Source organism: Mobula hypostoma, chromosome 3 (genome assembly GCF_963921235.1).
Source record: "Mobula hypostoma chromosome 3, sMobHyp1.1, whole genome shotgun sequence".
NCBI lineage: Eukaryota > Metazoa > Chordata > Chondrichthyes > Myliobatiformes > Myliobatidae > Mobula > Mobula hypostoma.
This window is the reverse complement of record NC_086099.1, coordinates 28546284-28690462: the sequence shown is the minus strand read 5'-3', so window position 1 is coordinate 28690462 and position 144179 is coordinate 28546284. Positions and strand designations below refer to the sequence as shown.

The 144179-nt window shown below is 41.3% G+C and overlaps 1 protein-coding gene across 4 annotated transcripts; it reads right to left on the bottom strand.

Moving 5' to 3' along the window:
* Positions 1–34845: 34845 nt before the first annotated feature.
* On the bottom strand, positions 34846–129009 carry LOC134343904 (tropomyosin alpha-4 chain-like). 4 transcript variants are annotated; one of them, XM_063042811.1, is made up of 9 exons: positions 128570–129009; positions 126917–127042; positions 51412–51545; positions 49555–49672; positions 47922–47992; positions 45594–45669; positions 42801–42863; positions 41792–41861; positions 34846–35946 (listed from the first exon to the last, which is right to left on the bottom strand). In XM_063042811.1, the coding sequence occupies exons 1-9, from the start codon at positions 128681–128683 to the stop codon at positions 35864–35866; spliced, it is 855 nt and encodes a 284-aa protein (XP_062898881.1). In that variant the 5' UTR covers positions 128684–129009; the 3' UTR covers positions 34846–35863. The 4 variants fall into 4 exon arrangements, with proteins under 4 accessions (XP_062898881.1, XP_062898880.1, XP_062898883.1 ...); XM_063042810.1 differs by lacking the exon at positions 45594–45669 and adding an exon at positions 45032–45107 and having other exon boundaries at positions 128570–129005; XM_063042813.1 differs by lacking the exons at positions 126917–127042; positions 128570–129009 and adding an exon at positions 90345–90737.
* Positions 129010–144179: the final 15170 nt, after the last annotated feature.

Genomic DNA, 144179 nt, shown 5'->3' with positions numbered 1-144179 from the left:
ACCACTCACCTACATGCTGGGGCTAACTTGGAACAGCCAAGTAACCTACCAACTGTACACTTCTGGCATTCACAAGGAAACTGGAGCACACAGAGAATGCTTACACAGTCATGGGGAGAGCGTGCAAACCCCACACAAGCAGCAGGAGTCAGGACTACAGGCGGGCCACTGGGACTGTGGGGCTAGATGCATGACTTCACTGGCCCAACATGGAGCTGTTGTCCTTGGAACAGAGTGATTCTGATGAACATATTTAACGTTGGCTTCTCCGAAAGCCATCATCTCGTTGTGGTGGAGAGGCTTGGAAGTTACAGGGATTCCGATAGCGTTGGGATGCCATCTGGCACTTAGCTCCTGCGAGGGCTGCTCATGGCGGTAAGGTCATCAGGAGGTTCCAGACAAAGTGTGGTCTAACCAAGACCTCACTGGTGGAGCTGGTAGAAGATGATGACACATCACCCTGGCAGTGGAAAGGGGAGGAAGGCTGCAACAATAAAGGCTCCCCAGACATGTTGCAGTCTACGCCACTGGACACTACCCCAATCCGTCAAGGACCCTGTGGTGTCTTTTCGTCTGTCAGCATCCCCATGTTAAACAAAGTCACGCACAGGCATTCTCCATTAAGGGAAACCATACTAACATCCTGGGTTCACCAACAGACAACCTCTTAGCAGAGCATCATACTCAGCTCGAGTGATTGTACTGCTACTGCAGTCCTGCTGAAACGTCTCGGCCCAAAATGTCGACTGTACCCTTTTCCAGAGATGCTGCCTGGCCTGCTGAGTTCCTCCAGCATTTTGTGTGTACCGCTACTACTACTGTGATAAGTATTTGCAAAGTAGGTAAAGAGCAACTGTTTGCCTGGCAGAGGGCTCAAGAACTAGAGGTCAGAAAATGAAGATGATTAGTAAACGACTGAAAGCAAGAGGGAGATTTTTCTTTTCACACAGCAAGTTATTTGGAACTGGAGGGCACTGTTTGTTTTGTAGTGGAATGAATTTAATTTTATAATTCAAAAAAGGAGGTTGATGAATATCCAGAAATGTATACAACTGTAGACGGAGTGGACAGTAGGCACCTTTCCCCAGGGTGGCAAAGGCTAATATGAGAGGGCATAATTTTAAAGTGATTGGTGGGAAGTGTAGAGGTGGATATCAGAGGTAGTTTTGTTTTACATAGAGAGTGGTAAATTTATGGAATGTGCTACCAGGGGTGGTGCTGGAGGCAGACACATTGGTGGCATTTAAGAGACTCGTAGATAGGTGCATGGATGAAAACAATGGAAAGGTTTAGACAGGACTCGGAGTGCGTTAGAAGGTTGACAAAACAGGGGTCTGTACTGTACAGTTCTGAGTTTTATGTTCTACAGTCTGGATGAAGGGACTTTGCAACATGGCAGAGTGGTCCACGTTGTAGAGTTGAACTGGATTTAACCCTTACCTCTGAAGCTTTCTTTGTGGAGTCTGCATGTTCCAAAGTCCAGAAAATTGGTCCTTGATGTCTATGAGTATTCAAGTCTGGGCCAGGAAGTGGAGATTGGACACTGGAGGTGGACTGCCCGTGTGTAAGAATGGGAGGGAGGGAAGGGGCTTCTTTGTCAATGTTGTTGTTTGCCTTGTTTCTGCTGAACACGGTGGGCATGCTATTTTGCCTTTGGAATGTTTGGCCACACTTACAGGCTGCCCTCGGCTCTGTTGGGTATTAAAGCAAATTTCACTGCATCTTTCAAAGTACTTGTGCTAAGAAAATTAATCGGAAATTCCCTACGACTGTATGGCTGTGGTAAGAGTGCTTGAGAGTGGGACTAGCTGATCTCTTCTCACATAGAACCAAACAAGACCTGATGGGCTGAATGGTCACCTACTGGATCAAATATTATATCATGTTATCCAAACACACTTCACTGTAGAATAATGGATATTAGAACCAGAAAGATTGCTGATATAGTCTAACTAATCAATTATTGTCACCTGGAATTCCCACCAGGATTCTCCGAATCTCCTGCCAAGATGTTGCTGGAACTTTGACAACAGCTCCAGAAAGATGATGTAAACAGCTGGTGTCACTGTTCTTGCTGTTTTTTCTCTGCAGTCATTTTTATTAGCACAATATGAACGTTGTCACTCAGAATATAGTCAGTGTACCTGTGTGCTCAAAAGAGTCAAAGTTACAAAACTGCATCGCAGTTACATTCTTTGAAGACAAGCTTTCAAACATTTACATATAAAATAAATTGTACCAATGAGATAATCAGAAAACCTAAATGGAACAGCCACATTGAGAAGCCACAGCATGGAACACACTGCTGACTATTCCCTTTCCTACTGAATGTAAGAGTTTACCATCTGAATGTAACAAGAGATTCACAGTGTGATTATGTAATCTATCTCACAACACAAATACTTATGCAGATAACAATTAATACATTGATGGGATAATATTAAACAAAGGGGGTGGGTGTATGGGGTGTCCAGGGAGGGGTGGTACCTCTGATGATGGGACTTGTTGTGTCCATTCCAGGGCAGCTCACTCACCTTTGATCCCCACCAGACACTCAACTCTTACCATGATTCCAAGTAGCTGTTTGAGTGCGACAATGGCCATACCCCGCTACACGGCTTCCACGGGTGGGCTAATCTAGGTAAGGGTAGCCGGCAGCCTCATGTCCTGGAGAGTTAGGGACATGCCAGTCCCAGCATGTTTCAATAGGTACAGTTAACGTCAGAGAAATGTATACAACATACATCTTGAAATTCTTTAGTGAAGTCAACTTCAGCAGACAGGGTGAATGAGATCAGTGGTGAGATCCAATACCCAGGAAGGCAATTCCGCAACGCTCGAGGACAGCGAAGGCACAGTAAGGTGCAGAAGAAATCATGGTTATCCACTGCAACCAAGGAAGACTCCAGTATGTGATAACTACTCGTACCACGGGACCCCCACTTCTGAAGCTGAGAGAGTGGAATTGCTGTAGTACAACAGCTTTTCCACCTTAAAAACTCTCCAGCACAGGTCTTCCGTCATTGTTGGATACAACGGACAACCAACCATTAAAGGGGAGGTACCAGCTGCACTTAAAGTAAATAAATAACCTGGTCCAGATGAGATGCACCTCAGAGTGATGAGTTCAGCAAGTTCAAATTTCAAAGTAACTTTATTATCAAAGTTAGTGGCCACTGAGTGTATTTCTGTATGTTCATGGTCTTCTGCTGCTTTAGCCCATCCACTTGAAGGTTTGATGTGTTGTAGGTTCAAAGATGCTCTTCTGCACACCACTGTTATAACATGTGGTTATTTAAGTTCCTGTCACCTTCCTGTCAGCTTGAACCAGTCTGGCCATTTTCCTCTCCCATTAACAAAGCACTTACGCCCACAGAACTGCTGCTCACTGGATATTTTTTTTGTTTTCACACCATCCTCTGTGAACACTAGAGACTGTTGTGCATGAAAATCCCAGGAGATCAGCAGTTTCTGAATTGTGAAACCCACCCTGTCTGGCACCAACAATCATTCCATGATCAAAATCACTCAGATCACATTTCTTCCCCATTCTGATGTTTGGGCTGAACAACAACTGAACCTCTTGACCATGTCTGCATGCTTTTATGGATTCAGTTGCTGCCACATGATTGGCTGATTAGATATTTACATGAACATGCAGGTATGCAGGTGTTCCTAATAAAGTGACCATTGAGTGTATATTACCAGATTGCTTGAGATACATTTTTTTTCGGACAGCTACGGGTGGGGGGTGGGGGGAAGGAACACAATAGAATTAATGAAAAATTATACAAAAGAAAGACTGACCACTAATCAACCAACCAATGAAGAAGGGGAAGATGGAAATTGCAGAGGCTTTGGGCATAATTTTTTAAATAACTAAAATCAGTTTTGGTGTTTAGCAATAGGACATTACAAATATTAACACTCAAAATCTAGTGGTTAAATCTAGTAACTGTTCAGTAGTCAGGTTAGCCTCATTTACCAGGAAATCATGGAAAAAATATTCTGGGACAGAATGAGCAGTCATTTAGATAAATATGCATTAAGTAAAGAGAGCTAGCATAGATTTGCTTAAGGTAAATTATGTCTAACTTAATGGAATCTTTTTTTGCCAAGTAACAAAAAGGGCCAGTAATGGGTTATGGTGTGGCACACTTGGACTTTCAAAACACATTTGATAAAAACCACATATTAGGCTTGCAATCAAGATTAATGATGGTTTGATGACATAATGATTTAAGATTACTTAATGTCATTTCCAGTATAGGAGAATGAAAAAAATGTTCCTCCGGATCTGATGCATCACAAAAAAATGCAATAAGATAAAGAACACAGTAATAATAGAAGAACGCCAAAATAAATATAAAAATCATAAGATAGTCTATATACTTAGATTGATTGTATGTCCATAAAGTGACGCTAGGCACGGGAGTGTCTCTACATAAAGTGACTGAGAGGAAATGATAAAGTAGGCGTGGTTAGGGATGTGGTGGGGTGGGTTAATGGGTGGAGGTGTTGATCAGCCTTATTGCTTGGGGAAAGTAAATGTTTTTGAATCTGGTGGCCCTGGCAAAGATGCTATGCAGCCTCCTCTCATATGGAAGTGGGACAAATATTCCCTGAACAACAGGAATTCTGCAGATGCTGGAAATTCAAGCAACATACATCAAAGTTGCTGGTGAACACAGCAGGCCAAGCAGCATCTGTAGGAAGAGGCGCAGTGGACGTTTCAGGCCGAGACCCTTCGTCAGGACTAACTGAAGGAAGAGTGAGTAAGGGATTTGAAAGTTGGAGGGGGAGGGGGAGATGCAAAATGATAGGAGAAGACAGGAGGGGGAGGGATGGAGCCAAGAGCTGGACAGGTGATAGGCAAAAGGGATACGAGAGGATCATGGGACAGGAGGTCCGGGAAGAAAGACAAGGGGGGGGTGACCCAGAGGATGGGCAAGAGGTATATTCAGAGGGACAGAGGGAGAAAAAGGAGAGTGAGAGAAAGAATGTGTGCATAAAAATGAGTAACAGATGGGGTACGAGGGGGAGGTGGGGCCTTAGCGGAAGTTAGAGAAGTCAATGTTCATGCCATCAGGTTGGAGGCTACCCAGACGGAATATAAGGTGTTGTTCCTCCAACCTAAGTGTGGCTTCATCTTTACAGTAGAGGAGGCCGTGGATAGACATGTCAGAATGGGAATGGGATGTGGAATTAAAATGTGTGGCCACTGGGAGATCCTGCTTTCTCTGGCGGACAGAGCGTAGATGTTCAGCAAAGCGGTCTCCCAGTCTGCATCGGGTCTCACCAATATATAAAAGGCCACATCGGGAGCACCGGACGCAGTATATCACCCCAGTCGACTCACAGGTGAAGTGATGCCTCACCTGGAAGGACTGTTTGGGGCCCTGAATGGTGGTAAGGGAGGAAGTGTAAGGGCATGTGTAGCACTTGTTCCGCTTACACGGATAAGTGCCAGGAGGGAGATCAGTGGGGAGGGATGGGGGGGCCGAATGGACAAGGGAGTTGTGTAGGGAGCGATCCCTGCGGAATGTGGGGGGGGGGGAGGGAAAGTGCTTAGTGGTGGGATCCCGTTGGAGGTGGCGGAAGTTACGGAGAATAATATGTTGGACCCGGAGGCTGGTGGGGTGGTAGGTGAGGACCAGGGGAACCCTATTCCTAGTGGGGTGGTGGGAGGATGGAGTGAGAGCAGATGTACGTGAAATGGGGGAGATGCGTTTAAGAGCAGAGTTGATAGTGGAGGAAGGGAAGCCCCTTTCTTTAAAAAATGAAGACATCTCCCTCGTCCTAGAATGAGAAGCCTCATCCTGAGAGCAGATGCGGCGGAGACGGACGAATTGCGAGAAGGGGATGGCGTTTTTGCAAGAGACAGGATGAGAAGAGGAATAGTCCAGATAGCTGTGAGAGTCAGTAGGCTTATAGTAGACATCAGTGGATAAGCTGTCTCCAGAGACAGAGACAGAAAGATCTAGAAAGGGGAGGGAGGTGTCGGAAATGGACCAGGTAAACTTGAGGGCAGGGTGAAAGTTGGAGGCAAAGTTAATAAAGTCAACGAGTTCTGCATGCGTGCAGGAAGCAGCGCCAATGCAGTCGTCGATGTAGCGAAGGAAAAGTGGGGGACGCATGCAGAACTCATTGACTCGTTGACAAGTGCTACACATGCCCTTACACTTCCTCCCTTACCACCATTCAGGGCCCCAAACAGTCCTTCCAGGTGAGGCATCACTTCACCTGTGAGTCGACTGGGGTGATATACTGCGTCCGGTGCTCCCGATGTGGCCTTTTATATATTGGTGAGACCCGACGCAGACTGGGAGACCGCTTTGCTGAACATCTACGCTCTGTCCGCCAGAGAAAGCAGGATCTCCCAGTGGCCACACATTTTAATTCCACATCCCATTCCCATTCTGACATGTCTATCCACGGCCTCCTCTACTGTAAAGATGAAGCCACACTTAGGTTGGAGGAACAACACCTTATATTCCGTCTGGGTAGCCTCCAACCTGATGGCATGAACATCGACTTCTCTAACTTCCGCTAAGGCCCCACCTCCCCCTCGTACCCCATCTGTTACTCATTTTTATGCACACATTCTTTCTCTCACTCTCCTTTTTCTCCCTCTGTCCCTCTGAATATACCTCTTGCCCATCCTCTGGGTCACCCCCCCCCCCTGTCTTTCTTCCCGGACCTCCTGTCCCATGATCCTCTCGTATCCCCTTTTGCCTATCACCTGTCCAGCTCTCGGCTCTATCCCTCCCCCTCCTGTCTTCTCCTATCATTTTGCATCTCCCCCTCCCCCTCCAGCTTTCAAATCCCTTACTCACTCTTCCTTCAGTTAGTCCTGACGAAGGGCCTCGGCCTGAAACGTCGACTGCGCCTCTTCCTATAGATGCTGCTTGGCCTGCTGCGTTCACCAGCAACTTTGATGTGTGTTGCTCAAATATTCCCTGAGTAGGGTTGTTGGAATCTTTCATGATGTTACTGGCCGTTTTCTGGCATCTTTCTTTATATTTGTCCTTGATACCCATGAAATAAAACTCTAGTAGCAAACTCCTCCTTCTCAGTCTAAATACACCACCGTGCATCTGGGTGTTGCACTTTCTAACCAACAGATCTCAGGTAGTCAGGGTGCACAATGGCTCCTCCATCCCCATCATCCTCAACAAGGTGCCCCGAGGGCGCTGGGCTGAGCCCAATGCTGTACCCTCTCATCATATATGACTGCATGGCAATACTCCTGAGCAATCACAGTGTCAAGTTCAGTGATAACTCAACAGTGGTGGGGTTCTTCATCAACAATGATGAGATGGTCTACAGAGAGGAGGTGAAAGAACTCAAGGCCTGATGCCAGAAAAATAATGTCTTCCTTGATGTCAACAAAACAAAGGAGATAGTTATTAACTTCAAGAGAACTTGCATCACTCATACTCCTCTTATATGGGTGTCACAGCAGAGGACTAAACTCTAGGGAGTACACATCACACACAATCTCTCATGAAAACAGAAAACATCCTACACAGTCAATAAGGCTCATCTGTTCCTCTGCTTTCTGAGGAAGCTGAAGTTGCACATCCATACTCGCGTTATTCAGATGCGCAGCAGAGAACATTAACAAGCCACATCACTGCTCGGCACGGAAACTGCACTGCGGCAGAAGGCTCTACAATGTGTCGTCAAAAGTGCTCAACGCATCACTGGCACCAGTCTTCCCTCCATCAAGGACGTATAAGAAAGGTGCCGGAAGAGGGCCAGTAAAATCTTGAAGGATCCCACGCATCCTGCTCAGTACTGTGTCCCACTCCCATCAGGCAGGAGGCTACTAACCATCCGCACCAGGACTGCCAGACTCAAAAACAGTTACTGCCCCCAAGCAGTAAGGCCGATCAACACTTCCTCCCACTAACTCCACCATTACTTCATTATTTCCCATCAGTCACCAATACACAATCAATCTACATATATAAGCAATCTTACTGTTTATATCTATTGTGTGTGTATGTTAATTATTATTGAATACTCCATCTTTTGTGTTTTTTTGTACTGCACCTGATCCACAATAACAATTATTTTCATTCTCTTTTCACTTGTCTACAGGAAATGACATTAAGCAATCCTCAATCTTGATTGGATAGAAAATTAGTTAAAATACAGGAAACTGGCACAGAGCCATGACTGGAGGGATGCATGTAGTGATGTTCCCAGAGAAACTGGGACCTCTTCTAATGTCTTAGATTTGGATGTACAAGATAAGATGTCCAAGTTTAATGATATGAAACTTGGAGGCTTTCTGCTGAATGAGGAAATTAGTAATAGGCTCCAAAGAGAGGTAGGAAGGCTGCTGGAATGGTGGAAAAGGTATCAAAGGTAATAAAGATTGGTAGCCTCCAACCTGATGGCATGAACATCGACTTCTCTAACTTCCGCTGATGCCCCACCTCCCCCTCGTACCCCATCTGTTACTTATTTTTATACACACATTCTTTCTCTCACTCTCCTTTTTCTCCCTCTGTCCCTCTGAATATACCCCTTGCCTATCCTCTGGGTCCCCCCCCCCCCGTCTTTCTTCCCAGACCTCCTGTCCCATGATCCTCTCGTATCCCTTTTGCCTATCACCTGTCCAGCTCTTGGCTCCATCCCTCCCCCTCCTGTCTTCTCCTATCATTTTGGATCTCACCCTCCCCCTCCAACTTTCAAATCCCTTACTCACTCTTCCTTCAGTTAGTCCTGACGAAGGGTCTCAGCCTGAAACGTCGACTGCACCTCTTCCTAGAGATGCTGCCTGGCCTGCTGCTTTCACCAGCAACTTTTATGTGTGTTGCTTGAATTTCCAGCATCTGCAGACTTCCTGTTGTAAAGGTAATATATTTTTACCAATTGTTAAGTATTACATTTTGGAGGAAGAAGGGGAGATATATTATAAACTAGAAGGTACAGATATTAAGGGTGTCCCAATAAAGTAGTAGAATAGAGTGAGAAATTGGGTAAATACAAGATCTAGCACTTCATTTATAACTAGTGGCATTGAATACAAGAACAAGAAAGTCAAAGTGAAATTTGTAACATTTGTAACATAACTGGAATATCATATCCAGTTCAACGTGCCACACTTTAGGAAAGATGTCAAAGCTTTAGATATGGTAGAAGAGGTTTACTAAAATTATTTCAGTAACGTGAATAAATTTGGAGTTGCGAGAGGTTCTGATACAGATGCTTAAAATCATGAAGTTTGAAGAGATGGACAGAAACCTATCCCATTGGAGGAATCAAGGACATTGACTGAAGGATACTGAAAAACAATCAAATGTGACATGAAAACTTTTGTATACAGTGAATGGTTAGGGTCTGAAATATACTGCTGAGGATAACTCAAAATCAGACTCAGTTTCACTTTGTTGCCAGTATGTGAAACATACCAGAATTGGTAGTGATTTGGTGCCAAGCATAAAACACAGAACAATACCATAAAAGACAACACAATAGCAACCAACAATTTACAAGACAATAATGCAAACAGCCCTGAGCAATCAGCAATTGGTACAAATGTCAATAATCAAACATATGAACAGACTCAATAATTACCAACAGAACAAGGGGAGCAGGGAAGACCATTTACTGGCTGTTGTGCAGGGACAATTATAATCAAAATCAGAATTAGGCTTAATATCATGGGCATATGTTGTGAAATTTGTTGTTAGGCGGCAGCAGTACGTTCCAATAAATAGTCATAAAAATTGTAAATTACAGTAAGAAAAAAAAATGTATGAAGTTATATTAAATACGCAGGGGAAAAAGAGAGAGAAAAAACATAGTGAGGTAGTGTTCATGGGTTTGTGAGGTAATGTCCATTCAGATATCTGATGGCAGAGGGGAAGAAGCTGTCCCTGAGCCACTGAGTGTGCACCTTCAGGCTCTTGTACCTCCTCCCTGATGATAGCAATGAGAGGAGGCATCACTCCTGGAAGATATCCAGGATGAGGTGGAGGGTAGTGCCTATGATAGAGCTGACTGAGTTTACAACATTCTGCAGCTTATTTTAATCCCGTGCAGTACCCCCACCCATACCACACAGTTAAGATATTACATCTGAGTGAGTTGTGTTGAGAAGCTGGATATCTACAGGAAAGAAGCTGTTAACTTTGTTTGAGATAACAGTCTATGCTTTCTGCAAGCTCTCTTCCATAGTTCTGTTCCTAAATTTAAGATAAGAGAACACTCTTGGCATTAATGTTAAAATTTAAAAACAATTTCTAAATGAAGGCAAAAGTTGATTCACAGAACGGAGTACATGCTCATTAAACTATAGCATTCAAAGGTCAATGTATGACGGGAAATGAATTGTAGAACTCTGGAGAGAAGGCAGGGACTAGCTGGATCATTATTACAAAGAGTTTGTACAGATGTTATGAGCCAAAATTGCATCCTTCCCTACTGTAAACATTCTGTGATCTCCATGAAGATAGCATAACAGCAGTATTTCACAGAAGTGTCTCCCAAGTTAACAAGATTGCAAGTCGGTTATTAATTACAGTTGGACATCACTCCACAGTATCACTCCATGCTCATGATAAAGGGCTCAGCCAAAAACATCAGCTCTTTATTCCTCTCCATAGATGTTCCCTGACCTGCTGAGTTCCTCCAGCATTTTGTGTGCGTTACTCCAGATTTCCAGCACCTGCAGAATCTCATGTGTCTCCATGCTTGTAATTGTTGAGGGATCAGGTGGTGGAGAAGTGGTACTATTTGCATCTATACCTCCTCAGAAATTTGGGATGGGGCATTGGTGTAGGGTGCAAGGTCAAAGAATTAGATATGCAAGGTTAGACACCCAATTTTCTAGCTCATGTCTGCTGTCTGGGTGGCCCTATCCCACCAGTGGAACTGGAAAATTCCTCACAATTTTTGCTTTTTCATCGGTCTCATTTCATAATTTTTTTTTCCATTGTGGTTTTGCTCACAAATTCAACACATCTTTTCCCTTTAATGAGTCCAACATGGACCTCACATATGTATCAGGCATTCTGAGTTATAACTACAGAGACCAAGACCTGCAGTATAAATACGTGGAATAGCTTGGTAATTTTCTAGTCAGCTGTTTTCACAAAAGCCACCTTATTTGCCTGATGCTCAGGTTACACAAGAATTTAGCAAGTTTGGCATGAATGGTTGAAGCCACTGTCGGCAGTCAATTCATCAATGCATAGAAGGAATGGAGACAGGAGGGACATATTCTCTGTGAATGTAATCACCACGTGCTCAGTTGCAGCATCGTTGGAGTTGTCTCATGTGGCTGGTGCTTGTGTTTTGACTAAGAGCAATGTTTTGTATAAATAGTTCACCTGATATATGTAAATACTCTTCTGTTGTTTTGAGTATGTTTTTACTTTATTATTTGGGCAGGACAGAAGTCTGCAGTCCCAATAAATTAAATTGGCCACGTATTAACTGAAGTAACATGCACATGTGGTGTATTGTTGCTGTTTAAAAGACAAAGTCAATGAAAGACCTTGCACATTTCTAATACACAGTGTGGTGACCCATATTTGTGCGGAAGGCAGAAATAGATGTTTGAAGAGAACAATTCATTTTCAGTATTCTTTTTGTGTAAAAGCTCCATTAAGAACTTTGTGAGTAACGTGGTGTGGCACTTGAATCACATGACACAGGACATTTTGGGTTCAAATTCTATTGTCTCCAGAGCCAAATTATATTGGGCTGTGACTACTGACCCTTGGGCTTTGGAAATAAAACTGAGCTAAGATTCCCACTATGCATGAAAAATGGAGAATGCATCTGGAAAGTGCATATGTATGCTGATTCAAGAAAGGATCAGGTTGCAGTGCAATGTGACAGTGATTTGCATTGCAGTATCCAGCACTCATTGTCTGAGCTCATTCATGAAGTTCTGGTGCACAATAAGGGAGGAGCTGGCCAAGGACAGGATAGCAAACTGAAAATAAATACAAATGCTGTTCAGCTAAAAATTTTCTTAAATATATTATGAATAATTGCTAAATTTAATATTTATCCTCTCTTCCACCCTGTATTACTAACAATAGGATAGCGAGTGCGATGTCACTGGGCTACAAGATGGCCAGTGCAGTTCATTCTTCAAAATCATCCTCTCCCATAATCAAGTTGCTTTTTAATGAGTTGAATGACACTCAGTGACTACTTTATTAAGTGCCTACTGTACCTAATATGACCTTAAGACATAAGAGAAGAATTAGGCCATTCGGCCCATTGAGTTTGCTCCGCCTTTCCATCATGGCTGATTTATTACCCCTCAACCCCACTCTCCTGCCTTTTCCCCGTAACCTTTGACAACCTGATTAATCAAGAAACTATCTACCTCCACCTTAAATATACCCAATGACTTGACCTTCACGGCATATGTGGCAATGAATTCCATAGATTCACCACCTTACGGCTAAAGAAAATTTTCCTCATCTCTGTTCAAGGTGGATATCCCCTCTATTCTGGTCCTAAACTCCCCCCTCTTCACATTCACTCTATCTAGGCTTTTCAATGAGAATCCCCCCCTCATTATTCTAATTTCCAGCGAGTTGTGAGCCGTATCAAAGGTGGTGATGAATCAGCAAAGAGGAAGGAGAATGAAAATTTGGCCAAGTGGAGTCATAACAACAACTTCTCACTCAGTGCCACCAAGACCATGGAACTGATTATAGACTTCAAGAGAAGGAAACAAGAGTTCCATGAGGTAGTACTCATTGGAGGATCAGAGGTGGTGAGAGTCAGTAAGTAACTTTAAATTTCTGGGTGTCGCTATCTCAGAGGACCTGTCCTGGACCCATCATATTAATGTAATTGCAAAGAAAGCATGACAGTGCTTCTACTTCCTTAGCAATCTGCGGAGATTTGGCATATCATCAAAAACTCTGACAAACTTCTATAAATGTGTAGTGGAGAGTGTATTGACTGGCTGCATTACAGCCTGATATGGGAACACCAATGCCTTTAAACAGAAAATCCTACAAAAGGTAATGGATTCAGCCCAGTACATCACCTTAAGGACTCTTTATCTTGTTATTTCATACTCACATTATTTATTGCTATTTATTTATATTTGAATTTGTACAATTTGGTGTCTTCTAAGCTTTTTCTCCTTCACTGATCTTGTTTTCGGTTACTATTCTATAGATTATGCCTGCAGGAAAAAGAATCTCAGAGTTGTATGTGGTGGCATATATAGAACATAGAACATAGAATAGTACAGCACATTACAGGCCCTTCGGCCCACAATGTTGTGCCAACCCTCAAACCCTGCCTCCCATATAACCCCCCACCTTAAATTCCTCCATATACCTGTCTAGTAGTCTCCTAAACTTCACTAGTGTATCTGCCTCCACCACTGACTCAGACAGTGTATTCCACGCACCAACCACTCTCTGAGTAAAAAAACCTTCCTCTAATAACCCCTTTGAACTTCCTACCCCTTACCTTAAAGCAATGTCCTCTTGTATTGAGCAGTGGTGTCCTGGGGAAGAGGCGCTGGCTATCCACTCTATCTATTCCTCTTATTATCTTATACACCTCTATCATGTCTCCTCTCATCCTCCTTCTCTCCAAAGAGTAAAGCCCTAGCTCCCTTAATCTCTGATCATAATGCATACTCTCTAAACCAGGCAGCATTCTGGTAAATCTCCTCTGTACCCTTTCCAATGCTTCCACATCCTTCCTATAGTGAGGTGACCAGAACTGGACACAGTACTCCAAGTGTGGCCTAACCAGAGTTTTATAGAGCTGCATCATTACCTCGCGACTCTTAAACTCTGTCCGTCGACTTATGAAAGCTAACACCCCATAAGCTTTCTTAACTACCCTATCCACCTGTGAGACAACTTTCAGGGATCTGTGGACATGTACCCCCAGATCCCTCTGCTCCTCCACACTACCAAGTATCCCGTCATTTACTTTGTACTCTGCCTTGGAGTTTGTCCTTCCAAAGTGTACCACCTCACACTTCTCCGGGTTGAACTCCATCTGCCACTTCTCAGCCCACTTCTGCATCCTATCAATGTCTCTCTGCAATCTTCGACGATCCTCTACACTATCTACAACACCACCAACCTTTGTGTCGTCTGCAAACTTGCCAACCCACCCTTCTACCCCCACATCCAGGTCGTTAATAAAAATCACGAAGAGGTCCCAGAACAGATCCTTGTGGTACTCTGATAATAAATTTTACTTTGAACTTTGACCTCTGTATAGGCCAGAGCCATCGAATGCTCCTCATATGTTAACCCTTGCATTCTTAGGATCATTCTCATGAACTTCCTCTGGACCGTTTCCAATGCCAGCACATCTTTTCTTAGATAAGACCCCAAAACTCTTCAAAATACTCCCAGTGCAGTCTCTTCAATGTCTTATAAAGCCTCAGCATTACACCCTTGCTCTTGTGTTCTAATCCTCTGAAAATGAGCGCTAACTTTGCATTTGCCTTCCTTACCATGGACTCAGCCTGCAAGTTAACCTTTAGGGCAGGGGTTCCCAGCCTGGGGTCCATGAAGCCCTCCATTAATGGTAGGAGTTTATTGCATAAAAAAGACTGGGAACCCTTGCTTCAGGCAATCCTGCACGAGGACTCCCAAGTCTGTTTGTATCTCTGATTTTTGAATTTCCTCTCCATTTAGCAAACAGTTCACACCCTTATTCCTACCAAAGTGCATGACTGTGCACTTCCGTACACTATATTCCATCTATTACTTCTTTGTCCATTCTGCCAACCTGTCTAAGTCCTCCTGCAGACACCCTGCTTCCTTAAAACTACCTGCCCCTCCACCTATCGTGGCTACTGTGTGCATGCTTGTTGGTCTTCTGCTGCTGTATCCCATTCACTTCAAGGTTCGACATATTGTGCATTCAGAGATCACTTTTCTGCACACCATTGTTGAGTTACTGTTGCCTTCCTGTCAGCTTGAACTATTCTGGCCATTCTCCTCTGACCTTTCTCATTAACCAGGCATTTTCACCCACAGAATTGCCACTAACTGGATTTTTTTTTTTTTGATTTTCACACCATTCTCTGTACACTCTAGAGACTGTTGTGTGTGAAAATCCCAGGAGATCAACGGATTCAAACTACCCTGTCTGGCAACACCAATTATTCCATGGTCAAAATCACTTAGATTACATTTCTTCCCCATTGTGATGTTTGGCCTGAATAACAACTGAACTTCTTGACCATGTCTGCATGTTTTTATTCAATGAGTTGAATATAAAGCCTCGATCTGTCCTTGGCTACAACCCCAACTCTTGAGTTAGTGATGGAAAGGAGTTCACTAAACAAACTGTTATCCATTATGGACATCAGGCACATCCTCTCCATGACCTACTGAATGAGTAGTGGAACACTCTTTTGAACAGGCTCATTCAGCTCTGCTGTCACAAGGATAGTTACAGAAAATCTTTCCTACCAAGTGCAATAAGCATTTACATCTCTGTGCAACAGGAGAACACACATCACAGTAAATAGGCTCTGTTTTATTATTTTGTACATTATTATTGCACATTGATAAATTATTATTGTATATATTATTATTCTGTACTTTATTGTTAGTTAAGTCTGCACACTGTGTTTTTAAATGTTGCTGCTGTAACAAAAGGATTTCTCACTCGGGATCAACAAACTACTTATCATTTTTTATTATTAATTAAATATTTGCATTAATGAGCAAATATGGTGTACACACAAAATACTCTGCAGATGCTGGGGCCAAAGCAACACTCATGACACACCCTTCCCTCTTGAGTCCTGACGAAGGGTTCCGGCCCAAAATGTTGAGTGATCGTTTCCATGGATGCTGCCCGACCTGCTGAGTTCCTCCAGCGTGTTGTAAATATGGTGTACAGGTGTACCTAATAAAGTGACCATTGAGTGTATGCTGGTAAATACCAGAGACATATGCAAATGTGCATCCAAATGCTGAATTGGGCACTGAGTTTCAGAGGGCTTCAATTATAGTGACCAGTCAATTGTTGGTGAGGAGGTGCAATGTCTGGATACCTGCCTGTGCTATGTACCTGTGAGGGTAAGAATAGGATGATTTAGCAGATGAATGGATGGTGGAGGAATTGGTGCAGGGGGCAGGATTTCAGGTTCTAGATCACTGGGATCTCTTCTGGGGAAGGTAAGACCTGTTCGAAAAGGACGGGTTACACCTGAACCAGAGAGGGACCAATATCCTTGCGGGCAGGTTTGCTACAGCTGTTGGGAAAGGTTTAAACTAATTTGGCAGGGATTGGGAACTGGTGTGATAGGGCTGAGGATGGGGCCGCTGGTATACAAGTAGATGCAGTGTGTAGTGAAACTGTGAGGAAGGATAGGCAGGTGACAGGGCAAAGTGGGTTAAAGTGTGTCTTTAAACTAAGTAGTAGGTTCATCAGTTCAACAGTTTGGAAAAGCAAGGATAAAGTAAAAGGGAAGGAGAGTCCAGGAGAGATTACGAAAGTCTCCAGAATAAGTAAAAAGACAAAAAATTTAGAAAGGAATAAGAATTTAACTTCCAGTAACATGGTAACAAAATTGAAAAGGGTGATGAATACTGGACTGGTGGTGTTATATTTGAATGCATGCTATATATGGAATAAAGTAGATGATCTTCTAGCACAGTTAGAAATTGGCAGGTTTGACATTGTGAGCATCACTGAGTCGTGCCTGAAAGAAGATCAAAATTGGGAACTTAACTTCTAAGGATACACATCGTATTCAAAGGACAGACAGGTAGGCAGAGGGGGTGGGGTGGCTCTATTAGTAAAAAGTGAAATCAAATCCTCAGAAAGAAATGACATGGGATTGGAAGATGCAGAATTCTTGCGGGTAGAGTTAAGAAACTGCAAGTGTAAAATGACCCTGATGGAAGTTATACACAGCCCTCTGAACAGTAGCCAGGACGTGGGGTACATATTACAATGGGGGATTGAAAGGGTGTGCAAAAAGACAATGTTACGATCGTCATGAGGGATTTCAATATGCAGGTAGATTGGGAAAATCATCCATTTAAAAGGTATACAAGTATTTTAATATATCTGGGTATAAAAAGCATGCAAGATGAATTTTCGCTGTTGCTTGGTACATGTGACAATAAGAAAGTAACATCAATATCACTTAAGTAGTATTATTATTTAAATAGTAAACAGTTGAATTGCTTAAGCATAAAAGCCTATGAACCGACATTGAGGTTTAGTGAGCAGCAGGGCCGGGCAGCTAAAGAGACAAACAGAGGAAGAGCAAGGTTTTGTAGTCATATTTATTGGTGCATGTAAAATTTGGAAAGTCAGAGAAATTCAGTTTACATTGCTGAGAAGAGCTTTAACAACTCATTTGAATGATAGAGGAATGGTAGCTGAAAGAGGCAACCTTTTATAAAGACCTTCAGGAAAGCAAATAGCAAAGATGAATTGTGAGCCGCTTGAATGGGACTGAAAAGACAGGAGTCTCAAAGGCAAAGTGAACTCTGTGACAGCAGGCCTCAAGGGTATGAGAGTGCATGTAAAGACAAGCAAGGAACAGAGATGGGTTCATGAAGACGGTTGACAAATACCCAAACAAATTGAGGTGACTTTTACTGTCCTGAACAATTTTGAACTTAAATGGAAATGTGTTAGAGAAAGATAAAGAAACCTCCTGGTTTTTCCTGATCTGAAGTTTGCTATAGGCACCATGCACACAGGTTTGCATCTCCTAGGAGGTGAAGGTGAAAATATGGAGACAGCATGGAGTAAAAGACAGTGGAGATGATTGCCGAGCGTGCATCCTAGTGACGGGAGATCAAGACCAGGCAGTTAAAAGTTTGAGAGGCAATTGTAATTATCTGAAGGCACAGAAAAGGCAGGGACTTTCCATAGCAGAAGATTGATGGCAAGGATACAACAAAGTGAGTGAAGCCCATTATCACTGATCAAGATTTCAGCAGGAGATAGGCTATTAGCAAGAGTTGGCTGTGAATATAAGCAAGCTAGGAAATGGAGTTTTGGAGGAAGGAAGGGACACAAATTGAAAGAATGGTGTGCTGAGTCTTATTGTGCACAATGTATGTAAAAGTGAGGTCCTTATGAAAAATTGCAACTGTTGTACTTGGCCTCTCATGCTTCCTGCAACATGGTGTTAATCAAATATAAACTTGAACCCTTCTAACAGACTATTTAATTATGTGACATATGAGTAGAGCTCAACCTTCGTCTCACATCTGTGAGACATGGGTACTTCTCTCCAGGTAATGCAAATTAAACATTTCCCTCCAAAATAAGCCTTGCAAGAGATGCCCCCTGTTCTTACCAATATTTACAATGGTAGGTAACATTTCTGCCGTTCTTTTATGTGAAAAATTGAGTTGATTGGGCTGAACTCATATCTTCTTATCTTATAAGAGGCCCATTTAGGCCAGCTCTCATAGCCATCCAATCTGTTCACGTATATTTTGTAGATGCAATATAGTAAATACTACTTCAGACCTGAATATGAATTGTGTATTAAATTCAAAATGGAGCTCAGAACAGTAAATCGCAGACAGGGAAACAACCAATTGTGAGCCTATGATTTAATTGGACTACAGAGTTTTGACTTCCATTTTAAATTAAGTTCTAACAACACTAATACTGAGGACATTCCTCCTCAGTTGGAATGTCCTCAATATTTGGAATCCTCTTTATGTGCTAGTTTTAATCTGAGTCTTGGAGAAGAAATATTGTGATGATGTTTGGGCTGTTGGTTATATTTCATCTTTCAAGAGTCCCACTTAATATTTAGAGGAATACAAATAAATATTCTTTGTCATTTCTCAGAAGACATTTTACTTCATCTTCTGCAATAAGGAATAAAGCTATTTAAGTATGAAGTATCTCCTCTGAATTTTATCTACTAATAACAGACAGTTTTGTTAAGCTTTCTGTATCTGAATAAGAAAACAGAAAATTCTTGAACTATTATCTAACTGAAAACATCCTTCCTGAACTTAAATAGCATGTCACAAGACTGCTCAATCTTTTTGTCAAAAATAATAGACAGAAGCAGCAATTTATTTTTCATGGTTGTTACAGCTGCTGTATACTATTCACTTCTCATCAAAACTAAAGTACGACCCTAATTACACCAATTATCCACCTCTTCTGTTAGACCTAATGTCCTCTTCCAGGTTCTACACTTAGTTCTTACAGTAAGAATGAAAATGAAATGGAGTTGTCTACTCTCAACTCCACTTGTATATATGAATCAACAAGCTATTAATTCCACATGACCCCTCATCAGTTTAGTTTTCATCTGGTGTTGCTTTCTTTAGCCTCAAGTGAGAAGCAAGGGTGTCCTGATGAAGGGTCCAGACCCGAAACTGTTTATTTCTCTCCATAAATGATATCTGACTTGCTGAGTTTCTCCAGCATTTTGCGTGTGAGTTGCTCAAGATTTCTAGCATCTGTAGAATCTCCCGTCAAAAATGACAACAGCCCTTTTTCTAAAAAAAAATCAATTAGGTATTACTACACATAGAAATACAAGAGATTCTGCAGATGTGGGAAATCCAGAATAACACATGCAAGTTTATGGAAGAATTCACCAGGTCCTAGCCCATAACATTGACTCTATTCCTTTCTCTGGATGCTGTCTGACCTGCTGAGTTCCTCTGGTATTTTGCATGTGTTACTACAAGTATAAATTTCTTCATAAGGGTTTAAGAAAATGCCGACTGGGGATCCACTGCATGGCAGGACCGGAACCTGGGAAATTTTAAGCCTCAATTAAGTTATAGAGGTTTGAATTTTTTTCAGAACAGGTATTTTTCCCTTAAGAAAGCAAAATCAACATAAGAATAAGAACGAAAATAACAGCACATACATTGGGACTATTTGGTGTCAAAATTAATTTCAAATTGCTTTCTTGTGCATCTCATTCATTGAGATAGCTTGTTATACAAACTCACCTCATTTCATTTAGAACAACATAGAATAGTACAGCACAGTACAGGCCCTTCAGCCCACAATGTTGTTCTGACCCTCCAACCATGCCTCCCATATAAGACCCCACCTTAAATTCCTCCATATACCTGCCTAGTAGTCTTTTAAACTTCACTAGTGTATCTGCCTCCACCACTGACTCAGGCAGTGCATTCCACGCACCAACCACTCTCTGAGTAAAAAATCTTCCTCTAATATCCCCCTTGAACGTCCCACCCCTTACCTTAAAGCCATGTCCTCTTGAATTGAGCAGTGGTGCCCTGGGGAAGAGGCACTGGCTATCCACTCCATCTATTCCTCTTATTATCTTGTACACTTGTATCATGTCTCCCCTCACCCTCCTTCTCTCCAATGAGTAAAGCCCTAGCTCCCTTAATCTCCGATCATAATGCATACTCTCTAAACCAGGCAGCATCTTGGTAAATCTCCTCTGTACCCTTTCCAATGCTTCCACATCCTTCCTATAGTGAGGCAACCAGAACTGGACACAGCACTCCAAGTGTGGCCTAACCAGAGTTTTATAGAGCTGCATCATTATATCGCGAACCTTAAACTCTATCCCTTGTCTTATGAAAGCTAACACCCCATAAGCTTTCTTAACTACCCTATCCACCTGTGAGACAACTTTCAGGGATCTGTGGACATGTACCCCCAGATCCCTCTGCTCCTCCACACTACCAAGTATCCTGTCATTTACTTTGTACTTTGCCTTGGAGTTTGTCCTTCCAAAGTGTACCACCTCACACTTCTCCGGGTTGAACTCCATCTGCCACTTCTCAGCCCACTTCTGCATCCTATCAATGTCTCTCTGCAATCTTTGACAATACCCTACACTATCTACAACACCACCAACCTTTGTGTCGTCTGCAAACTTGCCAACCCACCCTTCTACCCCCACATCCAGGTCGTTAATAAAAATCACGAAAAGTAGAGGTCCCAGAACAGATCCTTGTGGGACACCACTAGTCACATCCTCCAATCTGAATGTACTCCCTCCACCACGACCGTCTGCCTTCTGCAGGCAAGCCAATTCTGTATCCACCTGGCCAAACTTCCCTGGATCCCATGCCTTCTGACTTTCTAAATAAGCTTACCATGTGGAACCTTGTCAAATGCCTTTCTAAAATCCATATAGATCACATCCACTGCACTACCCTCATCTATATTCCTGGTCACCTCCTCAAAGTACTCTATCAGGCTTGTTAGACACGATCTGCCCTTCACAAAGCCATGCTGACTGTCCCTGATCAGACCATGATTCTCTAAATGCCCAGAGATCCTATCTCTAAGAATCTTTTCCAACAGCTTTCCCACCACAGACGTAAGGCTCACTGGTCTATAATTACCCGGACTATCCCTACTACCTTTCTTGAACAAGGGGACAACATTCGCCTCCCTCCAATCCTCCGGTACCATTCCCGTGGACAACGAGGACATAAAGATCCTAGCCAGAGGCTCAGCAATCTCTTCCCTCACCTCGTGGAGCAGCCTGGGGAATATTCCGTCAGGCCCCGGGGACTTATCCGTCCTAATGTATTTTAACAACTCCAACACCTCCTCTCCCTTAATATCAACATGCTCCAGAACATCAACCTCACTCATATTGTCCTCACCATCATCAAGTTCCCTCTCATTGGTGAATACCGAAGAGAAGTATTCATTGAGGACCTCACTCACTTCCACAGCCTCCAGCCACATCTTCCCACCTTTATCTCTAATCGGTCCTACCTTCACTCCTGTCATCCTTTTTTTCTTCACATAATTGAAGAATGCCTTGGGGTTTTCCTTTACCCTACTCGCCAAAGCCTTCTCATGCTCCCTTCTTGCTCTTCTCAGCCCCTTCTTAAGCTCCTTTTTTGCTTCCCTATATTCCTCAATAGACCCATCTGATCCTTGCTTCCTAAACCTCATGTATGCTGCCTTCTTCCACCTGACTAGATTTTCCACCTCACTTGTCACCCATGGTTCCTTCACCCTACCATTCTTTATCTTCCTCACCGGGACAAATTTTTCCCTAACATCCTGCAAGAGATCTCTAAACATCGACCACATGCTCATAGTACATTTCCCTGCAAAAACATCATCCCAATTCACATCTGCAAGTTCTAGCCTTATAGCCTCATAATTTGCCCTTCCCCAATTAAAAATTTTCCTGTTCTCTCTGATTCTATCCTTTTCCATGATAATGCTACTGAGATAACTTGTTCAAAGTTCTAAGTAAATTTGGTATCAAAGTGTCACCATATAGATTAGATTAGATTCAACTTTATTGTCATTGTGCTGAGTACAGATACAAAGCCAATGAAAATCATTTAGCATCTGACCAGAAATGCAAAGAATAGTGTTATTTACAAAATAACTGCGAATAAAAAAAGCGCTACAGCACACAAATAAAAAAGTACTGAGACAGTACAATATGGATGCAATACTGCTTAGTGCTGTGATGTGAGGTTCAGCAGGGTCACAGCCTCAGGGAAGAAGCTCTTCCTGTGCCTGTTGCTGTGGGAGCAGAGGCTCCTGTAGTGCCTACCGGATGGGAGGAGAGTAAAACGGGTTAGGGTGAGATGCATCCCTGATAATGCTTTTCACCCTGCCCAGGCTGCGCTTATGGTAGATGTTCTCAATCTACCATAACGTACCACCTTGATATTCAATTTCTTGCAGGCATTTACAAAGACATACAATAGAATCAATGAAAAAACTACACACAAAGCCTGACAACAAATGTGTAAAAGAAGACAAACCGTGTAAACAGATCGACAGATACTGAGAACATAAGTCCTTGGAAGTGAGTCCACAGGTTGTAGAATCATTTGTGTTGAGGTGAATGAAGTTATGTTGTTATGCTATTTGAAATACAGTTACTCTTTTGTCTCACAGGTAGCTGGATTTGCAGTTGGGGGTGTGGAGATATCATCTTATGCTCAGCACTTAACCAGGCTGGAGGAGAGAGTCCTCCTCTTGATGAGCACTGTGGCAACCTATCTTCATGACAAAGAGTGAAAGATATCAATCTCCCATATGGCCATGGGAGCAAGGAGAAGAATTAGGCCATGCAGCGTGTCCTCGTGTTGTTCTGCTGAACATTGTGGGCATACTGTGTTGGCCCCGGAGTTTACAGGAACATATGTGGGCTGCCGCATGTGTTGAGCGTTAATGCGAAAAAACAACGCACTTCACTATAATGTGATAAATAAATTTGAACCTAACAAAACACCGAGACTTCCTGTGTGTCCAATGCCGGGAAATTCAACTACTCCACTGTGCAGTAGGCGTGCTGAGCCATTGCTGTGGCGGTTCACCCATGCTGACTCATTGCCTTTGTTTGTGTTTAGATTACAATCCTACTAGATCACTGCAGGTGGATCCTCATGACGCAACACTTCCTTCTGAGGAAATTTTGCACAGCTGCCTGCACTTAGCTGCACAGGAAATACAATAAAGGAGCGAGCGATCCCGCAGCAGCATCCGAAAAATACCATGACCTCACAAGACGGATCACTTTAATACTTCAAAGTGCACCTTCTACTGCAACTCCAGACAGCTACACATCACAGACCAAAGAACACAAAGCACCCCCACTAAACAATCAGAGACAGGCAACCGGACGTACATAGATCAGAGAAGATAACCATGTCATCGGTGCCATTTGAAATACTGTTTGCATTTGGGGGTCTGGAGATATCATCTTAGGCTCACCACTTAACCAGGCTGGAGGAGAGAGTCTGCTCTTGATGGACACTGTGGCAACCTAATCTTATGACAAAGAGTGAAAGATATCAATCTCCCATAAGGCCATAGGACATAGGAACAGAATTAGGCCATTTGGCCTATCCATGTCCACTCTTTCTAGGCCTTTCAATATTTGATAGGTTTCATTGAACCCCCTTCCCCTCCATTCTTCTAAACTCCACTGAGTACAGGCCCCGAATCATCCCAGAGAATGGGATCCTTCTTCTGAACCTCCTCTCCGGTATGTTGTTACCTACATCCTCCCTCCTACATCTTGAACGACCATCCTGTCTAAATGTGCTTATCAAAAAAACCCCACAGAAACCATAGAAAAAAAACTACAGCACAGAAACAGGCCCTTTGGCCCTTCTTGGCTGTGCCGAACCATTTTCTGCCTAGTCCCACTGACCTGCACACGGACCATATCCCTCCATACACCTCCCATCCATGTATCTGTCCAATTTATTCTTAAATGTTAAAAAAGAACCCGCATTTACCACCTCGTCTGGCAGCTCATTCCATACTCCCACCACTCTCTGTGTGAAGAAGCCCCCGCTAATGTTCCCTTTAAACTTTTCCCCCCTCACCCTTAACCCATGTCCTCTGGTTTTTTTCTCCCTTTGCCTCAGTGGAAAAAGCCTGCTTGCATTCATTCTATCTATACCCATCATAATTTTATATACCTCTATCAAATCTCCCCTCATTCTTCTACGCTCCAGGGAATAAAGTCCTAACCTATTCAACCTTTCTCTGTAACTGAGTTTCTCAAGTCCCAGCAACATCCTTGTAAACCTTCTCTGCACTCTTTCAACCTTATTTATATCCTTCCTGTAATTTGGTGACCAAAACTGAACACAATACTCCAGATTCGGCCTCACCAATGCCTTAACAACCTCATCATAACATTGCAGCTCTTATACTCAATACTTTGATTAATAAAGGCCAATGTACCAAAAGCTCTCTTTACGACCCTATCTACCTGTGACGCCACTTTTAGGGAATTTTGTATCTGTATTCCCAGATCCCTCTGTCCTACTGCACTCCTCAGTGCCTTACCATTAACCTTGTATGTTCTACCTTGGTTTGTCCTTCCAATGTGCAATACCTCACACTTGTCTGTATTAAACTCCATCTGCCATTTTTCAGGCAACACACATAAAAGTTGCTGGTGAATGCAGCAGGCCAGGCAGCATCTCTAGGAAGAGGTGCAGTCGACGTTTTAGGCCGAGACCCTTCGTCAGAACTTTTATGTGTGTTGCTTGAATTTCCAGCATCTGCAGAATTCCTGTTGTTTGCCATTTTTCGGCCCATTTTTCCAGCTGGTCCAAGTCCCTCTGCAGTCTCTGAAAACCTTCCTCACTGTCTACTACACCTCCAATCTTTGTATCATCAGCAAATTTGCTGATCCAATTTATCACATTATCATCCAGATCATTGATATAAATGACAAATAACAGTGGACCCAGCACTGATCCCTGTGGCACACCACTAGTCACAGGCCTCCACTCGGAGAAGCAATTCTCTACTACCACTCTTTGTCTTCTTCCATTGAGCCAATGTCTAATCCAATGTACCACCTCTCCATGTATACCTAGCGACTGAATTTTCCTAACTAACCTCCCATGCGGGACCTTGTCAAAGGCCTTACTGAAGTCCATGTAGACAATATCCACTGCCTTCCCTTCATCCACTTTCCTGGTAACCTCCTCGAAAAACTCCAATAGTTTGGTCAAACATGACCTACCACACACAAAGCCATGTTGACTCTCCCTAATAAGTCCCCATCTATCCAAATGCTTGTAGATTCTGTCTCTTAGTACTCCCTCCAATAACTTACGTACTACCGACATTAAACTTACCAGCCTATAATTTCCCAGATTACTTTTCGATCCTTTTTTAAACAATGGAACAACATGAGCCACTCTTCAATCCTCCGGCACCTCACCTGTAGACAGCAACATTTTAAATATTTCTGCCAGGGCTCCTGCAATTTCAACACTAGTCTCCTTCAAGGTCCGAGGGAACACCCTGTCAGGTCCCGGGGATTTATCCACTTTAATTTTCATCAAGACAGCAAGCACCTCCTCCTTTTCAATCTGTACAGTTTCCAGGATCTCACTACTTGTTTCCCTCAATTCCATAGACTTCATGCCAGTTTCCTTAGTAAATACAGACGCAAAGAACCTATTTAAGATCTCCCCCATTTCCTTTGGTTCCGCACATAGCCGACCACTCTGATCTTCAAGAAGGACCAATTTTATCCCTTAAAATCCTTTTGCTCTTAATATACCTGTAAAAGCTCTTTGGATTATCCTTCACTTTGACTGCCAAGGCAACCTCATGTCTTCTTTTAGCCTTCCTGATTTCTTTCTTAAGTATTTTCTTGCACTTCTTATACTCCTCAAGCACCTTATTTACTCCGTTTCCTATACATGTCATACAACTCCCTCTTCTTCTTTATCAGAGTTGCAATATCCCTTGAGAACCAAGGTTCCTTATTCCTATTCACTTTGCCTTTAATCCTGACAGGAACATACAAACTCTGCACTCTCAAAATTTCTCCTTTGAAGGCTTCCCACCTACCAATCACATCTTTGCCGGAGAACAACCTGTCCCAATCCATGCTTTTTAGATCCTTTCTCATTTCTTCAAATTTGGCCTTCTTCCAGTTCAGAACCTCAACCCTAGGACCAGATCTATCCTTGTCCATGATCAAGTTGAAACTAATGGTGTTATGATCACTTACAAACAAAACTCATTCTCACACTTCCTTTATGTCATCGGCATAGAGAAACATCCATAATAATCGGCCTCCACCAAACCACAAAGACACCAGGGAAAGAAAGATGGCTCTATGAACAAAATACTGGAGGAGCTCAGCAGGTCAGGCAGCATCTATGGAAATGAAAAAGCTGTCGACATTTCAGGCTGATTCCCTTCATCAGGACTGAAAAGGAAAGGGAGAAGACAGTGACTAGTGGGGTACCGCAAGGCTCAGTGCTGGGACCCTAGTTGTTTACAATATATATTAATGACTTAGACGAAGGATCTCTAAGTTTGAAGATGACACGACGCTGGGCAGCGGTGTTAGCTATGAGGAGGATGCTAAGAGGATGCAGGGTGACTTGGATAGGTTAGGTGAGTGGGCAAATTCATGGCAGATGCAATTTAATGTGGATAAATGTGAGTTTATCCACTTTGGTGGTAAGAACAGGAAAACAGATTATTATCTGAATGTTGGCCGATTTGGAAAAGGGGAGGTGTAACGAGACCTGGGTGTCATTGTACACCAGTCATTGAAAGTGGGCATGCAGGTACAGCAGGCGGTGAAAAAGGCAAATGGTATGCTGGCATTCATAGCAAGAGAATTTGAGTACAGGAGCAGGGAGGTACTACTGCAGTTGTACAAGGCCTTGGTGAGACCACACCTGGAGTATTGTGTTCAGTTTTGGTCCCCTAATCTGAGGAAAGACATTCTTGCCATAGAGAGAGTACAAAGAAGGTTCACCGGATTGATTCCTGGGATGGCAGGACTTTCATATGATGAAAGACTGGATCGACTCGGCTTATACTCGCTGGAATTTAGAAGATTGAGGGGGGATCTGATTGAAACGTATAAAATTCTAAAGGGATTGGACAGGCTAGATGCAGGAAGATTGTTCCCGATGTTGGGGAAGTCCAGAACGAGGGGTCACAGTTTAAGGATAAAGGGGAAGCCTTTTAGGACCGAGATGAGGAAAAACTTCTTCACACAGAGTGGTGAATCTGTGGAATTCTCTGCCACAGGAAACAATTGAGGCCAGTTCATTGGCTATATTTAAGAGGGAGTTAGATATGGTCCTTGTGGCTAAAGGGATCAGGGGGTATGGACAGAAGGCAGGTACAGGGTTCTGAGTCGGATAATCAGCCATGATCATACTAAATGGCAGGGCAGGCTCGAAGGGCCGAATGGCCTACTCCTGCACCTATTTTCTATGTTTCTAAGACGCCAGAATAAAAAGTTGGGGGGAGGGGAAAGAGGATAGCTGGAAGGTGGTAGGTGAAACCAGATGTGTTGGAGAGGTAAAGGGCTGGAGAGGAAGGAATCTGATAGGAGAGGAGAGTGGAACAGAGAAGAAAGGGAAGGAGGGGCCCAGGGGAGGTGATAGGCAGGTCATAAGAGGTAAGAGGCCTGAGTGGAGAGTAGGGGAGGAAGTTTTTCCTACCAGAAGGAGAGATCGATATTCATGCCATCAGGTTAGAGGCTACCTAGGCAGAATATAAGATGTTGCTCCTGCAATATGAGGAGGCCATGGACCAACATGTCAGATTGGGAATGGGAATTAAAAATGTTTGGTTACTGGAAGTAATGCTTTTGGCAGATGAAGCGGGGTGGGGGTGGGGGTACCAGAAGTTAGCAGGATCTACTGACTTAAAGAGAGTGGCTTAGATGTACAGTCATATATTAAACTGATTTTAAAAAATTAATTTAGTGAGGAACATTTTTAAATGAATTAGCCACATTAGATGTGATGGTACAAGGTCTGAAATAGCCACATAAAGTAACAAGTCCAAATATGCATTCCTAATTACATTTCAGAAAATTCTCATATAGAATGCTCACAAAACATCATGGGTTTCTGCTTTGTTTGTTCAGCTTTTTGTCATCCTCTTGCATTTGAGACACACAAAATATCTTTGGGTTTTTTTTTTATGTTACCTGTCAATTTCTTTTCCATATACTTTCTATATTCCCTAGTATATAAAGTTTGATGTATGCCAAGGTCTCCTTTCCAGGGAAGACCACCGTACCAGGCCATCCTACCCTCTTTTGGAATATATTTTCCATGAACCTCTTGAATCTTTTGTGAATGCCTCTTGATATTCTGATATTGACTGACCATTAATTAGCCATTTCCAAAACACTTCCATTAAATGTATCTTGTAGAAATATTTAGAAACCAGATGAAAACTATTATGTTGTCTTTAAGCACAGCAAATCTGACCCTAACTACACTGTGATCACAAAAAAAAATGCATTGAGAAACATGCAAAATCATTTCCTGAAACTAAATTCCAAATTGCCCTCCCACCACATATGGATAGACTTACTACAACCTGGCAGAAATGAATTCTAGGTATAGATTCTACCTTTGTGGGCATAACCAAGTTGGCATAAAATCACACAAATTTCGAGAATGGAAGCATCATGCAAGCTGGGGTTGAGACCCAAAACTTGCCAGGATCAAAGTTACTCAGCAGCTTCTTAAATTCACCTTCCAATGGCCATCAGTAATTTTCTTTCTTATTTTTTTTCTTTTATATTATGTATTGCATTGAACTGCTGCTGCTAATTTCATGACACATGCCAGTGAAAATAAACCTGATTCTGATTCCCAACTAATTACCAGCGCCAAACTGCATCTGAAGGCAGAAGCAGAAATCTGCCACTTTTCACTTAATGTTTCAAGGCAAACAATGTTCTCAACGAGACCATCACCATGGTGACCAAGTAAATTACCGTTGGCATTCCTAAATTGTTTACAGGGACTCAGAATTTGTTGGAACTGTGTTTTTTTGACTGGGCACAATTAGCTTATCTCTTTTACTGCAGTTAAAAGATGGCCATATTTTTAAAATTTTCAACCAGACTAGTTTTAGAAAGACAAGCGATTTATCACTTTATTGAAAGCACACTTTGCACAGTGTTGTTTTGACTGAAGCTGTACAGGATTTTTCAATGGCTTTGTCTATAGTATTCTACAAAGATCGATCTGTAAGAACAAAATTGACTTGAACACTTGTGTAATAAAAAGCTTACTGCGTGTGAAGCAATATTTTTTTATTTTTGAAAAACCATGAAGACCTCTCCAGAATGCAAGTAAACTTATCCATGGTTCACTGGGCAAATGAAATGCACTCATCTGTTGGAAGACTAAGAGACTACAAATGGTTTACTTATTAATAAGATAAAGGACATAAGTTCAGCTTTAACTGCACTTAAGACAGACAGCACTGAGTTATTATGGTTATGATTCCAAGATGGAGAGGAAAATTCATGGGATTAAATAAATCAAAAGATAATAATGATCTCCATCATTCTTGCTCCTTCAGGGCACTTGATACTTTCCAGCCAAGGATTCCAATTCTAGTCATAAAAAAGTTTTAATCTTGTCCACGACAAATTATCCTTTTACATGGGAAGACAATGATGTCCAAAGCACTTCAAGTAAACACTTTACATTCCTCCCTAACTGGTATGAAACAGTTTTGATGTGTGTTGCATCTCCTAATTGCTTATTCCCATGGAAACAAACCATGCTTTTGATTAAGGGTAAGAATATGCTTTTTTGTTTAAAATCATCAATCTTAACTAGCATTCCTTTATGCAAACTGATGTAGGATGATTAATGCAGTGTGCCAAATCAGAACAAATTTATGGCACATAAGCATTCAAAGAAATTAATTATTCTGCTGCGTGGAGATCACTGAATGTGTAAAAACAGCAAAGAGATCGCAGAATGCTACAACTTTATGATCAATCCAGCTGATTTGTTTCAGTATCTTTCTTTCTCTCCCAACATCAGTTTTTCCCATTGACCTTGTTTAAAGAGGGAGTTAACATTCACGTAGATAGTGCAGATGGCATGTTCCCGATTCCCAAGGTTAGGCAGAACCACCTGAACGAGGACAACAGCCAGGTCTTTTGCTTTTGATTAGCCCGAAATGCTCCAGGACTGTGGAGATGCACACACAAAATGCCAGAGGAACTCAGCAGGCCAGGCAGCATCTATGGAAAAAAAAGAGTACAGTCGACATACTCGTTTTCCATTGATGCTGTCTGACCTGCTGAGTTCCTCCAGTATTTTGTGTGTGCTGCTTGGATTTCCAGCATCTGCAGATTTTCTCTTGTTTAGGACTGTGGAGATGGTGGGAATGAGTTATGAAAAGGGGCAAATAATGTTTATAAAGCATATTGGCATCAGTCAAAACCTACTGGGAACTGGGTTTACACAGATGTTGGGTAAGGGGTGTGAATGTACACTCCAGATGACATTCGCTGTTTGGGTGCACAATTCAGCAAGTCAACAATAGGGCTACAGAAATACACTTTACAAGCGCCACCAAATCAAACTTAATTGTTGTTCTTGAAATCAGCCCAGTCTTGTCAATCAAAAGCATTTTAAAACAGAAAAGGTTGCTAAAACAACTTATAACTCTTTGATTTGCATGTTCCCTTTGTATTAGCTCCAGTTACAAGCACATAGCTACTAAGTCAGTCAATGGAAGTGGATTCAGCTTCACTATAGAATTTGGAGCAACTTAAACTGCACGTTCTGCTCTAATCTGAGATTGACTCCACAGCAAAAAAAAATCCAAAAGCAGTACTACTGGTCATTATAAAATTTGTGAAACATTTTTATCACTGATTTACCCAGCAGTCAATGAACTGAATGTTATAATTATGTGAAGTTGTAAAAACACACGAGTCTAATAATTTATTCTAAACTCCCTTTGGTTTAAATGTTAAGTCCCTTCCCCCCCCCACCCCGCCCCAGACATTACATGTTTTCAAATTCTAAAAAGGCTGAATGCTAAACGCAGATGACTGAAGAAACTTGGGGAGCTGCCATGGAAACAACAGATTAGTTAAGAGTTCTCAAACGTCGCTGGAATCAATCATGCACTACTTCCCCATTCAGGATAATCAAAAACAGCCAAATCAAGCATGGCACAACTTGCAAATCAGACCTGCTCCATCTACTTCATGAAAAGTATAGATTCCTCTTCCTATTCATGCGTAAATCATACTTTGAAATCTACATCTGACTACGTGCAGCAATACCAAGAAGAATCCCACCCACACCGGTCATAGACTGTTTGTCCTACTCCCACCAGGGTGGTTATGTAGCATCCACGCCAAGACCACCACACTCAAATAGTTACTGGGCTCAAACAGTAAAGCTGATCAACATTTCCATCCACTAACCCACCCCACCACCACTTTATCATTTCCTGCCAGTCACCTTAACAGAGCCTCACTTTATGTACAAACCAATGTACAGTGTATCATAGTGAGTTACGTAAGTTTTTATGTTTATTGTGTTTTTTTATTATGTTATCTTATTTTTTTTTTGTGCTGCATCAGATCCACAGTAACAATTATTTAATTCTCCTTTACACTGGTGTTGGACCTTAATGACATTTAAGTGATCTTGAATCTTGTGTCGGGTAATGAGTTCAACAGCTCCAACAAATCTATACATTCATCCAAAATGCTCATCGATCACCTCAAATCATTTTAATTTTAGACCCACTAACATTTTTTTAAATTAAGGAAATGGTGTTTTCATATTATATTAAAATCCTTCACATCTATTTCAACCTGTGAAGGGTTTTAATATAATATGAAAACACCATTGCAGCCGTCCCTAACCACCGGGCTGCAAAGCATGTGCTACCAGGCCACGAGGAAACGATATGAGTCAGCTGCATCCTTCCTCATTCCCTGTCACGCACTGTTGAACTTGAACATAGGGTTGCCAACTGTCCCGTATTAGCCAGGACATCCCGTATATTGGGGTAAATTGGTTTGTCCCATACGGGACCGCCCTTGTCCCGTATTTCCCCTGCTAAGGTAGAGCATACCTATGAAACCTTTCATGCAGAAGTAGTGTAAAGCAAAGAAGCAATTACCATTTACTTATATGGGAAGAATTTTTGAGCGTTCCCAGACCCAAAAAATAACCTACCAAATTATACCAAATAACACATAAAACCTAAAATAACACTAACATATAGTAAAAGCAGGACTGATATGATAAATACACAAAGTATATGTATGTACAGTGTAGTCGGGAAGATGAAGGCAAAACCGATTGGAGGAGGGAAAAATCGGCACATATGCGCATGTGCACACAGGTGCCCGCGCAAGGCTTCATGGTCATGGTAGTCTTTCCTGAGGTAAAGTGTACCGGGATTTGACTACTACTTTTGTCCCGTATTTGGGAGTGAGAAAGTTGGCAAACCTAACTGTAAAAGACATGTTGAGGTGAGTTTAACCCTACTTGAACACCCCTCCCCCCCCCACCGGTCGGCCAGTCCGCAAGAATACTATTAAACCAGTCCGCGGTGCAAAAAAGGTTGGGGACCCCTGCTCCAGAGTACCGTGAATACTTAATTGCCAGATCATGCATCGTACCTCGTTAGCAACACTAATATCGCCCAGACACAGATACTGGGAATCCAAAGCATTGTGTGTGCTACTAATAATTCCAAACTGGTTCTGCATCGGACTTTGCTCAGTAACACCCCACTGACCCATCCTGGGATAATTTTGTACATTAAAAAAAGGCAATGTCAAATGGAGCAAGTTGCTTTAAAAGCTCCATAATTTTCCCATTATATCCTCCTGGAATATTTTGTTCAGTTCTGGTTGCCTCATTTTGGGATGGATGTGGAAGCTTGTGAGCGGGTGCAGAGGAGATCTACCAGGATGCCGCCTGGGTTGGAGAGCATGTCTGAGGAGCATTTCTCTTAGGGTTTTTCCTGTTTGGAGAGGAGGAGGATGCCAGGCCACTTGAAAGGTGTCCAAGGCAAGAGATTTAGATCGAATGAACAGACTTTTGCCCAGGGCGGAAACCACTAATACAAGGTGGCATGATTTAAGGTGACTGAAGTTGGGGGTGGGGGGATGGGGGTGGGGAATGTTAGAAGTTTATATTTTATTACACAGAGAGTGGTAGGTGAATAGAATGCAGATACACAAGGGATATTTAAGAAACGTGTAGATAGGCAAATGATTGAAAGCAAAATGGAGGGCTATGTGGGAGGGAAGGGTTAGATTGATCTTTGAGTGGTTGGATGTTTGGCACAACACGATGTTGTGCTGACCATTTAACCCAATCTAAGGTCAATGGTGTACTACGCTATACAGTTCTATGTTCCCTGGAGAAAACAAAGTGGAAGTGAACAAGCAAACTTTACAAAACTTGTTTATGCTGCTTACCAAGTGCCCAGCGTGCCAGGCTTGATCGTAATCTCATTTTTTTTTGGCAGTGATGCCAGTTAGCATTAACATCAGAATGAGCAGAGAAAAGTCTCCCAAGGAGGTTGGAGAAAGAAAACAATCTATTTTCTGTATTAGGTCACTATTGAGAATGTGGATGAGGGTAGCTGCCAGGACTGAAGTGAAGTGAAATGGATTGGAATGGAATGCAAGTAATCATTGTCACAGGGGAGTGAATGGAAAACACAGCAGGAAAACAAGCATAGGTTAAAGCTAAAGTAGTAACAACCCCCCCCCCCCCACACACACACACACTAAATGCTGGAGAAACTCAGCAGGCCAGGCAGAAAAGAGTAAACAGTCGATGTTTTGGGCCGAGACTCTGTATCTGACGTTTGTAACAACAAGCTCAGAAGTTTTGCCTTTGTTCCAGCAAACTGTGATATACAGTAAGTTCACTAAAATTCAAACTGAACTGCAGGTTGGATTTTACAATAGCTTCCAATCCATGGAAAATTAGGTGCTTGTAGCCTAACTGTACTTGTTTTTTGATAGCATGAACATTCCCTTTTACAAAGGCAGATACGATGGGTTAATGCATTTATTCTCGGGTTATGTTAATTTGTGCTTTGATAAAGTTTACCAAAGTATTTCCACCACTTCTGGGTAATTATAATGACTTAGTCACCATGATTTCTTCAAATGGAATTAGGAGCTCGTTTTCAGATGGGGGAACATATAAAAAAAATCCTCTTAGAAGTACATTGAGTAAATTGATGACTGAAATTGGTAACTGGTATCAAGAAACACAAATAAGAATCTCGTGTTCAGTATAGAGTATTGTAATTAGGCACTTCACAAGCCACACTGAAGTACAAATGTATAATGAAGAGGTAGGGGATAGAGATGCCAATCTGACAACTTATTCTGGAGTTCCAATTTCTGCTGCACTGGACACCGAGAGGAAAATTCATTCTGGCATGATACAAATAGCAGATCACTGATGTTTAGTGGAACAGCAGCTTATTTGAATTTTTCTCAAAAAAACAGACTGAGAAGTTTGCACATTTGGAAAGGGAAGAAAACTCAATCAGAATCATTTAGGAGACATTGTGCACAAGATTTTAAATCAACACCACAACTTGAGATAATTTTATTCCAAAGTTTAATAAACCGTACAAATAAAGAGCTTACACAGATAATTGCATAGGATAAAGTGGAATTCCAAGGACATTCATAGGGGGAAGAAACTGTTGCATCACAGACAGGCAAGTGGTTGTTAAAACACCATCTGTGCTCAAAATCTTTTATCTATGACAAAAATGTACATATTTTCACAATCCCATCTATTTATGATATAAAAGGTTTACAATGTCATGGTGGCATTTTCATCGATTTAAAAATGTAAGTCAATAGATTTTACATTAACAATATCTAGTGACATTTTAATTGTCTACTACAAGCAGTAACCGTGGGTCAGTATGATACATTAACAACATTCGCCAATAATTGCCATTGTGGTCCCGATTTCAGAAACCAGGCCCTGCCACGTCCTTACAAGCTTTGACTTTTTCCTGTGTGCTAACTGAGCACAAACCACTTTTAACAAATAACACAAGTCACGGATGTCTAAGCAGTAGGGGATTAAAACACTGGGGGTGGGGGTGGGGGGTGCTGGAGTAATAAAGTGGTGTGCATTCTTCACAACTTGTACATATGTTATCCAGCATCAGGACAGAAACTCATGAATGCACTTTTGGCAAAAATTTCAAGTCTCATCAATACATTTTACACATAAGAAAAAAAAACAAAGCTTGTCAAGAATGGAAGCCATCAAACAGAGTTGAAAGAAAAAGCAAATAAAGTTATAACTACATCTATGGAATAAGTGTCAAAGCCTGCCCATTTACTGTAGTGGAGAGGGCAGGACAAATCAAAAAGAAAAACTGATCCAACGCTGTGGTTAAAGTTTTAAAAGAAAGATTCCCCCTTGAAATTTATTGGTTTCAACACCAATGCTGAGCCTATATTATTATTTTGTTGTTCTATTCCCCATGCTGTGTTTCACACTTTGGCTGGTGGTTTTCAGTGTTTACACAGAAGATGATGTTGTACCATGGGCACTTGTGGCATGTAAAACTTTTGCTTTTTTTCCCCCAGTTAGTATTATAAGTGGCTCAGATCCACTAGAGTCTGCTCAAGCACCTGATGAATGCCCACATTCTCTTCTTTGGCCTGGGCCAGTTTTTCTATCGGTTCATGGAAAAAGAAAAAAAAATGAGAATTCAAATTTAAAATCAAAGCGTGAACAGTTTAAAACAAATGTGTACATTTTCAGAATGTTACTAAATTATACTCAATTCAACATTAGTTTAAACATTTCAAAGCAGGCAATTAGGAATCAATTAGTGTGATTATAAATCTCAATGCAACATCGGAATCTTCAAAAAAATAAAAGTTTAGTATTTCTTTACATATTTTGTTTCTTCCCCCTTTAATGCACCATAAAACATTTCCCTTTGCAAGCAGAGCATCATTTCATTGTCACCCAATTACACAATTGTGCTGCGAGCCCAAGGCCGAAACATCTTACAATTTGGGTGGCAAAACGCATAGGCCTTTATTACTCGAAGTATTTCTCAAACATAGAACAGTTTTGAACTGCTGGATTTTATACACCCACATATATACGCACATTTTACTGGACAATACAGAGTGCAGGAATGTTTTTGTTTTACAAGAACAGAAATCTGAAAGATATTGGAAGAAAGAGCAGACTCGATGGCCCAATTCTGCTATTAAATCTTTTGGTCTTATGGACCCTCCAGATAAAGGCGGCTTGTTTACCCTGCCACACTTGCATTCACTGAGCTGAACAGTCTTTCATTCAAGAGAAACCAAGTAGACAGAAAAGCAGAATCAATTCCAAACCCATTAAGTCTTTTGCTTCTAAATAAATTAGTGGTTTTTATTTGTTAAAAACAGACATGCAAAATAATGCCAAGGTTAGTTATGAAACAGAAATAGTGATCACATTCATTAAAAAAGGTTAGACAAGAACACAGAGCAAGTTTTTTTGGCAAGTCTTCAAGATAAAGTCAGTTGTTAAGTTCATTCAGGACAACCCTCAGTTCACTATTGAGAAGACGATTTCTCTCTACCTCCTGTCGGAAGCGTTCTATTGAAACAGCATCAGTGACAGCAGATGAAAGAAGAAAGAGTAGTGTTAGTCACATGGAACAGATCAGCTGTTTTTAAAATAGGTTTAAACTACTTGGTATGAAGAAAGAAAAGCACTTACACGAAGGAAAGTACCTCTAGCAAAAAGAGTAGAACCAAAAGATAAATTGAGGAAGAAAATTCTGAAAGTGACTTATTTGTCTGCAAGTAAACATGGACCAGAATCAGGCTGGCCTACAGTTTCACAAATCAGACACACTGAGAGGTGGCTGCCTGGAACATGTTGCCAGGGGCGCTGGCAGAGGAAGATACACTACAGACATTTAAGGAACTTAGACAGGCAACATGGATGATAGAAGAATGGAGGTTTATGTAGGAGGGAAGGATAAGATTGATTCTAGAGTAGGTTAAAAGGTTGGCACAGCACTGTGGGCCAAAGGGCCTGTTCTGTGCCGTAATGCTCTGAGTTTTAAAAACAAAATCCTTTAGGCAGCAATGAATATACAAGTAGATCTATAATTTCCGCAAATCACACACTCAATTCCATTTAGATAAAAACTGATTCATCTTCCTCCCACAACATAACATCTTTTGTATTGTATCGCTTTCAACAAGTTAATTACAGCTTTAACAGGAGTGGTTCTCTCCATCAGAAGAAAATACCCATTTGTTTTAAGACTTGTATTCACAAGGTTAACTCAACAGGCAACATATTTGTATATCTTACTACACTTCAAATAATTCAAGAATGAAAACTATAACAGCGCAAGCAGAAAAATGAAAATTAATCAGCCTGTTGTGCAAAGTGATTCTTTAAAACAAACAGAACATGAAACATTAATCCAGTAAAAATATTTTGATACAGTTCCAGACTCAACACCATGGATTTCTTTGTATTCAAGTTACTAAGCATATTATTCACGAGAAAAAGGAAACGAACAGGTGCAGCAATAATTATAGATTCAGATCGCTAAAGGATGTCTCATATAAGATGACCTGTGCAGAATACCATTAAATGTAATTCAAAAGGCAAATAAGTATCAAATCTGACTTGTAATCTGTTTTTTATCAATTCAAATTACTATGGCAGAGAGAAAGGAATCAGCTTTTATGCAAAAACATTGTGAGCAAGATTTTTAGTTTACCAAATAGTACTTGATTTCTAATAGCTTTTTTAAATATATATCACAACTCCTAATTTAATTAAAATTAAAAATGTGTCAAAAAACACTTCCAGTGCAAGTTTGAACTGTTTCATTCAAACCCACCACACATCCCACCTCCAAACTGTAAGCAATATTAGTACCACAAATTAACAGAACTAAACAGAATTATTATTTCACTTAGTTTTGATTTAGTTTTAGTTTCACTAATCCCTATTTCCTGAGGAGAATGAGGTCCTTTAACATCTGCCGGACGATGCTGAGGATGTTCTACGAGTCTGTGGTGGCCAGTGCTATCATGTTTGCTGTTGTGTGCTGGGGCAGCAGGCTGAGGGTAGCAGACACCAACAGAATCAACAAACTTATTCGTAAGGCCAGTGATGTTGTGGGGATGGAACTGGACTCTGATGGTGGTGTCTGAAAAGAGGATGCTGTCCAAGTTGCATGTCATCTTGGACAATGTCTCCCATCCACTACATAATGTACTGGGTGGGCACATGAGTATATTCAGCCAGAGACTCATTCCACCAAGATGCAACACAGAGCGTCGTAGGAAGTCATTCCTGCCTGTAGCCATCAAACTTTACAACTCCTTCCCTGGAGGGTCAGACACCCTGAGCCAATAGGCTGGTCCTGGACTTATTTCCTGGCATAACTTACATATTACTATTTAACTATTTATGGTTTTATTACTATTTAATTATTTGTGGTGCAACTGTAACAAAATCCAATTTCCCCTGGGATCAATAAAGTATGACTACGACTAATTACTATGAGACTGCTCTGCTTCTCAAGAAGTTTGTGGCAGATTTTAAATTCAAGTCCACTCCTTCCCAATGCTAATATTCCTTGACAGCCCAACGATGTGAAAAATCTCTCTGCTTTCACTAACTGGGTTACCAGGCCTTTCGGACAATACATTTTCATCAGGGTTTTCTGACCAACTGTATTTTCTTCGTCACTTTTGTACATGCAACTGTGGCTTCAAATTTCAAAGGTTACTGTAAGCATTTAGAAATGGGTTTAAAATTCTGCATAAGTGATCACACTTGCATTCCACAAGTCCTAAAAACTTAACACCCTCTCAAATAAAAAAATCTAATTACTTAGAAGTCAAAACATGCAAAACTAAGTGCAACATTGAAGAGATATATTGAGTAAATATTGTATAAATTACCCAGGTCTGCAATTAAGAGATATGTACTTTACATACCATCATATCCACCAATGCAACTACCTGAGCATGTTTCATGAAAAATAAACATTCAAAACGTCTCAATAATGATGCCCCCCCCCAAAAAAAAATGCTTTGGGAAGGAAATATGTTGCCCTTGTACATAATTCTAAAGGTGTTCTCAACAGCTCTCTGAAATGGTCTGGCAAACCATTCAACTGTATTGTAACCATGAGGTTAAAGCAGACTTGGAAAGGTGCAACTCAAGACTATACTGTAGGCACAGCAATTGCAAAAGAAGCATGCAAAAGACAGAGCTACATAATCGCATAACATCAGAGTCCTCCCACAACTAGTTGTGAAGGGTGGCAGCAGGAAAGATGCTCCCATTTCAACGATGGGGTCCTGAGCATGCAAATGCCAAAAGCAAGGGTGAGGCCTTTGAAACCAGAGGGAGTGGCTAATCCAATTCTGCATCCCTCCGAGATCTCATCACAGATGTCAGGATATAACCAATTCTATCCACTCTGTATGATGTCAAGAAATGGCCAACACCGAGTACAGCAAATCTATGGGATCAGTCAACATACTGTTGCAGTAATGAACACTGCGCTCACAACCAGTTTCACGACTGGCACAATACTGGTATCTCCCTGACCATGTGGAAAATCATTTACAAAAACAGAACACCACCAATCTGGTTAATTACCATCCAATCCATTTTACCTAGGTTAATTACATTTGAAAGCAAGGATGAAGTGATGAGGCTTTATAAGGCATTAGTCAGACAGAATTGGAGCAGTTTTGGGAAAGATGTGCTGTCATTGGGGAGGGTCACGAGGAGGGCTCACAACAACGATCCCAGGAATGAAAGCCTTAATGAGCGAGGATTGTTTGATGCTACTAGGCCTGAACTTGCTGGAGTTTAGAAATAATGAGGGAGCTATCAGTGTAACCTATCAAAGATTAAAAGGCCTAGACAACAGGGATATGGAGAGGATGTTTCTTATAATGGATGAGTCTAGGAAGGCCAAGTCATTGGGTATATTTAAAGCAGAGGTTTATAGGTTCTTGATTAGTAACGGCATCAAAGGTTATGGGAAGAAGGTAGGTGAAACAGGAACAAAAAAAAAATCAGCTGTGATGGTATGGCAGAGCAAACTTAATTGACAATGTAAAACACAAGAGCAGAATTAGAACAACCTTTATCAATTACCATCCTTTCATCACTAGAACAAGTGGAGAAGCGGATTGGGACTAGAATTAGAAGTTATAAATTAAGGATAACACCTCCACTCAGCATGTTGAGAGTATGGAAGGAGCTGCCAACAGTTGGATGTGACTTTGATTGCAACATTTAAGAGAAGTTTGGAGATGGGAGGGGCATGACATCTCTACCAATGGGACAAGGAAGAATAACTGTTTGGTGCAGACTGACTGGGCAAAGGGCACGTTTCTGGGCTGTAGTGTTCTATGACACTATTATTTGCTCACTGTAGATGTGTAAATGAAGGAACTTATGCTAACATTTAGCAAGATCTCAACAACATTCAGGGCATGGATAGATGCGACAAGTAACATTCATACCAGAAAGATACTAGGCAGTGACCATTTCCAACAGGAAAGTCTAACTCCTATTCTTGAAGTTTAATAGTCATCCATCAATGCCCTGGTGGTTACCACTGACCAGCATTTCAGAGCCTCAAATATTGAGGCCAGAGGCTGTATATCCTGTGGTACATGATTCACTCCTTACACCTTTAGGTATTTTGGGGGCTCTCAATTCACCTCATCTTGGACACGTATACCAGGAGCCTGGGTGGCGAGGAGGAGATATGTCCCTACCAAACGAGGCACAAGGCGCTTCTTCCCTCTACTAGCCTGAAGGTCACTCTTGGGCAAGGTGTAGCACCTGTTTAGCCCCACAATCAGGGTCAAGTGAAGCCATGGCAGCAGGTGGTGGATGGTTGTATGAGCAGTTGCTGCATATCACAAGTCCTGGTTATGCCACCACTGATGCCAGGCAGACAATCTCTGAAGAGCATGGATAATGGCTGGGATCACCTGTCTTGTAAAGACACTGCCCTGAAGTCAATGGCAAACCACTTCTGTAGAAAAATTTGCCTATAACAATCATGGTCATGGGACCATGATCGTCTACATCATACAACTTGGCACATAATGATTATGATACTACCAGGAGTGCAAAGGCCCATGGAGTATTGAAGAACTAAATCAGGTCTGGTTGCTGCATTGTAGGAATAAGTGATGGCATGAGTATGGACATGGTGAGCTCAGGGGCTAGTTTTGTGCTGCACTACTATGCTTCCTATGACCCTAAAGCCACTTTCTCAAGGCCAATTAAGGATGAATTAATGCCAACCAGACCAGCAACATCCAGAAGAGACAATCACAGAGAAAGGAATAAAACAGAAGTCTTTCTTCTGAATTCTGCCAATTTAATAAAAAAAAAAGGACTATTCGCTAAAACACCCAATAAGCAGTTGTTAGATTGCAAAATAAACATTAGAAGAATCTTAAAGGTAGCACAAATAAGAGTTTGAAATGAAAGATTACCTTCCAATTCGTCAATTGATTTCTCCAATTTTGCTACAGACCTTTCTGCAAACTCAGCTCTAGTTTCAGCCTGTAAGAGAGGAGGTTATTTGAAACACCACTTTGCTTTAAGGCACTCATTACCACCCCACCACTGAGTAATCCCAACAGAACCTATTCACTCCTGAATGAAATTTCTCAATGTTCTCCCCACCACTGAGCACATCTACAAGGCGTGCAGCCACAAGTGCGTCCATTATCCTGGACCTCCACCATCCTACCCAAGCTTTCTCTGGCTACTGACATCGGGAAGGAGTTACAGAAGCGCAAGGGCTCCACACTACCAGGATTAGACACAGTTATTATCATTCAATCATCAGATTCCTGACCAGCTTGGATAACTTCGCTCACCTCAAACTGAACGGAGTCCACAACTTACGGACTCACTTTCACGAACTCTACAACTCATGTTCTTAGTACTATTTATTTATTTACCTATTTTATGTTTGCACAGTGGTTTGTCAGCCATGGTTTGTGTGTAGTATTTCATTGATACTATTGTATTTCTTTGTTTTACTGAGAGTGCCTGCAAGAAAACAAATTCCAGGGCAGGATATGGTGACATGCACCTACTTTGATAATGAATTTCCTCTGAACTCTGATCTTTGAACTGTGTTGAAATGTGCAAAGTGACACTATTTTGAAATGACTTTGAAAATTAAATCTGCATTTAATAGAAAACTTCATCCTACAGATTTACACCCATGTTCGAGAATTTATGCACAAGTTTTCTGAATTCTAACTCCTTCATCCACTAAAATCATTGGTGCAAATCCCAGGTCTTATCACTTTGTCAAGACACTAACCTATCACTCTGTATACATTCTGTAACATTCATGGTTAGATCCTCAATCCAAGCTGCCAGTAGATTTTGGACAAGCCGGCAGTTGGCTGGGAGAAGTCACTGTGTTTCTGAAAGAAACTCGCAGTGTCCCATGGGTGAATTTGGATGAAAATGCACATCACTCACCTCTTTTAGTTTGTCTGTTAACAGCCTGATTTCTTCTTCATATTTATCTTCTTTTGAGGCATACTGGTAGATAAACATGCATTACGTTAAAAAAAGATAAGTCTGCCACAGGTAACATTTCCTTTTTACATGATGTGTAACAGCACAGAAGTTCAAATACACAGTCCACCAAATCCCATTGAAATAAATGGACCTTTTTTTTTTGCTTTACAGCCTCACTTTATATTCACCATGTTAAGGGTGCAGGAATTTAAGAATAACCTACATCAACAGGTGAACAACATTATTGTGTTAAGAGCATTTTAACAGCTCTGCGCCACTCTGAACAAGAAAATTGATAGTATTGCATCTGGTTGGAAAGTTAAACCAAAAGTCCCAAATGTATTCAAATAAAAGCAATTAGGTGTAAAACAGCTGTCGGTGCAATTCATTTTGTGCACAGAGTAAAAAAGTAGATGTTGGTGGCTGACCTCGAGTGCCACCAACATATTGGCATCAAAAAGCAATATTTTTATGATTGACAACTTCGGCAACTTCCCTGTCTACATTTCAGCCAAATAGCTTACTTGAGAGCCCTTTACTACTGAATTGTTACGAAAGAGTGGCACTAGGTTTAGAAAAAGGCAATGACCAGTAGTATCAGGTGGTGGTAGAGTGCAGGAACAAATTAACCTGAAAGTGGTTGTCAAAGATACTCCTTACTGAATAATTGCTTCATCTAGCTTACACCTCTCTTGGCAGTTAAAATATCTACAGGCAAGGAAAAGATCTGATCTTAACTGCAGAGTTCCTGATTTATAATTAATGGTTATTGCCAATGCAGGGAGCAGAAATTTTTTTTTTAAATCTAAAATTCTCGATTAGGCCTGTGAACAGTTTATTTCACTAGCTATTGAAAAACAGGCTTAGGTTTGGTTAAAAAAAAATTATGATATGTGGTTTTATTATCCATTGCAGAGAGGTAAATTCTGGGGGTAAAACCCAAAGCCTGGGTCATTCGATATTGCCAAAGGACACAGGAATCAGCACAAAGTTCAGTTCTATATTGCTTCATCAGTCTGAAATTAAGTTTCAAACAGATAAACATCACACAGAAGAATAAAAAAGAGAAGAAATAAGAAAGGGCAATGATAACTTGAGAAATGTCCAGAGCATTCCAATAAGCATCAGCATCAAATCAAGCAGCCCCCAAAAACTAGGATACATATAAAATGGCAGAGCTCCAGAATACAAGCATAGTTATGTCCAATTCAGCCCTGTACCATATCCCAAGCCAAAGGAAATGCTGCAGCTAGATGGACTGGAGTCAAAAGCCAACTTGAATATTTCTTCATTGCTCATCAGCTGCAAAATAACTGAAGCAAAGATACCCCCATTTCTTAAGTTACACTTAGCATATCAACCCAAGCTTCAACTTTTCAAAAGAGGAACACATTTTAGACTGGCAATACAGCAATTATTTAGATGAATGGCATGGTATGTCCACTGCTGAAGCATTATGCATTATTTAAATTATGGAAATCTAAAAGCATTTGGACAGCAGTTTACTAGCTGACTGCGTTGCACCAAAGATGTTACACGATATACAAATTGCTTTTTTGGTTCCAGCTGCTCTGGAATTTAGAATAAACACATTCATTGCATAGAGCACAGTCAGTAGATCATAAATTGAATATGAGAATTTTGCTTATGAACATTAGAACCTCCCTTGCATCAAGGGAATTCTCTTTTGGATAACAAGTGGAAAATGGCAATGCTGGCAAGTCAATTGTATTACTGCTTCAGTTTGCAGATGGTGATTATAACTTGTCATTTCAAAGTCATTCTTCACATCTCTGTGCTGTTGTAAACAGCAAATCTCAGTACCTTGCAGTACTTCTACTGAAGTTTAAGGCCTTAAGACTGAGTAAGGAGCATTAAACAAAACAGTATTGTGAATATCTAAAATTATATTGCAACCTTCGTAACCATTCTAGTGGATATAAAATGTAAAATTTAGTTGGCTTTTGACTCAGCTTTTCGAACCAGCAGCCTAGCCAATGTAAACTCCACCTACCAGTACACTCAGCATCATGGTACAAGCAGGTATGAAGGGTTTACGATAGATTATCATTTCAATGTCGGACCAAGAGTTCTTTGCTTAACTTTGTCGACATTTTTGAAACCAGTGTAGGAACATCCTTATGGGGATGCCATGACTTTAAAAGCAGTTACGTTCAGAATGCTCCTACCTTTTCAGTTTGTGCTTCCAAAGACTTCAGGCTGTTGGTAACATTTTTCAATTCTTCTTCAATCTCAGCACATTTACTGTTCAGAACAAGATAGTTTGGTTTGGGAAAGAAGGAGGTTGAGAATATGCAGAAAAGTAGTAAGAAACCCATAGCAACTAAACATGTCTGGCTCTCAGAATTTGGGCTCCAACACACAAAGAATGTTCAAAAAACAACTTTCCGATCTTAAATCAGAACACTGATTGATTGGGTACTTACCTGGCATCTGTAAACTAATTCAAAGTTTTGATTTACATTTAACCTCCGAAGAAATGGAGAGCTACCAACCCCAATGAGTAGTAAAGGCCCAAGGCCACAGAAACTATTGAAGCCACACCTTGATTCCAGAATTCAGCTGCTATGGGTCTCCACTGGGGGGAAAATCCAATTACACACAAACTACCAGGAAGCAGAACAGCAGCAGCAGAAGTTGCAGGGAATGTAGCTTTAATATTTTCTCAGAGAGAAAACAAAGATGGAGAGAGGAAACAGGAAGTAATTAGTGGATTTCTGGGAGTAATACCTCTTCCTCTGAGGCCATTAACGATTTCAAGCTCTGGTCCATTACTTTAAGCTCTTCTTCCAATTGCCGGACCCGACTGAGTTAATCCAAGTATAGGAGGAGAACAGGGACAAATCCCAGGGAGAATTCAGCATGCAATTCAACAGGGGAAAAGAAAACCATGTGCCCGCTATCGTTAGTGCATTCACCAAATTTTACAAAATAACATGGGAATTTAAATAACTACAGTCACAGTTCCAACTTTTGAAATTAACAAAATGATGATTGTTTACTAATTCTCTATAATTTAAAGACACTTTAATTGCACAGGAGTAGTTTAAGAATCACCCTCACCCACCATAAAGACTGAGCTAATTTTAAATTTAAAGCAGCATGCAGCACAGGGACGATCATGTTTCTCAAGAATAATTTAAAAAATACTCAAGATATTAAATTTTATTTTCCAATAACTTAGCCAATTAATGGGGAGAAGGCACCATGTTTGATCTGGATTTTTAGTGGAGTTAGCCAGTCAACAGATGTAAACATTGAAAAATGGCAAAGCTTAGCCATCTGGACCAGCCCAAGAAAAAATACTTTGACAATATTTCAGAATGTTGCTATGACTAGTTTGGGGAGACACCAACTAGTTTGCATCTTGAGATGTGGATCTGGCTATCAAAAAAAAACTGGTTCCAACACAAAACCTACAGTTTGGAAGTAAAAAAATTTAGCCATCTCTTGAAGAATAGTAATAAGGCTGAATGGCCTCTTCCAATTTACTAAGTGTTTATTATTCAAGGATCAATACTCCTTTCCTCCCAAAGCATCGCAAGCAGAAATAGCTTATAAAAAGACTCCCAAGTCGGATTAATGTATAATCAATTAGTTTGAAATGTGATGGAATTTTAATTCCCAATTTAAGTTAGTAAACTTCAGTGGCCAAAACAAAAGCAAGAATTTATCTACAATTTGGGTTGCGATAACAACTAGTTTTCTTATTCATGGAAGATTTCAGATATAATAGTCCCAGACCCTCTCTAGGAATTGAGGCAATCATTAATCCTATAAAACTCGTCTCATTTCAAAAGTGGAACTGACACAAGAATTACACTCCTGTGTTTCAATAAATCCTATGCAAACACCAATTCAAATCCCAGGAACTACTACATAGTTATTGCTTTTTTTTTTGCACTGTTTATTTTTGAAATATATAGATTAAATTTTTGCACTGTACTGCTGCCAGAAAACAAATTTTAGGTCATTTTCAGTAACAATAAATCTGGTTCAGCAAAATAAAATCTTGCTAACTTCTCTCCCCACCAGAGATCAACTGGAGCATGTTTCAAGATGTGGATCTATTTTCATAAAAAGATAGTCAAGTCAATTTTAATTTATTTTCCAATAACTCAGCCAATCAGTGGGGAGAAGGCACCAAGTAACACAAGGCACAGGAGCAGAATTTGGCCAAGGGAGTCTGCTTCTGAGTTTTCACAGAACGTCGAACACCCACTTCAAATTTTGTGCACCAGTGTCCACTCCATTTAACCTCTTGTAACATTCTCTAGTTGATTTATCATTCAGCCCAGGATAGGCCGAGAGAAAAAGAAGCAGAAATGCCGCGCCAAGTTACATGATAATCCATAAATACACAATGTTTAAATGTACTTATCTAGCATGGAGCTGAACCACACTGATCAGGAAGGAGGGTCCTAAGTGTAATAGATTTCAGGACACTCAGGATCAAGGGTTAATGATCCATTATGATTTCATTAGATGATGAAGCCAACTCAAAAGTTACGTCTTCCATTCTGTTACGTTCTGAGCAAATTTGGTGACTAGGGTATTGTCGTGATGGGGCTGGGTGGGAGGGGGTGAAAATTCAATGAGAAAATCAAATAAAGTCAACCAGGGCTTTTGACCTTGACTGCGATTTACAAACTCACTTAAGCAGCAGCATTAGGTGCTGTTCATGCCGATACCATAAGTCAAAGATACATCGGCTTGGTTATAGCAATTACTTTGGGGTGGAGCAAAAGTGTGTGGATAATTACCTATTCTGTGCATGGGGAGGGGCAGAGTGGGAGAAGTAGTAAGGGAAAGAGACAAGATGTTGTACTCAAGTACAACAAATCTGTGTGTTTCTCGCGAGATAGTTAAGGAATTAAACAATCCATTGGCTTTGATTGACCTAGCACAAAAACTGGTGTCATAGTCTATCAGGCCCACGTTAATTACCAAACATCCACATTCTCAGATTCGGAGAACTCAGTGGACTAGATCACTGGTTTTATATCAAAAGCCATCACCTTCCTGCTTGTGCTCTTTCTAGTAACTGAAAAGAATTACCTTTCTGACTGTTCAGCACGCTCCTCGGTCCGTTCCTGCTCGCCTTCAAGGATGACAAGTTTACGTGCTACCTGTAAGCAGAACCTCAATATGACTCAAAACTTTATATCACATTTGGTCCAACTTACCGCTACACTATTAAAACTAATACCACTGACAGCAATTAGACCCGCCGGCCATAGCCCAAATAAGACAAATCATATAAAACAAAATGCTGAACATTCAGTTGCGTTTATGAAAATTTAAAAAAAAACAATATCCTCAGTTAATAGATCCCAGTGCTGAGGCAAATGCAACACAATGAGCAGGAAGGATAAAATACATTTGACACAGATCCTCAAAAGATGCTATAGCTACCTGTAATGACTCAGTAAGATCTTCTCCACTAGCTCCAGAACAAGCAGCAGGCAGAAAACTGGATTAATCCTTTATACTATAGGAAGTGGAGCATAATTTGGCCATTCAGCCCATCGATTCTGCTCCACCATTCAATCACGGTTGATTTATTTCCCTCTCAACCCCATTCTCCTGCTTTCTGACTCCCATACTGATTGAGAACCTATCCATCTCCACTTTAAATATACTCAATGACCTAGCCCCCGTAGATGTTTGTGGAAATAAATTCCCACAGATTCACCAACCTCTGGCTAAAGTAGTTCTTCCTCATCTCTGTTCTAAAGGCACATTTGTGTTCTGAGGCTGTGCCATCTGGTCTTAGACTCTCCCATTATCAGAAGCATCCTCTCCATGTCCACTCTACCTTTATCAGCATATTGATGCAATTACAATGAAGGCTGCCAATAGCTATATTTCATTAGGAGTTTGAGGAGACTTAATATGCCAGCAAAGACTCTCGCAAACTTAAACAGATGTGCTGTTCTAACTGTCACAGTCTAATTTGGAGGTGCCGCTGCACAAGATTGCAAAATGTTGAAGGAAGTTACAAACTCAGCCAGCTCCACCATGGGCACTAGCCTCAGGCCAGCACAGAGGCAGCAGTCGTCATTAAGGACCCCCATCACCCAGGATGTCCCCTCCTCTCATTGCTATGATCAGGGATCAGGGAGGAGGTACAGGAGCCTGAAGACACACACAGCATTTTACGAACAGCTTCTTCCCCTCCGCCACCAGGTTTCTAAATAGACAATGAAACCAGGCACACTATCTCGCTCTTTTCTTTTCTTGTTTTGCTCTTTTTGTACTACTAATTTAATTAAAAACTATAAACTACATATATCTATTGTAATCTAGTTTTTTTTTAAATTATGCTTTGCAATGTACTGCAGCTGCAAAACAGCACACTTCACTACATATGCTAATGTTATTAAACCTGATTCTTAGGTGTTCCAACAGGTTTCAATAAGATCCTTCTCCCCACCCCCACATCCATTCTTCTAAATTCCAATGACTAAAGGGCCAGTCATCAAAAGCTTCACATACATTAATTGTTCCATTCCCATGATCATTCTCCTGAACCCTCTCCAAAGCCTGCATATCTTCAATATAAATCACTGCAATATTTCATGTACGACTTGCCAAATGTGAGAATAATCCACCCTTTTATGACTGCACATTAAGAACATTCATTCAGATGTCACTTCAGAGGAGAGACAAGGCCGGGGAAAAACTTCACCTCTTCATATTTGCGGTCCGCTTCCTCAGCAATATGTTTAGCTTCCTTCAGCTGCATCTCTTGCATTTCCATTATCTCTTCAGCCTTTAGGACTTTGCTCTCCACAACCTTCATTCCTCTGTAGGGAGGCAAAATAAGTGCATCCTATTATTACAGCTGAGGGACAGGCTAGTTCAGACTACTGCACCATGATTTGGCTCTGCACTGAACTATGGGACTCAATTTGCGGACTTCTGTTCAGAATTCTATTTGCTTGTGGTTATTGTTTGCATGTGGTTCCCCCCCCACCGTGCACACTGGGTGTTTGAAAGTTTTTTTTAAATATGTGGTTCTTTCACATTTCTTTGTTTTGTGGTTGCCTGTAAGGAGACAAATCTAAAGGTTGTAGAATCTATACATACTTTGATGATAAATGTACTTTTAGCTTTGTAGATGACACACAAAGAAAACCAATGCAAAAATATTCAGGTCTATTTGCAGACTAGTGAATACACACTTAAAACACTGACTTGTATAACTTTTTGTTCAGCAGCTGTATTAGAGATTCCTCCGCAGCTGCACAATGCGGAATAGTAAATATTATACTGATCAAATCATATAAGCAATAGATCACTTATAACTTGTCAAGAGTTGCAGGTGAACAGAGAAGGAAAAAAATCGTTCATCTTTTCATCTGACATTTTGGACTCCTGTTTGCTCCCTCTCTTACAATCCAGCAACAAAAAAAAACATTTGGCAGCACAGAAACTTTTTGGAAACTTAATTCCCACAGCCCTTCAAAGAGAAGATCGCTGACAGAATTGAATTCCGTATTCCCATCTCTTAAGTCTCTTAGGCAAACATTGGTTAGCCAACTCAGGTTTTCATTAACTGAACTAACATCTATTGCCATTTAGAAGAAAAGAAATTCAATTTTGTTCACTTTGACCCTTAAGAGAATAGGCTTTACATTCCAAATCAGACACTTCTATAGTGGCCCAAGAGCCTCACTTATTTCAGCTACCCAAATCTGACAATTGCTTAGAGCCCACAAGAAAAGCCAACAACCCTTTTCACAGCTGGCTTGCTGAGTTCCTCTAGCATCTTATGGTTCCAATACAAGTAAAACGTTGCTTTACAGGGACCTACACTCAGTAGTCACTTTATTAGGTAGAATGGTCTTCTGCTTCTGTAGCCCATCTGCTTCAAGATTCTACATGCTGTGCATTCAGAGATGCTCTTCTGCACACCACTGTTGTAACATGTAGTGAAGTGAGGTATCATCACTTCCTGTCAGCTTGAACCAGTCTGGCTATTCTCCTATAACCTCTCTCATTAACAAGGCATTTTCATTCACAGAACTGCCATTCACTGTTTGATTTTTTTTTTATTTTGCACACCGTTCTCTTTAAACTCTAGAGACTGCTGTGCATGAAAATACAAGGAGATCAGCAGTTTCTGAAATACTCAATCCACCTGTCTGGCGCCAACAATCAAGGTCAAAGTCACATAGATCACATTCTTCTCCATTCTGATGTTAGGTCTGAACAACAAATGAACCTCTTGATCATGTCTGCCTGCTTTTATGTATTGTGTCAGTGTCACATGATTGGCTGATTAAATATTTGCATTAATGACCAAGTGTAAAAGTGAAATAAAATGGTCCGAGAGTATTCCTTAGCTATCAAATGGAGCACAACTGGCCCATAAAAGACCATATAGTGTGCCAAGTAGTTACATCTCTTCATTACATCTACAAAACAATGAGTATTTACATCAGATTGTCCTAGGACAAGGAGTCAGAAAAAAAGTAATTTCTTTGGACCCTCTTCCCAGATTCATAGAACACCTATCAAGGTATTAGCATTTATTTCTTACCGCTCACTCTCATCCGCCGACTTTTCAGCTTCCTCTAGTTTCTGCAGGGCACTAGCCAGACGTTCCTGAGCACGATCCAACTCCTCCTCAACCAGCTGGATACGCCTATTCAAGGAGGATACATCAGCTTCCGCCTAGACAAAATAAACACAACTGAGTAACTACTCTCAAAACAGGAGTTATCTATATAAAGAAAATAAAACCATTGAAAAAGCAACTAAATTGGACAAGTCAAATTAATAGCTGGAATATACTGTATTAAATTAAAAGACATTATTAATAATAATCCAAGGATTAAGTGTTTGTCAACAGGTTTGAAAATAGATGAAATTACAAATGACGATACTCTAAGCAAAAGTATTATTCTAATTTCCCCTGAAAAGTCCAGAAAAATACAATTTTGAACGTAACCAGAAAGAATTTGGCAAATCTAATCCTTCAGTGAGCAGACAGAGCAGAAAGGTCAACAAAAGGACAGGACATCTGCAGTTCATATGTGCAGAAATGCGTACTTTATTAAGGTGTTGGGGAAAATGCCAAGGGAGACAACATACCCATGCATTTACAGAAGGTGGATCTAAGCTTGTGACTCTCAATTAGAAAGAAGAGCAGACATCCGGTTTAAAACAGAATTTTCCAAATGTCAAGATGTTAGACGTAGCGAAGATCTTGGTGCCAATGTACAAAGCATTAAGTAGATCAGGAAATAATGCAAACTGGACTTTATATCCAGAAAGTTATAAAAGCAGTACCTAGAACAGACAAAATAATTGAACAAAACTCTGGTTGGACCAGATCTGGTGTTCTGAGAGCACTTCCATACATTACACCTCCAGGAAGATCTACTGACCTTAAAGACTATGCACAAAAGGTTTGCTATAATACCTATAGTGTGAAAACTTAATGTTATGAGAGGTTATATAAAAAAAACACAATGATTGCCTATCACAGGATTTAGAAGATTGGGAAGGGAAAAAGCGCATGAAATTCCATTGGTGAGGAATCTAGAAATTGAAAAATTAGGATTGGGCAACTTCAAAAGGCAAATTTAGGGTAGTTGTTGACTTATTGCAAAAAAAAGTGATTGGGAGCTCATACACAGATGACACAGATAACATGAAATTTTAACGTCAGATTCAAGATCTAACTGTTAACTGCAAGATAACAATGGATACTAGAGGGGGAAAAATGAGGGTATAAAGATTCGGACAGATCAACCATCTTCTCATAGAATGGCAAACAGGCTTAAGGAATAAATTACCCCTCTCATGTCCTAGGCTGCTGCAAGTGGGAGAAATAATAAATAAATAAATCTGCTCACATGAAAAATATGGTAAGGCCGAATGACAGGAAGAAGTCAACCATGAAGAGAACCAGAAAAACAGGCACAAAAAAAAATTAAGTACAGCCTTACTACTTTTAAGCCATATTCTGCAAAGACAGTTTCCACTGCCAGACTCCCTTTGCCATTAAAATGTGGCTTATTGGCTGATGCAGCCTCCACTGAGTTTATGTTAACTTAAAAGCGCAGAGAAGAATGCTGATAGGAGAAAACAACAGGAGTTAAGGCAGAGCTTAAATTTTGTTAAATGTTGCATCTTTGGAATGGATTCCTTTGATCCTTAAAGTTGCAGCATCTCTGCACATAACTATTGCTTAATATGAGTAAGCATAAATGGCATATATGGTGGTGAATGCAATAGGCATGTTTTGTTTTAGCACTGCTGAGGAATTCATACAGAACGCGTCTTCTAAATGTAGAACACTGTCTCTGCTGGATTATCTTCTAAAATAGGGGCTCCCAACCTTTTTTATGCCATGGACCCTTAACATTAACCAAGGGGCCTGTGGAACCCCTATTCTACAGCAATCCCTCAGGGACAAGGATGACATACTTCCACCACTGCTATGCAAAGGACAAGATGACTCCAAGTTCTTTAACTTGGGGTGGGTGTTGCAAACCTGTGACAATGTAGTCTTGACAGAGGAAGATTTTGATTCTTGGCACGGGGACTTAAAATGATCAACCGGAATCTGCCTCGTACCATCATATAAAATCATGGCTGCACCTTTATCCGCTTTCTCTCTCTGTGCCTCCTCCATCCCCCGCCCCCCCCCGCTGCAATTTTTTTATTTGGGCAGAATGTAGGCATTCTCCTACGAAGTGTTTATATCCAGAAAGCAGAAGTTAGTCAGCTGCTAAACCAAGGAGATGCATTTTAAATTGACCAAGAAACATGCCAATAGAGTTCCAGAAGTCAATGCGGGAACTTTGAATTTGCAGCTAGATGGTACCAAATCTCACCCCCTATAACATGTGAAACTGGAAAAGACTTTCAAAAGAAGAATAAATGGTCAGTCATCAACTGACTAATTCCCGAGATCATGAGCTGAGTACAGGAACAAAATAGTCCTTCCACTTACGGGCTGAAATTCATAACAGCAACGCTTTCAGTTCAGACATCCTGACGATCTGGAGCTCATCATGTTGATTAATGTCTTGTTTTAAAATACATGCTTTATCCAATTATCTGGCATTATTTATAGCATTTCCTCTTCCTTCAAGATGAAAAAAACCCATGGAAACAAGTTCCATTCATGAGAAATTTCAAGTCAACTGTTTGAGGTTCCAGCGCCAGAACAGCTTTGGCTTGAGACAGAAGCACAAGTATTTCAGCAGAACTCTGGACACCAAGGGGATTACACACAATTTGTAAGGAATTATCCAGAATTTTCCACAAGATTTAATTGAATTAAACAGACGTTTGTACCAACTAATGTGATGAAAAGGGCATTACTTTAAATATAAGTTGGCACTGTGAGGAATACTTTGATGTCCGGAAGTATCAATATAATGTATTCACTGTTAGCTGTGATACTCAACTGGCTTCTTCTTTCTCTGCAGTAGTGTGGTTTCTGTATTTGCACACAGCATTTAAAATACTAAATACAGCTGATTAACTATTTCCCTTAATTTTCAGCATAATGGAACACTACAAGATGCCATCATCTGCACCAGCATCACACCCTCCACCAGTAGAGTGTTCTATCGCCCACATCAGCAATGGCTTTCTTAAATAGGAAGCCCATAGAAGTTCATTATTACAGATGTAGAGTGTGTTTTCCAAAGTAGCAAAGTGATTGGAAAACTCAAAAACTGCAGATACTGGAAATCTTAATTAAAATCAGGAAATGCTGGAAACACTCAACAGGTCAGGCGGCTTCTGTGTAAAGAGAAAGTTAGCACTTCCGGTGGAAGATCCCTCATCTGGAACTGAAAACATTAACTTTGTCTTTCTGCAGAAGCTGCCTGACCTGCTAAGTGTTACAAATATATTCTGCTTTAATTAAAAGATACAGAAGATTCTGCTCACTCTTACTTTTAGACTAGCTGCTGTTAAGACTCTGCCATCATTTTTGCATTCATTGTTAAAAAGCATCTTACTCTATGGCCATCAGCTATCAGAAACACAATGAGTAACTTAATTAAAAAGTGCCAGATGTCAATTTTTTTTGTCTTGTACACAAATTATGAAACAGATAGAGATACAGATTCTGACACTTCCCACTTCCCCAATATAAATTTGGAGAAGTAAGTAAATCTGTGTCGAGTTTCACTCTCTATATTAACATGCTAGCTGCAGCACATAACCAATTGAATAGGATATAAATCACTGCTGGCCTATTTAGCACTTCACTTGCTATGCCACATCCCAAACTGAATGGAATTCTTCCAACTTGTTTAAAATGGCTTATTTCCAAACAGACTTCAAAAATCCCAATGCAAAAAACACACAAAAAACATTTTTATTGCAACTTGGAGCATGGTTGCACAAATTCAATTTTTATAATTATTTTCAGAGTGACTAATTTACAGCTGTTATGATAACACTGTATTGCAGTAGTACTGAGAAATTAAACGACAAGAGGAAAATAAATACTGGTTATTTCTAGGCTTGACAGTGCTCCCAGAGACGATGTCAAGAATGGAAGATGGATGACAGCAACTAGCAAACTCCGTATTTGCGCTCTGGTAAATGTCGCCAGACTGAAAGAGAATAGTCGATTTCCTTTCATGAAGAATGGAAGTAAACCAGTTGAATTTTTTAATTCAATCCACAAGTTTCATGGTTATCAGCCTTTTTAATACCAAATGATTTAATTATTTGCTTCAAAATCCCCCAGCTGTTCTTGCGGGATTCAGACCATTGCTGGGATCAGTGGGGCAGACTTCTTGATTACTCCTCTGCTGTCTTAATTGCCATGGAATTCCAAAACACAAAATGCTGGACGTACTCAAATAAAGCAGCACTTGGGATAGCCCAGATAATTACATGGCACATAACTTGTATTATAAAAGTACAATTAAATTTGCAAACTTATAAATATGTCAACAGTTCAAAACATAACCTGCAAGTTTTGTTGTGTGAATAAGTATAAAATGCGCATACTGTTTTTACTTTACAAAGAAATTACCCAAGATCCTGGAGAGTAAATGAGGGGGTCTGAAGCAACCAGCATAAACCAAAAGACAAATCTAGCTCAGTACTGTATCACTGCTTGTTTACTTTGGAAACCATCCATCTTCCATTCATATAAATTTCAAAAAGGCAACTGCACAATCAATGCAACCGTTCAGGGTAAGGAACCGATTCAAGCAAACACATCTATTGGCTTGAATTCCAGGGAAGACTTCACTCATTTCAGCCTTCCTTAAACCACAAAGATTACACAATAGGACCCTTTCATGTGAAATCCTGTAAAACAAGGGAAAAATCCAAACATTCTTACATTACAGGACAGAGCAGCCAAACTGGTTTCCCTTGATAATTTCACATTCAGACAGTATACAGGTTCAAACAGTCTATTAAATTAGCATACTCACTTCACTCCCCACACATGCCATTAGCCGAACCATTGAGTGAATGGGCTCTAAAAATGTCAAAGGTATGATTGTCATTTAAATTGCTCTGATAATACAACACCCCATCCTTGATGACAATGACGACAAGGCTTGTAAAATGTGGACAACTCAGGGCCACCTCTCATCAGCAAAATTTGTTATCTCCTTTAGTGCACTGGAAAAGTTTCTGGCCACCTAAGGAAAGAATGCTTAAGGACCAAGACCAGAAACTAAAGCACAGCTCAAGAGTACCTATCCGAAAGAATCTTGCATTCATGCACAATTTGGAAACAAACACTACCACCTACAGCAGGCACCTTAAAGCATCTACCACAGTCTCCAGGAGATCTGTTAAATCCAACAACAGCATAAGCAAAACATCAGCATCATGTTCTCACGCCAACAGAGGATGTATTTACATTCAGTCTGCACCGAGGCCCAGGTCATGTCATTCACATGCCCTACCAATGCTCAAAACTGGCATCATACCCAGACTTCTGATTATAGCAGAAGCCTGTCCCAGGGAAGGAGGGTGGTGCAACCTGTCCATCACAGGTAAGAATGAGGGGGGGGGGCAGAGAGAGGATTTGGAAGAGCAGGAAGAATCTCAGTTCCCTTGATCAAATGCACCCAGAGGCCCAGCGCAAAACAGCAGGGAGTACTCCACTTCCCACATGTCCCTTGCCCACTCAATCAACCTTCTCCTTCCCAATCTATGGCAGAAATAACAACATCAGCCCCCTCGGACTGGTAGCGGAAGTAAGTAATCTTTGGCTACAAGGAGTGGCCCAACAAAATCAGTTGCAAGCTGCTGTGCAAAATTTTCGCCAAATGAGAAAGCATTTTATTAAAAGCAAGGTAACTATTTTGTCAGTACTCAGCCACTATGATAACCTCCCTGGTGTGTCTAGAACCCCATTAGTCCTTTTGACCCATGAAATTCAGGAGCCTTATTCATTAAAATTGCCTTTACGATCCAAGTGACTGCTTAGTGTCAAAAGAAAAAATGTATTACATGAAACAAATTAAGAGTCACTTAATTGAGGAGAAATAAAAACATTGCCCTTCCCCAACCTATTTACAACACTCAGTACTGCAAAAGACTCAGTACAGAGGTCAAACACCATTGTGACTTGGCATAAACCCAAGATGTTATCTGCACATTCTGAACCCATTTCTGATAGTGGCTTTACTGTTCCAATGAAAATCATCAGAACCTTGAGGAACAGCATCTCATCTTTTTATGAACCACCTTACAGCTCCTCAGCACGTCAGGCAGCGTCTATGGAGGGGAATAATGTATGGGTTTTAATTCATGTTCTGTCAATAAAGCCACAAACATCCACACAAAAAAAAACAATGGAGAGGTAGTATCACCACTTAGACCACTGGATCACAGAAGGAAAAGTTTGATATAAAACGAAGTCGGAATTCTTTTTATACTAAAAGATGCCTTGTTGTTTCAGTGGTTCATATGAAGCTACCCATTTTAGTACTTTCAGTGGAAGAACAACTAAATTTGGTCACAAAATTCACAAAGGACAAATGTAAACACTAACTTCATTTGTAAATACAATTCAGACTTGGAACAAGCTTTAATCACCCATCACCACTCCATCCCATGAGCTAGAAGGTTCTGTCCTCTTGGTTGTGAAGTTTGCAAAATGGACAAAACGATTCAACTGGATTTGAAACCAAGCCATCCAAATTATGAGTCAATCTCTATTCTCTGCTAATTCAGCATTCTTTTAGCTGGGGAGGAAAAGCAGGAGGCAATCCAATTCTCAGGGGGAAAAATGGGATTAACATTATTTTTGTAATTATTAAACATCTGGAAACTAAGTACATACAAAAACAAATTTCCACCTGAACTCTGGATAACCTGTAGATAATTGATGACCACAATCACTGATTACCATACGTGACCTAGCAGAGAATCTATACCATGCCCTATCCATTTTAAGAGCTTATTTAAAGTGTGGTTCAATAAGAAAACATATGAATTCATCAACACGAGATGTAAATAAAAATGTTTCTTCTCAAGTTTGACTTGATACCAGGAGACTACATCGTATCCGTGTTCAATCCCCAAGGACTCCCAGGGTCACTCAACCCAAATGTATATCAGGGTGACTCCAGCACTGTTTGTCTCTCCTGGTAGTTCATAAGCACCAGCCAGGGATTGTAATGGAGCCAACATTTTAAACCCTTCCAAATTACAAATCTCTAAGTATGATGAGATCAGACTAGTCAGAGGGAACTCTTCCAACTGAGATGGCAATCATTAGATATTTACACCGAAGGCAGTGCAAAGTCAACAAAATAATAACAATTAGTCTAATGGGTTCACATTAGTTTATAAATCTGCAACAGAAATGATTAAATGAACCAGATTGTTAAATATGGACATAATTCAGCCAACTTTTTTTCTAGGAAAACAGCTTACTGCCATTTACCCATGGCAAACCTTAACAAGACCATTCTTCTACTAGAGAATTTTTACACTAGCTAAACCATAGACCATTGTTCCCGTCCCTACCAGGCATCTCAATTTAAAAGTGCAATTCAGAAAAAGTTAGAAGAAAAATGTAAGTGTAAACATTAATACATTTGTTAAGATTCCACATGAAGCTATCTATTTCTGTATTCTATTGTAGCTTTCAGATATCTCTTTCCCCACTATGGCAGAAACAGATGCTAATTTATCCTATAATGCACAAAACCAGAGCACATTAGCATTGCAGACACCCAACCACACATCAACTCTTCCACATACTAAAGATTAAGCGCAAATGTCCGATTTCCTTGCTTATGGCCACAAACCTGTGCCAAAAATACACTCATGCAACATTCATTTAGCAATTGAATCCACAAATTCCAAAAGGCTGAAATTCCAAACCAAAGATTGTTAGATCAAAGATCTCTTTGATTTCATGACTGCAAAATAAATTTTCTGCAGATATGAAGATTTGAAAGCCAGCCAGTGACCACTGAAAATCTATAACAAAGTAAACGATTTGGCCCATTATTCTTTGTCAGTAAAACCACCCAACTTAATGCTATTTTTCAGCACTAAGTTCACAGCCCTGCAGATTCTAGTGCGCTGTGTATATATGGCAAAGGTTCCTATCTCTACCATCCCTTCAGATACTGAGTTTCAGAACACCAACACCCTCTGAACAGATGTTCTTTTCCTCATCATCCTCCCCTCCTCCCCCCCCCCACCAATCCCTCTCCATGGATTTTTGACCCATGCCAAAGGGAATGTCCTTCCTAGTGACACTAGCCTCTCAATTTTATCCATTAGCCTCCACTATTTCAAATTAAATAACAAAGCATATCTAAATCTTCACACAACATACATAAAAGTTGCTGGTGAACGCAGCAGGCCAGGCAGCATCTATAGGAAGAGGCGCAGTCGACGTTTCAGGCCGAGACCCTTCGTCAGGACTAACTGAACGAAGAGTGAGTAAGGGATTTGAAAGTTGGAGGGGGAGGGGGAGATGCAAAATGATAGGAGAAGACAGGAGGGGGAGGGATAGAGCCAAGAGCTGGACAGGTAATAGGCAAAAGGGGATACGAGAGGATCATGGGACAGGAGGTCCGGGAAGAAAGACAAGGGGGGGGTGACCCAGAGGATGGGCAAGAGGTATATTCAGAGGGACAGAGGGATAAAAAGGAGAGTGAGAGAAAGAATGTGTGCATAAAAATGAGTAACAGATGGGGTACGAGGGGGAGTTGGGGCCTTAGCGGAAGTTAGAGAAGTCGATGTTCATGCCATCAGGTTGGAGGCTACCCAGACGGAACATAAGTTGTTCCTCCAACCTGAGTGGCCTCATTTTTATGCACACATTCTTTCTCTCACTCTCCTTTTTCTCCCTCTGTCCCTCTGAATATACCTCTTGCCCATCCTCTGGGTCACCCCCCCCTGTCTTTCTTCCCGGACCTCCTGTCCCATGATCCTCTCGTATCCCCTTTTGCCTATCACCTGTCCAGCTCTCGGCTCTATCCCTCCCCCTCCTGTCTTCTCCTATCATTTTGCATCTCCCCTTCCCCCTCCAACTTTCAAATTCCTTACTCACTCTTCCTTCAGTTAGTCCTGACGAAGGGTCTCGGCCTGAAACGTCGACTGCGCCTCTTCCTATAGATGCTGCTTGGCCTGCTGCGTTCACCAGCAACTTTGATGTATGTTGCTTGAATTTCCAGCATCTGCAGAATTCCTGTTGTTTGCGTCTAAATCTTCACAGTTCCCTCACTCCAAATATCCCTTCCCACCACCCACCAGTACATCACGATTGCAGTGTGTATCATCTGTAGTGTAAACATAAGAAAATCTGCAGATGCTGGAAATCCAAGCAAAAGAAACAAAATGTTGGAGGAACTCAGTAGGTCAGGCAGCATCTATGGAAAAGAGTAAGCAATCGACATTTCGGGCCAAGACCCTTCATCAGTACTGGGAAAAAAAAAGATGAGAAGTCGGAGTAAGAAAGTGGGGGGAGGGGCAGAAGTACAAGGTGGTAGATGAAACCAGAAGAGGGGGAAGGGTGAAGTGAAGATTGGTGAAAAAGATAAAGGGCTGGAGAAGAGGGTATCTGATAGGAGAGGATTGAGACCATGGAAGAAAGGGGAGGAGCACCAGAGGGAGATGATGGGCAGGCAAGAAAATGAGGTGAGAGGGGGAAAAGAACTGGGGGGCGGGGGAAAGAAGAGAAACAATTACCAAAAGTTTGAGAAATCGATGTTCATGCCATCAGGCCGGAGGCTACCCAGATGGAATACAAGTTGCTGCTCCTCCAACCCAAGTGTGGCCTCGTCACGGCAGTAGAGAAGACCATGGACTGACATGTTGAAATGGGAATGGGAAATAGAATTGGACATCAGGAAATCCCGCATTTTCTGGCAGACAGAGTGTAGGTGCTCCGTGAAGCAGTTTCCCAATCTACATTGGGGCTCACTGATATACTGGACAATGTTGCCTCACCTGTAAGCACTGTTTGAGACCTGAATGGTAGTGAGGGAGAAGTGTAGGGGCAGGTATGGCACTTGTAGCATGCACTGTGCTTTTTCCACCTTGGCTATAATTTCAAACCAGAGCAAGCAAGCCATCTAACCCTGATATTTAGTGGTATTACCACTGCCAAGTCCTGCACCAACATTTATATATATATAAAAAAATCAACAAGACCAGCTACAGAAACTGGTCAGAGGCTGGATATTGCACAGTGACTAATTTCACCTCCCGACATCCCATGGCTTATTTATTATCTGCAAAGGCACAAGTTAGGAGATTGATGGGATGCTTTCCTCTATTCGGTATGAGTACAGCCCTGAACATTCAATTTCCAACAATATCAAAAGCAAAGCCGCTCACTTGACTGGCATCTAATCCACCTACTTAAAACTCATCTTTCCTCCACTACAAGTACATGGTGATGGCAACATGCTAAGTGAGTAATGTCAGAATAACTTCAACAGCACTTCCCAAGCCAACAAACAAAAACGAACAGAGGCTGCAAGCACCAACACACGAGGGTCCTCTTCCAAGCTGAACCTCATGCCAACTTGTAACTAGGCCCTGGCTACACCCGTCGTTGGCTACATGGAACACTCCGTGTTCCAAGCCTTCATTGGTGATGCACCCCAACTCTTTCTTCACTACTGTTGATGACTGCATTGGTGCTGCTTCCTGGATCCATGCTGAGCTAATGAATTTCATCAACTTTGCCTACAACTTCCACCCTGCCCTTAAATTCACTTGGTCCATTTCTGACATCTCTCTCCCCTTTCTCGACCTCTCTGCCTCCAGCTCTGGAGACAAACTCTCTATCAATATCTTGTATAAATCTACCGATTCCCAAGTCTATTTTGACACAACCTCTTCTCACCCAGTCCACTGTAAAAATGCCATTCCTTTTCTGTTCTTTTCTCCACAGCATCTATTCACAGGATGAGGCCTACCTGTTCAGGGCTTCACAGATATCCTCCTTCTTCAAAGAATTGTGTTTCACTTCCTCGACTACTGATGCTGACCTCACTCACATCTCCTCCATTTCCCAGATATGGCCTACTCACCCAGTCTTCCTGCCGCCATAACAGGGATAGGGTTCCTCTTCTCCTCACCTACCATCCCATGAGCCTCCACATCCAACACATCTTCTGTCATCTTCAATAGGACTTATCACCAAACACATCTTCACCTCCCCCGACACTCCGCTTTCTGCAGGGATCACTCCCTCCATGACTCCCTTGTCATTCGTTGCACTCCACTAATCTCCCTTGTGGCAATTATCCCTGCAAATGCCTGAAGTGCTACACCTGCCTACTCTTCTCCTTCCTCACCTCCATTCAGGGCCCCTAAACAATCCTTCCAGGTGAGGCAACACTTCATTTGTGAACCTGTTGCAGCTCCCCACTGTAGCTGGCGCTCCCGACGTGGCTTCCTCTACATTGGTGAGACCTGGGGGACTGCTTTGCCGAGCCCTTCGCTCCATCCAGTAACCATTCCAATTCCTAACCCCACTCCCGTTCCGACATATCAGCCCACGGCATTCTCTTCTGCCACGATGAGGCTCCTCCAAGCTGAGAGTAGCAACACCTCATATTCTGTCTAGGTGGCCTCCAACCTGGTGGCATGAACATCGATTTCTCCAGCTTCCGGTAATTTTCCCCTCCTCCCCCTTATTCAATTCCCTACTCTGGCCTCTTACCTCTTTTCACCTGCCTATCAACCCCCCCCCCACACCCTCCTTCCCTTTCACACATGATCCACTCTCCTCTCCTATCAGATTCCTTCTTCTTTGGCCCTTTGCCTTTTCCACCTATCACCTCCCAGCTTCTTACTTCATCACCCACCTGGCATCACCTATCATCTTCTAGCTTGCCTTCCTTCCTTCCCCTACCTTCTTACTTTCCAGTCCTCATGAAGAGCCTCTGGCCTAAAACACCGACAGTTTAATATTCTCCTCTGTTGATGCTGCCTGACCTGCTGAGTTCCTCCAGCATTTTGTGCGTGCTGCTCTGGATTTCCAGCATCTGCAGAATCTCCTGTTTATGATTTTGAAATAGTATTTGGGAAGAGTTTCAATAGATTCCAAGTTCTGAATAATAATCCAAATCAACTCGTTAGCAGTCATACAGATACAGATGGCCATCAGCTCTGCATTCAATCAGAGCAAAAAGCCCTCTCATCTCTGGAGTTTAAATCAAAATGCTAATGAAAAAACAGACAATTGAAGCATTGATTAGCAGATCCTGGACTGAAATGGGATCTTTTGTTTACTGTAATGGCAGCAGTCAGACATTAGGCAATTTCTTGGCTGTAGGCCAGCAGTTTGAAGCCTATAACTTTTAGGAGAGTTAATGCGTCATAACCATGTGGAAAAATTCTTTCAGCCATTGAGCAACACACCCCAAGTCTCTGTGGTGGCACAAATTCCCTTGATCCAATTCACTGAGAAAAAATAATTTTGCACTTTCAAATGTCCTTTTCTATCACTAAATCAGTGAATGAAGGAAGGTGCAACATTCTACACAACTCTCTACATTTTGAAAAATGAATGTATCTTTGTTATGACACAGGAGGCAGCCATTCAGCCCACCGGGATCCTCCTAGCTCTCTAGCAAGCAACCCTGATCCAAGTATTTCCCCTTAGCTCTGTTTATTCTCTCACATGACCACCCATTTCACTTTGAAAGTAACACTCATCTGCAAAGACCATAAGATACAAGAGCAGAATTAGGCCATTTGGCCCATCGAGTCTGCTCCGCCATTTCATCATGGCTGATTCAGTTTTCCTCTCAGTCCCATTCTCCTGCCTTCTCTCCTTATCCCTTCATGCTTTGTCTAATCAAACAACCTCCGCCTTAAATATACATAAAGACTTGGCCTCCAGTAAGGGATGAATTACAGGAGCCAATTTAGGATGTGGAAGTAAGCCAGAGCACCGGGGGGAAAAGCATAGGGTCACAGGATGATGTCAAAACTCTAAACAGCAAATGTCACTCAAGTTTACGGCTGAACCTGACTCCCCAACACTACGAGGTCATGGCATTAACTGCAGTAACATCAGGCCACCCACATCAAATATCTTAGCAGTTATTCACAAAATGTGCAAGACCAGTATGAAACATGGGAAAGAATAAACCATCACACATGGTTATGCAACCCAGCTCAAGGGCATTACCTTAAAGTCCGATCATTAAATAGATGCCTTATTAATAGACGGTAAAAGGTACCTTAGATCTAATTTCAAAACTTCAATAATTGTGCAGAAAACAAGGAAACCTAATAAAGTGGCCATTGAGTGTATGCTCGTGGTCTTCTGCTGCTGTACCCCATCCACTTCAAGGTTTGATGTGTTGTGCATTCAGAAACGCTCTTCTTCACACCACTGTTGTAATGAGTGGTTACTTGAGTTACTGTCCCCTTCCTGTCGGCTTGAACCAGTCAGGTCATTCTCCTCCAACCTCTCTCATTAATAATGTGTTTCTGCCCACAGAACTGTTGTCACAGGATGTTCTTTTGCACCATTGTCTGTAAACTCTAGATATTATTGTGTGTAAAAGTCCCAGGAGATCCGCAGTTTCTGATATACTCAGAACACCAACAATGTAAGTCACTTAGATCACATTTCTTCACCATTCTGATATTTGGTCTGAACAACAAATGAACCTCTTGACCATGTCTGCATGCTTGCATGCATTGGTTACTGCTACATGATTGGTTGATTAGATATTTGCATTAAAGAGGTGTATAGGTATACCTAATAAAGATACACCGAATGTGTGTGTTGTGAAATTTGTTTTTGTGGTAGCAGTATAGTGAAAGAAAAAATATGCTACAAATTACAGCAAGAAATAAAATGTTGCAAAAAAAAAGCAAAACAGGTAGAGATCACAGACCATTCAGAAATCTGATGGCAGAGGGGAAGTAGCTCTTTCTAAAACATTGAGTACGTGTCTTCAGTATCTTCTATGCCCTGTCTGATGGTAGTAATAAGAAAAAGGCGTGGCCTGGGTGATTCACTACTCTCAGTCCACGAAAGAGCACAATGCACAGCTTCCTTTAATTAGTGAAATTCACTGGACGGAGATAGTTCATTGAGAAATATCTTTAAAACTTATTTGTTGAAAGCCATTCACCGCTCACACCAGCACAGACCACAGGATTAATGAAATGACTGTTCAAAATGCAAACTCACCTGTAATTAAACTGAATTATTATAGTCTTTTCTGTAAACATTCATCAAAACCAATAGTACCACATGACCACCACAATGCAATTAATTAGATGTGATCGACTTGGACAGTAGGACCAGTGATTACATAACTAATTCAATAACAAAAGGCTATTAAAGTTCCACTTTTAAATGTGTTCTGTGATCGTGTTTCAGGAATGAGTATCAAGGTGAGCTACGACTTGCCAGTAGTTGTTTTCATGGCCTTAATATAACAGTCATTTATATTTAGCAACAAAACTACGGCTGGAGAAGGAATCAGCTGACTGTGTTAGGTTCTTAGTCCTACAGGGCAGACAGATGGACTGGCTCATAACATTCAGCTTGAACCATATTTGTTTGCCCCAATTTAAGCAGTGTACTGAAGCGCACAGTTTGAGCTAAAAAAAAAATCAACTGTTGCAAAACTACAAGAATGAAGGACCAAAAAAACATGGATAAATCTTTGAAAAGCAGCTCACAAGTCAAATAAAGACATTTCTGTGCTGCAATGTTCTATTATAAACCTCAAAGCTCTTGGAAGAAGGAGCAAAAAAATTCCACATTGCCAACTAAAATTACTGAACGCAGCTAGAAAACGCAGAGGTTAGTTGATACCTGTAGCAAATTTGTCAGTGACAGATATCTTCCTCAGCACTATTGAATTAACCAACTCTATAATACCATGATCAGTGCCTTCTATTATCTTCAACAGAAACACTAAAGATGTGCTATTCTTTTCTCCTGTTGATGGAAATACAAACTACAGCAGTCACATGTCCAATCTTTTGTGGCTAACTTGCTCACAGATTGTAGAGTAATTGATAACCTTGCAGGCCAACAAGGTATTGAAATCTTGGGAACAAAATTTGTATTGAGGCAAGGAAATGGACACATTTGCCATTACCGGTCACTTGATGGGGAAGAAATGCATGCTCCAATGAAAAATAACGTGTTGAAATCTATCCTTATTTTCTCAGACTTTTTAATACTTCAGTTACTTTAGAAACAGCTGCAAAAATGATACCACTCAATGATCCCAGGACCACAGGCCCCCATACCCCTGCCATCCATGTACCTATCCAAACTTCTCTTACATGTTGAAATCGAGCTTACATGCACCACTTGCGCCATGTGCATGCTACATTCTGATGTTCCAGAGGACTAACTTTGTCCCTTACAATCCTTTTGCTCTTAACATATTTGCAGAATCCCTTAGGATTCTCCTTCACTTTGCTAGGGCAGCCCTTATGCCTTCTTTTAGCCCTCTTGATTTCTTTGCTGAAGTGTTGTGTTCTCTTGCATTTCTATACTCCAAAAGTACCTCATTTGTTCCTACCTGCCTATACCTATTATGCACCTTTTTTCAAAACCATGGCCTCAACACCTCTTGAAAATCAAGCGCCTGTTATCTTTACCTTTTATTCAGAAAGGCATATACAAGCCTTGTAATCTCAAAATTTCACTTTTGAAGGCCTCCCACTTACTAAGTACACTTCTACAGATCCTTTCTCATACCATAAAAATTAGCCTATCTCCAATTTAGAATCTCAACCTGCGGACCAGACATATTTTTTGCATATTTACCCTGAAGCTGATGACAGTGATCAGTAGATGAAAACTGTTTCCCTACACAAACTTTTGTCACGTGCCCTGTCTCATTCCAATAGGAGATCAAGTATTACACCTTCTCATTGCTTCTAAGTACTGACTAAGGAAACTTCCCTGAACACATTGAACAAACTTTATAGTATGGAAGTCCCAGTCAATATGTGGAAAGTTAAAATCCCTACTATAACAACCTTAAGTTTCTTGCAAAAGTCAGCCATCCCTCTACAAATTTGTTCCTCTAAATCCTGCGGACTGTTAGGTTGTCTATAATATAGCCCTATTAACATGGTCATACCCCTCTTATTCCTCAGTTCCAACCCATAAATCCTCACTAGGCCAGTTCTCCAGTTTGTCCTGACTGTAGACTGCCTGGCTTGTAATGCTACCTCTCCCCTTTGATCCTTCCCACTGTCATATCGGAAGCAATGGAACCCCGCAATATTGAGCTGCCAGTCCAGCCCCTCCTGCAACCAAGTCTCATTAATGGCCGCAAAACCACAATTCCATGTGTTGCTCCATGCCGTGCTCATCCGCCTTTCCAACAATACTTCATGCATCAAAATATACGCAGCTCAAAAATGTACTTGTACCATGTTCAACATCTGACATCGCCCCCTATACTTTCCTTTAATCACCTTAAAATTATGCCCTCTATTATTAGCCATTTCCATCCTGGGAAAAAGGCGCTTGCTGTCCACTTTATCTTTGCCTCTTATCATCTAGACGTCTATCAAGTCACCTCTCATCCTCATTCATCCCAAAGAGAAAAGCTCTAGCTCTCTCTATCCTTTCATCAGAAGACTTACTTGCTCATCCAGGCAGCATCCTGGTAAATCTCTGCACCCTCACTAAAGCTATGAGTCAACCACAACTGAATACTCAAATGTGTGGTCTGACTAGAGATTTATTGAACTGCAACATTACCTCATGGCTCTTGAACTCAATCCCCTAACTAATGAAGGCCTATGTAATGAAGAATCTGTAGAACAACCCCATCCACCGCCCCCTCCCCCCCTAGAAAAGTTAGTACTAGTAATACATAAAAGTTGAGGTACCCAACCTCTGGAGGTCAATTTCAAGGTCAGACTATAAACATGCCATTGACTCCAGCTGATGAAACAGAGATAAAGAATATGCTTTGATACAGGTTATCAAACCATTATCTCACGCACTATGCTCGTGTTAATAAAAAACTTCAGCTAAAGTAGTTAAGAGCCAGATGAAAGGGAGAAAATTCAAGTATATAAAAATACAGTTAAACTTTAAAAATATAATTTCTATGAGATTGTATAGGTAGGTGCTTCTTTTCCTCTGGGGTACAGGAGATTAAAGGTCAACTTTAGAGGAATACAAAATTAGCTAGGTTAGTCACATGATTTTTCTAGTGGGGTATGGAAGTCTAGAACATTGTTTTGAGGTGGGCAGGGAAAGGTTTAAAATGGACCCTTGAGGGCAACATCCCCTCCCCCTTCCGCGGGAAGTGGTAGGTATACGGAATAAGCTGACAGAGGTGGGTACAATTACAACTTTTAAAAAGACACTTAGACAGGCACAAAGAAAGGAAAGGTTGTGTAATATGCAAACAAATGGGACTCAAACAGGTAATTAACTTGATCAGCATAGACAAGTTGGGTCAAAGGGCTGTTTTTGTGCTGAATAACTATTTCGCTCATAAATAGTAATAAAACATAGTTCATTTTTAAAGCAAATTATGGTGGATACTAAAAGATTACAGTTTGAGACTGTAACTTTTAGAAAGAATTTGTTGCTGACTGGTTAACTACAGATGCATCACTTTCATTCATATCTCAAGAAATATGCCCTTGTAATGTTTACTGCTCTGACTGTGGCTTCGACTATATCCTCACTGAAAACCACTTCCACAAACCACATGAAGTCCCCACACCTGTTCCAACCCACAGCAGCTCTACGCAAGAGAAAACGTGTTAACCTATGCAGCAACTAATACGGGCAACAATTCCAAAAAACTGTTTAAACTTAAAATACTCATTTTAAATTTGGATTAAGCCCATGTAAAAACCAGTAAATATATTGAAGATGAGAGGCTCAAAGTTGAAGGAGGATATAACTTCTTGGTTTATACAGACACTGGTAGGTGCTTGGAACAGGTTGCCAGTGATAGTGGTGGAACAGATTAAACAGATGTGCTTAAGAAGATATACGACATATGAATATGTGGGGAAAGGAGAGATATGCATCAAATGCAGGGAGAATAAATATAGATTAATTTGACATCATAACTGGCTCATGTTTGGCCCAATGGTGCAGTACCATTCTAAGCTCTAATCAAAGATTACCACAAAGTATAAGGGTACCTCTGAAAGATGGCAACAATCACTTTTCAGATCAGTATAATCGAAACAACCAAATAAACAGGTTGCAAGGATCAAGATAATTTGCTGCTGTGCTCTACAAATATCACAAAAATGATAATGATCTTAACGATTAGCTTTATTTATCACATATGCATCGAAACATACAGTGAAATGAGTTATTTGTGTCTAATCAAAAATGGGTGAGGTTTAGGCTGAGCAACTCACAAGCGTCACAGTGCTTCCGGCGCCAACATGGGAACTCACTAACACTAACTACACGCCTTTGGAATGTGGGAGTAAACTGGCGCACTCGGAGGAAATCCACATGATCACGGGTAAACCTAAAATACAAGGAATAGTAGCGGCACTTGCCGGCTGCCCTCGTACTGTGCTGCTGGCTGAAACAAATGACACATTTCACTGTATTTCAATGTACGTGACAAATAAAACTAATTTCGTAGTGTATCAGCTTCCTCTACCTGCTGAGAGCAACAACCAGCTTCTACTGTGAAATAGGTTAGTCAACTTGAATGAATCTGTGCGCTCCGCTATAGAATGCCAAATGTAGCCAGTACACTGGCCTCATTTCTTTTATTTCCCAGAAGAACTGAGGAATTTGTGGAATGTAAGGTATTCCTAATTCATTGACTAGTTTTAGTGAACTTAAATCTGAATTTATCATTCTTCCTTCTCACCTCTCACATCCCCAGCAAAATTAAGCCCACTACAGCTGTGACCAATTAAACAAAACAGTTGATAGCAAAAAGGTGTCAAATAAAACAGTTCAATCCCTAGAGAAAGCAAATACCATTAACAAGGCTCAGTGAAACAAAAAGAAGCAGCTGTCATATTTTTTTAATGGAAGGAATATATAGGAAAACACTTCTCTATGCTGTTACAGTATCATCCAATTTTTGCCAAGTTCTAAGATTGAAAGAATTGAACAGTCGAACAGATGGCAAACTGAGACAAACGAAAGATAAACAAGGATTGTTTTAAAAACTAAACACCAGAGATTCTGCAGATGTTTGAAATCCAGAGCAACAAACAAAATGTTGGAGGAGCTCTGCAGGTTGAGCAGCATCAATGGAGGAAAATAAACAGTCAATATTGGGGGCCAAGTCCCTTCATCAGGACTGGAATGAAAGGGGCAGAGCCAGAATAAGCTGGGGATGTGATGCGGCGGGGCGGGGGGGGGGGGATGGAGGAAAGGAGGAAGGAGTACAAGCTTGTAGAAGATAGGTGAAACCGGGTGAGGGGGAAGCTGAGTGGGGGAGGGAGTTGAAGTGAGAAGCTGGGAGGTGATAGTGTGCAATGGTAAAGGGCTAAAGAAGGAATATGATAGGAGAGGAGAGTGGACCAGGGGAGAAAGGGAAGGGGGAGAGGCTCCAGAAGGTGACAGGCAGGTGAGCAGAAGGGAATGTGTAACAGGATAGCCACAATTATGACCTGAAAAAGACGTGAAGGAAGGGTAAGAAATTAGATGCTCATGCTTTCAGGTTCGAGGCAACCCAGAGCTTTTTCCGTTCTAAAAACTTCACATCAACTGCAGTGTATGACATATTTATTGGTGTTGCAGCCAAGGATGCATTTTATAAATGTTCCAGATGGAAATATAAAGCAGTGTGTACTTCGTGGATCATTGGCCAGATTGCACCCGACCTCTCAGTTTTGTTCCTGGTCTGAATGAGTGGCCCGGTAGTTTAGTTGCATGGTGTCACGTACTTTAACTTAAAAGCCATGCTTTTTAAGAAAATTGTTTATTTTTATAACTTTCACAATAGGATGCCATTTTAATGATTTTAAAATGTTATTTTTAAACTAATTAAGCAGGGTACCAAGCCCTGCTTAATCAAAACTAAGCCACACTAGAACCAGTCTTAGAAGGAGCCATGATCTCTCCGAGTTTCTCAGTACTTTCATGAACTTTCCCAAAATGATTTTGCATTCAAGAAAACATCACAAACAGACACCCATATTAAATGGGAGAATATGTTCTCTTCAGTGCTGGGAGATTTTCCCCAGAGTATTACAATTTGTTCACTTATCAAAAACCAAATAAAATTGAGTACTTTGCTTTTCTGCAATACATACTGCTGTGAAAATTCATTTATAAACATCAACAATTAAGGAAACCACCCACATGACTTTACTGAAGATCAGTATGCCCTTGCAGCTGAATGGACACACAAGAGCAGTGCAGCTTGGCATAAGCCTGTGAGTACAGGATTCTCAAGACCCACACCACCATGTTCAGGAAAAGTTGTTATCCCTCAACCATCAGGTTTTTGAACCAGAGGATAACTTCACTCGCCCTGTTACTGAACTGTACCCACAACCTATGGACTTACTTTCAAGGACTCTTCAACTCATGTTCTCATAGTTATTTATTAATTTTTTTTTGGTATTTTGAGAGTTTGTTGTGTTTTGCACACTGGGTGTCCATCCTATCGGTACAATCTTTCATTGATTTTATTATGGTTATTAGATTTATGGAGTGTGCCCACAAAGAAATTAATCTCAGGGTTGTAGTGACAAATATGTACTTTGATAATAAATTTACTTTGAACAAGCAGTTTGTATGTTACTGGAAGAAAGATTCCAACAATTTGTACGTATTTTGACAAAAACCCAGATTATTTAATACAAGTACATGTAAATGGCTCCTCTTACAATCTTGGGATGCTCCAAAACATCTTACTGACAATTAATAAACACAAGAGATTCTGCAGCTGCTGGAAATCCAGACCACCACATACAAAATGCTGAAAAGAAAGGGGGAAGGAGGCAGAATAAGGTGGTGGGGGGGGGGAGGGGAAGGAGTACAAGTTGGCACGCGATAAATGAGACAAGGCGAGGGGAAAGGTACATGCATGGAGGGGTAGAGGAGATGAAATGAGAAGCTGGGATGTGATAGGTGGAATTAAATGCGAATTAAGCATTTATGTCATAGTCAGTGTTGCAATGAGAGATTACCCAGCAGTCAAATTGCACAGCAAGCTATGCAGATAACTGCAATTTAATGCATTATCCGAATAACAATACAACCAAACAATGCAGGATTCCCACTCTACTGTAAAATGTGTCTGCTTGATCATGTGCTGAAGATTCTGGGATAGAACTTAAACCCCTACATAGTATTTTCAGATGTCACCTAATACCTGGCCAATTATTTCAATGGCATAATATGGTTACAGCTTCGTAACCCAGGTGCAACTCCAGCTCTACTTCCGATCAGGTGCAGAGTTAACACATCCCAATTTACAGTTTGCTTCAGTGCCTCACGGTGAGGCATGAGAATTGGGAGACAAAGATGGCACCAGCGAACAGCACTACCTCGAGTGGCATCTTTCAGATGGCCCACAGAACTGTTTCTTTCACTACTTTTACATTTTTTTCCTTTTAAATGTGGTTCTAGTACTGCTGGAGCTGTTATTTACAGTTTGATGGTGTGTTTTTTGGCTGACTGAGCAATCTGGCTCTTTGCTATCTCTCAAAAGGTTCCAGGAGGTGAGTGTCCTTGAGGCCAAGAAGCTCAGAGACCAAGTGCTAGACCATGACAAACCCCATTTCTCACCAATTAAAGCATCAAGGAAGACGGAAACTTCGAGACCAGTGTTCAGTGGCGTCTACTAGCCTCTTGCTTGCTGCTGCCAGAGAAAGGTGCCTGCGTGTGATGGTCTCTCTCTCCCACCCCCGCCCGCTGCTCCGAGGGACAGCCCCTGCCTTCGAATGATCTCCCTCATCTCCCTCTCCTTGACACTGGCCAATGATAATACCAAAGGTCTGGGTCTGCAGTTTGTCGATTGGACTGTAGTTCCACAGGACTCTTTCCATTTAGTGTTTTTATATTCTGTGTTTTCATTCCTTCTTTCCTGTTGTCATTTGCACGATTTGCTTTTTTTTTTGCACGTCTGCGGGGGGGGGTGAAGTTTTTCTTTGAACGTTGTATACTATAATCTTAAGTGTTGTATACTACATTCACACTTTGATAATAAAGGTACTTTGAACAAGTTAATTAATCTGCAATTATTCACTTTAAAAGTGTGCTGGGAGACCACATGATGGCCAGCATGGCAGGCTGAGGGGCCAGTATCTGTGCCTTTGACTCTAAGATGGTGTTACAGGCTAGCCTCATCTCAGCTGAATATCATACCACCACTGACGATACCAGAGGGCAGGCGGAGTGCTCTGGCCTGTTTATTTTTCCAAAGGGAGATTGGGAAGAAATGAAAGGGGCACAGCAGGACTAGGAAATATAATTCCATATATATCCCCAGGGTTAGTATCTTCACAGACAAGGAAAATTGATGACTAGCCAAAAGAAGTTGACACATTGCTCTTCAGCTGAAAAAATATCAGAACACTTCTAAGCCATCCACAAGCTCTTAAATGTTGAAACAGAGTAGGGGAGGGAGTAGTAACACACATATAGGAAAATTGAAGACTTCTGGCATTTACGCTTTGCTTCAGCAATCAGCTTGGGAGCTCAAAGATAAAGGTATGCAGATTAAAAAAAGAATAAATTACAGAGTTAAAGTCATTCAGCAGCATCACTTTGTGATTTAACTCAATATGGTCATTAAGCAGACTCTCCCAGAGCATGCCCAATAAAACTAAATACCTTAAGTATTAAGTCAGCTGTTGCAACATAGAGAGTAAACCACACACACCCACCAGTACCGAAACTACTGCAGGCAAAGTTCTATAAGACAACTCTCCTGGGGGACAAAGTTCTTTTTCTGTTTCCTCCCTTTTAAGTGCACCTGAAAAAAAAAGACTGGGGAGTTGAAAAGAGGGTTCAAAATATATTAAAACTAAACAGAATCCACAAAGAAATTTTGAGGGCAGCACAGTAACATAGCTATTAGAATGCCAGCAACCCAGGGTTCCAAAGACGTATAGGTTAATAGGTCACATTAAGGTAATTGGGTGGCGCAGGCTTGTTGGGCCAGATAACCTGCTACCGCACGTTATCTCTATTACTATTTATTATTTAAGGTGCAACTGTAACGACAACCAATTTCCCCCAGGATCAATAAAGTATGACTATGACTAAATACGTTGAAAGTACTTACAACACACCCAATGCTACCCTTCAGTTTTTGACATAAACTTCAAATCCACCTCAACACTGTCTCTAAATCCTCAAATTTGCACTGTAAAAATGAAACATTTCAACCATGCTTGTGTCCTTAATCTATTCAAACCATTCTTCACTGCAATTAAATATTTAATTTGGATTTACTTCAGCCAAAATATTCTCATGAAGGGTTCAATCATACAAAGTCTATGAGAATAAGAGTCATTTCAGAAGATGAAACTCCAATTTGAGGACACAAATTTTATCTTTCACTTAGAGATACAGCAGAGTAACAGATCCTTCTGGACCAGTGAGCCCGTGAATCCCAGTGTAACCAATTAACCTACTAACCTCTAGGGCTTTGGTGCGTGGTAGGAAACCAGGACACCTGGAGGAAACCCATGTGGTCACAAGAAGAATGTCCAAACTTCTATTAGATTAATGGTGAAGTTGGACCTGGATCACTGGAGCTGTAATCATTCTATTGTTGTTGTACCATATATGATTTTCTTTGAAAATCACTTGGGGGGGGGTGGAATTTCTTCAAAAAACTTGTAATTACTCAATTTATTTAGTTTCTTGTAATGGCTTTAGGATTAATTGTTCACATAGTATAATTTACAAATTCCGGTCCACCCTGTTGCTTGATAACAAAAACCACAAGTATGTTTCAATGTTCCACATTCCTAACAAAGAAGCCTATAAATACTCAACTAGTCGGAGGAGAACTTGAGACAGCTGTGACAGAGCAAAACTAAGGGCAACCGTTTCGTCCCCTCATTCTCCACAAATGCGGGCAGACACTACAAATCCACACACCAATTATCCAATAGTAAATTCAGGAAAAATCTTTATCTGCAGCAAAAACAAGAGCTAGGTGATAGTGAATGTACTAAATATGACTGCCAAGAGAAATGGAGGAAGTCAACACCCAAGAAATACGCCAAATGAGACAAGTGATATTCAATAGAAAACGTTGCATACAGTTGGTTCAAAATACTTTATCTGCTGAACACTTGCACACTATTTTAAAGTAAGCTAATCTAATAATAGCACAATAAAATGAAAATCATGTTACAAAATCAAACTCAATAAAAAGGCGCCCCCACTACAAGTCCAAATGCTGAAAAGGGGAAGTTGCCAACAGCCCAACCAGCTCATCTAAGTACACAGCTGAGAGTATGACTAGAGTGCCAATGAGCATAGCAAGAAAACCACCACACCCTGCAAATGGAGATAGCAAAAAAAAAGTAACATTATCAATCACAGCCCAACAGTGCACACTGCTTCCTGTCTCCCATTCTAGAAAAAGTCTTGTATTAATTTGTTACTTTAGAAGGGATAAACCGTTGCTGGAAAAGAATGAAAGAAAAATAACTATAGGTACAATGTCAAATTTAAGCTCAAGAAAGGAAGATTCTAATATCTATCAATTTCACGATTCACAAATAAAACCTAGCTTCATTTTCAAACCAAACACCGAGCAGAAAAAAAATTGCAATTGTGTTGGAAGGCGAAATATTTAAGGGGAGTCTGAGAAGGAACTTCTTCACTCGGAGGGCAAAGCAAGTGTGGAATGAGCTGTCAGTGGAAGAGGTGGATGCAGGTTCATTTGCAACATTTTCATTTGGATAGGTCCACGGACGAGAAGGGTATGGAGGACTATCGTCCCGGTGTAGGTAGTTGGGAATAGGAAGACCAGACTGGCATGGAGTAAATGGCTGAGGGCCTGTTTCTATGCTGTAGTACTCCACGACTCTATATACAGTTGAAAGATACATTATTAAAACTTCTGACTATTCTTTTGTTAGAAATATACATTGGAATGGGCACCAAAGAACACAAGGAAAGATTAAAAGTCGTGACTGTGATGATGTTAATACAATGTCATTAAAAGGGCCCTACAAGTATCCTTGTAAAGATGTGCACGTTTGTCTCAATGCAAGTAACTGCGACAAATGCCTATCACTTTCGCCTGATGCCCCCCCTTCCCTTTCTACTATAGCCCACTCTCCTTCCTCTCTAGCCCTTTACCTTCCCTACCCACCTGGCTTCACCTTCTAGTTTGTCCTCCTCCTCCCCACCTTCTTATTCTGGCATCTTCCCCCTTTCCTTCCAGTCCAGAAGTAGAGTGTCAGCACAAAACACCGACTGTTTATTCATTTCCTTCGACGCTGCCTGATGTGCTGAGCTCCTCCAGCATTTTGTGCGTGTTGCCCTGGATTTCCTGTATTTGTAGAATCGTTGTTTACAATTTGCTTTTGGACTGAAAGTTAAGGATTGCTACCAGCAAAAAGGATCCTAATAAACAGGTCTTTTTACTGATGAAGAAAAATTAGCTGAATGGTTACCTCCAGCACATGCAATTATTTTATATTTTTAGCATCTGTAATTTTATTTAAAAATTTTGCAATGCATGGTGTGAAGAGATACGACTACTGAACGAAATTAGATCAAGTCACTTTTGATTAAACACTACTTCCTGCTCTGTAACTAGCTCCAACCGAACCACAACTACTCAAATGATCAAAACGTGTTAAAAATGTAAATTAACTCTATTTGAGAAAATGAAATACATCTTGTACCACAGCCCCTCAGTTTCAGCCAAAAAAAAACAGATTTCAAGATGAACCGTCTGCCAAAATACAGTATGTCCAGTCTGCAGTGAAATTGAGATGCTGGTCCAATGCACACTGCAGTACTAGAATTGCAGAGTGAACATAAGCTCTATAATCTCTTTGCTCTGCCAATCCTTTCTGATTCACCCTCCATGTAATTTTATGCTGATGTTGCACTCACAACCTCTCCGATGTCCTCAGCATTGGTTTCATTTAATGTTACGCTCACCAAGGTGAAAGAATGGCAAAAATTCTTTTGACATCCTGAATGTACCTGTCTTCTTAGAGAACCTTCCTTAACACCTTCATGGTCTATTTTCTCAGAATCAGAATCACAAGTATTATCACTTAATGGAATTTGTTGTTTTGAGGTAGCAGTGGTGTGTGGGGTGTGTATGTGTGTGTGGGGGCTGTGTGTGGGTGTGCATGTGCATGAGTGTGTGTGTAAAAATCATACATAGTACAAAAAGAGAGCAAAAATGATGATGCGATGTTCCTGGAGCAATCAAACATCTGATGGTGGAGGGAAAGAAGCTGCTCCTAAAACATTGAGTGAATGTCTTCAAGCTCCCACATCTCCTCCCTGACGGGAGTAATGCAAGGAGGGCCTATCCTGGAAGGCGAGGGTCCTTAATGACGGATGCCACCTTTTTGAGGCACCACCTTTTGAAGATGTCCTCAAAAGGTGGGGAGATAAGTTCCCATGGTTGAGCTGGCTAAGCTTACAACCCTCTGCAGCTTTCTATGATCCGGTGTGGTGGCTCCTCCACACCATACGATGATACAACCAATTAGAATGCTCTCCACAGTCCACCTGGAGACGTTGGCCAGCGGGTCGCACACGCTCTTGTCAGGCTGAAGGCATTCTGTAATCAAATATGTTCGTTTTACCCACACTAAGTTTGTCTTTCATCAAGAACAAACATAACATGCTTTTTGTTGGGAGTCTTTGGTGACATACCAAATCGCCTTAAACGCCTAATAAAATACAGCCACTGGTGTGCTTTCTTTGTAATTGCATCAATATGTTGGGCCAGGAAAGATCTTCAAAGGTGGTGAACTTGAAACTGCTCCACCACTGACCCTGCAATGAGAACTGAAACAGCGTTATTTTACATCCAGCTCCAAGGGCTTCACTACAGGTTATACTGGCTGAGAAATACAAATCAAATGATCTTCAATCAAATGAATGCTCCAGGGAGTATGTTCAAGCCTGAAATCAATAAATGTCTATGCTGAGGGAACATTTGGATAAGGGAGCAGCCAGGATCTTAATAACCATAATGCAGGCATAATGTTTACCTATTGTACCCTGGCTTCCGTTTATAAATTGTTACAACAATAAACATGGAATACTGCGACTTGACAGTAGTTAGGAAGCTTGTATGTAAGATCGCATCTTAACAAAAGTACAAACAATTGCTAAGCCCACTAATGCACAAATAATGTGCAGCTGTAATGATGAAGGAAGTGATGAGTTATTTCCGGAAAATTTAAACCATTTCCACAGTGTAAACATTCACTATCCAGTGACCACATCTGAAAAGTGCAAGTGCAGACCATGGTCACTTAGGACATCTTTAGCTGAATACCTTACTACCATGCTACAACTGCCCACATAAGAAAAGACCTCCAGGCTGCCAGCTTCCTTGGTTTTCATGCAAGGGCAGAAAACAAACAATTCTTCAGTGGCATCTATTTTACTTCATGTGTTAGAGAATCATACATTTTATTCATAAAATGCGCCAAACACACGTTTGGTTGAAGAAATTAATCCAGTCTTCTGTTAGCACTCACCAAATGCATGTTGCAAGTGTTAAAATAACTCTTGCATTGTGAAAGAAAAATTAGCTTTTGAACCAATTCTGTAGCACTGCAATTATTTCAGTAACAGAAAATCAAAGGCAAGTTGTATTCAGCATTTGAGACCAAACTCAAGGCAGGCCTCCTAAAAGTCACAATTCAAGCAACAGACACTTCACAAGTACTGATGTAGGGTCTCGGCCCAAAACATCAGCAGTTTACTCTTTTCCCATAGATGCTACCTGGCCTGCTGAGTTCCTCAGCATTTTGTGTCTGTCGCTTGGCTTTCCCCCTCTGCAGATTTTCTCGTTTTTGTGAGTCGCAATGCAAATTGGCAATGAAAATGCCTCACTCCAAGAACTGCCAACAGTAGGATAAAATATGCAGGGTGAAGTAGTTACTAACGAATGTGGCCCAGGGTGGGGGGGGGGAAGCGTGGTGGATAGGGTTACATTTACGAAGTTATTCAACTAGTTGCTGTTCCTCCTACTCGACCACCCCCCCCCCCGAGGTTCTGTGAAGGGTTACAGGGCAAACTGCTGGTTGAAAATATGAACATTGGAACAAATATTATCTTAAAATTAAAAACACAAGAAAAATCTTTAGCAAGCAGCTTCATTACAAAATGTTCTGTTCCCAACATTTAGAACTACAGAGGGATCGCAGCCAAATCCCTCAACTGCTGCTTATTGAGAATTTAAAAAGAATCATCCGCCCTCTCTTTATTGTAGAAGAATAGTCTAAGTTTCTATCCAACCAAAGGCAGACCATGGCAAGCAAGTAGCATCCTATAATTATAACTAAGCATTCCATCCCTTGAAATGACAGATAAGAAACTGATAAAATTGATGAAGTTTAATGTCAAGTAGGCGCAGACATTTGGCCATCAAGTCAATCAATACAAATATAATCTTCTGCTAAAAATCCACCTTCTATGACATCCCTTTTGCCCCTCAAATATCCACAAACCTATTAATTTTGGCTTTGAATACACTTCAAGTGACTCACATTCACAATCCTTTGAAGAATTTTTCCATCTCAATTCTAAAAGACTGATTATTTTAATATTGATTATTTCAAATCAACAGCCTTGGAAAATACACCCCACCCCACCCCGGATTTATCACTTTCAGTAGATCAGATTCTTTGCAATGGATTTCTTTTTAATAAATTTTTACGTATTCTCTCAAGAAGCTAGGTTCCATTGGTACAGTCTCTCTCCTTTTAAATTAAAACCTGATAGAAGTATTTACTTCCTCACTGTTTCATCTGCTGCAAGATCTTCTTTACAAGTTTTTCCAGAAAAATCAAGTTGAAAAAAAGAGCTGCTAGAGAAAGTGGTCAGGGGTAGAATTGCAATATTTAAGGGACACGGATCGGAGAGGATTGGAGGGTCAAGGGCCAAACCCAGGAAACTGGAACTAGCAGGAAGGATGTTGTATTCAGCATGGACCAGTAGGATCAAAAAGTCTGTTTCCAATGCTGTATTACTCTTTAAGTTTCAGATACTTTACTGGAGCCCTTTTGATGCGAGCAATGATGCATATTCATGGCAAGCAAACACTTAACAAACTCTTTGCTGATATTTTTACCTTGAATATTACAAGTTAGATTTTAAAAAAGTATACAATTGACAATGCAATAGAGAGAAAGACTCAAACTGACCAACATCAGTCAAAATAATACAGTTTAAACTGGATTTTGAAGGCCCCGTACTCGGCTGGTTGAACATGCCCTACTAGAGTTCAGGTCCCCTTCTGCAAAACAGATCACAAAAATCTAAGTTAACAATCCAGCAGTGAGGGAGTGTCTCAGTCAGACTGGATCGTTCAAAGATACACTCTAAACCTCTTAAGACTTCAAATCTCCAGTTTTGAAGCGCAGGGAGGTATTGTAAAAAATATTCTCCTAGCAACCCACATCATTTACAATTACATCACACTGCTCATGACTGAAGACATAGAGTTTAGTGAGATGGAGAGAGTGGAATAGTGTCCTCACAGCTGGTCTTAAATTAGTGAGATGGAGAGAAAGGAATAGTGTCCCCATCAGCTGGTCTTAAACAGGCTTTATAGTTTTGCTATTGATTAGGCAAGGTCATGTCTGCCTTCAAAAAAGTCAAAGCAATTTTGCTAGCACACACCCTCCCCAGCTAATGAAAGCCTAGCTTATATACAGCCATTACAAACAAGCAAGCATTTGGAAGCATTTCCCAGCCACAATTCTGACTTGTAAAATGTTTGGATTACCAACAGTTCACAAGAATGGAACCCTGATGGAACCTGGAAAGGACCTGCATGCATTTTGGAGAAGAAATTCTCCGACAAGTTTTGAAGAAAAGTCACCTCTCACCCAAAAAACAGGGCAGCACGGTAGCGTAACAATATTACAGCACCAGAGCCCCACACTCACACCCGCCACTGTCTGTAAAGAGCTTGCATGTTCACCCCGTGACTGCGTAGGTTTCCTCCGGGCACTCTGGTTCTCCAACACCCACATTCCAAAGGTTAATTGATCACATCAGCTGGTGCTGGCTCGTTGAACCGGAACAGCCTCTTACTGTGCTACATCCACAAATAATAGCACTCTAGCAACACCAGAAAGTAGTGACCAGACTGCGTGATCTAGTGTGCCTACTTGAAGATCACAAGGTCAGCAGAAAAACTCCTGTGCTTTTCAATTAAGGCCATGAAATCCTGTACTTCCTGTAAGGACAGTGACTTGATTAAATGTCATATCTGAGAGATCACATGGCACCTCTATGATGCAACATTCCCTTGCACCATTCATAATGGTAGCATGCATGCTCTGGAACAGAACTCACACATCACAACTGAAGAGAAAAACTTGCTACCAACGCTAGTATTACAGAAGACAAACATGCATTCTTTAGAACTTTCAACTTCCATATGAATGATAATGCCACTGTAGTGCAGCACCAGTCTATCTAAGGCACTCAATGTACAATGGAAGAGCAGATTACAAAGCAGACTACAAATGACTTACAATGACTGCACTTGAGATTGTTAACTAAACCAGTCTAAATATAGTTGCTCTAGTTCTCTTTGAACACAGATTCTAATTCTGCAATTAAATTTGAAGACAAATTCAATTCCTAACCTCCGCCCTCAAAACAACCACTAATATAAAGATTAGCCTTATTTGTCACACGTACATTGAAACATACCATTCGCATCAAGTCATCGAGGATTGTGCTAGGAAGCCCGCAAGTGTTGCTCTGTTTCTGGCAGCAATGCAGCATGCCCCCAACTCACCAACCCTAATCTGCACGGCTTCGGAATGTAAGAGTAAACCACAGCATCTAAAAGAAAGCCCTGCAGCAACAAGGAGAACTAGTCATAGAAAAACACAGCCATTCAGCCCATCTAGTCCATACCAAAACCCATTTAAACTGCCTACTCCCATCGATCTGCACCATGACCATAGCCCTCCACACCCCTACTTACAGAGAGCAGCCAGAATTGAATTCCAATCTGTGAGCACTGGCTCTGTAAGGCAATTATGCTAACCACTACTCTACTGTGCATAACTATAAAGTTAGAATAGCAAAAACATGTAAATTCGTGCTGTTTGACAAGAGGATAGTGGAAAAGAAAGAGGGGTGTGCCCCTGCAGGAGGACCCACTGCTTGAACCACAGATCCTCCAGCAGATTGAAATACCACATCATGATCAACTCACCCTTCAGAAAACAGTGCAAGATAATAAATTATAACATTGTAGCCTGACCCTGCAATGAATGACTGCAAAACTCACATGAAAAACAACTAGAAGATAAAAGGAAAGCTTCCACACCAATATAAACAGTAACAAAAACAGCAATGAAAAAATCTTAAAATGCTTCTTAGGAGTTAGCAATAGGAGCTCTTTTTTAAAAAAATGGGGAAGAAAATGACTAAACCAAATACAATGGACTCCAATTAATTAAGCCATTGGTTAACCTGGACAGCTGCTTATTTGGGACAACTTTTAAAGAACAAAAACTAATCGTGAAAATAGACAGGAGTCCCTTGGTTTATTTGGGACACTATGCCACTTAGTTGGGGCAAGAGATGTGCCAAACAGTTTCTAACTAGTGTCAGTCACATGCACTTGTGCAGTCATTAGACACCATACCATGCTGAGAGCAAGAAGTTTTTTAAAAAAACAGCACCAGTTACTGGTGTTTGTATTCAAGCAGTAATTTTTGTCACCAATAGTTGGTGAGAAATAAGCAGGAAGACAATTCGGCACTGTTTTGCTTACTGCAGCTTCAAGCATTCAGGCTTGGAAATGCCAGAAACAGCAAAGAGTTGGAGGAATAATATATTGAACATTGATTGAGAATTATTTGTAGGAGAGACATCAATAGGAATGAACTGCCACCCCAAAATCATAAGGCCACTGCTATGGCTTAACCCAAGATCAGTGCAGGGCTCCTAACAATTTATAATCAACATCGATGATCTAGATGAAGAAAATGACTACACTGCATCCTGTTTTGCAAGCAATAGGAAGCAAAGTGGGAATATTAGGTGGCAGTAAATTGAGAGGGTAAGACAACTGCCGCTGGGAATAGAACTTGCAAGAATAAAACTATTGATTTAGTTTTTTAAAAATGAGGTTATTTTGGTTTTAATGGTAAGCAATACACAAATGATGACGTGCAGAGGCATTTAGGAGATGCAGAAAGTGGACAGTCAAATGAGAAATTTCTTCACCTGGTGGAGTACTGTCACCCCAATGAGTTCTGGGTGCTTATGAAACTGAGCATATTGAATCAATAGATGTTTTGGAGATAAAGTGAGCATAGCCATCAGAAGTTGACAAAGAACAAGAAGAAACATGGTGAACTGAATGGCTCAAGGCATTAAGTGGATAATTCATGCTTTCACACATGTTCTTGAACATTTAAAGACACAAAAAGAAGATTGCAATGATATTCCACAACTCCGTTGGGTACTATACAATGTACAAAGTGACACCTTGGTGAAGATGGAAAATAATTCTTTAGGCAAGGCAAAAATTTCTCTCAAACTGATCCTAGAAAGATCACAAGAGACAGAAACCATGTAACTTTGTTTTTAAGATACTATCAAAATAAAAGGCATGCAACAGATGTGGTTAAACAATACAGTAATGCCAGAGTAGAGATGCAGAGGCAAATCCAAATGATGCCCTGTCCTCTATAAGGCTTCTTCTAGGTCAGTTTGCAAATACACGTGCTTCTCCATCAGTGTACCTGCAGCTTTTAGACTGCACAAAATCTTCCAAAAGGTCATGAATAACAGTGTTAAACTACTGATATAGCTCAGGGTGATAAACTTGATGCCCAAGTATGAATAGCTTGATATTAAAGAGTTTAAGCACCTCATAGGAAACGAAAATGTAGAGAACTTGAGTGAGGAATTACTGTTTCAGCAAGTTGCTTGTCAGTGTCCATGTTCGCAGTTTGGAATAAATAAACAACAAGCCCCACCCTTCAGAGAAAAAGAATTAGGAATATGGGGACAAAATGCACAACAGAAATTCAATTGACTTTGCTTAGCAAAAGGTCTTAATCTGCACATTTCAAAAAACATTTCTGACATATAGCTACCATAGTAGCCAGTTATCTGTAGATACCCCAGCTTTAGAACAAGATAGGTATAATACAAATTTCCAGAAGATGGAGACACAAACACCAGTAAATTGAACACAAGAACCTACAAGCAAAACAGGCAACTCTATACTATAAACCTTCATGAACAGCAATGTCTGCAACCAACAGTTGTGCAGAAACAAATTTACAAGATTTGGTGATACCCAGAATGTTGCCACAGATGTCTAAAATCAGACAGCTCACTGATCACTTACCTCAACAGTGAACCCACAGCCTATGGACTCACTTTCAAGGACTCTATAACTCATGTTCTCAATGTTATTCAAAATTTATCCATTATTAGTTTTTCTTTTCATATTTGCACAATTTGTAAACTTTTGCACCTTGGTTGTTTGTCTGTCTTTGTGTATAGTTCTTCATTAATTCTATTCTGTTTCCTTGTATCTACTGTGAATGCCTACAAGAAAATGAATCTCAGGGTAGGATGCAGTGAGAGCAGAGTGGTAGTCTCATCATGTTTGCTGGTGCCTTACTACACAAATCAACTTCAATGAAGACCCCGCTTTTACCACACCATCTGTTCTTTCAAAATATAGTAATCACTACCAATGGAGCACTGCCTCTGTAGACGGCATGAAACTCAAGTATGATGGCCACACCCTGATCTGCTGGAGATTAGACTGAGTTTCAGTAATCTGATAAAAGCAGAACCAAACCTTTAAGGTCACTTTTGACCTCCAGGTCCACTTCTGAACCAACAGATTTCCCTACTAGAACTATTACACTAAAAACATATCATTATCAAAAAACAAATGTATGTAACACACCAACTTCTAATGTCCTAATCCATCAAACCTACAATCACAAACCATATATATTAAAACACTAACTATCTGACACTTCTAGAATGAATTTTGCCAGAAACTTATCCAGACAAACTCACCTCTTCAAAGTCAATGCTTTTCATTCATGCAAAGTACCAACCTACAATTTTGCCAGACAGCTGAAACTGCATTTTGCACAAAAGTCATTGAATAGGTTATGTGCAGCACTACATTGTGGGCCAAAGGGCCTGTACTATGCTGCAGTGTTCTAGTTCCATGTTCTAAAAGCATGCAACTGCAAGTCCAGGGGTACTGACTATGACCCAGAACCATCTGAATGCATGGCAGATATCAGCAAGTTCACATGAATGGCAAATGTGTTATTAAAAGACAAGTAAGGGGTTAAGAAACTGCAGATGCTGGAATCTGGAGAAGAGAAAGTGCTGGAAAAGCTGAAGCAACAGCTGTTCAGGCAAAGGGATGGCTGATGTCTTGCGTCCAGATACTGCAACAGGACAATGATAAGGAAAGGTTGGATGCAACTTCTCAACAGTTCCTGAACAAAATACAAATGAAGCAAACATCCATTGGTATTCTCAGTTGTTAAGATGTATCAACCTTGACTACTTTAACTCACTCATCATGAGACCAATCTACTTTAGTGGGCAGCACCGTCCCACCTGCTAAGCAGGAACCAATACCCCATGAAAATATGTGTGTAATATTAACAATTACAGAACAGGTTATAAATAAGACTACTCAAGCTTTATATGCAAAAAGTACATTGATAGACCTGCTTACTGAACCGATTCAAACACTGTAACGAATGACACAATTACTATTTTCATTGTGTCCCAATGAACAATCTTTCCTTATACATTGAATTCTACTAAATACTGAATCATTTCATACTGAATCATTTCATAAATAATTGCTATCTGAAGCGAAAAACTGAAAAAATACGCCTTGTTGCTGCTTCAGAGACCATTCAATCCAGCTGTGTTCAGAAGATTTAACACTTGATCATGCATACTCATGAGGCCAAGCTAAAGTACTGTACATAAGCAAGAATTTCATGTTATTAGCATGTCATAATGTAATAAAGTACAAAGTTTATGAACTTAATTGGCAGTCCCTGGTTTTCATATATACAGGGAAACAGTTATCTTGTCTAATAAGGGGTCAAGTGAATACGCCTATTCCCAAAGCAATGATACACACCCACTCCAAACCTCCTGCCAAAATGCAAACAGATTGGAGTCCTTGACAATTGCTATTCAAAGTAACTGGGTGAAAAACTTTCTTGCATTTCCTCTCTAATCCTTCTACTGATTCCTTCAAATTTATGCCACTCTACCAAGAGAAATAAGCAGTTTCCATGTACTCTATCTGAGCTCCCTAGTTTTATCCATCTCAATTAAGTCCCCTCTAAGTTCCTGTTACAAGCAATACAATTTGTGTTTATCCAAGCCTTCTTCATAGCCAAGAGTACTCTTGGCAAGAGAGTCATCGCAAAAAATGTTTATAATATCCTCCACTGTATGTCTATATGTGGACTTGCAATAATTATTAAATAAAGTTTATTTAAACACCATCACTTGTACTCCGGCTCTGTTCAACTGATTAGTATATAGGGAATTCTGATGAAGACTGGTCATCCATCATCAAATTTGGAATTAACTAGTTCAACTTATTTCACTATAATCACATTGACTTAGTTTTAAATAAGCCACAAACTTTACATGTAAAAAGTGAATCATAAATCACTACTAAAATTCTTTTGGAAAGTAATGGAATCTTTGTAATTGATATCAATTTGGATTTGACCACCATATTAAACAGCGTCCAAATCAGATCCACCAAATTAATGATTTGTGATTATTTCAGGCCATTTACATACAACTGAAAAAATTAGCACAGAATTTCCATCTTTCATTCAAGTCAGTGAGTTCTCAGTAAAATTGGTCACATTAGCATTCAAGCTCCTTTTTAGCTATATTCGAATTTATTCTGAGGATGGTCATTCTTGTAGGGGAATGGCTGATTCTCAGCTAGTGCCTCACTCCACGGTCCAAAACACTGAAACTTTTAGATCATAAGGCAAATTATCAGATACAAATCCTATTTGACACATTTGCCCTTTTCCATGAAGGGTACTAAACTGTAATCTTGAGCAGTAATTATCCCAATTTCTCTCTGCTCAAGATTACAACTTACAACCAGAACACTGAAACCAGATGAAGACAAGAAACCAGCCTTGTATCAGGTGACACAGCATCAAATAATCAATCCCCACTTACAAAGACAGGGAACATCAGCCTCAGCAACAGTGGGGAATTTATAATCACCCATAGTGATCTCCAAAACAAAGCTAGGGCAGGGGATGTTGTGAAACAAAATCATGGTTGCTTTTCCCAACTAATTTGGTGAGTCCTACATGAGCATTCTGAGATGGCAACATGGGTCGGCTACAACAGCACACCCCAAAAGTCCAAGTTCAAACCCAGGGTCCAAATGGACAGTGACCTACCACCTTCAACATAGAAGAAAAGAGATGCAAGACAAGGCCAGCTTAGATTTACACTTGGCAAACATGAGATCTGCAATTTCAACAGAAGATCACAACTGTCCTGAGCTGTTAGCTTTGGTAAGCAGATAAAGAACCACGTTAAGCTTGACCCAAATGCAATCAATCATGATTAAGGCTACAATATATAAAAACAAGCTAAGTAAGTCGTACAGTACAAAATGGATTAATAGAATAGTGGTTCCCAGCCTGGGATCCACAGACTACTTGCTTAATGGTGTTGGTCCATGGCAAAAAAAAAAGCTGTGAAGCCCCTGCATTAGAACAACCAGTTTCTGGATAAGGATTGGAACAAAAGCTGGAACCAGTTAACTTTCATTTTAAAATGTATTGCACAATGATCATGAAATTTGGGAGGGTTCTGGCTTTAGTTGATAGAATGGGAATAAAGCTGAGTGTCAGTCATATTGGTTTGTGCACTGCCCAAACAACCCTTAAAAGTTTAGTTATTGGGCTCTTGACCTCAAGATCTACCTGGTTGCACTTTATGGTTGCCTTGAATGCACTGTCTCTGTAGCTCTCAACACACTATTCTGCATTGTTATTGTTTTACCTCAAAACACTATGTAATGACTCGATCTGTATGAACAGTATCAAAACAAGTTTTTCACTGTATTCTGATACATGTGACAATAATAAGCCAATGCCAAAAGGATAGGTGGTTATCCAAACTATGGTGAGATCATCTTTAAGGAAGAATTCTTTTGTACTATGAGAAGAGAAGGCCACTTTAGATCTGATGCAATTAGGTCACTTAAACGAGATGGTGGCTTATATGTCTCATATTTCCATTTACCCACTTCATCTCCACATCCCTTTGCTGGGGGAAAAACCACATCAACTAATTGGAAAATGAATACAGCAGGCTAGAAATGTCATAGATATACACTTACATTTAGCAAAATAGTTTTAATTCCAGTAACCACATTCACCATCTCCATCACCGCAAAAGAGAAACTAATCAAAGTACTGAAATTTTTGTTTGCTACATTAATAAAACTACAAGTATCCTTGGCATTTCACTTCATCATGTAACAATTTCTGAATACTCACTTTCTAACTGTATGTTTGCACAAAGAAACAAGAAATGCACGTCAAGAATAGTCAAGTACGGTGACTCAAATAGGATGAAGCAGTTTTATATGAATGGGTATCCCTTTGCATATTTTGTTGAGTACACCTGCAAGGCATTCATAATGGTCAGTCAACAACTGCACCAAGTATTCTCCAGTATGGCTCAATTTAGTAAACTGATCTTAAGGAGTGTGTCAAGTCTCCCCTTCCCATTTTCAAACGTCTATATGGAAGTACATGGCAATAATATCTACCAAGGGGGACTGCGCTACAGACCATCAAAATATAATCCTGGAAAATACATTAAAGTATCTAAAAATGGTGCACGTGGATGAATACAAGCACATTTGCAGACCTGGAGGTTTTATATTAAAAGCGTAGCCCAGAGATCACAACTGCAATATGAAAACTCCGACAAAAATGTTGGCGAAGCCAACAGCTAAGAGCACGAAAAGGCTGGAATGTTCTCTTACAAAGTCAAACCCGGACCCCGCCCATTCACTGAAGAGTGCATAAAGTGAATTTGTGCATGTTGCGAAGTGCCCGGTCAGAGGAAAAGCCCGGTCGGTGCCGGCGATCGGCAGGTAACTCCTCCCGGGGCCGCTCTGAGGCAGCCAGATTTCGCTGCATTCCCCCTGACTCCAACTTCAATGGGGCGAGAGGAGGAGGAGGGCGGCGGAATTAAACCCGCACAAAATTCTTTGGGGCTGCGTTAAGTTTGCCGGGCAATAAAAAAAATATACAAAATAAATCAATGTCTAAAGCACCGAGCCGTCCTTATCATAAAGTCCAGTCACGTCCCGGCACACTAGGAAGAAAGGATGTCATAGATCAGAGGTAAGACTTGTCTTACATCAGGTAACCTCGTTCTAAAAGACCAAAATTTACTGCCTTGCAATGAAATAAAGAACAATTTGGTGATGGCAACAGTGATCTGAAGCCGAGATTTCGATCCCGAGCTTAAGTTGTGCCGACTCCATAACCCCTTGGCCAACACCCAGCCTCCCTCCACCATTTTGAATGAATACTCAGAGCCACATTCAACCTTTGTTTCCGTGCAATGCGGCAACAGCTTAGTTTTAGACATCTCCTTACAATAAATCTCAGGAGGTCAGAGGAAGCTTTGAGCTAGTCCTCGCCACTTTACATGGGGGGGGTGGTAGAAGGGTCTGACTCGGTGGTTAAACTAATGCAGCGCCAAGATTTGCGGAGATTTGCCATGGGGAGCTGAGGATGCCGCAAACACCCAACACCACGTTAAGACTGTCCGTTGCTCACCCTCTCTCTCGCCTGCCGCTCGGTGTCGAGCTCCCTCTGTAGCTGCTCAGCCTTTTCCTCTGCCACGTCCGCCTGCTGTTGCAAAAACTGGATTTTTCTCTTCACGGTATCAATCGTGGCCGAATTGCTACCAGACATGATTCTTGCTTTGCTTTTGACTTCGGCGAGGAATCGCGAGCGGAACTCGAAACGAAGTCTCCGGTACCAACAGAAGCCGGGCGAAACCTCCGGCAGCTAATGCGGAGGAACGAGTACTCGACTCCTGGCAGGTAACAAAAATCACCCAGCGCTTGTAATTCCACCAAGGGCGTAAACCGCCGGAAATTCCTGCGCAATGCTCTTAACCAGGCAGCCCTTTGGAGAGGAGGGACTGGGAGTTGAGTGCTTAGGATCCGGCTGCCGGACACCCGCCTCCTTAAGCGTCCCAGCGAAGAGCTGGAGGTGGAGAGAGGAAGCGCTCAAAATAAATGAGGTCATCCGAGGAGGTGGACATACGGCGCTGCTACAGGATTAAGTTAAACTAAAGGAAATACACTATCTCGTACCTTTCCCCGTTGATATTCAATCAACTTTTTAAAAGATTCCGTATTTTTGTGTGCATCGAAAGGAAATGTTTTGATCATCGTTTGGAGAACGAATTATAAAAACTTACAATAGTCAATGCGAAGGATTCTTCCACATCCCTCTCCCACCTCCATCCCCCTTTCCTACAAATATTTACTCTCATATGTAAATATAGTTAAAAAAACTCAAACTGCTTCGATCACATTTTCGAGTAATGTAACTGATTTTTCAAACCAAATCTGTTCGATCTATTCCGCAAGTCTGGTTATCTTAAAATCCGTTTACAGGCCTATCTTCAGTGAAGACAATTGTTTTAATTCACCGAGTTTTGCGTTAAGAATGGGTTGACCTGTTATCTTAAACCTCTCAGTTTACTTTGCTGGTACATTGTGAAATTATTTTCCCCTGTAGTTAAGAACAATGCTTGGTGGCCTTGTTGTTTATAATGGAGTTGATCTTTGATGCTGTTCTAAGCGAGAAGTCAGAGAAAAATAATCCTGTTCTGAAGTATTTATTCCGAAATACCTGTCGGAATATGTGTGCATGCTTATATAGTTCGGCCTCGAAATAAGCATCGTCACAGTACACAATATTAGCCACAAATCCAAATTGTGATATTTCTGCTTGCTTCACAAACTGTCCTACAGGGGGAGCACGTTAGAGGAATAGAAGTGTGGTTAAGTTATTGGAGATGACCCAGAGACACATATTCAAATCATAGTCTGTTGAATTTACACTTCTGTAATCATTTGATTTTTGTCTTTATAGTGATGACTACAAAACTACCTTAAAAGTTCATTTTGGTTTATAAATATCTTGCATTTATACTTGGTACATGTGTGATTCTTAATTTACTGCTGAAATCACCTTCTGCCAGCAGTTAGACCACCCCCCACCCCCCACCCCCGCCCAAAGAGAGACCAAGGAAAGCGAGGTTAGCCCTGCAAGTCCTCAACATTCAGATTTCCGAATGGTCCAGTAGCACCAACACTGACTGAAGATATGGCTACTAAAATTGTCTCTGGCATGTATTGAACAAAACAACACCAGGGAAGCACATATCTGACCTTCTTCTCACTAATTTCCCTGCCACAGATGTGTCCATTACAAAAATTGGTAGAAGTGACTACCACTGATCCTTCTGAGTACCACCTTCATATCAAGGATACCCATAATTTTCTTGTTTGACAATAGTGTTAAATAGGATAGACTTGGGATAGATTTATTAACTCAAAACTAACAAACCAGAAAGCACCATGTGGCAGCAGAAATATATAGTAGCACAAATTATAACCTCAACGTCTAACACTGTTCTAAAGATTTGCTAAGTATGCCAGCAGAAAAAGAATCTCAGGGTTGTAAGTGATGACATGTATGTTCTCTGATAATAACTTTTACTTTGATTTTGAGCATATCCCCTGCTCTTCCAAAAGAAACAGAACAGTGAGTGGATCCACCCTGGTTAGGAGCAGGGTGAAGGGAAGCACCAACAAAAGTCTTTGTATGTGTGTGTGTTCACATGTCCTCAAAGGAGCATAGGATAACTTAAGCTATGTGATCCCAGAACCACTGGATAGGTTGAAAGCCCTGGACTTCTACCAGATTTAGTTACGAATGGGAGGAAAAGGGTCCGGCAAAAAAAAAATCATCCTCAATAATGACAGGGCCCAGCATATGACTGTTGAAGATAAAACTGAAGCTTTCACAACCATATTCAGCCATAAGTGGCTAGTAGATGATCCATTTCAGCTTTCTCCTGAAATTTGTCACTGTCACAGAAGCCAATTTCCACTCACTCCAAATGGTATCCAGATGTAGCTAACTCCAGTGCTATATAAAAGGCTATGAGACCAATAAGGCCTGGCTGTACCAATGAAGATAGGGCCAGTTGGTTCCAGACTTCATCAAACCCCTTGGATGAAACATGAAGCAAAGAGCTGAGGTAAGGGTAATCTGATTGCTTTTGTTTTATTTTATAAATGACCTGGATGAGGAAGTGGAGGGATGGGTTAGTAAATTTGCTGATGACACAAAGGTTGGGGATGTTGTGGATAGTGTGGAGGGCTGTCAGAGGTTACAGCGGGACATTGATAGGATGCAAAACTGGGCTGAGAAGTGACAGATGGAGTTCAACCCAGATAAGTGTGAGGTGGTTCATTTTGGTAGGTCAAATATGATGGAAGAATATAGTATTAATGGTAAGACTCTTGGCAGTGTGGAGATCAGAGGGATCTTGGGGTACTAGTCCATAGGACACTAAAGCTGCTGTGCAGGTTGACTCTATGGTTAAGAAGGCATACGGTGCATAGGCCTTCATCAATCGTGGGATTGAGTTTAAGAGCTGAGAGGTAATGTTGCAGCTATATGATCCTGGTCAGACTCCACTTGGAGTACTGTGCTCAGTTCTGGTCACCTCACTACAGGAAGAACATGGAAACCATAGACAGGGAGCAGAGGAGATTTACAAGGATGTTGCCTGGATTGGGGAGCATGCCTTATGAGAATAGGTCGAGTGAACTTGGCCTTTTCTCCTTGGAGCGAAAGAGGAAGAGAAGTGACCTGATAGAGGTGTATAAGATGATGAGTGGCATTGATAGTGCGGATAGTCAAGAGGCTTATTCTCAGGGCTGAAATGGCTGGCACGAGAGGGCACAGATTTAAGCTGCTTGGAAGTAGGTACAGAGGAGTTTCAGGGGTAAGTTTTTTACTCAGAGAGTGGTGAGTGCGTGGAATGGGCTGCCGGCGGCGGTGGTGGAGGCAAATATGATAGGGTCTTTTAAGAGACTCCTGGATAGGTACATGGAGCTCAGAAAAATAGAGGGCTACGGGTAACCCCCAAGGTAAGGACATGCTCGGCACAGCTTTGTGGGCCAAAGGACCTGAATTGTGCTGTACGTTTTTTCTATGATATCAAAGTAGCTTTGTGTGTCATTAATGAGTAAGATAAAACTGAAGCCACTGGGGAAAATATTCAATAACCTTTCTTTATTCATAAAGAAAGACGGCTTTGATTATTTAAAGCCAATCCCACCAGCCACAGGACCTCACTACAGACATTCCTCAGTTCCAAGCTTGTCCATCTTCAAATGGCAGGTCAGTGACTTTCATTCCAATATTAGGTTTAAGGAAATACTTGCTGTTAGTTGCATGATGTTCAATTCATTTTGCAACTCTCAGCAAATGACTGAGTCCGTGCCTGCATTTTATAAAACCTAGATAATACTCAGGGTATTCATACCACGAAAGTCCAGGCAATGATCATCTCCAATGAGGGAGAATCTAATTGCCCACCCTTGATATTCAATGGCATTATCATTGTGGGGGATAATATTTACCAAATTTCAACCGGACCAGCCGAAGATGTAGGTCAGAGGCTGTATATTCCAAAGTGAGTAGCTTGCTTGCTGACACCCCAGAGTCTTCCCATTATCTACAATCTGATGGAATACACTCTACTTGCTTGGATGAGTTCAGGCCCAACACTCCAAAGAAGCTTAACATAATTCAGGAAGTAGTAGTCTGCTTGCTTAGCACCCCATATACAACCCTAAATAAGCCTGAACTATAAAAAGTGCTGTGGTTAGAGTGTGTATCATCTACAAAATGCTCATCTAGATACTCTGACAGAACCTACAAAACTTATAGCTTCTAGCCCCAAGATAATAAAAGGAACAGCAGATGCTTGGGGAGACTATCAACTGTAGGTTCCACTTTAGATTGCACATATACTGGCTTAGAACTTTATCGCCAATCCTTCATCATTAGATTATCTAAATCCTGGAATACCTTAGCTAACCCTATTATTGGAATATCTACATGAAGTAGATTCTGGAAGGCTATTAGGATGAGCTGACCTTGTCAGCGGCAACAATTTCCTTAATGAATAAATCACAGACTGCACACACATTGAAGAACGTCATGGGTGACTATGGAGTGACATTCCAGCATGAATTAGAACTCTGCATGTGAAGAGTCAGCATGAGAAGTACAAAACACATGACATTGAACACTAATTGTTTTACTTACTACTTGCGTAAGTGCAATCACAAAGAAGGCACAGCAGTGCCTCTACTTTCTTAGAAGTTTACACAGATTCAGCACGTCATCCAAAACTTTGAGAGACTTCGATAGATACACAGTGGAGAGCATCCTGACCCTGGCTGCATCACGGTTTGGTATGGAAACACCAATGCCCAAGAATGGAAAAGCCTACAAAAAAAAAGTGGTGGATATGGCCAACCATTACATGGAAAGTCCTCCCCACCACTGAGCAGATTGACAAGTGCGCTGCCACAAAAAGTAGCATCCATTGTCAAGGACCCTCACCATGCAGGCCACGCTCTCTTATCGCTGCCGCCACCGGGGAAAAGCTACAGGGAGCTTAGTTCCCCCTCCACCAAGTTCAGGAACCATTATCGCCCTTCAACCATCAGGCTCCTGAACCTGCGTGGATAACTCTGAACTGATTCCACAACCCTTCTAGTCACTCTCAAGGACTCTACAAAACATGTTCTCAATACTATCTGTTTAATTTATTTATTTTTATTTGCACATTGTTTGTTTGTCAGTCTTTGTGCGTAGTTGTCCATTGATTCTATTGTATTTCTTTTGCTCTACTGTGAATGCCTACAAGAAAATTAATCTCAGGGTAGTATATGGTGTTATATATGTACCTTGATAATAAATGTACTTTGAACTTTGAACTTGTACTTCTTTTGAACCATAACTACGTGCAGGTTTCACTTAATTTGTTGTTCAGCTGAAAGCTTGACAAAGAACATGCACCACTGAGTTAAAGAAAAGCAACAATTATCACTGATAGAGCATTTAAAGTGCTTCAAACACATGAGGAAAATATGGATTTTCAGATGAAGAAAATGTGTGGAATAGTAACCAAACAGCTGTTTAAACATTTTGAGTTATGTGTAGTTTTAAAGGGTTTGGCCAAACTGAGGGTTTAGACAAGGAAATGCAGAAGTTTGGAAGAGGGTATAGGTTAATTTGTGAGTTGAGTCAGTACTAAGGAAGGCAAATACAATGTTAACATTTCAAGAGGACTGGAATATAAGAGCAAGAATGTAATGCTGAAGCATTATAAGGTATTTGCCTAACTGCATTTGAAGTATTGTGGGCAGTTTTGGGCCCCTTATCTAAGAAAAGATGTGCTGATATTGTAAAGGGTCCAGAGAAGGTTCACGGAAATGATTCTGAGGATGAAAGAGCTTACGTACAAGGAGCGTTTCATGGCTCTGTGCCTGTACTCACTGGAGTTTAGAAGAATGAAGGGGAGATGCCACTGAAACCTATTGAATATTAAAAGGTCTAAATAGAGTGGATGTGGAACGGATGGTTCCTATTGTGGGTGGGTCTAACACCAGATGGCACAGCCTCAGAATGGAGGAGTGTCCACTTAGAACTGAGATGAGGAATTTCTTTAGCTGGACAGTGGTGAACCTGTGGAATTAATTTCTATGGATGGTTGTGGAGGCCGAGTGATTGAGTATATTTAAAGTGGAGGTTGATCGGTTCTTGATTAGTCAGGGCGTCAAAGGTTAAAGACAGAAGGCAGAAGAATAGGGTTGAGAGAGATAATAAATTAGTCATAATGGAACGGCAGAGCAGACTTGATGGGTGACCGGCCTAATTCTGCTCCCATGTCTTATGGTCTTATAGCTGGTAGATAGGATGGAAAACAAAAGATGCGTAATGGGATGGAATTAGACAAACAGAAAGTGGTTGTAAACATCAGTAAAGCTGAATTCAAAGTCAGAAACTATCACGACACTGACTGTATGTTGTATTTGCAAATTATTTATGATTTGCATGAAGGAGAGTGGTGTCAGTGATGAGGGTATAAAGTTAGCTGGAATCGAGGTTGGCAGTTCTGTTTTTTCTTATTTTAGCTATGATTCGTCCAAAAATAGATGTCTGAAAAAGTCTAATAGCACATAAGCAAAAGAAGAGTTAGAGAAAGCCAGCTGTGGGAACAGAAAGCAAAGATTTGAAGACATTTGTTCAGTTGGAGAAAACAAGATCAAAGTATGCAGAACCATGATGGCATAAAACACAATGGGACACAGATGTGGGCACCAACATACAAGGTGCGACTAGAGGAAGTTTCATTTTCAAAAGAAATAGCACTGGCAAAATCATCTTAGCTTTCAGTTGTGCTTCGGGGAAATTTATTCAAATATGTTCTACATTAATGCAAAGTACGTTATCACTGTGTCTTACTTTTCCAATTAAATAGCTTGCTAGGGCAACTTCAAAAGCAATGCCTATCCATAACTTGCCAGATTTATTAAATTCATTTAATAATTAATATGAGTTGTGTTTTTTTATTAGTGGTTTAATATCATATCCCTTTACTGAGTTTGGGTCAAGTAGGCCTTTGGGAAATTTGTCAATATGGATGGATGACTTAGAGTCTTACTTTGGTGGACGAAAGTCAGTGAAGATCATCATGATGGATGAAAAGTCAATGGATGCTGGCAGCAGAACTCTATTTGTGGTGAAGCTTATTATTATTATATATACTTAAAGGTTAAAGATTGTTTAATGTCATCCACAAATGTAAAGAAGAATGAAATAATTGATACAGCACAGTGACAGCCCTTCTCACTCAGTGAGCCGGGGCCACCCAGTTCACCCATGTGACCAATTAACCTATGAACCCAAACAACAGGAATTCTGCAGATGCTGGAAATTCAAGCAACACACATCAAAGTTGCTGGTGAACGCAGCAGGCCAAGCAGCATCTCTAGGAAGAGGTGCAGTCGACGTTTCAGGCCGAGACCCTTCGTCAGGACTTATGAACCCATATGTTTCTGTGGGGCGGCAAGGTAGCATTGTGGCTAGCAGAACACTATTACAGTAGCAGGCACCTGGGTTCAATTCCGCTGCTGTCTGTGATGAGTTTGTACGTTCTCCCCACAGCCACGTGGGCTTCTTTGGGTTGCTCCAGTTTTCTCCCGCATTCCAAAGTTTACAAGAACAAATAGCAGGAGTTACTAGAAGGTGATCATCAAGAGGCTGAATCTTTCCCTTTAACCCAAAATCAATTGTTGCTACATTGGTTAAATTCAGTAAAGTCAAGAGCAATTTCTTTGGAACTGTATGTAATGTAGGACTGCAATTCACCAGAAATGCAACAAATGAAAACTATGATTCGATGACTAAATTATAATAATAATAATAATAGAAGAAAATGAAATACTGATGTAGAGATTTATGTATATCAGCAGCTTTCTTTTTTACGGTTATCCATGAGAACCCAAAGCAATTTGGAGAAGAAACAGCCTGACTCAAATGTTCATGCACGATGAAATACTCTCCACTTATCTGGATGAGTTCAGGCCCAACAGTATAAGGAGGCTTGACAACATCTTTAAAAGGATTCTTCTGTTACAGCACTCCTTTTTAACTTCCTTTGCCAAATTAATTATACTAAGTCACTCAGAGGAGTGCATGGTAACCAGTAAAAAAACCTGTTCATCCACTTTGCCTTATATCTTTGAGGAATTTGATGCCATAAATCCAAGACTTGAGTCCCTTTCCTACGCCCAAGGCACAGGAGCCGTTCTGCTGCGTTCCCAGAGAAGCTTTTAATAATGGCCTGGTGTGATTGCTAAGACTATCCTTATGCAATGGGCCACCCAGGGCCACTCTCAGTGAGATCAGTGTATAATCAGTTTCATGAGCTTCTTCTGCAATGAAAAAAAAAACACAAATTTAGCATTACTGAGAGCACTATATTGAAAAGTTCAAGAAGGAAGAGCAAACATGTACCTGAAACAATTTTTCATTCTTTCACTGAAATGGCACATTTGAGTGATGGAAGATACTGAGACTGGAAGTGAGATTGTATTATAAAGATCGTCATTCGTGGAACAATAAGGGCAGGCTGTATACTACGTACTGTTGTATCATATCTCAGAAATTTACTAAGGTGCTTCAAGCAATACTTATTTTGGAGTGCTGCATGTTGTCATTTAAATAAACAATGTCTCTCACAGCAATGTAATAAAAAAGAATCAGGTTTAATATCACCAGAATATGTTGCGAAATTTGATAAATTTTAAGTTGTTTCAGATTCGGATTCATTTATGACCCGGACAATGAAACATACAGTGACGCTCACAACACACTGGAGGAACTCAGCAGGTCAGGCAGCATCCACGGAACCCTTGGCCCAAAACGTTGACTCATCGTTTCCATGGATGCTGCCCGACCTGCTGAGTTCCTCCAGCATGTTGTGAGTGTTGCTTTGACCCCAGCATCTGCAGATTATTTTGTGTTTAATAAACATACATTGAAATGTGTAATTTACGTTAACAAAAAAACACACCCAAGAATGAGCAGGTGTCACCACACTTTCTGGTGCCAATATAGCATGCCCACAATATTCAGCAAAAGAAGCCCATTTCACAATTTCATACATAAACTGGCCTCCAACCTTAGGACAGGCTGCCTCTGGGCCTGCAGTCTCGGCTCCTGTAACGTGAAATAAGTCTGTTTCGAGGATTCAGCACAATGAGGGAGAAAGAACACCAGAGTTGCTACAGGGTATATACTTAAAGTGTGTATATATATACACACACACGCACACACGCACACACATATTATATATATATATATATATATATAAATTTGATTCAGAATTTAGTGTTTTGTTTGGGAGATTAATCAAATACAAGCATGGAGAATGGGTTTAATTAGTAGAGGATTACAGAGGACATGTGGAAAGTCTATTCACCCAGGAGATGGAACTCACCATTGAAAATCTGGTTAAGGCATAAAACCTTACCCCAATTAAATAGCGATAGGAATTGCCAATGAAGCACCTCAACCCGCAGGGCTACAGATCGAGTGCTGAAAGGTGGGAATAGTTTCATCTGGTTTTTCCAACAATGGTCCAACAGCCTCCTTCCATGTCATAGATGTGCTATTATTCTATTCTAGTCAACTCCTGAGAGAGAAAATGCATGGATTAGGATTTCGGCACCACATGAATTGAAGGAGGGTGCCAATCAGGCAGTGATGGATGTATTGAAATAGGTAGTTTTGGTGATTGAATGAGTAGAACAGGAGGTTCATCTTAGGTTCAGACATGTTTAGGGTAAAGATACGTTTGTAGTTCAACTTAGCTTTAAATTTACCAGTGGATTCAAAGATTCAAAGTACATTTATCACAGTATGTATACAGTATATACATCATTGAGAATTGTCCTCCTGCAGGCAGCCACAAAACAAAGAAACACCATGTAACCCATTCAAAGAAAACATCAAACATCCAACGTACAAACAAAGAACAAATCACGCAAATGGCAAAATACAAGTGAATTACACACAGAATATTAAACATCAAACCACAGAGTCCTTGAAACAGTTTAGGAATGTTTAGTTCAGTTCAGTTTAGTGCTGCGTCGTTCATTAATTGCAGGCTGCACAGCCAATCTGCATTGAAGTGCCCTGGTCAAAATTGTGCAAAATAACAATGATAGGTGTAGCCAGAAACCAGAAACACATAGAACATGAACTACATGTCCTCTAAAATGAGTCGCATATTGTGCCCGGGTAATGGAGTATGTGATAGGAACCAAAAAAATTTTAATGAAGGGATAAAATTAATTTGGGGGTCTGGGGTTGGAGGATCTAAATAGAATAATTGAGGAGGATCCATTTGTCTTAGAAAATGGTTGCAAGCCAAGAAGCAAAGAATAGAGGGCAGAAGAGAAAAAAAGCTTGCCAGCCACAGATTGACAGGGATTTTTCTAAAGGCTGGTTGGAAGAAATTTCTACTGACATTAGGGAAATAACATGAAAAATCAGAGACACATGAGGGTCCAAGAAGAGTGGGCGTGAGAGAGCTAAGTGTTATCATATACACAAGGAACTTGCATCGTGGTCTCTCTTCCCGCTGTTACAGACATTTACACCACACGCTGCACCTGCAAAGCTAACAGTATTGTGAAGGACCCCACGCACCCCTCACACAAACTCTTCTCCCTCCTGCCATCCGGCAAAAGGTGCCAAAGCATTCGGGCTCTCACGACCAGACTGTGCAACAGTTTCTTCCCCCAAGGCATCAGACTCCTTAATACCCAGAGTCCAGACTGACATCTACATCATTTATTATTATATTGTAATTTGTCCTCTACTGTGCCTATTGTCTTGTTTATTAATTATTGTACTGCCCTGCACTGTTTTGTGCACTTTATGTAGTCCTGTGTAGGTCTGTAGTCTAGTGTAGATTTTGTGTTGTTTTACGTAGTCTAGTGTAGCCTTGCGTTGTCTCACTTAGTCTAGTGTAGTTTTGTGTTGTTTCATGTAGCACCATGGTCCTGGAGGAACGTTGTTTCATTTTTACTGTGTACTGTACCAGCAGTTTATGGTCGAAATGCCAGTAAACTTGACTTGACTTGACTTGGGTGATGTTCCTGAAGGGCTACCTGTGGCTGAGAAACAAGTTTAGATCCTTGGAGTCTTCAAAATTCATGTTGTAGAGGGAGAAAAAAAATTGCAGAGAGAGTAAAGAAAAACGAGTGATGGTAAATATGGAACAAGGAAGAGACAGTTCCAATCTATTGAACTGGTGTTTAAAAGAATGAGGGTTGGTTTTATTGAAACATCTTAGTTCCTAAGGGGCCATGACAAGGTAGCTGTTGATATGTGCTCAAAAATGGGAGTCTTAAACAAGGGAACATAGGTACAAGGTGGTCATGTAAACATTAGGAAAGTGGAAGCCTTTCTTCTTACACAACATGGTGAATCCCTGCAATTTCTTAACCAGGAGGGTTATGGAGACTAGATTAGTGGAGGTATTCAAAGAAGAGATAGATTTTTTTTGAATGATTTGGGTATTGAGACTTACAGGAAATTTACAAAGAACAGGATTTGAAGTCTGGGGCTGATCAACTGTTATGATATTTAATGGCAGGGTATGTATGTGGAGCCAGGTAGCTGGCTGTTAACTCTATTTCTTTCACATTTTTGTGAATTATGGAGGAAAGGCAATGGAGAAGGATGGTGAGATCAACTGGTTTGGAGAATGAGGTGGGATAATCATGTTATCAAACAATTTTATGTAACTGGTGGGAGGGGAAATAAGATTGGAACTGTTAAAAAGATGAGCACATATTTCGTCAATGACAACATATTGAAGGGGGGTAGGAAATGTCGACTCAGACCATGAGAGGCCTGCATTGGGCATTTTCATGCCTTAAAAGGCGCAGATTGGAAGTCTGTGTGGGGCGCCACTCCTCGCACAAACTAGAGCAGTGTGTGATCAAGTGCCTTGCTCAAGGGCACAAACACGCTGCCACAGCTGAGGCTTGAACTAGCAACCTCGAGGTAACAAGACAAACGCCTTAACCACTTGGCCACATACCCAACACAGTTGAAATGATTCTAGTCAAAGATAGAGTTTGATTAAGAGTTTGGCAAAGCTCACAGTTCTAAAGATAGTCAAAAAGCTTTGGAGGCAAGGAAAAAAATAACAAAATTGGCTAAAATAGGAGGGAGATACAGAAGGTGGAAGTCAGACAATTTGGTGGAAATATATTGAGTTTGAAGGTGGCAAGTCCCCGTAAAGAAATGACATTAAGTGATGAATAGTAGGGAAAAAATGGAAACATGGCTGGAGCAGCAGGGTAAGTCAGGGAACACTGAATGGATGGCTTCTGTCTTGACACCAAAAAAAAATCCATGAAGTTCTTTTCATTAGGAATGATAGAAGAGACACAGGAGGATGGTTCCAGTAGATATGACAGAAAAGAGAGGTCAAAAGTTATATTTACATCCACTTTTGAAAAGAGAACTGTTTCAGCAAAGGAAGGCAAACCTAATAATCTTTCTATGTTTTTCAAACAGATCTTGCCGGGGATGGTTCTTTTATTCTCCATCGCAGATATTCAAATCTGTACTTGCAGCCTGTCCCTCGAACTGGTTGTTGGTCACTGATGCAAGTGACTTATTTCACTGACTGTTTCAATGTACAAGTAACAAATAAAGCTAATCTTCCATCTAATGGGGCAGAAATAGGGGCCTTAACAGGGGAAATGAGCAGGATAAAGAGATTTTGAATGAAGTCAAGGGCATCAGAGAAAGAGGATATTGTGTAATTGAGCAAAAATGTCATTATGAATAGCCAATCTATAAATTTGCAGCTTGGATGAACATTATGGGGTGATTTGAGACTTCTACTATAATTATCAGAATAAGGCATGCTTCTTCCAAATGTTGAACTCCAGATATAAAACATCTTACCCTCTCCATTCACTCCATTATTTTAGACTAAAACAATCCAAAATCAATACTACTTCCATCATTTAATGTTGTAATTTTTATAATCTTGCACATAGCAACTTCTTACAAATTTTGTCTATCAATTTTCCACACATTAGAAGTTAAAGTTCAAAGTATATATGTTACCATATACTACCATCAGAACCATTTTCTTGCAGACATTTATAAGAATAATAAAATACAATGGAATCTATGAAAAAACATATACAAAGAATGGCAAGCAACCAAAAAATACTGGACTTGTAAAGTCTATCCTGATGTCAAGAACATAAATCAAAAATTCTCATGGAGATATCCATCAATGGAAATGATTTAAAAATTGCTCCCATCACCTCTTCAGTGTTGGTTGACTTTCGGTTGGAAATGGAGTACTGTACTGTACTGTACTGTAGTTAATTTTACACCCAGGATCTCAGAGCAACAGCACTACCAACTTAAATATCTACAATGTCTTAAAGATTATCAAGTAAAAAACCATGCCAAGATGCATATTGTAGCGGGCATGAGGGAACACACATTAAATTAAAGAAAAACTGAAATTTATGGCAGGGCTATGTGGCAGCATTGTACGGTGTGGGCGAAGATTGGGAGGTGCATGAGGGGAGACTAAGAGTGAAGTGACAGGGAAACCAATTGGATGGTCCTATAATTACATGTAGTAACAAAGAAGACCACAGACTCCTTTGTTACTAGAGCTGAAGGACAAGTAAGTGAGCTTTAAGAAGTTCAATAAAATGCCTCTGTGAATGAAGGAAATAATAGAAGTGATTTAATTTCTTTGTGTGTGTAGCAAAACCATAAATAATATAAACAGATTTGATATCTCACTGTATACGGTATACTGAGATTCATGAAAATATTAGTGTGAAGTTAGCAACAGCAAATTAATTAAATAGACTGAGTTATAAAATGGTTCCCATTTTGTAAGCAGCTTGCATTAATTCAGTTGTATGGACTCTTGGCCAAGTCATTGGATATTAATCAGGACTTTATTTTTAGCATGCCAGTGGAAACAATGGAAATTCCAGAAAAGTTTAACTGGTTCAGCATTGGAGCTTGAGATTCTCATTTAACATCTGATTATTTAGTGATATTATGAATGATTTATTTTTTAGCTTTTGTGGAGTTGCATGTTTGCTTCTGCATAAACTATATCCCTCTCTATCAGACTGCCTAAAGTTGCTTTTACAAATGGCTCTTATCCGCCTTATCTCATCATTCCAATGCATAAATTATGTGTTAGCAGCTTACAAAAAAATTTGCAATGTGCTCTTTTGAACCAATAAATTACAATTATTAAATCTGGTCCTATAAACTGTGGTGCCAATTAGGAAAAGTGGTCAATCCATGACTATCAGGAGGATAAACATTAAATTAAAGGGAAAAGGCTTACAATGTTGCTAAAAAAAAAAAACAATAAGGCTGAGGATTGGGAAACTTTTAGAATTCAGCAAAGAAGACCCAAGGTATTAATAAGGAAAAAGAAAGCAGAAAATGAGCCCAGGCTAACTGAAGCATATAAGTTGAGTTTCTAAAGACATATGAAAAGAAAATTATAAACAAATGTTAATGTGAGTTCCCTACAGACAGAGACAGGAGAAATTATAGTGGGAATAAGGAAAGGAAATGGCAGAGAAATAAAACAAACACATTTCATTCAGCTGGTCAAACACCATCTGGGTGGGAAGAGTGAGAGAGGGAAGAGGGAGAGAGGGAGAGGGAAAGAGGGGGAGGGAGAGGGAGGGAAAGAGGGGGAGGGAGAGGGAGGGAAGGAGGGGGAGGGAGAGGGAGGGAAAGAGAGAGGGAGGGAGAGAAAGAGAGAGGGAGGGAGAGAGAGGGAGAGGGAGGGAAAGAAAGAGGGAGAGGGAGAGAAAGAGGGGGAGGGAGGGAAAGGGGAGAGGGAGGGAAAGAGAGAGAGGGAGGGAAAGAGAGAGGGAGGGAAAGAGAGAGAAGGAGGGAGTAAAAAGAGAGAGGGAGAGGGAGGGAAAGAGAGAGAGGGAGGGAGGGAAAGAGAGAGAGGGAGGGAGGGAAAGAGAGAGGGAGGGAGGGAAAGAGAGAGAGCGATATATAGATACAGAATGAATGATTAGGTGATCTGTTAAGAATCATTAGATGATCTGCTAAGAATCTGTAGCATTTTCTGTATTTTTTATTTCTGATTTGCAGGATCTACATTTATTTGCTTTTCATAGAAATACGTACATTGTGTTGGCCTTTACAGAGGAGGAAAACCTCCAAGAAATAGGGGAAGACTACAGATAGAGAGTAAACAGGAATCTCAAAGAAATTAGCATTAATGAAAAAAAAACTAAAATTAGAGAAGTTAATGAGATATTGAAAGGTGATTGTGTTCACCAAATGATTCCTGCGCTGCACGGCTTGCCGTAGGAACAGACATCAAGCAGACTGGGTCTATACTTCAGATTAATGAAGGGTGATCTGACAGAAAAGTACAAAATTATTAAGGGCTTGAAAGAGCATTGAACATAAAACAGTGCAGCATGATGTGGGCTCTTTAACTCACAACGTTACATCAACCTATGTAAACCTACTCCACCATCAATCACACCCTTCCATCCTACACAGCCGATAACCCTCCTTTTTCTAACATCCTTGTGCCTATCTAGAACCAAAACAATGTCCCTATTGTATGAGGATACAGTGCCTATAAAAAGTATTCACCCCGCTTGGGAGTTTTCACGTTTTATTATTTTACAACATTGAATCACAGTGGATTTAATTTGGCTTATTTTGACACTGATTAACAGAGAAGGACTCTTTCGTGTCAAGGTGAAAACGGATCTCTACAAAGTGATCTAACTTAATACCTTACACCTGTCTCTGTCTTTTGTTGTCTTGGGAGAAGGTATTCCACCGAAATATCACCATGCTGTTTTAATGTCCTGTCCCCTGGATCTGATAGAGCTACCCTACCTAGAACACTATCCAGGAGCCTTCCCAGAGACAGTGTATGTGCACTGCCATTGGGTAGCTTCCAACAGATGTTGAGATTACACCAGATAAAACTTGCTGTTTGACATATCCTCTGTAAGTTAAACACTTTCATCAAGTTTTCATTGTGGTTGAATGAATGTGCAGGAAAAGGTAGTACAGAAGTGAGATTGACAAAACAAGGAACGTCATATACAGCACCTAAAAAAGTGGCCACTAAACGTATGTTCGTGATCTTCTGCAGCTGTAGCCCATCCACTTCAAGGTTCAATGTGTTGTACATTCAACGATAGTCTTGTGCACGTCACTGTTGCAGCGTGTGGTTACTTGAACTGCAGTCAATTTGAACCAGTCTGGCCATTCTCCTCTGACCTCACGCATCAACAAGGCTTTTTTGTCCACAAACCTGCTGCTCATGGCATGTTTTTTTGTTTCTCGCACCATTCTCTGTAAACACTAAACATTCTTGTGCATGAAAATCCCAGGAGATCGGCAGTTTCAGAGACAAGTCAAACCATCCCATATAGCACCAACAATCATTCCACAGCCAAAGTCACTTAGATCGCACGTTTTCATCATCCTGATGTTTGGTTTGAACAACAACTGAACTTCTTGACCATGTCTGCATGCCTTTAAGCATTGAGTTGCTGCCACATGATTGACTGATTAGATAGCTCCAATAACAAGCAGGTGTACAGGTGTACTTAATAAAGTGGCCACTGAGTATATATGTCACACTGATGTACTGTACTACTGGAAAACATCAGTCAACAGAATGGCAAACACTGTAGGAGGAAACAATTAATATTTATATATGATGACTCACTTTTTAAAAAAACTTTCTTAGATTATTACTTCAGCATTTATAAATTACTGTTCCACCTATCATCTCCCAGCTTCTCAGTTTATCCCACATCACATCCCACCTACTTTCCCCATCACCTGCCAGCTTGTATTCCCTCAGAACCCCCCATCTTCTTATTCTGTATTCTTGCCCCTTCCTTTCCAGCCCTAACGAAGAGCCTCAGCACAAAACATCAACTGTTTATACCGCTCTATAGATGCTGCCTGACCTGTTGAGTTCCTCCAGCATTTTGTGTGTGTTGATAGCTCTGTCTGCCTTTCTGTTCTTCTTAACAGAGATTGCTGGGAAACAATTCCTTGTCATTTTCTGTTGCTTATATTCATCTTCCTGTTGGAGTAGGAGCAGGGCATAACGCCACAAAAGCAGGCCGAGAATGGTTTTTGAAGAGTATAGAGAGCGGGCAGGCGATGCTGAGGTAGGTATGGAATAGCAGGAATGGAAGAACAGGTTAGCTTTGTTTAACCTGGCAAGAAGGTAGACATGAATTGAAATGTTTGTTCAGATCCAGCCAAAGGCACTCCAACTGAACTTCAGTTTCATCTGCCTAGAATGAATGAATGAATGAATGAATTTATTTAAATCTTACATCCATCCCACAACGTGAGGGAGTAAAAATCTTTGTATTATGACTCCATCGCAATGTACAGACATGTGAATTTATAAGTCTAGTGGTTTGGAGAAAGGAGCTGTCCTGTAGCCTGTTGGTCCTGGCTTTAATGCTGTGGTACAGTTTGCCAAACGGAAGCAACTATAACAGTTTATGGTTGGGGTGACTGGTGACCCCGATGATTTTCCAGGCCTTCTTTATGCACCTGCAGCTGTAAATACCCTCAATGGAGGGAAATTAATATCCACAGATGTGCTGGGCTATCCATACCAGTCTGTGCAGTGCCCAGCAAGTTGGTCTAGTTCCCGAATCAGGCAGTGATACAGCCAGTCAGGATGCTCTCAATGTTGTCCTTGTAGAAGGGCTTGAGGATTTGGAGGTTCATGCCGCACTTCTGCAGTCGCCTGAGGTGGAAGAGATGCTGTTGTGCTTTTTTTGCCACACAGCTGGTGTGTACAGTCCAGGTGAGATCTTCGGTGATGTGTATACCAAGGAACTTGAAGATACTCGCCCTCTCAACTGCGGTCCCATTGATGTTGATCGGGGCGAACCTGTCTCACGGAATAATATCTAGTGCTGGATAATCTCAGCTTTCTGCAAGACTGAATCAAACTTCAGACCAATATCCTATCTATCAGACTGTATAGCTCGCTTTTACAAATAACACTCATCTCCCTTATCTCAATGTCACCGCCATAGAAATTTCATTGTTACCTTGATCACGTCAGACTTGATTTCTGGCACCTACCACACTTCACTTTATCTAAAATGCAGCTCACCCACTTTGCCACAAGAATCCTGTTTCATAGTAAGCCCCATTCCCCTTTGTCAACACCCTTGTATTGACCGCCTACTTGCCTTTCCCTCCCCTCATCTCTGGCACTATCCTCCCCAGCATCGAGGACAGCGATGCCTCAGAAAGACAGCATCCATCATTAAGCCTGCTATCACCCAGGATATGCCCTCTTCTCATTGTTACTATTAAGGAGGAGGTCCACGGTGAAACAATGCACACTCGGCCTGACAAACGGTCCCGGCCTGAAACGTCGACTGTACCTCTTCCTAGAGATGCTGCCTGGCCTGCTGCGTTCACCAGCAACTTTGATGTGTGTTGCTTGAATTTCCAGCATCTGCAGAATTCCTCGTGTTCTCGGCCTTTTAGGAACAGCTTCTTCCCTTCTGCCATTAGATTTTGTGAATAGACAATGAACCCATGTACACTACCTCATTATTTTTTCCCTCTTTGTTTGTCATAATTACTTAATTTAATTTTATATATATGTAGTATTTTCTTATTATGTATTGTACAAGCTGCTTCCACAAAACAAATCCCACAGCAGTGATACTAAACCTGATTCTGATGTTGAGGTGAAAGAAGTTGTTAGGATCCTGTATCAGGACTTAGAGTGGAGAGGGAAGATAAACAGTATAAAGAGGAGGAGGGGAGGGATAAGATTAGGGCGAGTAGGTGATGGATGACAGGATGACTGGCAGATGGAGAAAGATGGGGGAGGGGGACTGAGACAGATGGGTGATAGATTGAAGCAGACAAGGAAAAGACAAGGGCAAGATGAAGCCAGGATTGCGGGGAGAGCTCCTGCGGAAGGGTATCGGCCCAAATTATCGACTGTACTCTTTTTCCATAGATGCTGCCTGGCCTGCTGAGTTCCTCCAGCATTTTGTGTGTGTTGCTTGGATTTCCAGCACTTGCGCGTTTTCTCTTGTTTGTGTTGCGGGGAGATGAGTGTGTACGTGGAGACAACTGCTGGAGACTGAGCAGCAGGGACGTGAAGGGACCGAAATCAGCACTGCGGTGTATCACATTGCTTTACAGCGTCAGCAGTCCGGGATCAATTCTCACCGCTCTCTGTAAGAAGTTTGCACATTTCCCCTGTGACTGCCTGGGGTTCCTCTGGGTGCTCCAGTTCCCTCCCATGTTCCAAAGACAGAAGGGTTAGGGTTAATAAATCATGGTCATGCTATGTTGGTGCCAGAAGCACACTGACACTCACAGCACATTCTCAGACTGCGTTGGTCGTTATGCATTTCACTATATTCTTCAACGTCCAGAAGACAAATAAAGTTAATCTTTAAGCATCATTGCTTTAAGGATAGCAATTCCTTCTATTCCAGAGTAACAAGCAAACTGTAATTCCTCAATCTTAATGAATCTCTTAATAACTGTGTCTAAAGTCCTCACATCCTCTCTCTGACATGGAGCACAGGATTCGCACAATACTCTGAGCTAAGGCTAAACTACAGATGTAGTACAACTTCCTGTAGGAAGTAAGTTTGTCCATAGTTACCCATTTGCAATATCATAGTGGTTGCATTAAAGGAAGTATGAATGTACGATATGGGAGCTGGAGTAGAAAATCTAGTCCTCTGTGCTTGCTCTGCTATTTGTCATTTTCCACCTCATATCATTTTCTACCACAATCCCCATAACCCTCAGTTCCTGAATACTTTATATGCAAACTTTATTACCATTGAAATCCATCTCTTTCACAGGAATATTCAGCCTCAGTCTGTAGAATGGTATTGGCAAATCCCAAATAGGAAACAAAATTTTGAGAGACAGCTCCCTGCGAGTCAGGGTTAGATACCTCATGGTTCAGCACAGAGCCTGGGAAAAGGTCACCAGCTGCAATTATTCCTTATATGGAGCTTGAGAGTAAAGAAACATTTTCATTAAGTTTTGAAGAGATGAACTGCCAGAGAATGAGACACAGGGAGTTGCAGTGAACTGCATCTTTGGGCTGTTGTAGTGATTATTTGTCTCAATTACAGGGAACTCTACGATTATAGTGAGTTAACTGAGAGCTGACGGATTGGCATTAAAACTTGCTGAATATAATTGATAGTAATCATCTGTTTCCACGTGTTACTATGTGTGCTCTTTGTACATACAAACAATTCAGGAAGCTTAATGGCTTTTTTCCTGTTTTGAAATACTTGATATATCTAGGTCAGTGTAGGTTTGGAGAGGTCCCTGCACTATTTATAGGCCCAGTATGGAGAAGGATGGGAAATAAACCAGAAAACTGTTTAAAGTTTATTTGGAAGTGTTTTTGCTGCCAGTTTTGTAAGGTGGTACAGGCTGGAACATACATAGAACATAGAAAACCTACAGCACAATACCGACCCTTCAGCCCACAATGCTGTGCCGAACATGTACCTACTTTAGAAATTACCCGGGGTTACCCATAGCCCTCTATTTTCCTAAGCTCCATGCACCTATCAGGGAACCTCTTAAAAGACCCTGTTGTATTCGTCACCACCACTGTTGCCAGCAGCCCATACCACACATCACCACACTCTCTGCGTAAAAAATTTACCCCTGACATCTCCTCCTTCCTATCTACTTCCAAGCACCTTAAAACTGTGCCTTCTCGTATTAGACATTCCAGCTCTGGGAAAAAGCCTCTGACTATCCACACAATCGATGCCTCTCATCATCTTATACACCCCTGTTAGGTCACCTCTCATCCTCCGCACTCCAAGCAGAAAAGGCCAAGTTCACTCAACCTATTCTCATAAGGCATGCTCCCCAATCCAGGCAACATCCTTGTAAATCTCCTCTGCACCCTGTCTATGGTTCTCACATCCTTCCTGCAGTGAGGTGACCAGAACTGAGCGCAGTACTCCATGTGGGGTCTGACCAGGGTCCTGTATAACTGTAACATTACCTCCTGGCTCTTGAATTCAATTCCATGATTGATGAAGGCCAATACACCGTATGCCTTCTTAACCACACAGTCAACCTGCACAGCAGCTTTGAGTGTACTATGGACTCGGGCCCCAAGATCCCTCTGATCCTCCACACTGCCAAGAGCCTTACCATTAATACTATATTCTGCCATCATATTTGACTTAGCAAAATGAACCACTTCACACTTATCTGGGTTGAACTCCATCTGCCACTACTCAGCCCAGTTTGGCATCCTATCAATGTCCTGCTGTAACCTCTGACAGCTCTCCACACTATCCACAACACACCCAACCTGTACATACTTAAAACATAAGACCATTAAGACAAAGGAGCTGAATTAAGTCATTCTGCCCTTGGGCCATGGCTGATTAATTTCCCTCTCAACTCCATTCTCCTGCCCTCTCCCTGTAATTTCTTATGCCCTTACTAATCAAGAACCTATCAACCACCAAAAACCTACATAACTGGCATTCTCAGGTGGTCTCCTATTGAGGTCTGAGCCTGCTTAGCATCCAAGATCAGACAAGATGGGGCATTTTTAGGCTAGTTTGGCCGTAGGCAAGATACTTCAAGGATGTAACTGCCAATATCTTACCAGATTTCTAATGAATAAAGGCATTGAACTGAAATCCGTTCCTCACAACTTGCCCAAGTTACATAAATATATTGGGAAGGATATACTAGAATTCCCTTCTTAACACCATTCTGTGAGTAATGTCAATGCAAGGACTTCAAAAGGATGAAGGCTTTGGTAAGGTGGTAAGAGTGGGCTCCCTCACCTCTGCCCCTCTGACCCTCAATGCAGGAGCCCCTCAGGCCTGTGTCCTAAGTCCCCTCCTTTACTCTCTGTATACCCATGACTGTGTCGCCCCCATAGCTCCAATCTGCTATTTAAATTTGCTGATAATACCACGTCGATTGTCCTTATTTCAAATAATAATGAGGTAGCCCACAGAGAAGAAGTCATCATCCTGACATAGTGGTTTCAAGAAAACAACTTCTCCCTCAATGTCGCAAAATCAAAGGAGCTGGTTGTGGTTTACAGGAGAAATGGAGTCAGGCTAACCCCTATTGACATCAATGGATCTGAGAGGGTGAACAGCTTTAAGTTCCTCAGCATACACATCACTGAAGATCTCACGTGGTCTGTACATACCAGCTGTGTGGTGAAAAAAGCACAACAGCACCTCTTTCACCTCAGACGGTTGAAGAAGTTTGGCATGAGTCCCCAAATCCTAAGGAATTTCTACAGGGGCACAATTGAGAGCATCCTGACTGGCTGCATTACTGCCTGGTAAGGGAACTATACTTCCCTCAATCGCAGGACCCTGCAGAGAGTGGTGCGGACAGTCCAGCGCATCTGTAGATGTGAACTTCCCACTATTCAGAACATTTACAAAGACGGGTGTGCAAAAAGGGCCCAAAGGATCATTGAGGACCCAAGTCACCCCAACCACAAACTGTTCCAGTGCTACCATCCGGGAAACAGTACCACAGCATTAAAGCCAGGACCAACAGGCTCCAGAGCAGCCATCAGACTGGTTAATTCACGTTAATACAATTGTATTTCTATGCTATATTGACTGTTAATTCACGCTAATACAATTGTATTTCTATGCTATATTGACTATTTATTATAAATTACTATAAATTGCACATTGCACATCTAGACAGAGACATAAAGATTTTTATTCCTCATGTATGTGAAAAATGTAAGAAATAAAGTCAATTCAATTGAATTCTGACACCGAATAGCACGAGGAATGAACAATATGTGTAGGCTTTCCACCATTGCCCATATCACACCCTCGTTATTGCTGACAACATGCTTCTCATTGTGGTGGTCTGATATGTCATGTTCTGCCTCCCAGAAGCACTTCTGAAATTATTAGCCTAGAACGCTATAAAACTTTGTGGAAATACAGAGGGATTTTTAATCTGATGTTGGGATGTCACCAGGATGTGTAGGCTAAAACTCTTGAAGCAGCATTACGAGTCTTGGCATATCATAGCCATCATTAATCTCTCTCTGTCTCAGCACTGACTCAGTATGACCATCTAAGGGCAGCTAATCAGCTCTCAGCCTATGAAAACTGAGCAGCACAGATGGCTGGTTAGATAAAAGCCTGAGAATTTAATCCTTATAAATGGAAGGTTCACATCTGAATAGGAAGTAGCCCTTCTCTATGAAGTTATTAGGGAACAGTTAAAATACCAGCTATCAAATACATCTTTTAGAAAGTTGGATGGTTCACCTTTCACCTGAAATGTCACAATAGCAAAGAACATGAAAAGCAAAGATTAATTGCAATAGAAAGCAAGGGGATCTGTTCAGACCGGAGGTGACTCGCTGCCCAGTGCAGTGACATGAGGAGCCTGCAGGTAGGGTAGCCAATGGAGGGTGTCTAACCTACAGAAGATGGTGGACAACACCCAAATGCATCGCAGGTAATGCCCTCCCATCCATAGCGTACATTTACATGCAGGAAAACAGCATCCATCACCAAAGACGGCCACCATACAGGCCATGCCCTTCTCTCACTAGTTCCTTCCGATGGGAGATAGGTCCCACGCCACCAGGTCCAGGAACAATTATCACCCTACAACCATCCGGCTCCTGAACAAGCATTATTTCTCTAAACTGATTTTTCGACTTACATCCTTTCTTTCAAGGATTCTTTACAATTCATCTTCTCAGCATTATATTTTGTTTGTACAGTTTGTTGTCTTTTGAACATCGATTGTTTGTTGGTCATTATTTATTTATAGTCTTTCATAAATTCTATTGTATTTCTTTTTTTCCCCATAAGTGCCTGCAGGAAAATGAATCTCAAGGTAGTATATGGTACCAAAGATATATTTTGATAATAAACTTACTTTGAACTTTAAACCTGGTAATAAAAAAATCTACATCTCTCACAATGATCCTTGAAGGTTAGTGTAGAGAGTGCAGGAATGGTAGGTTTAAAGAATCTATTGATGTTGTATTACTGTCACTAGGATGATATTTGTGTTGTGGATCATTTTAACAAAGAAGTTTATATGTTCTCCCTGTAACTATGTGGGTTTCTTCTAGGTGCTCCAGTTTCTCCCCACAGGCCGAAGACATACTGGTTAGTTGATCAATTGGTCATTGTAAATTGTCCTGCAATTCGGCTCGGGTCAAATAGGTGGCTTGTTGGATGGTGCAGCTCGTCGGGCCGGGAAGGCCTGTTCTGTGCTGTACCTCTAAATAAATAAATAAAGCAAGAATAAAGCTCGGCAGAGATTGCCAATGTCAGCTAGATCTGTCAGCGGAAAGCTGATCCATTTGAGCTCTGCGTATGCACATTGGCTCTCACGGCCCAAGCACGTGTTTTCCTGCACCATACAATTCGATTTCAAATTTAAAATTATTGCAACGGAAATCATGGACATTGATGCCCATTTCTCAAGGTTTGTCATTTTCCGAGACACAAGAGGTACTGCAGGTGCTGGAAACATAGAGCAATGCACACACTGTGCTGGAGGAGCTCTGCTGGTCAGCGAGCATCTGTGGACGGGAATAAGCAGAAGGGTCTCGGCCCAAAACGTAGACCATTTATTCCCATCCATAGATGCTGCCTGAAGTGCTGAGCTCCTCGAGCACATTACATGTATCGCTCACAAGTTTCTAGCTTCCTCCATGGGTCTACTGTTCCAACACGTGGAGGAGACTGGGCATGAGCAATAGGTGTAGGAGTAGGTCATTCAGCCCTTCGAGCCAGTTGCAACCGAGGGTGACACCTTCTCTGCAACTTTTGATGTAAGCCAATAAATAAAGTAGGTCATTTATGCATGAGCAACCACTTTCTGTCCATCAGAGGGCCTACCTGCACAAGCCTTCAAGGCTTTGATAACCGTAACTGATTCCTCCCACACGAGCAAACTCTCTCACATCCCAGGCTTGGCTGTTTCTGAATGGCAATTGTGTATATAAAGCTCATCAGTAAATAATTTTGGGGCAATGAGTTCTTGTTCAAAATGTCTACTGGCCTGACACTGTCTGCCTGTTTAATTCACCTTCTCAGGTACCATACTAGGCTCTTGTATTGATCAATAAAGACAGGGCCTGCACGCAGCTGAATTTCCTTGTTTGGTGATACTTTATTCACCAAATTCTAATTGCATAACCTCCCAATGAGGAAACAGTTTAAGGTGACATCAGTTTTTAGTTAGTCAAGGACGGTAGGTAATTTCTTCACTGACAATATCGGCATACCTTAGTTTGTCTACTCTGTGTCTGTGGGATAACTAATAATGTTGGCATGCCTGGATTTGTTAACACTGACCTCATTTCTAGTAGGCAATGTTGCTTTAAAAGTAAACAGATGATTCACTTCATGCAGTGGTTGGGGCGTGGAACACTTCTAGTTACTGCTTGACATCATTTTACCATAAAAGGAAAAGTATGGAAAGCATGCTACAGTTTACTCAAGCAAAGCTCTCCGCCTAGTATTTCGTAATGTGAAGTTAGATCTGCACCCTATTTTGCTTAAAAAGGCAAAATCCATCTTCTCTGAGTAATGTTAGACCTCAACATAAATCTCTACATCAGGCTAATAATGTCTAAAAGAAACCGGAACAAAAAGTGATCAATTGTGCAACGCGTTACAAAGGTTAACCCTCAAAATACTGTTCAAAAGGATTCTTCAGATTGCTCTCATCTATGAAAGAATGATGGTCTTGAACAAGTTACCTATTGTTGGAATCCTGTCCAATATCCCCTCTCCTTCCAGCTCACCTGTGTTTCCATTGCGACCTAGCTGATTTGATTAGGGTAATGACATGGTGGGCAAAAGACCTTTTTCTATGCTATACAACTTCAGCTCTTTTCTACTGGATTTCCAGTTCAAAGCTCAAAGTAAGGTTATTAGCAAACAACATATATGATACCTTGATATTCATTTCCTTGCAGGCATTTACAGGAAAAAAAGAAATATGAGAGAATTTAACTAAAATCTATACAAATACTCATAAACACCAACATGGAAAGAAAGACAAAATGTGAAAATAAACATAGTACGGAGAACATGAGTTGTAAAGAGTCCTCGAAAGTGAGTCTGTAGGTAGTAGGGTCACTTCAGAGTAGGAGTGAATGAAGTTATCTACACCAGCTCAGGAGCCTGATGGTTGTGGGGTAATAGCCGTTCCTGAACCCGGTGGTGTGAGTTCCTAGGCTTCTGGGCAATGTTAGTAGTGAGAAGTGGTCATGGCCTGGATGGTGGTGGTCTTTCATGATGGATGCTGCTTTCTTGTGGCAGCGCTCCATGTAAATGTACTCAATGGTGGGGAGGGGTTTGCCCCCCATATCACCGCCCCTCCCATTTGCTGCCTCACAATTCGAATTTACTTCTCAAAATATGCCTCCTTTCCTTACATTAGCCACACCCAAAAACAACAATGGGGAGGGCATTAGCCTTCTTGCCCTTAACGTTCCCTGCCCCCATTCTCTACCCTGCATTGTGTTTTATTGGTACTATATGAAGTTGTTCCAAATATTGTTTAAGAATGTTGAATAGGGTTTACTCTCAGTAAATGCCTCACTCAGTATGAAATGTGGACAAATGAAAACTCCAAGCTTTTCTCTTCTCTAGTTAGTTTTCATTGCCTGGTCCCGGTGCATTCCCCTAAAACACTACTTAAAGAGATATTCATATGAGAGTCAGATTAGGGCTCTTTAGGGCAGACATTTACACAGACAACATTAGTTTTTATTTGAGGTTTACTTGTACACTAGAATAAAAAGAGCAAGTTTTGGGATTACTCAGAACATCAGCCAGTGTCTGTGGACGAGAAAAAAAGCATTGACGTTTCTATCTGGTGACTTTACATTTCTTTCCTTATTTAGGTATCTAGTCTAAATTCCTCAGCTGCAGTGCTGGGATTTGAGGTTGCAACTCTCAATCATTAATCTAGGTTTTGGATTGCTTCAGTAACATAACCAACATGCCTCTCTATCCTTTGGCTTTCTATTCTTCCTGTTGAGGTAATGACCATGACTTTACAGCCACGCTTTTGTAAAAATTCAGCCATACTCCAGTTGATGTTGGGAGATCTGACTTCCGAGGGCAACCCCCTGCTTGTACAGGAATATGTTCCCAACATCTCCCACTGAATGAAACTTCCACTTCTGTTCCTGGCATAAGATATCGGAATCTCTGTTAGTTTTCTTTCACTTAGCAATATTTAAAACGGAGGTTGGTAGGTCCTTGATTAACAGGGGCGTGAAAGGTTATGGGGAGAAGGCAGGAGAATGTGATCGAGAAGGACAATAAATCAGTCATGATTGAATAGCAGAATAGACACAATGTGCTGAATGACCAAATTCTGGTCCAATATCTTTAGGTATTATGGAAATAGATACTTCATGTACTTTGCAACACCTGAGGCTGTCTGTAGACTTAAATAAAACTTACCTCATAGGGACTTTGCTGGGTCTGGTTCCTGTTACCTGGAGGTTAGAGCTGGAAGGAAGTTATTACAGCCCTCAGCTCAGGCTTCATGTTAAAAAAGTAGATTAGAGCACGTTAAATTCATCAGGGCCTCTACTGTGTAGTTAAATTGGGCTCTGCTACCTTTGGAAAGGTGCCATTGGTGCCTGCATTTTCTCAGATCACGGTAGGAACAGAGTGAGTCATTTCTCCATTTCATTCTCACTACCTGTTGGCTCGGAGATTTGCATCCATTGTGTCCTGATTACAGAAAGCACAGTCAATCAACGTCGTGCAGCCTGTATCTCACCAAATGGGTTTTGAATTGGTCGTGTTAGGGCACCATGGTAGCGTAGTGGTTAGCGTGTCAGGATGTCAAAGTTCAGAGTTCAATTCCGGCGTCCTCTGTACATTCTTCCCAAGAGCGCATGGGTTTCCTCCAGATGCTCCGGTTTCCTCCCACATTCCAAAAAATGTTCCGGTGAATTGGGCATTGTAAATTGCCCTGTGATTAAGCTAGGGTTAGGTAGCTGGGTTGCTAACAGCGCAGCTCAAAGAGCCGGTGGGGCCTGCTCAGTGCTCTAGCTCTAAATAAGTGAAATAAATAAATAACTGCACCTAATCAGCCAATCACGTGGCAGCAACTCAATTCATAAACACCTGTAGGCATGGTTCAGTTGTTGTTCAAACCAAACATCAGAAAGGGAAAGAAATGTGATCCAAGTCACTTTGACCTTGGAATGATTGTTGATGTCAAATGGGATGGTTTGACTATTTCAGAATCTGCTGATCTCCTGGGATTTTCACGCACAACAGTCTCTAGGGCACAAAAAACACATAGAAAGACATCCAGTGAGCGGCAGTTCTGTGGGTGAAAACACCTTGTTAATGAGAAAGGTCAAAGGAGAATGGCTAGACTGGTTCAAGCCGACAGGAAGGTGACAGTAACTCAAATAACCACATGTTACAACAGTAGTGTGCAGAAGAGCATCTCTGAATGCATAATACACCAAACCTTGAGGTGGATGGGCTACAGCAGCAGAAGACCACAAACATACACTTAGTGGCTATGTTATTAGGTACAGGAAGTAGCCATCAAGCACCCATACACTATCTCCATCTGATACACCCCCACATTCACATCTACTCGCCCGAGATTGTCCTACTGATCCTCAACCTGGGCGCAATTACTGGTAGCCAATTCACCTACCAAAATGCATGTTTTTGGTACGTGGGTGAAAACTGGACCACCATGGAGACACAGGAAGAAGATGCAAACAGCACCAGTGATCAGGACCGAACCCAGTGTGAGGCAACAACACCTCATGTGGCACCATCCGCATCACCCACGATGATTAATAGCAAGAGATCCATTGCCAATGATAGACTGAGATGTGAAAGGTTTAATATCTGCTGATATTCATATCCTGTGGCAATGCTTGGTTAAAAATTCCAGGAAAAGCCTCCTCAGAGCAGAATACAACAAACATTTCTTAGACCCAGTCCAGCTTCCAGGGAGAGCACTGTTTTTGATTTATTATAATGACATGTATCAAGATACAGTAAAAGCTTGTCTTAAATATACTGTTCATACAGATCAAATCAAAGATCAAAACTTCCGGTAAGATGGCGGCACATTTGATCACAGCAGCCTCTAGAGGGTCAACCAAAACTATTATTGTCCTTTTTAAACATATTTTTTTACCATCACAAGATCCTGTTAGACATTAATAACTTAAAGCACTGCAGGTCTAGCCTATCATCAAGTGTCTCGCTGGCAGAGAAATGAAGAAGCTGGACTTGGTGTGGATCATGTTGCTGCCTACATCGGAGAGGCATCAAGGGAGTCGTTGCAAACGGGGGCGGGCACTCTAACAGCGAGCGATCGCCCCAGTCACTTTTCTTGGGATCTCAATACCCTGTTGGACATTGTTAATGTGGAATGCTGCAAGTTCAATTCACTGGTTTGTTGGTGGATGGAGGGGGAGCTGCATGGCTTCAGTCCTGGCGAGGACTATGCCTTAAGCTGCGGTGTTGCCTGTTTACAGCTGCCCAGGAGAGAGGCATCGGAGTCAGTGTGCTCCACAGGAGACAGTGTGGCATGGCGCCCAAACTGGAGTCAGTGCTGCCCCCTAGTGTTCACTTGGCAGAAGACAAGATGTATTGTGTGCAACTGCAGACTGCTACATTTATGGCAGGGTTTTGGACTATATATTTTTGTGTAACTGGATTTCACTGATATCCTATCTAGTGTTTGCTATCTTATATGTGCTATATGTGCTTTGTGCTGTGTGTGACTGTTTGTACTGTGTTTCGTACCTTGGCCCCAGAGTGACATTTTTTCATTTGGCTGTATTCATGGGTATTCATGTGTGGTTGAATGACAATTAAACTTGAACAGCAACTTGATTACACAGTGCATCGAAGTAAAAATGCAGAACAAAATGTAAAAGCTACCGAAAAAGTGCATGCAGGTCAACGATAAAGCACAAGATCTTAACAGGGTGGATTGTGAGGCCAAGAATCTATCGTATACAAGACTCTGATAATATGGGATAAAAGCTGTTCCCGAGTCTGGTAGTAGGTGCTTTGAGGCTTTTGTATGTTCTGTCTGATAGGAGAGGGGAGAAGGGAGAATGCCCAGGGTGGCCCGAATGAAGGGTCTCAGCCCGAAATGTCGACCATTTATTCCCCTCCATAAATGCAGCCTGACCTGCTGAGTTCCTCCAGCACTTTGTTGTGTTGCATAGCACTTCAGGAGGGGAGAGTGAGAAAATGACTCAAAAGAAATTTGTAGATTTTCAGAGCTGATTGTTTCAGTGTTCTTCCACCCTGAGGTAAAAGCAGCTCAGCTCTATAAAACTGAGTAGACAAATATCGATAAAGTAATTGCATGAGATCTTACTTTCTCTAATTCTCAACCTATTAAAGGTTTCATGTGGGGGGGAGGGTTGTCTCTGGTGCCACCATAACTTTAGCAGCCTAATTGTGTACGGAATGCTTATTGTAGTAAGCTGCTGGGATGGCAGTGCAGGAGTAGAAATCAGAAAACATCCAGCCTTAAACTTGTTCTCCCGTGTAAGCAGGTTTGGTCAGTTACAGAAACTCTGGTTTCCTACCGTTCTAGTATCAGTTTGTGTAGTCAAGCAACGCTTAATGAGTAGGGACTGGACACAAAGTCCCATTTGCTGTAAACAAAATTACAAGAGATTGTACATCCTGAAGCATTCATAGCTACAAAAGAAACACAGCTTGAAGGAAAATAGTACAAAGCCCTAATGCCTCCTTATATTATTAGTGTCTACTAATTCTGAGTGGTTCTACAATCAAAATGACATATTTCTTGATCATTTTATTATTCTTTAATCGATAATTCCAAAGGGTATACTGAATTAAAGGCAGCTAGTTATGTCTTCAAGACGGATCAATAAAGAATTCTATAGATTTGATTAAAACAGCAAATTGATACATTAGGATAGTACTTCCTAATGTATTATTACAATAATTATCGTTAATGATTAGATCATCCAGATGATTCATGAACACGATTACAGGTTTGAATGGCTTATCATATGAAGAGCGTTTGATGGCTCTGGGCCTGTATTCACTGGAATTCAGAAGAATGAGGGATGACCTCATTGAAACCTGTCAAATGGTGAAAGGACTAGATAGAGTGGATGTGGAGAGGATGTTTCATATGGTGGGAGAGTCTAGGACCAGAGGATGCAGCCTCAGAATAAGGGAGCATCCTTTTAGAACGGAGATGAGAAGGAATTTCTTTAGCCAGAGAGTGGTGAATCTATGGAATTTGCTGCCACAGGCAGGTGTGGAAGCCAAGTCTGTATGTATATTTAAGGCAGAGGTTAATAGATCCATGATTAGTCAGGGCATAAAGGGATACGGGGAGAAGGCAGGAGATTACGTCTGAGAGTCAGAGGAAAAAGGGATCAGCCATGACGAAATGGCAGAGCAGACTCAATGGGCCAAATGGCTTAATTCTTTCCTGTATCTTATGGTCTCATAAAGTAAAGGATGCTCAGTTCTTAACTCTACCTATGACTGTCTGTCTAGATGAGTCATATCAGACTCCATTACATTCACAAGGTCTGCTTATTTAAAATTAAGATCTACTGTCGTAAAAACTTAAACAACATCAGAGAAGTGCAGACTTGATAGGACTAACCTAGACATGTTTCTGATTAAAAACTCTTCTTTTGAGCTGGCTAAGTTCCACGGCACTCCTGGTGCAATTACCTCTAATGCCTGGTTCATAATGTCTCTTCACAAAGAAGGCCATTTATAGAAAGACATTAAATGGCGTAACTAATACAAAAACCCTAGTTAATGCATCAGATAAATTGGGAAAATAAAGCACAAAGTCAATTTATTGGAAAAAGTAATTTAACTGGACTGCAAACCTCTCATTATCAGAACTAAATCATTCTCTCTCTCTCTCTCTCTCATATCTATCTTTCTCTCTTTCATTCTCTCTTTCTCTCTCTTTCTCTCTCTCTCCCCCTTCCCCTCTCTCTCTCTCCCTCCACCCCGCACTCTCTCTGCCTCTCCCTCTCCCTCCCCCTTTGCCTCGCTCTCAAATGTGTTTACAAGCATCATGTTGCTGATAAGGTCTACTATTTTTGAAGTATTTTGGCTTTTGGATTTCACACTTCAGGAAGGATGTATTGTCCTTGGAAAGGGTGTAAAAAGGATTTATTAGAATTATACTTGGTTGAGTAGAATAAAACTATCATCATATGTTTTATATACTTGGATTTAGAAGATCTGGACCTTCTTATAGTGATTGAGAAATACAAAATAGTAGAGAGACAAACTGAGTATCAAACAAAAGTGTACAACCTTAAAAGAAGGACTAACTTGTTTCAGAGCACTGTTTGAAGTCCATCTCTCCTCTCCACATTAGCTTAAAAGACTTCCTAATGTTTATAGAGTGCACAAATTAAAACATTTGTTAACACTAATGAGTTTTCAGTATTATGTTATTTTTTTCCTGATCTCTGTCATGTATACTCCAGTAAATCTTTTGGAAAGAAACGTATGCAGATATAAGATTTTTCATAGGATCATCTGTTGACATGGAAGCTCATGCTGATATAATTATGCTAAAGCTCGGAAGGAACAGCCGGACTAAATGATCTGTTTGTACCTTCAGTGTATATAATATGGTGGGAGTGAATGCTGAGCACCAGGAGAACTGGCTCTCCCAGTAATCACTAAACATATCACATGCTTGCTATGTGTCTAACATGTGTTTAATGCAATCCTTCAGAAGCCGCCACTCTTCAAATTCCTGTAAAAGCCCCTTCTTCAATTACATGTTTAAATTATCCGACCTTCTTGTGTTGAAGGGAGTAATTAGGTGCTAGTGGCAACAGTGAAGTGTGACATACCAGCTTCATCTCTGGTCCTTGTGGCTTTCAGCAGGATATCACTTTTCCCTGCACTCTGTGACTGACTGAACATTGGCAGCCCAGCTATATACAGCATTGACAGAAGTTCTGAACTTTCCTGATACTTCCTCTCCACACCTTGTGGCACATCAGGCGGCAATCTTGCTGTTTCTCTTACATTTTACGAGGCCAAGTTGCTAGCTCAATATTCAACCCAGCACGGATGGAAAACGGGCAAGGAGCTGGCCGGATATGAACCCGGGACCACTCACCTCGTCATCCAGTGCTGATGCCACGACACCACCTGATAACTAAATTCCACTAAATAGCCACTTAACAGTTACACCAGCAAATCATTAAATGGCTGTTTACTGAGGATTTAGAATGAGGATTAAAAACCCCGTGAATTTTTCAGTAATTTAAGATTCAGCTCTTAAATGAGTAAAAAAACACACACAAGGTTTTTATCCTCACTTCTCCTTGCCTGTTTGGACCTCTCTCTCCTGAACACACTGACTCTTTTGTTTTGACCTTTGTCTGATTCAGCCAAATAGTATCCCGGTTCAGGATCCAAACCCACACTCATACTGACAGAAGTCCCTGAAAAATGATAAGGAGGTGGAAACAAGACCAGCTGCACTTTCCCAGATATTATTTCGACTGATTCAGCACAACCCAGGCTTGAAGCTGGAACTCTGTGGCTTGCACTCATTTTAGAAAGTATGTTAACCCAAGCAGGCAAGCTTTTAGGAAATGGAGTAAAAACTAAAATGGTGGATATCCAGAATGAAAACAGGAAGTGCCCAAAGCACCCAGCGGGTCAGGCGGCATCCACGGGCCAAGAATCTGAATCTGTGCCTCACATTAAGGACACCTTATCAGAATTGGAAAAGTGAGAAGTTTGTTTTAAGTTGCAGAGCAAGGGAGCAACGAAAAATCAAAGACAATGTCTGTGATACCATGGAGACCAAAGTCACCATGGTAACAATTTTAGGAATGTCCATTTTCCATAAGCAACATCTCAGTGAATTTTAGTAGGAAGTAAGAATAACATTACTCTGTTGATTAGTTATATTCTTCCAGGTGTTCACATTTTCATTTCCGGTTTAAACTAATAATTTTCCATGAAATTTGGCCAATAATGCAAATAATGGAACTTCAGTAGAAACCTTGGGCTTGATCCACAGATTCACCATATTGTGCCCTACAGTGGCATGTCACAGAAAGATTACAGAATGAGAGCCAAATTCAGTATTTTGTTTGCTGTTATTTACGAAACAGACTGAGAAGACAAAGAGCATTACCAGAATTCAGAACAAACCTTTTTACCCATCAGTCCACATTAGATGGAACCTAAGTCACAGGTTCAAAGTTCAAATTAATGTCCTTATACTGTATAATAAGGATGACTAAAGTCAGATTTCTATGTATATGCTGATGTTTACTGAATTTGTCTCTAGATCAGGGGTTCCCAACCTGGAGTCCATGGCATAAAAAAGGTTGGGGAAACCTGTTCCAGATGTTTTTTGATGATTCTTGAAGGGCTTTTTGAAAACATTCTTTCCTTCCACTATGCTACCTAATTCTCATAATTACATTTTGAAAATTTTCAGTACTGAGTTGCTACACTTCAATTTTCTCTTCATAATTAATTACTGGAAAAATTAATTTCATCACTCTGTGTATGCTCTATGATTTGCACATTGGATAAAGGTCTGAAATCCTCTGACTTGTCCTTCAGACTGTAGATAAGCCATTGCTCTACCCATCACAGTATTCAATGCAGGCACAATCACGGCCACAAAACTTGTTTCCTGCTATTCAATGGAATTGTGGATTGGAGGACCAGTAACCTTATTCCACAGAGCTGTCCAAATGTAGTTGGTTTGGCGATGTCAGAAGCACTGATGAGGTGATCTGCCAGACTTGTCTGCCCTGATTTAGCTGCCAGTGCCCTCTAGTGGCTACAATTTAATTAAACTCATGGCAGGCAGTGGACTCCCAGTCACATTTATACTTCTAGGTCATAGAAGCAGGCCCTTTGGCCCATTTAGTTTGTGCCAAACTCTTATTCTGCCTATTCCCATGGACCCACACCTGGACCATAGACCTCAATACTACTCCCATCCACATAGTTATCCAAACTTCTCTTAAATCAAACTTGCACCCACCAATTTTGCAGCAGCTCGTTCCACTCTCAAGCCATCCTCTGAGCAAACAAGTTCCTCCTCAGGTTCCCCATAAATATTTCAGCTTTCACTGTAAACTTATGAGCTCTAGTTCTAGTGTCACCTAACCTCAGTGGAAAAAGTGGAATACCCCTCATAACCTTGGAAAGCTCTATGGAATCTCCCCTCATTTTCCTATGCTCCAGACAATAAAGTCTTAACCTATTCAACTTTTCCTTATAACTCAGGTCCTCAAGTCCAGCAGCATCCTTATGAATTTTCTCTGCATTCTTCATAGTGCAGTGCAAGCAATTTACTGATTCACAACTCAGTCCTTAAGATTAATCCTGTTTTAACTTTCTATTAACAATGCTCCCATTTGTATGGGAGGGCAGAAGGAAGATAATCCAGCAAATTATGTTCTGAGTATATTTTCCAAGTGATGCAATATAGGCACAAATGGATTCTGTTTTTACAGATTGTCTGTAAATCAATTTTGTCCATAAAGCAAAAAATACACAAAAAATTCACCCAATATGGTAAGCACTATATTGTAATAATTGGCATCAAAAGCACATAAGACTGATAAGAAAGAACAATTATTGAAAGTGTAGATAGAGAGGACACTAGCCCTGCCATTCATACGAATGACATATGTCAGACTTCTGAATTTAATAACATTAGGGGAACTCGTTCATTTGTAAGGGGTGTCCATAAGCCAGGTGTTTATAACCAGCAATGCACAGAAAATGCTGGAGGAACTCAGTAGGCCAGGCAGCATCTAAGGAAAAAAGTACGGTTGACGATTCGGGCCGAGAAACCTTCGGCAGGACCCTTTGACAATTCTGCTGAAGGGTCTGGGCCTGAAACGTTCACTGTACTTTTATCCATAGATGCTGCCTGGCCTGCTGAGTTCCTCCAGAATTTTGTGTGTGTTGCTTGGATTTCCATTACCTGCAGATTCTCTCTTGCTTGTGCTTTATAACCCGGGATAGGTCAGGTATTTATAAGCCAGGATATTTATAACCACCTTTTAATTCAGGCGTCACCCCCCCCCTTCTCTCTCAGCCGAAATGGCAACTGTTTATTCATTTCCATTGATGCCGCCTGGCCTGCTGAGTTCCTCCTACATTTTGTGTGTGTGTGTGTTGCTTTGGATCTCCAGCGTATGCAGATCTTCTCATGCCCGAGGTAGTCTGCACGATGTAGTTGCCTGTGTTCTGAGTCTGACCTGTTTTCAGGGAACAAATTTAGGGTATAACAGAGCACATGCAGAGCTGCTCAAAAAGAATGAAGAATCTTCATGAGCAAAATGGTCGTCCCAGTGATGAAGAATAAAATATTTCCAGCAGCTGCCAGGGCTCAGTGAGAAATTACACGGACAAAGCGATATCAACTCACAGGATAACGTTCCATGCTCCTGGAGGCCGCGTAGATTTATCTTTGCAAATAACATTATATGAAATGGCAGGGGAAAGCAACTGGTTCAGTGGCAGAAGGGTTAACTTAGCAAGCATTGTACAATCAAAGTTACTCACATCAGAGGCTCTCTTCTCTGCAAGTTCCAGCTTTCCCTGAGCTTCCCGCAAGGATTCAGAGTATTTGTCCACCTCCTCTTCAGTGGCTTTTTGCTTTCTTTGCAAATTCGCGACCTCTTCTTCCAGCTGAAGAATCAACAGAGGACATATTAATCAACACACCATCAGGTGACACATTAATCAGCAGGAAAGTTGAAACAACTGAACAAATGAAGTGAAGGAGTACAACTGCTTTTAATCAATATTTTGGAGTTAAATGCCAATTACAACATATAAAAAGGTTTAAGTTTCCCAGTAGGGCTTCAAGAGTTTGCAGATGCTGGAATCCAGAGGAACACATTGAACACAAGAGATTCTGCAGATGCTGGAAATCCAGAGCGACACACACAAAATGCTAGAGGAATGCAGTAGATTAGGCACCATCAATAGAAAGGAATAAAGAATTGATGCTTTGGGCCAAGATCCTTCATTGGGACTGGGTGGAACACATTAAAAGCTGGAGGAACTCAGTTGGTCAAGCAGAACCTATAGAGAGATATAGACAGTCAATATTTTGAGTCAAGACTTGAAATGAGGGCGAAGGGTCTCGACCCAAAACATCAACTGTCCATATCCCTCCACTGATGCTGCCTGACCCATTGAAAGCCATCTGTTTTTTTTTTGTGCTGCTTAAGTGCTCCACTGCTACTTTTCTAAAATATTGTCTTGAAGGTATTGCTCGATACCCTATGGTTTAATATCAAACCAGACGTCAGATATCAGAGGTCTCAATGGCTGTGAGCTATGAAAAGTAACTTTATCATGTAGGTGATGTTTACAGAAAGTTGCAAATAGAATAATACCTGGTCAAGATTCACTACATACTGAACAGAGTGACAGGAGAGAAAATGGAAAGAAAATATTCCAGTTAATCTGGAGTTAAAGGATTATTTGTCCTCAAAAATCTTGAGAGGAAATGCATTAAATAGAACCAGGGGAAAGGATGTAGGGAGAATTAGCTAAAACCAGCTAGATTAGAAAACAACGCCAATTTAGTTCCTCAGTAGTTAGGATTGTATCAAAGATTATATTATCACCTAGCTAGGAGTTTAGAAATTGTAACTGGGACTTCATTTTTCCAGTCTTCTGTGGACGCCACAAATCCCTATAATGTTTTCTTCTCGGGTAACCCCAGACTTTCATTTTGAGACCAACAAAAAAAACTTTAAAAGGTAACAAAGTGTTTCACAATGTAAGACAGTAAACTACTTAATTAGATTGACTCAGATAGGAGTCACCTTTAGCGGTATTAAGGAGGCATCTTTTACTGAGCCCCAATGACAACAAGGAGTCGCAGTTCCCAAACTAAACACAGCAGACTCTGCAGATGCTGGAAACCTGGAGCAGCACGCACAAAATGCTGGAGGAACTCGGAAAGTCAACGCAAAATCCTGGTTAAACCTGCTGAGTTCCTCCAGCATGTGGCGTGTGGTGCAGTTTCCATCCCGTACTACCGATATTTTAGTCAAACGGGAGCGAGGGAGTTGCAAACAATGACATATACTGTAACCCCAATTTAAATTATAAAGTCATCCGGAGAATGGACACTACGTCAGGTCTGGGGGTATCGACTGTGCCTCTGCACCCTTCGGTACACTTAGAATGACACCCCACCTGTTTACACCTGTCTTCGGCTGCCTTCTTCTCAAATTCTGCCTGATCAGCCTTGTCCATGGCATTTTCTTTGTCCAGTTTCAACATCTGCATCTTCTTCTTGAGGGCATCCATGGTGCTGCTGACTCTTTGTTAGAAGTTGCTTGACTTTAGACTGGAGGAGAAACGTCTTCGGCTCTCGCTGGACGAAGGAGCTGTGCTCTGGACCCAAGCTAGACTGAGGACTCCCGGCGTGGCTCTGCGGGAGAAATAGAATATTTGCGTTTGGTATGGAGGTGGGGGTAGGCAGGATTTCCGGAAGAACAAAAAAAAAGACAGAAATGGAATGGCTTTTTAGGGAAGGCAGAGAAAGCGGGATGGTGAGTGTGAGAGGGGCGGTGCTGGCGCGTTGCTGGGACGGATTGTGGGCAGCAGGCGAGCTGGCCGTCTTTGGGAGTGTGAGTCAGCCTCAACCAGCGAGAGAGAGAGAGAGAGAGAGATAAATAGATAAGAGAGATATGGGAGAGGGGGAGAGAGAGAAAAAACGAGAAAGAGAGGGAGAGGGAGTGGAATGCGCTCGTTTCTCTCTATTCAAATTCATGGCCACAGTCAGCCCCACGGTTCAGACGGAGGGCGAAAATCTGTCTAACGGAGAACGTGGGTGCTGGACTGTCCAGCACCAACAAATGAACCACCTTCGAAACCGAACTGCCTCACTTCTATTTCATCCATTTCTTAATTGAATACTTTTTAAACATACGAAGTTTTCGGTCCATTGGGGTTGTATTTGTGCGTTTGATGGATGCATGTCTCTTGTTGAGATTGTAATCCGCACAGTGTCATAGAGCACTACAGCGGAGAAACAGGCCCTTCAGCCCATCTAGTCCGTGCCGGCCTGTTGTTCTGCCTAGTCAATCGACCCACACCTGGATCATAGCCCTCCACAACCATCCATGTACTTATCCAAATTTCTCCTAGGTGTTGCAATCAAACCTGCGTCCACCACTTTCGCTGGCTGCTCGCTCCACACTTGCATCATCCTCTGAGTGAAAGTTCCCCCTCAGTTTCCTCTTAAATCTTTTGCCTTTCACCCTTGACCTATGAACCCAGTTCTAGTTTCAGCCAGCCTCAGCAGAAAAAGCCTGCCTGCTTTGACCCTAACCATCTATCATCATCATCATCTATCTATGCCCTCATAATTTGTATACCTCTTCTCCTCCCCTATTCTAACTTTGCCAGATCCTCAAGTCCCAGCAACATCCTTGTAAGTTTACTCAGTTTCAGATAATCTTACCAGAGAGGAAGGGGGCTTCCAGCCCATCTGGTCTGTCAGCAGGAACATATTTCTGATTCAGATTAGTTTATTGTCATGTGCACTGAAATTCCATGTTTGCCTGCAGCTCACAGAGTAACAATATGTGTAGCAAGAATAAATATAGGAACCAGCACTGAAACGACAATAGAATGGTGCAAAGTATAATAGCCAATATTTTGCCCCATTCCTGCTGGTTCCTTCCCCTGCCTCCCTGTGACCTGTTCGATTTCACAGCGCCATCAAATCCTCTCACTTCTCCTGCCACCTTCCTGTGCTTGGAATGGGTTGCAGGAACCAAATGCCCTGCTGAGCACTTTGATAGTTTGGTATACCTCTGTCAAATCTCCACTCATTCCCCTACGCTCCAGGGACACTTGGGGAGGGGAATCTGTCAGCAGTGGTGCTACCATGTACCTGTTGACCTTTGTCTTCCCAGTCGGCGAGAGAGTCTGTGAATTTTGTTAATCCTGCCCATGTATTCCGAGAATGCTGTGACACAAACCCGCTCAGTCACTCAGAATCAGGCTGATTGCCACTGACATATATTGTGAAATCTGTCATTGGAAGCAGGACTGTACAGGCATAACAAATTACCATAAGTTACATCATAAATGGATATAAACGTTTTGTGGAAGAGGAATAGTGAGGACGTGTTCATGGGTTCATGGACCATTCAGAAGTCTGAAGGCAGAGGGAAAGAAACAGGTCCAAAAACATTGGGTTGGGTCTTCAGGCCCAGCTCCAAGATTTAGAACCCGTATCTTCTGCCTGATGGTAGCAATGAGAGGAAGACATGTCCAGGAAGGTGAGGTTCCTTAATATTGAATGCCACCTTCCTGAGGCACCACATTTGGAAGATGTCCTCAGTGGTGGAGAGGCCTGACATTGATGGAGCAGTCCCACCCTACAATCCTCTGCAGCCTCTTGGGATCCTGTGCATTGGCATTAGACAGTGATGCAACCAGTGAATATTCTCCATCTGTAGAAATTTGCGAGAATCTTTGGTGACATAACAAGTTGCCTCAAACTCCTAATGAAGCAAAGCTGTTGTCATGCCTCCTTCGTAATTGCACCAATAGGTTGGGCCTAGGATATGTCCTCTGAGACGCTGATGCCCAGGAACTTGAAACAGCTCACCCCTTCCACTCAGTGAGGATTGGTATGCGTTCCCCCAACTTCCCCTTTCCTGAAATCCATAATCACCAACTGATCTTGGTGATCTCACTCACTAACCAGTCTGACAAGACCCATATCTGTCACCCACAACCAGATCAGCCACCTGTTTCTCCAATTCACTAACCAGTCCAGCATCATCTGGTTTTCCACTAACTAACTAACTAACCAACAAAGCATCATCACTTGCTCACATCCTAATCTGGCATCACCACAGCCACTTAGGTCATTTGATAAAAGCTACTAATGATCTCGCAGTTTATCGTTTACCTGTACTGCACTTTCTCTGTAGTTGTTACACTTTATTCTGCATTGTTATTGTTCGAACTCAATGCTTACTGTATAATGATCAGATGTGTATGATCAGTATGCAAGACAAGTTTTTGTCTGTATCTTGGTGACAATAATAAACCAATACAAAAACTACTTATTCTCTAACTAATCTAGCAGGTCACCATAGTGCAGCTCATTAACCAATCCCTAGCATCCTGCTGTCTATCATTCTATGATGATTATGAGGACACACAGTCCCCTTTTATTGTCAATTAGTAATGCATGCATTAAGAAATGACAAAGATGTTTTTCCAGAGTGATATCATGAAAGCACTTGACAAACTGACTTAAAAACTAACAAAAACCACATAATTATAACATATAGTTACAACAGTGCAAAGCAATGTCGTAATTTGATAAGAACAGACCATGGCACAGTAAAAGTCTCGAAGTCTCTCAAAAGTCCCATCATCTCACGCAGACGGTAAAACTCCAGCGCCACCAACTTGCCGATGCAGCATCCCGGAAGCATCCGACCACAGTCCAACTCCGAGTCTGTCCAAAAAACTCCGAGCCTCCGACCACCTATTCGACACCGAGCACCATCTCTGCCGAGCGTTTCAACCCTGGCCCCAGCAACAGGCGATACACAAAGCCGAGAATCTGAAGCCTTCGTCTTCGTCTTCATCTCTTGTCTAGTATTACCTCACTCATTAAGTAAATAGCCTGGCCCCTGCCTCCTGTTCACTCAATAACGATCTGGCCTAATCCCAGTCTCTCACAAATTAACTGGATTAACACACCACCACTCATTCACTCTCTAAACAATTGTTTATTCTCCTAACACACAGAAACTGGAATAATTGTACTTTTTCTTAAACCCTTTTTTGCACCAAAATAAATTTTTGCAGTCTTTGTTAATGTCCGGCTTTGGTCTGTTTAGGTCTGCTTAGGCAAGGAATGGGTCAGACCTCAGTTGGAGTATTGGGCCCCTTATCTAAGAAAGGGAAAGGGGAGGTTCATGAGAATAATCACAGGATTAAAAAGGTTAATATATGAGGAGCGGTTGATGGCTCCGGGTTTGGACTCGCTGGGGTTTAGAACTGATTGAAACCCTCATAAGAAGTGGCTTAAAGTGCGTAGAGAAGTGATGGGCATAATAGAAAGAGGAGGCTGGGGGCTAATTGAATGGTTGATCAGATTAACTCCCCGGGGGAAGAAACTTCTCAGATGCTGTGAAGTTTTTGTTTTAATGGCTCCATAGTGCTTACCATGAAGGTAGCTTTTGGAAAAGGCAGTTTACGGAGGGTGGGGGGGGGGAGGGGAGAAGTAGTGTTCACGAACTATGTAGCACAAACCTCAAAGAGAAAAATGGTGACATATTTATTTTTTCTTTATGCCAATTGAATCAGATTCGGAATCAGAATCGGGTTTAATATCACTGGCACACGCCATGAAATTTGTTACCTTTGCAGCAGCAGTACAATGCAATATATGATAATAAAGAAAAATACTGAATTACAGTAAATCTATATATTATAATACCTAAATTAATTAAGTAGTGCAAAAACAGAAACAAAAAAAGAAATGAGTAATATTCATCAGTTCAATATCCTTTCAGAAATCAGTTTGGCAGAGGGGAAGAAGCTCTTCCTGAATCACTGAGTGGTGCTTTCAGGCTTCTGTACCTCCTTCCTGATGCTAACAATGAGAAGAGGGCATATCTTGGGTGATGGTGGTCCTTAATGGCGGACACCGTCTTTTTGAAGCACTGCTCCTTGAAGATGTCTTGGATACTGCAGAGGCTCGTACCCATGATGGAGCTGACTAACTTGGAACTCTCTGCAGCTTACTTTGATCCTGTGCAGTAGTCCCCCCATACCAGACAGTGATGCAGCCAGTTAGATTACCCTCCATAGTACCTCTGTAGAAATTTAGAGTGTTTTAGGTGACACAAGAAATCTTCTCAAACTCCTGATTATTTATAGGTGCTGTCTTGCCTTCTTTATAGCTGCATAAAAATGTTGAGACCAGGTTAGGTTCTCAGAGATATTGACACCCAGGAACTTGAAATTGCTCACTCTTTCAACTTGTGATCCTTAATGCGAGTTTCCACTATGCACCCCATCGGGCTAAAGATGATCGAAGATGATCTGGGACTCAGGACAGCTGGCACTTACAGGATTCCCTGTGAATGCAGAGCAGCATATATTGGCCAGATGGGGCGCACGCTGGAAACACACATCAAAGAGCACAGAAGGTGTATCTTACCTTTCTTGCAATTAATCTATTTCCTTACCTTTCATAAATTTTAAAAACTCATAAGGCAAACCTAACAAATTTCTGTTAATTAACTGGCTTAAGCCAAAATGGGATTTAATTTTTCCAAAATAGTCTCAGTAGATTTAATTTAAATTAAGGTTGTAAATTGATTTTAATTAATGCTATCTACAACATGAGAATTTATTGATAATGTTGAATAGTAAAGTTACTAAAAACCATAAGCCAAAACAATATGAATAAAAATATAGTCTAAAATACAATTTTATACAAGACTTTGGAAAAACATTTTCTTACTAAGTGACATGATCAGGCTCAAATATAGGCCTAGCATGTCAAATTTGTGCTTGTTTTTGCTGCACAAATACTCAATTGTGGGTTGAACTTGAGATAAGTACACATGGATTTCATCTTCAACTGAAATGAGGTGATTTCTATCCTTGCTCTTGATGCTTATTAAACAAGAAAAAGCTTGCTCACACATGTAAGAAGTTGAAAACTGCAGCAAAATGTCCTATGAATGATAGGATACTCTTCTTCCACAGAAATCCAGAACGTGTCCAGGGTCAGGTCAATAAATCCCATCTTGAGTGCATGATCAGAGTGCAGCTCACACAGTTCTTCCTCTTCTCTCAAAGTCAGGTTCTCAGGCTGAGCAGAAGATTCAGAGAAAGGGCCCCTTACCCAGTCATACACTTGTGTTGAAAAGGCGGAAAAATATTGTTCAATTTTGTTCCACAGTTCTTCCAGGTAGTTTTCAATAAGACTCAAGACTTTCTGATATCCTTCCTTATTCTCAAGCCCAAGCAGCAGTGGAAACATTTCAAGGTTTCCTTTTGCAACATGATTTCTCCAAAGATTCAGTTTCCTTTTAAATCCAAGAATCTTGTCACTTGAAGTCAAAACATTTTCTCCAGGGCCTTGCAGAGACTTGTTCATCTGGTTCATATGATGAAAAATTCACATTCTCGAGTGAACTGGTCTTTGATTAGTAAAGTTGACCAATTTTGCAGCATCGTCTAGAACGTTTTTTTCATTTCATCTCCAAGAGTTTTTGATGTTCGCACATCTCGGTGAAGAAAGCAGTGTGTAGTGATAACGTCAGGATTTTCTTTTATTACAAGAGAAATGAAACCTCTCATGGAGCCAACCATTGATGGGGCACCATCAGTACAGATGCCAGCACAGTTTCTCCCAGACAGACCTTCTGTTTCCAGATATGAAGACAAAACATTAAATACATCTTGGCCTTTGTTTGTTTCAGGCAGCTTTTCGCAATAGGAAAAGTTTTCTCGAATTTCACCATCACTTACAAAATCTTACAAATGTTACAAGGTGGCATTGCTGAAATCTGTTGACTCATCAGCCTGGATAGAGGAGCTGCTGTTTTTCAGTTTATTACACAAATTCTCTTCAGCATCATGTTACAAGTCATCAATACGTCAACTTATCATACTGTTTGAGAGTGAAACTTTTTCAATTTCTCATACTGCATTTTGGCCAGCATTTTACCCACCATAATTTTATATGCTGGCATTATTAGGTTCTCACCAACTGTGTGACTTTTCCTTTTCTGGGTAATAAGTTGCTAAATAACTTGCTCCCTGAGTATTTTACTTACTGTGACTTTATTAACAAATGCTTTACTCTGTTTTGAGATTCCAATAGCCGTTTAAAATAATCAGCACTTTTATGTGTCATATGGCTGTGATTTGCAGTTAAATGCCTTTTCAATTTTGCTTCAGTCATCACTAAATTTGTAAGTTGTTTGCCACGGACTAGGCACAATGGAATAGGACAACTTGGATCACCAGTCCATGTAAAACCCATTGATATGTAGTTTTCTTTGTAAAGATGGATTTTTTGTGTCTGTTGTTGGACTTGTGCTGTGAAATGACTCAGAAGGTTGTGTTTATTCATCATTAACCTCATCAGAATTGTCTGTAGAACTAGGTCTAGAATTCTCCTCTTCCATCTCACACCTCCTCTTCAAAAATCACCACAATGAACCATCAGACATGTCTGTAACATCCTTTCTTTACAATGAAAATTTCTCTCAATTTTCTAATACACTGGGTGAGTTTCTTTGCTCCTATAAGTCAGTCAGTAGCACAAGGGGAAGTTGGGGGAGGGGGAGGCTGAAGTCACAATCCAAGTTGGCTGAGTCCATTCAATGCTCGGAAATCACACTTCACGCTCCCCATCAGCCTGCCGTCCTCCCCTCTGTGCAATACAGCACTCGCCAAATATCAACAGCCCCTCTACCTTGCATCAAATACTGAGAAAAGACTTAACCAGATAAACACGGTCCTACTGTGCACTGCCATACTGGGCTGAGAGACCTCTGATGAGATTGCCAATTGCGAATGAGGCTGCTCGGTCACTGCCCACCACTGCAAGTGCTAGCATTGTGCATTGCTCGAAGTTCAAAATCAGATTTTTAAAAAATAATCATCTCTCACAGAGCCCTAGGGTTCCACTGAACCCTGGTTGAGAAACTCTGCTGTAGAGACTGTTGTGTTTGGAAAACCTAGGAGATCAGCAGCTTCTGAGATACTCTGATCCCATCTGGCACCAACAATAATTCCATGGTCATAGCCATTCAGATCATGTTTTCCCCAATCTGATGTTTGCTCTGAACAACAACTGAAGCTCCTGACTATGTCTGCATGCTTTTATGCATTGAGTTGCTGCCACATGATTGGCTGATTAGATCTTTGCATTAATGAGTTATACAGGTGTATCTAATAAAGTGGCCACTGAATGTATGTTGTAAAAGCTGGCTTGAATGTGTGTCACATTCCAGAATACTCCTAAATTTGACTACTGAAGAATCAAACGATATTTTTATTGCAGGTGTTAAAAAGTCCCTTTCCAAATATTCCAAATATTTAAAACATTTGCATATTCCTTTTCAGAATTTCAGTATTCAGAATTTCACATTTTGTGTCATGCTGGCAATCTTGTATTTTCAGGGGGAACTTTTATAAAACAAATTCATTTGTGGCGTCCTTGTGCCATGGGTTTATGGAGTCATGAAAAACTAGAAATACCAAAGGTGTGACACATGATGAAAGACGAGAACCAGGAGATTGTTGCCATTCACGTCAAGAATCCAGACCCATTGTTGACTCGGCTCATGTATCAGGGAAGCTAGCCACAAATATTCTCCTGTTTTGTCTGATCTTTGTACAAACACACTTTTAATCACAGGTTTTAACTTTGACATTCGGAGGGTTATTAGTTAGTGATCCTTTTGTCACCAACAATTTACTAGCTCAGGGAGGTTCACAATATCTGCTCTGTTCTTAATGCATTAAAAATAGCATAAAGAAAATATCCTCAGAAAGCTTGTCAGAATGGACTTGAAATCCGAAACCCACTACGCATGACTGAAAGGAAGGAATTTAAAAATGTCACTGCAACTTTTTGGATCCAATAGAATCTTAAACAATTTCAATTATGTTTTATGGGCTGTTTTTTGGATTTGTTACCAAGCTGAAACTTAGAAGTTTTGTGGTGATTTAATGTGAATTTAAAATATCTTTACCCAGAGTTCCACTTATTCTATGTTGCCAAGTAACATTAAATCAACTGTTTACAAACGCTGCTAAATTAGGCACTTTCTACATTTAAGGACATTCATGGGAGCTGTTTATTAAATAGGCAGCATAATTTGTTTAACTAGTGCCAAAACAGATGAGATCTATTCCAATCCCTTAAATTTAATAAGTCTGATAAATAGACACAGGGACAGACAAGCAATCCAGAATAAACCTCAATAGCAATGGGTTTCATATGTCTTAGAGATTTTCTGTTATTGCAATAACTGTGGAATGCTAAAACTGACCTCAATAATTTCAAGTTAAGAAAGAGGAGTTGCAGTTTCTGTTTCTGATTCAGAATCTAACAATTCTAGCTGGAACTACATGAGTGAACATTGAGTCCAGCTCAAGAGTTCAGATAGGGTGAGGAAAAGATCTTAATTTGTCACATGTACATTGAAACACTGAAATATACCATAAAATGCATCATTTGTCTCATTGACCAACATGAGTTTGTGCTGGGGGCCATGTTTCTGGTGCCAACATAGCACGCCCACAGCTTACTAACCCTCACATCTTTGGAATGTGGGAGGAAACCAAAGTAACCAGAGGAAATCCATTTTGTCTCCATGCCTTAAAGGTCATTTATGCCTTCTCTCTCTCTCTCTCTCTCTCTCTCTCTCTCTGTGTGACTTGCTGAGTATTTCTAAGATTTTATTTTGCTGACATTTAAGGATGGCATTCCACCAATAAGCAGGATATTGGCACAAAAGAGGTCAGTGCTGTATGGCAGCAATGCACAATCCGCTGGTGGAACTCAGTGAGTTAAAGTGCAGGGTTTTCACCCAGAACAACGACACTCCAGTTCCCTCCTCAGATACTGCTCAACCCACAGAGTTCATCCAGTGTATATTGTATTGCTCCAGATCCCAGCCTCGTGTGTCCATATCGTTGAATGGCCTGTTGGGATTGCGACTGATTACTGCTTACTCACCCTCCAGTGAAAATATTAGTGTAGGGTGTGGTAGGGAAGTGAAGTCCTCAGAAATGGTTGAGATCATCTAGCCTATGGTTCGGACTAAGTATGGAAGATCTGTCACACACAGTAGTTAGGCAACAGTCTGATACAATTAATGCACACTCCATGCTACTGAGTATGTCTTTCTTGTGCCTTAGCGTGCTGGACAGGAATACTATAAACTCTTTATGGTCAGGCTAGTGATTATTAACCATCTTTCCAACTATAATCAGGTAAAGGGGGGGTAGTGGGGGAGCGGTTTGCATAGATAAGGACAATGGTTGGCATGGAGCTACTGGGTTGAAGGACTAGTTTCTGTGCCCACCACTCCATGACCCTTGCCATCTCCACCCTCCATGCAGCTATGAAATTGGTTTTTCTGTACTCTGAATGTCACTTGGAAGATGTTTGGAGAGGAAAAGAGAATCAAGTTACACTCTGGAGAAACTTCAATGATCATTAAGCATGGATCTGCAGGCTCCTATACCTTCTCCCTGATGGTAGTAATGGGAAGAAAGCATGTCCTGGATGGCAAGGGTCCTTAATGATGGGTACCACCTTCTTGAGGCACATCCTCTTGAAAATTCCTCAGATTCCTAGTGCCTGTGATAGAGCTGGCTGAGTCAACAACCCTCCACAGCCTCTTGCGACTCTGCGTGTTGGAGAATCCATACGATATGGTGGTGCAACCAGTCAGAATGCTCTCCATGATACATCTATAGAAATTCACTAGTGTCTTTGATGACAGACCAGATCTCCTCAAACTCCTACTGTAGTGGACCAGCTAATGTGCCTTCTTCATGATGACATCAATGTGTTGGGCCCAAGATGGATTCTCTGAGATATTGACACACAGGATCTTGAAGCTACTTGCCCTCTCCACTCCTGACTCCTCATTGAGGACGGTTGCACGTTCTCCTGACTTCCCCTTCCTGAATAGATCTGCACTACCACCACTAATCAAGTTAGCCATGTCCAAAGGGAGACAACTGTAATCTGGCCTAACAATCAGGAGGTACAGTGGATTCTGGTTAATTGGTTAATTGGGGAAGCCGCTTATTTGGGACAACCCTTAACGAACAAAAACAAATCGAGAAAATAGTCGGGATTGCCTTTGTTCATTTGGGTCACTATGCCACTTGGATGGACCGGAGACTGTTGCCAAATGGTTTCCAACTAGCGGCGGTCGTGTGTACTGGTATGGCTGTTCGGTGCTATACTGTGCTTGGAGCGAACAGTTGTTAAATAGCATCAGCTACATACGCTTGTGTTATGTTATCAATTCTGGCCACCACATGCCAATACAAAAAAGCAATTATTTGGGATAATTCTGTTTTTTTAATTTTGACTTAAAAAATTCAGACCTTAGCCAAGATGTCACAAAAAGATTTGACATTAGCCAAAAAAATTACTTGAGGTGACTGCACTGATTTTGTTCATTTACAGTCAATCAAAAGAACATGGCAGCATACACTGGATGAATTTCTCTGCGATAATAATTAGGAACTAATACACAGTTTTATAGTAGTAGTGGTAGTGTTCCAATTTGTTCTGTATTTTATTTAAATACATAACTTGCTACTCAGTTAAATGGTAACTGTTGTTTTTACACCTTTTTAAATATTTCCATGGAAGTTCGGCTGATTGGGGCAACACTCACAAAATTCTGGAGGAACTCAGTAGATGAGGCAGCATCTATGGAAATGAATAAACATTGAAGGGCTGAATGGCCTGCTCCTGCACTTATTGTCTATTGTCAACATTTCAGGCCGAGACCCTTGTACAGAACTGGAAGGAAAGGGGGAAGACACCAGAATAAAAAGATGAGGGAGGTGAAGGAGGATTAGGTAGAAGGTGATGGGTGAAGCCAGGGGGTGGGAAAAGTACAGTGTTGTAAAAGAAGGAATCTGATAGGAGAGGAGAGTGGAACAACGGAGAAAGGGACAGAGGAGGGGCACCAGGCGGAGGTGATAGGACAGTGAGAAGAAGAGTTAAGAGGCCAGAGTGGGGAATAGAAGAAGGTGGTGGGGCACAATTGCCAGAGGGAGAAATCGATGTTCATACCATCAGGTTGGTGGCTACCTAAATGGAATATGAGGTGTTTGCTCCTCTACCTTGAGAGCGGCAAAAGATGAGGGCATGGACTGACATGTCGGAAAGGGAATAGGGATAGGAATGCTTGGCCACTGGGAAATTGCACTTTTGGCAGGTGGAGCGGAGATGCTCGAAAAAATGGTGCCCCCAATTTATGGCAGGTCTCACCAATGTAGCGGAGGCCTCATCAGGAACACTGGACACAATAGCTGACTCCAGCAGACTTGCAGGCAAAGTGTTGCCTCATCAGGAAGGATTGTTTGGAGACCTGCGAGGAGGTGAATGGGCAGGTGCAGTACTTCTGTCACTTGCAGCGATATGTGCCAGGAGGGAGATTAGTGGGGAGGGATGAAGGGAATTATGGAGGGAGCAATTCCTGCAGAAGGAGGTGAATCGGGTGGGGGGAGATAAAGATGAGTTTGGTAGTAGGATCCCGCTTAAGATGGCGGAAGTTGTGGAGGCTCATGGTTGGTAGGTGAGGACAAGAGGAACTCTATCCTTGTTAAGGCAGTGGAAAGATAAGATGATCACAGATGTCTGGGAAATGGAGGAGATGTGATTGAGGGCAGCATCAATGGTGGAGGAAGGGAAGTCCTGTTCTTTGAAGGACAACACATCTCTGATGTCCTGGAATGGAAAGCCTCAACCTGGGAACAGATGCGGCGGAGACGAAGGAACTGAGAAAAGGGAAAAGCCATGGGAATCCGTAGGCTTTTTAAAAAGATGTCAGTAGACAGTTTGTCTGCAGAGATGGATGCATGAAGCAGCACCAATGTAGGGCAGGAAGACTTGGGGAGATTTACCAGGTAGGCTTGGAACATGGATTGTTCTACATAACCAACGGAAAGGGAGGCCTAGCTGGGCCCCATGCGGGTGTCCTTCAGTTTGCAGGAAGTGGGAAGAGTCAAAGGAGAAATTTGGTGAGGACCACTTCTGCCAAACAGAGGAGGGTGGTGGTGGAGGGAAGTGGTTGGGTCCTTTATTGAGAAAGAAGCAGAAAGCTTTAAGGTGTTTTTGATGGGGTTAGAGATGTATATGGACAGGATATCTATGATGTAAATGAGGTGACCTGGGCCAGGGAATTGAAAGTTGTTGAGGAGATTGAGAGCATGTGAAGTGTTGCAGATGTAGGTAGGAAGGGACTGAATCAAGGGGAGGGAATGGAGTCAAAGTATGTGACACGGATTCAGTGGGGCAGGGGCAGGCAGAAATAATGGGCCTACCCCTACAGTCAGGTTTGTGGATCTTGGGTAGGAGGTAGAAATTAGCAGTGCAGGGTAAGGGAACTATGAGTTTGGTAGCAGCGGATGGGAATTCTCCAGAGTTGATGAGGTTAGTGATGTTGTCAGAGATAATGTTCTGACAGTCCAGAGTAGGGTCCTTTCAAGGGGTATGTAAGAAGTGGTGTTTGGCCTCAGCAAGATATAGGTCAGTCTACCATGCTACAACAGCACCCCTTTGTCTGCGGGTTTGATGGTAAGGTTGGGATTGGTGTGGACAGAGTGGAGGACAGTGCGTTCAGAGGGCATAAGGTTCGAGGAAGAAAGAGGGGTGAAGTTCGGCCAGGTGATGTCTCATCTGCAATTAGAGATGAAAAGGTCCAGAGCAGGCAGAGAACCAGAGTATCCAAGAAGCGGAGGGAGGTTGGAGATGGGAGAAGGGGTCGCTGGTGCAGATTGGAGAATTCCTGCCAAAGAAGTGGGCTTGGTGACAGACAGAAGAAGAACTTGGTGTCGTGGTGAGAGCAAAGCTTGCCGAGGTGCGGGTGAAGACGAATCAACGTAAGGCCCTTGCTGAGGACAGAACTTTCCACCTCAGAAAGGGGAAGGAATGGTGAAGGCATGGCAGGGATTAGGGTGGGGGGGTGGGGGAGAGCTGCTGGCATCAGAGAGGGGGGAGGGTTGAGTTGTTCAGGGAAGGTAGGGTGGGATGAAGGTGGAGGCTCTGAGAACCCAAGAGGTAGAGGGGGAGGCTGAGAGACCCAACGCTGGAGGGTGGTGGTGGTGGTGGGGGGGGGGGGGAGCCAGGAGGCCCAGCGTCAGCAAGGAAGGTCTCAGCCTGAAGTTTAATTGAGGAAGTGTTTAATTGGGCCAAAATATACTGGTGCTGATGTGTCCCAATTAGCAGAATGCACAGTATCAGCAAAAACAATCATCAGGCCAACTGGTATCTCTGGAAGCAAAAGGACCATATTGATATTCATCAGAGGGCCACAAGTATTTGCCATCGTTACATTTTCTGTTTATGATAGTTCATGTAGAAGTGACTGTGCCCAGTTCTTGTAAAGATTAATTCTGCATTTTCACTTTGAGAACATTCTCTATAGCTAGTGTGGATTTGCTACTGGATTAATGGGACAGATTAAGGCCAAATTTAATAGCCTGGCATTCAGAAAGTACTATAGGCTCTCAATAACCGGAGAATTATGTATCAGCCCACAGTCAATAACTTTGATGGCCTTACACATTCATGCCAGTAGCATGACAATACCTTAATTTGCGGTGTGAACCTGGTAAGTCTTGCTAACAAAGCAAACTCTATACTTCCTCCCCAAAGCTGAAGGCTATCGGCAAACCTAAGTAGTTTCACAACCAAAACAAAGTCCTGTAGCTCAAAGGCAAAAGAGATCACAAATTACTGGAAGCCAAAGAGGTCAAACCAAGAGAAGGCGTAGAAGGTTGCATGGAGGGATGGATAGATGGATGGAAGAACAGGCTCAAGGAATATGGGCAGTAAGAAGTGTTTTGGGTTATCTGAGGCAAAAGATGGCCAAGATTTTTTTCTTTTGGTCTTGGACCTGTCACTCATAATCGTTGTACCATGACACTACAATAGCCAAACCGGGAAGAGGGATCTTGCTTGTTCATGGCACCCATGGTTGGGCAATAAAAAGAACAGTAAGCAGGCTGCAGTGAAGCCCACGGGGAATAGATGGGCCAAAGCAAGACCGTAGAACCTATTTGGCTTTCAGGTTTGCTAGCTGTCAAAGCTTGCAACATTTCCGAAGGAATCATAAAAAATATATATATTATTGACATCTAACCCGGAGTAGGATTCAAGATCAGATTTCCCAGGATATCAGGAGAATTGGTTGAGAACTCAAAAGCTATGTTGAGGTTTCACCTGCAATCTTGAGACTTCCCTTCTACTGAGAAATGGCAGCAATTCTGTACAATATACAGCTTTGTGAATCCACTAAAAAAAACAAAAATGTGTCTGGAAGAGGTTTTAAAAATTCTTGGAATTTAATACACATTTGATGGGAAGAAGTGCAGGTCTACGGGAAAAATTCCAGAAAAACTGACCAACTGTTCTCTCAATTGGGCTATACTAGGGATGATGGACTGAGTGACCTCCTATATATTATACAGTTTTATTACTTCCATTCCACTTCTTCTGTTTTCCAGTTCAATGCCGACTGTAAACCTGTCAAAGCAGTTTTCATATTTAAGCTTGGTAGATTTAAAGGTTCAGCACTCTTCAGGAATGTAGGTCCCTCCCTAACAGCAGGAGACATGGAGCAACTTTAGCTTCTCCTGTTCGGGCACAAGTTGCTGTTAAATCATAATCTGGCATTTTACTTGCCATTCAATTAGTCAGGCCATTGTGAGGCATGGAATGGAGCCATCCAGACCAGGAAATCCTAGATTTGATTTCCAGTCTCTGAAAATCCAGCTGGGTGGATCAAGTGACACAAGTAGCCTGAGTTTCCTTGGGTTAGGGTAGGAGGGGCTGGAAACATCTATTCTCATTTGCTAGTGAGGGGCTAGTAAGGGGGATCGAGTGACTCAGAGAGGAGAGAATTAATTTCAGCTTCAACATCCCTCAAACAAGATGTTGATATCAAACCCTCACCAGGGTAGAGCTTTCAACAGAGACTGATAGCTGAAGGGAACAAAAGGAATTGGTTTCAAGAAGTGTTCAAAGTGTAAC

Excerpts from the sequence above, each read along its gene's own strand:
- LOC134343904 (XM_063042811.1), bottom strand. The coding sequence starts at position 128,683 with ATGGATGCCCTCAAGAAGAAGATGCAGATGTTGAAACTGGACAAAGAA. Across the intron at positions 47,993-49,554 it reads CGGACCGCAAATATGAAGAG|GTAGCACGTAAACTTGTCAT; the intron begins GTGAAGTTTTTC and ends TTCTGCTTACAG. Across the intron at positions 45,670-47,921 it reads CGTGCTGAACAGTCAGAAAG|TCGGGTCCGGCAATTGGAAG; the intron begins GTAATTCTTTTC and ends GGATTAACTCAG.